We start from the raw sequence: 124,613 nt of genomic DNA on the forward strand, positions 1-124,613 counted from the left end.
GATAAACATCGGGTAACCAAGGTGGTTACCCGATATTTACCTTAGTTACCAGCCTCTGCAGCTCTCACGCTGCCTGTGCTGCCGGCTCCGGCTCTCTGCACATGTAGCTGCTGTACACATCGGGTTAATTAACCCGATGTGTACAGCAGCTAGGAGAGCAAGGAGCCAGCGCTAAGCAGTGTGCGCGGCTCCCTGCTCTCTGCACATGTAGCTGCATTACACATCGGGTTAATTAACCCGATGTGTACTGTATCTAGGAGAGCAAGGAGCCAGCGCTCAGTGTGCGCGGCTCCCTGCTCCCTGCACACACAGCTAAGCGGTGTGCGCTGGTAACTAATGTAAACATCGGGTAACCATACCCGATGTTTACCTTAGTTACCAGTCTCCGCAGCTTCCAGACGGCGGCTCCGTGCAAGCGCAGCGTCGCTTGCACGTCGCTGCTGGCTGGGGGCTGTTCACTGGTCGCTGGTGAGATCTGCCTGTTTGACAGCTCACCAGCGACCATGTAGCGATGCAGCAGCGATCCTGACCAGGTCAGATCGCTGGTCGGATCGCTGCTGCATCGCTAAGTGTGAAGGTACCCTTACATTTCCATACTTTTTTGTGCATTCACAGACTAAAAACATTAGGTGTTTTGCACCTTTGGGCATTGGCCCGATTTCTAGAGAAAGAAAGAAATCTTTTTGTTCAGTATTCTCATTGAGCGGTATGTGCACTCTCTCTTTGCTATATGCTTTCCCTATCTTATGAGGACAGTACTAGTATATGCAATCTATTTTCATGTATTTAGATCACACTAGCCACGAGTCCAGACTTCTGATATTTACAAAGGTATAAACACCTGTTAGACTGGCAGTCCTGTGTTCACTTCATACCCTTTGATTAGGTATGTATACATCTATAGTAGTCACATCTAGTATCTTATACCAGTATGATAGAAACCCAATATTGATTACAATTTACAAACCTTCTTTTCATAGTACCGCATAAGCTGACCCCCGGTATTACCTATATATTACCGGTGTGTAATCTACTGCATCTTTGATGTTTACAAAGGTATCTCCATTATTTGCTTTCATTTGTAGAATGCAGTGTTTGTCTTCTTTTTCTCTTTTTTTCCCCTTTTTTTTTCATTTTTGCTTTTTTTCATTACCTCCACTCATCCTTTGTCATGCTCTCTTTCCTCTGTGTCTGCCTCCCTCCCCTCGTTTCCATTGTTCTGTTCTGTTACATGCCTTCCCTCTTTTCTGTTCCCTCCTTACTTGTTTCTATACATTCCGCGTCTGACTTTTCCACAATCCCCTCTCTGACCTTTTCTTCTTCTGTTTCCTCTCCCTTTTGCTTTATATTTCCTACGTTTCTTATACCTTCTATTTTACTCAAACCCCTCATTCATGGCCGGCTCTAGTATATTTACATCTGTCTATTTTTAGGCATTCGTGCATATCATGAGGATTTCGTTTTGAGTAGTTACTCGAATACATATTTCTTCCATAATCATATAGGTATGTCCTATGTTTTCTGTATTGTTCAGGGTTAGGGTGGTCCTCGTTCCGAGTAGTGTGAACCTTCTCAAATATATATCATTTAACTAAATGGAACTTTTGTGATATAATGTTTTTTGCTTCTAACTTTCTTGATTTTGAACCTAATACCAGTGTTTATATGCTTGTTGATGCCAGTTTTATGATTTCATACCGTAATGCTCATATGACATGTGTATGTCTGTACATGTAATAATTTTGCTTTTTTCTTTCTGTGAATTTGTATCATAGACCATCTCTGAGGAAGGCCTATATGTGAAGGCCGATACGTCAGATTTGTTTGGTCCTTTGCATCAATAAAACAAGCTTACTGAAATTCAAATATCATTTGTTTCGGACTCTTACCTTTACTGTGTGCCCGAGTTACCTTTTGACTCTATTGATTTTTTTCTCGGAGGCACCAATTATAAATGAGTGAGCCAGACTTTATTTTGTATTGGCACACACAGCACACACGCCGTATACACAGCGCACACGCCGTATACACAGCACACACGCCGTATACACAGCGCACACGCTGTATACACAGCACACACGCCGTATACACAGCACATACACAGCACACACGCCGTATACACAGCACATGCACAAGCCGTATACACAGCACACGCACATGTATACACAACAGACGCTGGACACTGAAGTCACAAATACATTTGATATATGGTGGTATATATTAGATATAAACACACTTAGCGCAGATATAAGTACCTGTTGCTTAGGTGCCCTGTAAGATCAGGTGCAGCACAAGTGATGGATGCAGCAGCTCAGCTCAAGGGCTGGCTTCATTCTCGTCTTCTCTCCAAGAAAAGACCTGCTAGACCTGAGCAGCCGAGCACAGAACGGGAGGGTGAGAGGCAGCACGCACAGCACTATGCAGCCTTCTATGTCCCGTACAGGCCCCTCCCCCATCACTCTGATTCTAGCTGCAATCTCACAGGGAGCATGTAGGAGCCAGAGGGAGGAAGTCCCACCCCCAGTGCTGTCTGCCGGCAATAGACAAGATGAGCGGCTGCCCGAGCACCACAGCCACCGGGAATCTGCTCCAGTGCCCCAAGGGCCACAGAAAAGGTCATCGCGGGCCGCATACGGCCCGCGGGCCGGAGGTTCCCCACCCCTAATTTAGAGGATATTAGGATCTATACTCCTTAATCGGACATGCTGGATCCTTATTCCCCTGACAATCAGAATTGAGAGCCCCCATACACATTGGGCTGTCAGCAGAACCCGTCGATATTGGCGGGTGTAGACAACTTTAGGTTAATGTGTATGGAGGTCATAACAATATTTGAAGGCTCTGGGCTCTATCAGGGAATGTGCACACGTCTTGTAGTTGTCTGTGAACCCTTGAAATTAGTCAGACAGAATACGCTTCAGGACAGTCATCAATTTATCCGGAAGCAAATATATTTTTGCTGTTGCTTCTTGATTGTTTTTTTCCAACATCTTTTAGCTACTGGATTTTACTTATTGTTTTAAATGAAGTAGTAAGCGGCATCCAAGCAGCAGGCGCCATATAATGGACCGGTCACTGTCAGCCGCTTCATGTCTGAGGAAACCTGATGCGCTTAAAAAACTCCAAAGACTGAACATATGAACAGCAAGTCATTTACATTGCAGTGTATGAGTTAATTTCTTTAATATTTAGAGTTTGGGTTTTTTGGGCGGGTTACAGCGCGGATCTGTCTGAAAACAAAATGCTGTGTGCACATACCCGTAATCTGACTGATCAGAAGGGGGCGCCACCACTGACAGTGCCTAGGGCAGCAAAAACCCCAAATACGGCCCTGCTTCTTGGTATTAGCAATTTCGGTGGAGGCCCCGCCCCTTTCTGGTCCCATGGGCGAGACGTCAGCAGAGGTCCCTCTGGCCACAGGGATTTAGAGACTACCATACACTGAGGAGCTGACCATGTGACCCCTGACTCCTCCCCTCCATGTGACATCATCACAGGTCCTGGAAGCACAGAGCAGCCATATATCTAGTGTGCGGCTCTGCAGGTGGAGGTGTGTGGAGATTCCCCATTACTGGGCTCAGGCTCCATACACATTAGATGCTGGGGGAGAACAATCGCTCTATAGAAGAGAATCCTCCTGATTGCCCCGTGAAGGATGGATATGGACAGGGACAAGATGGCGGAGAGGATATTACACCTCACCCTAGAGATCCTCTTCCGGCTTACTGGAGAGGTGAGAGATTCTGATGACGTCACATTACACCATTCTTATCTATGGGAATAACAGATGCACAGAACTGGAGAGGTGAGGACTCTGGAAATGTCTGGAGTGAGATTTCTTACTGTGTCTCTCCATAACCAGGATTACACAGTAGTGAAGAAGACCTCTAGTGAGCGCTGTCAGGCCCCTGTGTCTGAGGGATGGGGAAGACCCCTGAGCCCAATCACGGGGCCTCCACCTCACCCCCCGATACATGAGGACATCACTGACCAGAAGATCCTAGAACTCACCTACAAGATGATTGAGCTGCTGACTGGAGAGGTGACACTGCTGGGAATGCTGGGACATTATACAGTAACGCTATGAAGGGATCGGGGGTGACGGTATCATTGTATGTGTCAGGTTCCTATAAGGTGTCAGGACGTCACCGTCTATTTCTCCATGGAGGAGTGGGAGTATTTAGAAGGACACAAAGATCTGTACAAGGACGTCATGATGGAGGTTCCCCGGCCCCTCACATCACCAGGTAATAGACAGGACTAAATACACACGGCCTATAATTATCTGTATGTAAGGAATGAATTCAGTCCCTGTATGTGTCTCCTCCAGGTCTATCCAGTAAGAGGACAACACCAGAGAGATGTCCACGTCCTCTTCTCTCACAGGACTGTAAACAAGAAGAGCCCGATGTTCCTCAGGATCATCAGGTAGATGGAGAGAAGGTGCCATGAAATCTCCCTATGATGTGTAGACGGCTGTGAAGGTCTTGTGCTCAGTCTTGTTTTATCCTCCAGTATTATATGTGTTATACTTGTGTAATGAGAGCGGTGGAGATGGCAGGATTAGAGCTGACCATAGATGGGACTTCTCCATCTGTCTGTGACTTTTACAATCTTTGTTTCAGGGGGAAGATCTGACCCATATTAATACTACAGAGACATATGTGAGGGGTGATGAGCGGAGTAAGGATAACCGCCCAGGTGAGTAGTGACCACTAAATGCAGAGAAGTCACAGATTTTTCTCATTCAGCAGCTGCTACAATGTGGGACTAAGAAGGAACAAAACTTATTATCCTAAAAATAAGGTGTAAGAAGATTCCCGTACATCCTAGACACGAAAAATGTGCAGTTTATTCTTTTTATTCTCTTTTATTAATGACCTTGTGGATGGGATTGATAGTAAAGTGTCAGTCTTTGCTGATGACACCAAACTATGTAGGATATTAAAAACTGACCTTGATATTACAAAATGATCTGGATAAGATGTGGGAATGGGCAGACACTTGGCAAATGAGATTTAATGTTTATAAATGTAGAGTAATGCACTTAGGACGTAGTAATCCTATAGCTGCATATACATTAAATGGAAGTAGACTCGGGAGTACAGAACAGGAGAAAGACTTGGGGATTCTGGTAACAAGTAAGCAGAGAAGCAGCACTCAATGTCAGGAAGCAGCTGCAAAAGCAAACAAGATTTTAGCATGTATAAAAAGAGAGATTAGATCCCGTGATCCCAACGTATTGTTAACCCCTCTATAAATTACCTGTAAGGCCACATCTGGAATATGAAGAAATTATTAATCTCCTGCACCGCCACAAAGTCCAAACAGTATAAGGTAGAATATGATTTATTGGTCAATGCATTTCAAAGTCATTAACGCTTGTTTTGTTGAAGTCTTGATGACTTTGAAATGCGTTGACGATTAAATCTTGTTCTACCTTATACCGTGTGGACTTTGATGGCGCAGGAGATTAACCCTTTCTTCATTTCCATTGTTTGATCTCCACGTGGAATTCTGCAGCGGCCTACAGGCATTTGTGGTGGTTGTGACCTATATGAGGTGAGCCCCTCTAAGTATTTCCTCATAATTTATATTGAATAAGACCCTATTTGCGTGATTTTCTTTCCAACTTCACTTTGCACATCTGGAATATGGGATCCAATTTTTGTCTCCACGTTATAAAAATGATATTCAGAACTTAGTCAGATGGTGAGAGGTTGAAAAAGTTGGGCTTGTTCAGCTTAGAAAAAAAGATGTCTCAGTGGAGATCTCATTTATTTGTATAAATACATGTGTGGTCAATACAAAGGACTGGCACATGACTTATTCCTACCAAAAACAATACTAAGGACCAGGGGGCACTCGCTGCAAGTGGAAGAAACGCGATACCGGCAGCTAAATAAGAAAGGGTTTTTTACAGTTAAAGCATTCTGACTGTAGAATGCCGACCACAAGAGGTAGTGATAGCTGACACTATAACAGCTATTAAAAAGGGGCTGCATGTGTTCCTCAGTACACACAACCTTGTCGGTTATAAATGATATAGTGACAAAAATGTATAATTGGAGGAGCAAGTTTGAACTAGATGCACTTAGGCTTTTTTTTCAACCTATGTAACTCTTCTGCATTGTAGCAGAGGCTTGTAGATATTTTTGTAAATCTAACTGATATTTGGAACTGTTTATAAATCATTTCACCTAGACTAAATCCACAGTTCCCAAACAAAAACCTGCCTCAATGCATAATTCTGCCTCCACCGTGTTTCACTGAGGGTAGGGTGTTCTTTTGGCGATGCGCAGTGTTGGCTTTGTACCTACTGTAACATAACTTTTGGGATTATAACCCAAAAGTTAAAATTTTGTCTCATCAGTCCTTAACACATTTTCCCACATGCTTCTCACAGACTTGTTGGAAGTTTTGGCAAAATATAGCCGAACCTGTCTGTTTTTCATAATAAGAAAACGCTTGTGTCTGCCACCCTACCAGAAACATATGAAGAATACCAGAGATTCTTATCACATGTGGTACACAACTAGTACTAGCCAGAAATTCCTGCAGGCCTGTTGGTTGTCAACTTTTTTCTTTTCTGCACATCATTTTTTTGAAGGGCGTCCAGTTCTAGGTAATGTCACTGTTGTAACGAATTTAAGACCCTATTTGATGACAGTATTCACAGTGATCCTGTCATGGTAAATAGGGAGAGCAGGGGACCAGGGCTCTTAGACTGGCTCTCAGACTAGGGGGTACTAGGTATCCCTAATCCCAGAGTAACCTCTGAAGGTGAAGCGGTCTGAGCCACCAACCTGACCCTGCTTCTGACCGGCCCTGATCTTATACCCCCTCCCTCTCTACTGCAGTGAATGGCCGGGACAGGAGTGTGATAAAACCAACAGAGATAGACAAACAGGTGAAACAAGAAATCTTACAGCACGCTCATACAAAGGTATAAGACAATAAGCGGTAAGGAGGAAAATAGGAGCAGAGAGGAAACAACAAGACAATGAGCACCACACAATATAATCACCAGCGGGAGTGGGACACAATAGCACACATGCCACCACAGCAAAGGCTATAGTCGGCGTGGAAACATAGATTCCACCATCTTAAAAAGGCAAGGAATAAATGTCATAGGTTTCCAACAGAACGTGCTCCCAGAGAGAACCAGCAGGCTAGTAGAGTTTAACTCTTGCTATCCTGACCATTAAGGAGCATACAGCTTGTCGAAGCCCCAGCTTGCCTGTGTAACTCAGAAACACCAGAGAAACCATAGTGTGGAGTGTCAGAATCTGTAGTGTGAATAATGTCTGATGCTGCTATGACTAGGGCTGTGGAGTCGGTAAGCCAAACCTTCGACTCCGACTCCTCAATTTCCCTTGCACCGACTCCTACTTCCACATATATTGCTTATAGTTAAGTGAAAAATGTATTGTAGTACAATGTGAACATCAGACATTTAATCATTTTTATGATACAATAATCAAGATATTTAGATATATTTTATCATAAAAATGATTAAATGTCTGATGTTCACATTGTACTACAATACATTTTTCACTTAAATATAAGCATTATACTAAATGTTATTTAGTATGTTTTTGTTGAAAACTGTTTTTTTGTCACTTACATAGTGTATTACATAGTGTTATATTACACTATGTAATACACTTGTGAGGTAGCGACCACCAATGTGGTAAATGGTCGCTATATGTCGCAGTGGAGAAGGTCGCTGCGATATTTAACTGAAGAGGTTGCTATGGGACTTGTAGTTCCACAAAGGCTTGTTTCTACATATAAGGGTCAGGTTCCCTTTAATAATGCCTGTGTGCTGTGCAGGTCTGGAGAATCCACATACCCTTGCCTATGGGTGTGTCTGACACAGGTCTTAATTAGCTTGTTTGGTACATGGAGTCTGTGAGTGTTTTGGAGCAGTGTATGAGAAGCACTGCATGAGGAGCAGCCTCAGGCAGGAAAAGAGGCTGCTATTCTCAGAGAGGTTGGAGCCTCTGGAAGCAACCTGCTTAAGGAAGCGTGAGTTGCCTTCAACCTTCTGGAACTGAGTGTGTGGAGGCTGAGGGAGCTCCACTCTGACACTCGTAGTGTCCAAACCTGAGCGGGCGGTCCGCTACAAAGACTGACCAGAAATCCGTGTCTCCTGGGGAGACAGCCATACCTTCACTATGGACATTTAAATGGACTTGAAGCCCGCGGTATGTGAAGGTGTTTAGTTTACCTTTTTCTTTAAGCCAGGAGAGGCTTCATTGTGTTTTGGAAGGGCAATTTATGTTGGTTACTAATAAACTGCTGCATTTTGAGAGAGACTGTGTTGCCTGTGTATGCCTAAGCTACCCTGCATTGCTGCAAGCGAGTAAACCCCCCCCCCCCCCCCAGGTTGCGAGGTACAACGTTACACACTATAAGTGGCAAAAAACAGTTTTCAACAAGAACATACTAAATAACATTTGTGCAGTCTATGAATTTGTTCTAAGAAATAGAATTGCTTCCATCAGATCCTCCTTCATAGATGACCTCAAATCTGACCTAATAATTTTAAGGCTAGAGAACAACCTCTCTACAGTAATTTGGGTTGGAGTCAAAGCCGTAACCACATGGGCAACATCTCTAACAATTTCCGAGCATAAAGGAATTGCCTCATGCACAGTCAGTTTTGATGAACGGTTGAATTTTTCTATTTCTTTGAGAGCAAGTGAAAAATGTTACTGAAATCTGGTCAATCTGCTGCTATAGGAGACGGAGTGAAATCTTTTTCCTTGCGGCAACGCTTTGTCTGCTCCGTGTCATTCAAATACTTGTCAAAGTTAAACTCCTGATCTGATGAGGATGAAGATATGGCAGCAGTAGCACTGAAAGGACCAAAGTCCTCTTGCGCCTGGCAGTCCTGACTCCTGTAGCTGCTCATCCTAACTGCTACCTCAGTCAAAGCTTCTTCTCCTTTAGTAAGTTGTTGATCATCAAGCAGTATACGATGACTTGGGGCCACATAAACAGCTGCCAGAAGAATTTTATTTTCCAATAGTTGTCTCTCCATTTCATTGAAGCAGAAATGCCATCTGCGATTAAACCTCCTCTTTGGGACAGGCAAAATAGCAAGTTCTTCCATTCCCTTATGAAAATGGCAGGAGTTAAATCCTCAGCTTGTAATTTTTTAGTCACGGTAAATGGGTGATTTAAGCAATTCCTTCAATTCAGCCACCTGTGTCCATTGACCTTCATTTAAGGTTACTTGAGGGTTCACTATATCTATAAGAAATGATTTTAGTTCAAGCAATCGCTCAGTCATTAAATAAGTGCTGCCTCACCGAGTGGCTTGATCAACAATTGCCCCTTTCCCAGGATGTCTCTTCAAGATGGAATCAATTTTAGGGGTTCTGGTGGCAATAACCAATTTCCTCACTTTTTCAATCAGATTTCCAGCATGTCCGCCCAGTTTCACACATCCTGCTTTTCGCCGGTGTGGCGGATCTGGCGCACGCCAGTACAGTACGATACAGTACAGTGGCAGCGCCGCAACTTCCGGGTCACATGACAGCATGTGACCAGCGTTTGTCGCGCTGCCACTGTACTGTATACACTGTACTGGAGTGCGCTGCATCCGCCAAACTGGCAAAAAAACGGATGTGTGAAATCGGGGTCCCTCTTGCAGACTCTCTTATTGCCAGCTGCAGCGTGTGCACAACACCGCGCATGTGATGAATATGAAAGTGTTTTGAAGCAGCTTCAACAAGATCATCTAATCCTAAAGTATCATTTTGCTGTTCTTCTGTTGTAATATCTGTTTGTTCCTCAGTTACATGAACAGCACTGTGGCCTTCCATCTCACACATACTAAATCCTAAATTTTCTTCTAGCTGTTGTTCATTACTCTCATTCATCAGTTTAATTGTACTTATGTTTGAAGCATTGTTCGTTACAATAGCAAGAACCTGTTCTTTTTTGCGTTCCTAATCTTGCAAAACGTTTTCCACTAAGGCCTGGAGAAACTGGCCGGTGTGATGAGCTATACTATCTTTTACTGCCAGTGTCTTACTAACAATTTCTTTCTTGTCACAAACATATCGATCATTGATGGCAGTATAATTCAGTGAAATGCAGTGACTCTGGGCATCCCAGCAAAGGCAATGGGTTTCAAGATAGGACATTCAGACACAGCGTTTTGTGAGGATCCTCACAGACAATGAGCAGTCAGTTTGTGTTGTTTTTCTAATCTGCTTTTGCTAATGAAAGCATTATCTATGAGCTCAGAAACCTTTCAGGTGATGCGGTTTTTTAAAAAGCTGATCTGCTTTTGCAGCTGAAAAACGTATTCTCAAAAAACGCAGCAAAAATGCTGTGTGTGAATGTAGCCTTAGATCAGGAATAGACCAGCCATTTATAGAACATTTCATAACTTTCCCAATTTCCTATGAAAAAAATATTCAGCACGGGGGGCGTGGCCAGCAGCACATGGAGAAGGAAGCACAGTAGTGAGTCTCCGGTGCATACTGACCCTATACAGCGGCACACAGCGTTATTTAGCAGCAGCTCCAGACTCGATTGTCAGTGGAAGAAGTCAGGAGTGAGAAGCCATGAAAGAGCAGCGGAGCGTCAGGGGCAAAGGAAGGAAAAGCCCCATCAAACTCACCCAGTTTTACCCTGCAGCAGAGGGCACTCAAAATGGTGCCGGAAAGCACAAGCACGGCATGGCAGCGCTGAAATCCACAACTCCATGCGGGCTGGGAGAGGTAGGAGACTTCATGCAGGGGACAGCAGAAGGGAAACACGGAGGGAGCAGCCCCTATAACCGCAGGGAAGAACAGGACTGGGATACACTCAGGGAGCACACGGGCCAAGAGGAGAGGGACCAGGGGGAGGACCCAGTAATCCAGCCCCAGGCTTCCTCTCCTGGAAGAGGCCTGAAAGATACCAGCAGCACTACCAGAGTACAGGCATCGCAATACAAATGTTACAGCTGCAGAGCCACTCAATGAGCATACTATGAGACAGCTTATGTCTGAAATAATGTCCACATTTAAAAAAGATATGCAAAATATGCTTAGATCTATTCAAAGGGACATTAATGCCATAGGAGAACGCACGTCTCACATAGAAGATAAGATGGCGGAGATAACAACGGCGCACAATGAGGTGGTGGATTCAGTTGTGTCTATAGATGAAGAGGTAGATGCACTAAAGCTCAAAATAGCGGATATGGAGGATAGATCACGCCGCAACAACGTCAGACTGAGAGGTATTTCAGAGACGGTTAAAATAGATACTCTCAAAGAATTTCTCACTGATTTATTTCTCATGCCTGATGCCGGACTCAACGCAGATGGTTCTGGTTCTGGACAGAGCCCACAGGCTTCCTAAGCCTAAGCATCTCCCAGCCCCAATACGCAGAGATGTAATAGTTAGAATACATTTCTTCCACATCAAAGAAAAAGTGATGGAGGCAGCTCGAAACCCGCCATCTCTGCCTGATCGTTTTAAAGATACAGTGCCTACAAGTAGTATTCAACCCCCTGCAGATTTAGCAGGTTTGATAAGATGCAAATAAGTTAGAGCCTGCAAACTTCAAACAAGAGCAGGATTTATTAACAGATGCATAAATCTTACAAACCAACAAGTTATGTTGCTCAGTTAAATTTTAATAAATTTTCAACATAAAAGTGTGGGTCAATTATTATTCAACCCCTAGGTTTAATATTTTGTGTAATAACCCTTGTTTGCAATTACAGCTAATAATCGTCTTTTATAAGACCTGATCAGGCCGGCACAGGTCTCTGGAGTTATCTTGGCCCACTCCTCCATGCAGATCTTCTCCAAGTTATCTAGGTTCTTTGGGTGTCTCATGTGGACTTTAATCTTGAGCTCCTTCCACAAGTTTTCAATTGGGTTAAGGTCAGGAGACGGACTAGGCCACTGCAACACCTTGATTTTTTCCCTCTTGAACCGGGCCTTGGTTTTCTTGGCTGTGTGCTTTGGGTCGTTGTCTTGTTGGAAGATGAAATGACGACCCATCTTAAGATCCTTGATGGAGGAGCGGAGGTTCTTGGCCAAAATCTCCAGGTAGGCCGTGCTATCCATCTTCCCATGGATGCGGACCAGATGGCCAGGCCCCTTGGCTGAGAAACAGCCCCACAGCATGATGCTGCCACCACCATGCTTGACTGTAGGGATGGTATTCTTGGGGTCGTATGCAGTGCCATCCAGTCTCCAAACGTCACGTGTGTGGTTGGCACCAAAGATCTCGATCTTGGTCTCATCAGACCAGAGAACCTTGAACCAGTCTGTCTCAGAGTCCTCCAAGTGATCATGAGCAAACTGTAGACGAGCCTTGACATGACGCTTTGAAAGTAAAGGTACCTTACGGGCTCGTCTGGAACGGAGACCATTGCGGTGGAGTACGTTACTTATGGTATTGACTGAAACCAATGTCCCCACTGCCATGAGATCTTCCCGGAGCTCCTTACTTGTTGTCCTTGGGTTAGCCTTGACTCTTCGGACAAGCCTGGCCTCGGCACGGGTGGAAACTTTGAAAGGCTGTCCAGGCTGTGGAAGGCTAACAGTAGTTCCATAAGCCTTCCACGTCCGGATGATGCTCCCAACAGTGGAGACAGGTAGGCCCAACTCCTTGGAAAGGGTTTTGTACCCCTTGCCAGCCTTGTGACCCTCCACGATCTTGTCTCTGATGGCCTTGGAATGCTCCTTTGTCTTTCCCATGTTGACCAAGTATGAGTGCTGTTCACAAGTTTGGGGAAGGTCTTAATTAGTCAGAAAAGGCTGGAAAAAGAGATAATTAATCCAAACATGTGAAGCTCATTGTTCTTTGTGCCTGAAATACTTCTTAATACTTTAGGGGAAGCAAACAGAATTCTGGTGGTTTGAGGGGTTGAATAATAAATGACCCTCTGAATAAACTTTTCACAATTTTTAAAAAAAAAAAAAAAAAAGAAATAACATTCTTTTTTGCTGCAGTGCATTTCACACTTCCAGGCTAATCTACAGTCCAAATGTCACAATGCCAAGTTAATTCCGAATGTGTAAACCTGCTAAATCTGCAGGGGGTTGAATACTACTTGTAGGCACTGTATATCCATATAGGCAGACTTATCGGCATTCACTTTAACACGCAGAAAGGCATTCTCATCATGCACAGGGATACTAAGGGAACACAACATCCCATACAAATGGGTTTTCCCAGTAAAGCTCATAATAACTAAAGATGGGCACAAGCATGTGGCAAGCAGCCCGGAACAAGCCTTACGACTCTGCAAGGAGTGGAATCTATCCTCTACAGCCAGGGAAGGCCTGGAAAGAAACCCACTATCACAACAAATCGCGGAGGATTGGTCCAAAGCATGAATTCTGCATGTAGAGAAAGTGTTTAAGCCGCCAGGAACAGAGATTGAAAAACCGGAATTGAACTCTGCTAATTGATCCTTTACAGAAGAGTTCTTTAGGATTCACCATCTGGATAAACAGACTAAGAGCAGTAAGGCCCCTCTTTGGGAAGAAAATTCGGGTCTGACGAAGCCGGGGGTCACTTATGGCATGGACTCCATACGATATCGGGACTTGGACATGGACCCTTTTCCTGGATTTCTTGGAGATCTTGGTTTTCTGTTTTTTTTTTTTTCTTTTTTCTACACTGATAATTTACCTGAATTTTTTCCTATATTTTTTCCTTTTTTATTCTCTTTGTTTTATTTTTCTGTTTCTCTTTTGAACAGGCATTTTTCTTTTTCCTGGTCTACTCCTGGGGACTATGTCAGAGCCCAGGCCAAATTTTGTTTGATAGGCCTAAGTTTGGCTCCTGATACCCGATATGGGAAGCCCATAAGGGCACCCTATGTTTTTGCTCTTGAGAGCAAGGTTACTTGTGCAACAGTTACTTGTGTTTTTTGTGGTTTTTTTTTTTTGTTTTTTTTTATTTACAGCTGAAGAAACTTCCAGTCGGAATTGCGGGAAAGAAAGAGGGGGGTATGAAGCGACGTGGTCATACGATGGACGTGGGCATCAGTAATGTAGATGAGTATGAAATTGAGAGTGTAACAGTGTGCCCCATCAGTTCACATAAGAGAAAAGGGACAAATTATACACAGCAAAGACATTTAGCAAACAAGACAAAACATTTAGATGGGGGTTAAATTCATATCTATTAACGCCAAAGATCTAAATTCCCCATACAAGAGGTCAACATTATGGAAAGAAGCACTGAAGAACAATGCAGACATATTGTGTGTACAGGAGACTCACTTAAACAGTGGAGATAAGAGTAGATTAAAACATAAAAGATTCCCGCATGTGCTACTGGCACCAGCTGATCGGAAGAAAGAGGTGGCAATTGCAATAAGGGATTCGGTTGTTTTTTCTCAAACAAACCAAATTATAGATCCTCATGGACGATATATTATATTACAATGTTTAATTAATAATATCCCATACACACTAGTAACTGTATATGCCCATAATAAAGGACAATATACACACATTTGGAAAACAATAGTAAAAGCCAACAAAGTTAAAAAGGGCCCTCTAATACTAGTAGGGGATTTCAATGTAGCACTGTGGCCAAACATGGATTCCACATCTAGATAAAAAAAAACTTAACCCTAGCCCACTTACAAAACCGTTTCACACACATGAATTATATGATGTTTGGAGATTAAAGAATCCATCGACAAGAGATTACACGTTTCTTTCACACCAGCACAATACCTACACAAGAATTGATTTCTTTCTAGTTGTAGCCGCAAAAATAGGAAATATCACTTGGAGTAACCATGCTCCCATCACACTGGAAATAGAGGAGAAGCATGAAATAGATAAATCTCCAATATGGAGGCTTAATACTTATATCTTGAACCACCCTACTTGCGCACCACAAATGCAGCAAACCATCCACGATTATTTTGCACAAAATGACAATAGAGAAGTATCAGACACAACCCTATGGTGTGCACACAAGGTGGTCATGAGAGGGCATTTTATAAAACAGGCCTCACATTACAAAAAAACTACGCAAATGGCAGTAACTGATATCCAAACTAAGCTGGGGAATTTACATAGATTGCATAAACAATCCTACTCACCCACTAGAGCGGCGGAGATCTCAGATCTACAAAAACAGCTACATGAGCTTAATCTACACACATACGAGCATGCCCTCAAAAAACTCAAAATGAAGTATTATTGGCAAGGAAATAAATCGGGGGAATTGTTGGCTAAACAGGTGAAAATACATGCAGCAAAATCCCGAATCCCATATTTAATCAGCCCCAACAAGGAAAAAATAATGAACCCTCAACAAATTGCAAACGAATTTGCTAAATATTACGAAACCCTATGCAACTTAAAAGGAGATAAACGGACCCACCAACCAAATGACGCAGAAATAATGACATTCTTAGAATCAGTAAATCTACCAAAACTATCAATTACACAGAAGGAATTGCTATCCCAGGCACTTACAACATTGGAAATTCATAGAGCTATAGATACCCTGAAATTACACAAGGCCCCGGGACCAGATGGCATTCCAAATGACTACTATAAAAAGTATAAAAACTCAGTCTCACCATACTTGGTAAGAGTGTTCAATGAGGCCACCAAGAACAGCTCCTTTCCTGTAGAAATGCTGAATGCTCATATTATTACCCTGCCCAAACCTGAAAAGGACCCAGACACTCCAGCAAATTTTTGGCCAATCTCGTTATTAAATACGGACGTTAAATTATATGCTAAAGCATAGTCTCTAAGGCTCCTGCACATCCTCCCTGAGCTAATTCACTGGGACCAAGTTGGATTTGTCAAAAATAGACAGACCAGTGACGGAACCCGACGCCTTATTGACCTGATCGCTGAGGTGGAGGTGAGTCGAACGCCTTCTCTGCTCCTATCTTTGGATGCGGAGAAGGCGTTTGACAGAATCCACTGGGGATTCATGGAAAGGACGCTTCGAGGCTTTGGTTTTGAGGGATCGATCCTATCATCCATCATGGCACTATACTCTAAGCCCTCGGCCCGGGTATATTCAAATGGGTATTTGTCCTCAGGATTTAATATAACAAATGGAACGAGGCAGGGGTGCCCTCTCTACCCCCTGATATTCGTTCTATTGATGGAACCATTTGCTCGGGCCATAAGAAAGGAGAGAAAGGAGAGAGAAATCTCCAGGATCAGTGTGGGAGCCTTGGAGAGCAAGATAGGCCTATTTGCAGATGACGTCATACTATGTGTCACGAACCCTGAGGTCTCCCTACCTCATATATTTAGAATAATTACCCAATTTTGGCAAGTTAGCTACTATAAAATTAATCTGAGAAAATGCTTAATCCTTGATATGGGTATCCCACAGGCCACAAAACAGAAACTAATGGAACAGTATCCACTGACTTGGAAAGAAGACAAAATCCCATACCTAGGGATTCAATTAACTTATCCGATCAAAAACCTGGGAAAAATAAACTATGCAAATCTATTGCAAAATATAAATAAGGAAATACAAGCATACCCCAAGGCAATGATATCCTGGTTAGGCCGTATATCAGAAGTAAAAATGATGTTTTTACCCCAAATCCTATATTACTTTCGCAACCTACCTATTCAAATACCATTGCACACCCTCAATAAGCTCCAGTCAGCTCTAATGAGTTTCATATGGAACCGACAAAAACCGAGAGTATCGGCAAAATTCCTGTTCATGCCAATAAGGTCAGGGGGGCATGGATGCTCGTGTGTACGTGCATACTACCGAGCTACTATGCTAAATCAACTGAGATACTGGTGGGATGGGAACTCCCCAAAAGCCTGGGTAAAATTGGAAGCACAACTGGTGGGACATTCCTCTATGGCCTTATATATGTGGTATCTCCGTTTAGCCAAAAAAGAGCAATCACCATGTTACCCCACAATACGAGCGGGAGCAAACATTTGGTTATCACAGAAGGTGGGGCAGAGACTACTCACCATAAGAACACATAAGCTCCCGATAACCATTATTGGTAAAATGATCCAAAATATGAATCTGGAGGAGTGGATTTCAAAAGGGATAACCAAGGTAGGAGACATCATGAGTAACTTGGAGCTTAGACCGTTTGGTGACCTTGTTAGCACATTTGGGGTAAATAAGAGGGACTCTACAAATACCTCCAAATTAGACACTTATTGTCAAATGTGAAAACAAGACAACAGGAGTTGGTATCATCATATGAAAATTTCTTTGAGGTTAACAAAGACACAAAGGGGAGGATATCAAGGGCGTATGAAGCCCTGAATGACACACAAAACCCGCACTCCTTACCATATGTGAAGAAATGGGAAAAAGATTTGAAAACTCGATTCCTGGAAGAACAATGGGAGTATTCGTTTCAAATACACAAAAAAATGTCCCATTGTATCAACTATTTAGAGATCTCAAGGAAACTCCTTTATAGGTGGTATTACACGCCAGTAAGGCTAAAGAAAATATATCCTCAGAACTCAGATAAATGTTGGAGGTGTAACAACCAGTCGGGTTCATTGCTTCACATCTGGTGGGAGTGTGGGATGATACAACCAGTTTGGACAGAAACACAAGAGTGCTAAAGTTCAATACTGGGATATAATATGGAGCTGGGCCCCGAAAAAGCTCTGTTGTCTATAGGTCTGGAAGACATGGATTACAATGATGTAATAATAACCGTACAATTTCTGACAGTGGTAAGAATGTGTATTGCGAGTAAATGGTAAACACTGCAGGTTCCGACTGCTCAAGAAATAAGGGCCAAGATGCAACACAATTGTAGCATGGAGCGGATGATTGCAATTAAAAATAATAGAGGGTTCAAGTTCGAAGTAACATGGGGGAAGTGGCTAGATTACTCCGATTCCAGGTGAGAATAGGAGAAGGGGAATGCTGGTGCTCACGTCCACCTGGTGCTGAAGTGGCGGTATAATCATTGGGGTTTGATATTATATGTTGACAGTTCAATTGCTAGCAACGAATGACTGGGAATGGACAATCTTTACTATTAAGGATAACCGACTGGACAAAATAACTCATTACATGTATATTCAATTTTTATTGTTAAAAATTAATAAAATGTATGGTTAAAAAAAAATAAATATTCAGCACATTCTGCATTGCACTACTGTCCCCAATTTATTATATATTTTAGGAGTCGCAGCATTTTATACCGACTCCACCAAAATGAGCTCCGACTCCACAGCCCTGGCTATGACACTTAGCGAGTTTTGAGCAAAACTCTGTGTAACAGATCCATGGATTATGCTCCATGGCTTATCTAATAGCTTGGAAATATTTTGTGCTCTTCTCCTGATAACTTTCAACAATGAGATTCCTTTGCTGTGTTGTCAGCTGTTTATGGACCGTGGCTTTTGCTGTAAAGTGCAACAAAGAAAATATCAGGAACATCCTCTTTTGATAGAAATTATATGGGGGTAATCATATTATTATTATTATTATTATTATTATTATTATTATTATTATTTTATTTTCACTAAAAATGATAGCGGGTGTGCACTGACTACTATTTATCATTATTTTAAATGTGATTGTGTTCAGAATTGGATAATCACATCAAAAATAGTGAGTGTTCACAATTTCGCAATCACATTATTTTAGTTTTAGTTCCCCCCGAAATGTTTTTTTTTTTATTGACTTAATCAACTATAAGCTTCATTTCACTCCTGAATTGTTAGATCTTTGCAGATAGCCTTAGTCGTGGCCTCCCCCAATGAACCTGGTGGAGCGTGTAGAGGCAGCGTACTCTTCAGAGTATCTGAAAAGCCTCTGTGCAATTGACACCTGAGGGTTGCATTATTCCAAGGACTTCAGAAGACCAAGTCCTAAAAAAGGTGTCCATAGAGTACTGTTAAGGAGCAAAAGGAAAATGAGAAAAGAGAAAATGCCCAAGTCAGAGGACACCCCCGTAACAGGGACATTATTATACTTATTCGCTGAGCCTTGTCCACTGAAGACCGGGGACGCAAGGCAAACAAGAGCTTACAGCTCTCCTCAAAGATTTGAAATTGGTCTTTGTCGCCTTAAAATTTATCAGGAAGTGCCACAACAGGTTCAGTTGAGCTCAATAATATGTCTGACGGTCCAGAAGTTATGACAACAGTTTGGGAAGGGGGAGTGTGGGAGGCACTCAAGGTACTAGAGTTGCCACTGTAACTGGGTCTATGAGGACTCTACCTTCTGGTGTTCCAAAGCAAGATCATGGACCAAGTCCATGAGACTCACCACCTGGTCACACAGAGTACGTTTAGGATCCATAGGTGGAGAAAAAACAGGTTCCGATCCAGGGATCAAAAAACCAGGGTAAAGATAACAGGTACAGGGAAAAGGCTAAAGGGTACTTTACACGCTGCGACATCGCTAATGATATATCGTCGGGGGTCACATCGTTAGTGACGTACATCCGGCTCCGTTAGCGACATCGCAGCGTGTGACACCAAGGAGCGGCGTGCAACGATCGCAAAAACATCTAAAATCGTTGATCGTTGACACATCGCTCCTTTACCAAATATTAAAAAACACAAAAACCTGAGCTGAAACAATGAACAGTAAACATGCAACATTAAGCATGTGAATTGCAGCCTTAAGACTAGAAAAAAACAAAGAAAAATTGTATGAAAAATACCCTGACTATAAATAAATAAATTGCAAGTGCTTAATAACAGGGTACTTAGTGTATACATTTTTGCAAAAAGGTAAAAAGCTGTCTCACCTCATCACGGTGTACCCATCTGAGACAGTCCCTAACCTACTGAAGTTAAAAACATTATCAATACCTGACTTGTGTCATGTCAAAACTCCAATATGGATGGTGGCAAGTGGTCAGCTGTGTCCCAGATAAAATACACAGCAAAGTGAGACGCAATCAGTTGTTCAGTCTCAGTATTAGGAGGGCTGCACCCCCAACTTGCAATGAAGCAAGATAACATACAAAAAACACAAAAACCTGAGCTGAAACAATGATCAGTAAACATGCAACATTAAGCATGTGAATTGCAGCCTTAAGACTAGAAGACTAGCTTTTTACCTTTTTGCAAAAATGTATACACTGTCTCACAAAATGTATACACTAAGTATCCTGTTATTAAGCACTTGCAATTTATTTATTTATAGTCAGGGTATTTTTCATACAATTTTTCTTTGTTTTTTTCTAGTCTTAAGGCTGCAATTCACATGCTTAATGTTGCATGTTTACTGATCATTGTTTCAGCTCAGGTTTTTGTGTTTCTTGTATGTTATCTTGCTTCATTGCAAGTTGGGGGTGCAGCCCTCCTAATACTGAGACTGAACAACTGATTGCGTCTCACTTTGCTGTGTATTTTATCTGGGACACAGCTGACCACTTGCCACCATCCATATTGGAGTTTTGACATGACACAAGTCAGGTATTGATAATGTTTTTAACTTCAGTAGGTTAGGGACTGTCTCAGATGGGTACACCATGACGAGGTGAGACAGTGTATACATTTTTGCAAAAAGGTAAAAAGCTAAGTACCCTGTTATTAAGCACTTGCAATTTATTTATTTATAGTCAGGGTATTTTTCATACAATTTTTCTTTGTTTTCTTCTTTACCAAATATTGGTGGTGGTGCATGCCGCTGGTTGTTCGTCGTTCCTGCGGCGTCACACATCGCTATTTGTGACGCTGCAGGAACGACGAACATCTTACCTGCATCCACCGGCAATGAGGAAGTAAGGAGGTGGGCGGCATGTTCCGGCTGCTCATCTCTGCCCCCCTCTGCTATTGGGCGGCAGCTTAGTGACGCCGCAGTGACGTCGCTTTGATGCCGAACGCACTTACCCCTTGAAGGAGGGATTGTTCGGCGGTCACAGCGACGTCGCTGAAAAGGTATGTGCGTGTGATGCTGCCGTAGCGATAATATTCGCTACGGCAGCGATCACCAAATGGCGCACAAACGAAGGGGGCGGGTGCTATCGCGCACGACATCGCTAGCTATCGCTAGCGATGTTGCAGCGTGTAAAGTGGGCTTTAGAGTGAACAAGGGCAGTCCAGGTCCATAACAGAGAGCAAGATAAGCACAGGAGTACAGGTTCAAACAAAGTGTACAACTGACAGCAACTTGAGGAAAACTGCCCAGTTAATAAGCAGAGTAGTTCCTGGAAGTCGAAACACCTCAGTGATCCAATCCTTCCCAGAACCAGCATGTAGAATAACTCTGACATAGCCAGACGGACAACATAGTCACACCCAGGTACCAGATACTAAAACGTACATGCACATACTAAAAAGTCCAAGATGTCTGCGTGGAAGATTGTGACCGTTTCCATGAACATTCAGTTAGCAGAACTTACCTACGAGCTAACGTAGTGGATTTACTTTTGACTTTTTTTTTTTTTAAATGGGCCTGTGGTCTTTTACAGAGGTCATTAATGTCTTCCTTTGTATTCAGCTTTGACTAAATGAGCCATTAGAATAGTTAGACTTTTTTATAGAAATTGGGGGCAGAATTTAGGTTTACTACTTCCCATGACTGGGGGATGTATGTGTTTTTAAGAGACAAAATAAATGAGAGAAGCATTACTCGCCAGTCACAGCCCCTGCAGCTTCGGTGCTTATCTCCACCCTTTCTGTACTTGACTGCAGCCATAATGTGCCATATACAACATGTGAGCGCTGCATACAACCACTGTCCTCATAACAACGTGATACAACGCATGTGTAATATCGGGCTCGTCATCACAACAGCCAAATAGACTAAGAAGGGAGAATTGCACTAAACTGGTAGCTATAAAATGACAATGATTCAACAGGCGAGTACTGCTTGTTATTTATCATATTCTCCCTTAACCCTTTTTGTTTTTTCATTTTTGACAATTCAAGAAAATCACATTAAAAAATAATTTGCAATTCAAGTTTTACACTTTCTACAAAGTCAGAACTTCTTATGTCATTGTACTTTTCCTCTATTTTACTCTAAAATGCATGTGGCTATCAGGGATTGTGCCGGACATACGCCCCTAATAGTACTGTCTAACAGGCTTATTTATAATTTTTCAATATTTCCAAGCTTATATTATTGAAAAAGTAATCAAAGTGTTATTCTCGGCAGGTGACTGTATTAGGAGATCAGAGGGACTTCTGGCATCTTCATGCTTTGATTCATATGAACTTGGTGTGCCACAAGAATTATATGAAGAACATTGTGTTATCCCAGCTGTATGCTCAGTGCTTCACAAAAAGGATCTATCATTTGATCCTATTAAACAGGTCCTATCTTCTGATTCATCACAGGCTATAGAGGAAAATAAATGTCCTCACACAGAGGAAAAGCCATATCCATTTTCTGAATGTGAGAAATGCTATGCAGATGAATCAGCTCCTATTACACATCAGACAACTCACACAGGCGAGAAGCCATTTTCATGTTCAGAATGTGGGAAATGTTACACAAATAAATCAAAACTTGTTACACATCAGAGAACTCACACAGGGGAGAAGCCATTTTCATGTTCAGAATGTGGGAAATGTTACACAAAGAAATCAAATCTTGTTGCACATCAGACAACTCACACAGGCGAGAAGCCATTTTCATGTTCAGAATGTGGGAAATGTTACACAAATAAATCAAAACTTGTTACACATCAGAGAACTCACACAGGGGAGAAGCCATTTTCATGTTCAGAATGTGGGAAATGTTACACAAAGAAATCAAATCTTGTTGCACATCAGATAACTCACACAGGCGAGAAGCCATTTTCATGTTCAGAATGTGGGAAATGTTACACAAATAAATCAAAACTTGTTACACATCAGAGAACTCATACAGGTGAGAAGCCATTTTCATGTTCAGAATGTGGGAAATGTTACTCAGACAAATCAAATCTTGTTACACATCAGAGAACTCACACAGGGGAGAAGCCATTTTCATGTTCAGACTGTGGTAAAGATTTTAGTCACAGATATAGTTTTCATTTACATCAGAAAATTCACACAGGAGATAAGCCATTTTCATGTTCAGAATGTGGGAAATGTTACATAAAGAAATCAAATCTTGTTGCACATCAGAGAACTCACACAGGGGAGAAGCCATTTTCATGTTCAGAATGTGGGAAATGTTACACAAAGAAATCAAATCTTGTTGCACATCAGAGAACTCACACAGGGGAGAAGCCATTTTCATGTTCAGAATGTGGGAAATGTTACACAAAGAAATCAAATCTTGTTGCACATCAGAAAACTCACACAGGTGAGAAGCCATTTTCATGTTCAGAATGTGGGAAATGTTACACAAATAAATCAACTTTTGTTACACATCAGAGAATTCACACAGGCGAGAAGCAATGTTCATGTTCAGAATGTGGGAAATGTTTTGCAGAAAAATCAAACCTTGTTAGACATCAAAGAATTCATGAAGGAGAAAAGCCGTTTGCATGTTTAGACTGTAGAAAGTGTTTTAGCCACAAACATTATCTTATTACACATCAGAGAATACACACAGGCGTGAAGCCATTTTCCTGTTCAGAATGCGGGAAATGTTGCAGAAAGAAATCAAATCTTGTTGTACATCAGAGAACTCACACAGGTGAGAAGCCATTTTCATGTTCAGAATGTGGGAAATGTTACACAGACAAATCAGCTCTTGTTAAACATCAGATAATTCATACAGGGGAGAAGCCATTTTCATGTTCAGACTGTGGGAAAGATTTTAGTCACAGATATAGTCTTCATTTACATCAGAAAATTCACACAGGGGAGAAGCCATTTTCATGTTCAGAGTGTGGCCAAGGTTTTAATTGGATATCAAGTCTTCATTTACATCAAAGAACTCACACAGGCGAGAAGCCATTTTCATGTTCAGAGTGTGGTAAATGTTTTGCCGATAAATCAACTCTTGTTAAACATCAGAGAACTCACACAGGGGAGAAGCCATATTCATGTTCAGACTGTGGGAAACGTTTTGTGTGTAAATCACATTTGGTTAAACATCAAAAACGTCACATAGGGAAGAAGCCATATCTATGTTGAGATTGTGAGAAATGCTTTGCTTTCAAAACAACTCTTGTTAAACATTAAAGAGCTTACATATGTGAGAATCCATTTCATATCCAGAATTTAGAAAATGTTTTATTTGAAAGTTAAATTCTTTTTATCAGAAATTAAGACTTGTTACTCATAAAGGGGTGAAACTATATTTATGTTCTGAATTTGAGTAACATTTTTCCCCCCATTAAAAAAAAAAGTAAGAGCCAAAAAACTTGTAAAATATCATTTTTTTTAATCTTTTCTTCCCTGCAAAGCCTTTTCACCTTCCTGGCCAGGCAAAATTTTATTAATTCTGACTAGTGTCACTTCATGTCGTAACTCTGGAATGCTTCAACCTATCCTAGTGATTCTGCAAATGTTTTTTTTGGGACACATTGTACTTCTGTACTGCTCATGAGGTGGGCACAGGATTAGGCACTGCTCACTTGCCTGAAGGAGTGAACTGGACCGGCCGCTGAGTCTTTACTACCACCAACCCGGGGGGTAGTAATGTCGTGGATTCGGCCGGTATGGATGGATGGATGGATGGATGCAGTAGCAGCAGCCGATGAGGATACTTGCAGCAGCGGGTACCGTGGTGGATGGCCAGTGTGGATACTGGCAGCAGTGGCTATCGTGGTAGCAGGCCAGCATGGATGGTTATAGTAGCAGCAGCAGATTAAAAGTGCACTCTATAGGTTTACAATTTCTTGCTCAAATATTGTAATGTATTTTCCTTATTCTTCCTATTACCCATTTGTAATTCCTCTTTTAAAATAAAACTTTTGGAAATGAAAAAGTGCACTGAAACACAAACAGGAATCAGCAGCAAAATATAGCTCAGTAACAGCAGCACTGAAGACCTGAGAATTAGCAATGTAACTGTCTTGTTGCCCAGACACCTCCCTTAAGGGGAAGGTACCTAAAATACCTGAAGCCTCTCAGCCAACCTAAGAGGCACTTCTGGGTTAGGGCGTACTGGCCCTTTAAGAAGAAGGATGTGGCAGTGTTCACACCCTATGGGCGTTCAGAGGAAGCCTGTGCGCTATGTGTGGGCCCTGAGAGAGAGCAACATGGAGTGGGGATGGAGCCTCTGGGCAGCAGGGAAGGTGAGAGGGACGGGGGTGCCCACCAGGGAAGGTGGGGGCAGAATAGGGATGCTGGCATGGGTGTTACAACTTAATCTTAGTTGTAAATGTAGGTTCTTTTGATTTGTGGTTTATTAATTGAAAATATCAAACACTTGAAAAAATTTGAAAATTTAGCAAATTTCAAGCTTTGAATATTTATGTCCTATTATCAGATAGTAATACCAGATAGTAATACCACACAAAATAAATAACATTTACGTCATGTCTACTTTAGCATCATTTTTTTAAACATTTTTTCTTTCTTAGGAAATTATAAGTGTTAAAAGTTTATCAGCATTTTCTCATTCTTCCAGCAAAATTTACAAAACCATTTTTTAGGGACCACATCACATTTGAAATGACTTTAAGGGACCGATGTGACAGAAATACCCAAAAGTGACAATTTTAAAATGTAAAAGTTCTCAAAACCACAGTCAAGAAGTTTATTAAACCTTTAGGTGCTTCACATGAACTAAGGCAATCTGGAAAGAAACATTTAAAATTTTCACACAAAAATATTCCTTTAGCACCAACTTTTTCATTTTCACAAGGGTAACAGGAGAAAATGGACCATACAATTTATTGTGCAATTTCTCCTGGGTACAAGAATATCTCATATATGGTGGAAAACTACAGTTTTTGACGCATAGTAGGGCTCTGAAGGGAAGGAGCGCCATTTGAATTTAGGGATGCAAAACTGGCTGGGATAGTGGAGGCCATGTTGCGTTTTCAGAGCCTCTGATGTGCCTAAACAGTGGAAACCCCCGTTAAGTTGCTCGATTTTGGAAATTACACCTATTGGGCTGAGGAAATGAAAAAAATGACAGTTTTTTTCCATTAAAATGTTGCTTCGACCCCAAGTTTTTAACTCAAAAGAGGTACTAGAAGAATATAAATGGCACAATTTGTTCTGCAAATTCTACTATGTATGGCAATACCCCATATGTGGTCAAAAACTACTTTTGAGGCACAGTTCTAAGCTCAGAAGGGAAAGAGCACCATATTATAGTGTAAATGTTGGTGTTATGGTTTGCAAATGCTAGAACAGCAGAACACGTCTATAAGGGACCCCATTTTACAAACCATACTTCAAGGATGCAGTGATCATACTGACACCACAAAATATGTCACACAACTTTATACCATTGAGAACTGAAGAAAAAATAATTATAATCTTATATATTGCAAAATTTAGTTTTTGCCCCAGATTTTACATTTTTTCATGCAGAAATGGGTAAAAATGTCACCAAAATTGATTACACTTTCTGCTGACAACACCCTATCCTATACTGTTTAGCTACATGGAGAGAGTCAGAAGGGAAGGAGTGCTGTTTTACTCTTGGAGCACAAATTTTCATAAAATAGTTTGTGGACTCCATATACAGAGCCCCTAAGGGCCAGAAGAGCAGAATCGCCCTTCAATTGACCCCAATTTGGAACTTACACCCTTGTGGGAGAATTTATCTGTAGAGCTGGGCGAACCCACAAATATTTGGGTTTGGCCGGTCTAGATGGATTTTTTTCAAAAAAATCCTGTTTGGGACTGGACTTGAACTTAAACATCTGCCTGTATGCCAAACCCTATATAAGTCCATGGGGACCCAAACATTGTGCTGTAAAATGGTGGTAGAAAGGGCTAGGGGGATTAAAGCAGGAGCATTATTCTTACAGAGTATCCTGCACAGCTGTAACACCACTTCTGGGTCCGGTCATTAACCCTCATACATATTCAATGCTTCCCCTGCCCTCAAACTGGGAGGCCTGGGGTTATTGTCCCCCAAGTCTGAAATTAGCAGCCCTCAGTCCACCAAAATTGTTGCATCCATAGGATGCGACAATCCCGGCACTTTACCCTGCTCATCTCGATTGCCCTGGTTTGGTAGCAATCAGGGTAATATAAAAGGTTAATGACAGCTCACAACTGCCACTAAGCTCTAGATTAGTAATGGAAGGCGTCTATAAGACCCCTTCATTACTAATACTGTAAGTGAAAAGAAATAAACACAAACACCGAAAAAAATCCTAGCAGTGGCGGGGCCTCAGACACTACACACCAAGGTAATTGCTTTACTGCATTCATCAGTTTATATTAATTACAATAGTGGGCACTTTGATCACAGTCTGTTGCTATGAAATGATATATTTCTTGAATTTACTGGGTATTTCTCTGTTTATATTGATTGTTGGTGCCATCTAGTGGCCATGTTTGAAACAACTTTTATTGTTACTATTTACTATTTTTTACAATTATTGACTCATGTTTGAATCTTTGTGTATACCAGCAATTATATTTGGCAAATGTATATGCAATGCACTTTATATATACAGTATATGCACCTATTGTGTCATTGAGATTGTGTAATACTCTAGTTCTTTATATGGTGTATTTACATATCTCAATACAATAATGACATACAGTATATGTGATTGTGCTTTGTGATTTAATAGTATTTTGTATACTTACCTTGGTGTACTATCTCAGTTACTTGTCAGGTTCTTCATGTTTTCTGTAGCATCCCCTAAGTCTAATAATTTTTGTTTTTAAAATATTACAAATAAAATAATTATTTTTATATCCTTGTGTATAGCTTTATGTTTTAAGGGTTCTATTAAGATTCCCATATTTGTACAGTGAGTACAGTGAGGGAAATGAGTATTTGATCCCTTGCTGATTTTGTAAGTTTATCCACTGACAAAGACATGAACAGTCTATAATTTTAAGGGCAGGTTAATTTTAACAGTGATGAATAGAATATCCCCAACAAGTCCAGGAATTCACATTGTATAATTTTATTTTATTTTCTTTATTTTATTTTCCGCATTTTGCAGAGAGAAATAAGTATTTGAACCCCTACAAACCATTAAGAGTTCTGGCTCTTACAGACCACTTAGACCCTACTAATCAACTCTTCACATGCATTAACGACAGCTGTCTTAAATTGTCACCTGTATAAAAGACTCCTGGCCACAAACTCAATTAATCAGTCAAACTCTAACCTCTACAACATGGGCAAGACCAAAGAGCTTTCACTCAAAGAACTAAACAGGGGGAAGTTGTTAATAATCTCAAGGCAGCTCGGACCACTGTCACCAAGAAAACCATTGGTAGCACATTACACCGTAATGGATTAAAATCCTGCAGTGCCTGCAAAGCTGCACTGCTCAAAAAGGCCCATGTGCAGGCCCATCTGAGTTTTCCAATGAACACCTGGATGATTCTGAGAGTGATTGGGAGAAGGTGCTGTGTTCAGATGAGTTCTTTGGCATTAACTCCACTCGCCATGTTTTGGGGGAAGAGAAATGCTTCCTATGATCCAAAGAACACTATCCCCACTGTCAAGCATGGAGGTGGAAACATTGTGTTTTGTGGATGTTTCTCTGCTAAGGGCACATGACTACTTCACTGCATCAATGGAACAATGGATGGAGCCATATACCGTAAAATCCTGAGTGACAACCTCCTTCCCTCCACCAGGACATTATAAATGGGTCATGGCTGGGTCTTTCTGCATGAAAATGACCCAAAACATACAGCCAAGGCAACAAAGGAGTGGCTCAAAAAGAAGCACATTAAGGTCATGGAGTAGCCTAGCCAGTCTCCAGACCTTAATCCCATAGAAAACATGGAAGGAGCTGAAGCAGAAGGAGTGGACAAAAATTCCTCCTGACGTGCGTAATCCTTATCATCAACTACAAAAAACCTCTGAAAAAAGTGTGTAGGATAGGCACCAGGATAAAAGAATAAAGTTTATTGCACAAAAATACCAAAATAGTTTAAAAAAGGATGCTGGTTCTCTTATGCGTTTCAAGCGCAAAGTGCTCTCTTAGTCATAGATCAAAAAAGCTCTGACTGCTTGGGTTGTGCCACCAAGTATTAAGTCTTGTTTCCCAGAGCGATCATATACTTATTTCTCTCTGCAAAATGCAAATAAATTTATTTAAATTATAAAATGTGGATTTTCTGGATTTTATTTTGGATATTCTCTCACTGTTAAAATTAACCTAACCTTAAAATTATCGCCTGTTCATGTCTTTGTCACTGGGCAAACTTACAAAATCAGCAAGGGATCAAATACTTATTTCCCTCATTGTATTTCTTCAGAGCTAGTAGGTTGGGGAACGATCCCGATATTATATGACTAAAAAATATTGTGCTTAATTGACTTCGGTATAATGATGAATATACCTTTCCTGTGTTTGCAAATGCCAAGAAAATAAATTGAAGTAGAAGGAAGAGTTGAAGTAAATTTTAAATTGAGATCGTTGTTATGTAAATAATTGATGAAGTCTGGTACAGCCGCCATGTGTCCAGATCAGACAAAAAAGAGGTCATCCACATAGAGTCCGTACCCGATCACGTTGTCAAGATATCGTTGTGAAGAGATAGATTTGTTTGATTATAAATATTAATTTCTTTCCACCAAGCCATGCACAATATTGATAATGATGGGGAAAATGTTGAGCCCATAGGGGCGCCCTGAATCTTTAACCCCTTCAGCTCCCGGGCACTTTCCGTTTTTGCATTTTTGTTTTTTGCTCCCCTTCTTCCGAGAGCCGTAACTTTTTATTTTTCTGTCAATCTTGCCATATGAGGGCTTGTTTTTTGCAGGACGAGTTGTACTTTTAAATGAAACCATAGGTTTTACCATATAGTGTACTGGAAAACAGCAAAAAAATTCCAAGTGTGGAAAAACTGCAAATAAAGTGTGATCGCACAATAGTTTTTGGCATGTTTTATTCACCGTGTTCACTATATGGTAAAACTGATGTATCTGTGTGATGCCTCAGGTCGGTGCGAGTTTGTAGACACCAAACATGTATAGGTTTACTTGTATCTAAGGGGTTAAAAAAAAAATCACAAGTTTGTCCAATAAAAGTGGCGCACGCTTTGCGCCATTTTGCGAAACACGTAGCGTTGTCATTTTTCTGGATCCATGGCTCAGTAAAGGCTTATTTTTTGCGTCTCAAGCTGACATTTTTATTGGTACCATTTTTGCACAGATGCTACGTTTTGATCGCCTGTTATTGCATTTTGCGTAAAACATGCGGCAACCAAAAAACGTAATTTTGGTGTTTGGAATTTCTTTGCCACTACGCCGTTTACCAATCAGATTAATTGATTTTACATTTTGATAGATCGGGCATTTCTGAACGCGGCGATACCAAATATGTGTATATTTATTTATTTTTTAACCCTTTAATTTTTAATGGGGTGAAAGAGGGGTGATTTGAACTTTTAGGGTTTTTGTTTTTATTTTTTAAAACTTTTTTTTTACTTTTTATTTTTATTTTACTAGTCCCCCTAGGGGGCTATAGCGATAAGCAATCCGATCGCTCTGATCTATCTGCTGATCACAGCTACACAGCTGTAAATAGCAGATACAGTCACTTCCTATTTCATTCGGCTCCGGGCTGGGTGAAAACGAAAGTGAAACGTCATATGACCCTGTACTACCATGGCAACCACCGAAAGTCACGTGATCATGCACGTGACTTCCGATGAGATGCGGCGGTAAGTAAAAATCATGGCCGCGCGCATATAGATCTCGCTGCCAGGCTTTGGCAGCGAGATTTAAGGGGTTAAATGTTGCGAGTGGAAGCGATTCCACTCGCAACATGCAGGCACACATGTCAGCTGTTGAAAACAGCTGATATGTGTGCCGATCGCCGCCTGCCCGTGGCAGGGGGCGGGGCTTAACGTGACACGCTCCATGACGGATAGATCCGTCAAAGGTCGTGAAGGGGTTAAATAAAAAGCAGAATTAAACATGGAGAAAATGATGATTTACAAAATATTCTTGAATGATCATAATACACTTTTAATTAATTGGAGTATGAACTGTACACATTTTAGTAGTACTGTATGTCATAATGTTAAGGGTGGCTCAGTGGTTAGCACTGCAGTCTTGCAGCACTGGGGTCCTGGGTTCAAATCCCACCAAGGACAACAAGGAGTTTGCATATTCTCTCTGTGTTTGCGTGGTTTCCCCCATATACTCCGGTTTACTCCCACACTCCAAAGGCTAGGTTCACACTTCCGTTAAATTGCATCAGTCCCAATCCGCTGCTCTGGTAAACATCGGAATCCGTTTAGCGGATTCCATTGTTCCCATAGACTTGTATGAGTGGCGGATTGTGACTGATGATGCTGCGTTGCACCCTCCGCCCGACTGATCAGTCGTGGAACAACTGACCGCCGGGCGGAAGGAACGCAGCCTGTAACGTTTTTTTGAGCAGCGCAATCCGTAGGATTTCGAGCGCATGCTCACTCTGGCTCCCTGCACACGTAACCAGCATACACATCGGGTTACTAAGCAATGCGCTTTGGTTAGTTACCCAATATTTACCCTAGTTACGTGTGCAGGGAGCCAGCGCTAAGCGGTGTAAGCTGGTAACCAAGGTAAATATTGGGTAACCAAGTAAAGTGCTTTGCTTACCCGATATTTAGCATGGCTACACGTGTGCAAGGAGGCCGACACTTCCACGCTCGGCTCCGCCCCTTCCTGCACTCCGCATGTGCACACACACACACACACACACAACACACACCTGTCCCCAGCCATGCAGACCGCGGCACTGACGTCCTCAGCTCCACGGCCCCGCTCAGCTCCGCCCCCTCATGCTCCGCCCCCCCGTACACAACGGAGTCCAACAATAAATTCTCTTCTTTGTCATCCGTTGTACAACGCATCAGTCACATGCGTCAAGCAACGCATGTGACTGATGCAAAACAACGGAAAAGTGAACCTAGCCAAAGACATACAGATAGGGAATTTAGATTGTGAGCCCCAATTGGGACAGTGTTGCTGATGTAAGTAAAGCGCTGTGGAATATGTTGGCGCTATATAAAAATAAAGATTATTACTTTACTGGTGAGGAATAATGCTAATCAGAATGGAATGATGTCTATGCTTGGAAATATGGCTTTTTAACTATGTTTAAATAAAGAATTGAATTTTGTGCCTTAACAAATATTTTTCTCCATTTACTATATGTAAGGGCTCATAATATATAGAGAGCTAGGTGAGGGCTCATACTGTATGTGAGGGTTCATGCGGTAAATAAGGGGTTATGTGGGGTCTCATTGCTTGCAGAGGAGCTATGTGGGGGCTCGTACTATATTTTAGGGGTCTGTGTGAGGTTAGATACGGTATATAGAGGGACTACATGGGGGCTCATACTGTACTTAGCTATGTGGGGGCTCATACAGTATATAGAGACAATGTGCGGGCTCATACAGTAAATAAGTGGTTATGTGAGAATCTCTTAATGTACGAGAGGGCTATGTGAGGGCTCAATATTAAATTGGTTGTCTGGGCTAACGTGATAAACCTTCAGTCACTCTATGTGACGGGGTGCAGAAAGGGACAGGATACTGGCCTACTGTTACACACGTGGTCAAAATTGTTGGTACCCCTCGTTTAATGAAAGAAAAACCCACAATGGTCACAGAAATAACTTGAATCTTACAAAAGTAATAATGAATTAAAAATCTATGAAAATGAACAAATGAAAGTCACACAATGCTTTTCAACCATGCTTCCACAGAATTAAAAAAAAAACAACTCATGAAATAGGCCTGTACAGAAAAGATGGTACCCCTGAAAATAATGTGACAAAAGGGACATGTTAAATCAAGGTATGTCCACTAATTAGCATCACAGGTGTCTACAATTTTGTGTTCAGTCAGTGGGCTTGTGTATAGGGCTACAGATACTCACTCTGCTGTTTGGTGACATGGTGTGCAGCACACTCAACATGGAGCAGAGAAAGCAAAGGAAAGAGTTGTCTCATGAGATTAGAAAGCAAATTATAGACAAGCATGTTAAAAGTAAAGGTTATAAGACCATCTCCAACCAGCGTGATGTTCCTGTGATGACAGTTGCACATATTATTCAGAAATGTAAGATCCATGGGACTATAGCCAACCTCCCTGGATGTGACTGCAGGAGGAAAATTGATGACAAATCAAAGAGACGGATAATATGAATAGTAACAGAAGAGCCCAAGAAAACTCCTAAAGAGATTAAAGGTGAACTTCAAGCTCAAGGAACAGCTGTGTCAGATTGCACCATCTGTTGTTGTTTGAGCCAAAGTGGACTTCTTGGGAGACGATAACAGAGGACACCATGTTGAAAAAATAACATAAAAAAGCCTGACTGGAATTTGCCAAACTACATGTTGACAAGCCACAAAGTTTCTGGGAAAATGTCCTATAGACAGATGAGACAAAATTGAACTTTTTTGTCAAGGCACATCAGCTCTGTGTTCACAGACAGAAAAATGATGCATATCAAGAAAATAATACTTTCCTTACTGTGAAACATGGAGGAGGCTCAGTAATGTTCTGGGGCTGATTTGCTGCATCTGGCACAGGGTGTCTTGAATCTGTGCAGGGTACAATGAAATCTCAAGACTATCAAGGGATTCTAGAGAGAAATGTGCTGCCCAATGTCAGAAATCTTGGACTCAGTCACAGGTCATAGGTCTTACAACAGGATAATAAACCAAAACGCACAGTTAAAAACACCCAAGAATGGCTAAGAGGAAAACAATGGACTATTCTGAAGTGGCTTTCTATGAGCCCTGACCTAAATCCTATTGAAAATATTTGGAAAAAGTTGAAACATGCTGTCTGGAAAAGGCAGCCTTCAAACACGAGACAACTGGAGAAGTTTGCTCTTGAGGAGTGGGCCATAATACCTGTCGAGAGGTGCCGAAGTCTCCTTGACAGTTACAGGAATCATTTGATTGCAGTGATTGCCTCAAAAGGTTGTACCACCAAATATTAAGTTAAGGAGGAGCCATCATTTCTGTCCAGGCATATTTCATGAGTTTTATTTTTTTTAAAATTCTGCGGAAGCACGGTTGAAAAGCTATGTCTGACTTTCATTTGTCCATTTTCATAGATTTTTAATTTATTATTACTTTTTTTTTTAATACATCTTTTTTTTTATTTTTTATTTAAATTTTTAAACATAACAGAAAGGGAAGCAATAACTTGTTCAAAGAATTAGACAGTGTACATGAGATTGATATGCTCAACATTCGAGCAGTGTACCTTGCAGATTACTATAGTGGTAGTTACAACCTTTTTAATTTAAGCCATAAGAAAAAAAGGAAAAGAAGACATGTACACAAAGAAACAATGAACAATGAGTGAGAATGTGAACCACTCCACAATTATGCCTCTGTGATGGTATCAGCCACCGATTCCATATAATGCACATTAAGTAATTGCTGATGTCCCTAAAGCCCCTAATGTCCCCCCCAGGTCTTCCAGACAGTACCATTCCGTATGGCGAAAAGCACTGACTATTTTCAGAATTTCCTGAGGACTATAGTGGAACCCTATAAACTGTTTCCACAGCGGAAAAACTTTCCCTGCTGATTTTTCTTTGCTCCTTTCAGCTTCTAGCAATTCCAGCCCTAATAATTGTTTCATTTGAGATATTATTGATCCCATTGATGGAATATTTGGTTTAAGCCACTCGCTAAAAAGATTTCGTAAAGCCACAATTAAAAATGTGTGAATATTTCTAGGGATCTTCACTTTGTCTATCCCAAGTTGAGATTCAAATTCAGGGGGACGAAGCTGATGGAAGAGCAAAGCCTGTGGTGATTGTGGAAGTTTTGTTCCCCAACATGCCTGGATCTGTGTGCATGAGTTTAAAATAAGTCTCCCTCCATCTCTCACACAAGATGGATTTTCTCACCAGTCCCCAGCCTTGCAGTATTGTCTCCGCTATCTCCTCGTCTCCAGTCCACCTCTCCCATGTCCTGAACAGTTTTCTCTGTCTTGCTTTCAAAAATTTGTGTCTTATGTTACCATACAGTGAGGAAATGCTCACCATCTGGGTGCATTGGCCAATAATTTCATCTAGGGCATGAGAGGTAGCTTTCTTTTCTAACTGTCTGAGTCTGGATTGACAGAAAGACCGGAGCTGCAGGACCTGCATGAAATGCTTACTATGTATCTGGAATTTGACCATGATTTCTTGTGGAGACATACATTTTTTATCCTCTAAACTCATAATACTCCCCGCCTTTACTAAATGGTCACTTGTCTGTCCAATTACCGTCCTGATCTCTGCTCCCTGGGGGAATTCGGGGTGGCCAAATATTGGCATATGTTTAGAGATCAAGAAGGGGAGTTGGAAAGCTTTCCTTACTATTTTCCAGCACATTATAGTGTCCCTTAGTAGAAAGGAGGATTTTACCGACTGTGGCAGTTTGGCTTGTTTAGTGTGGATAAGAGCGGTTAGGTCCCAAGGGGTGGCTAACTGTCGTTCTAGATGTGTGTTTGAGTAACAACTCGTGTCGTGCATCCAATCCACCACATGCCTGAACAAAGAGGCGATATTGTAAGCTTGTATGTTTGGGAAATTAACCCCTCCTTCATTTCTTAATAGCATCAATTTTTCTACAGCGATTCTGGGTCTTTTACCTGTCCAAATAAAGTGTGTAAAGGCCTTCTTCAATTTGTTTATGTCTGAGTGTTTTAAAATCAGGGGTAGGGTTTGCAAGGGGTATAGGAGTCTGGCAAAGCTAATAATTTTGATCAAATGACATCTACCCAGAAGGGATATTGGTAAGTGATGCCACCTTTGCAATTCCTCCAATATTTTACCTATCAGGGGAGTATAGTTTAGTGAGTATAATTGATCTGGTCGCCTCTCTATCTTTATACCCAAATACGATATATGTGACTTTGAGACACGGAGCTCCAAACCCTGCTTCCTCCAGTGCTCCAGGGGTGTTTTTTCTCCTAGTTCTAAAAGTTCGCTTTTGTTAATATTGATCTTGTAGCCCGAGTATTCCCCAAATTTATGAATAAAATCAAAAATATCTCTTAACTGTGCTAGTGGTTGTGACAGGAACAATATGACATCATCTGCAAAAAGAGCAATTTTGACTATATCCTTGCCTTCTTTAATTCCATCAAATAGATCAGTCTCCTCCACATATCTAGCAAAGGGTTCCATGGCCAGGTTATATAGCAATGGTGACATTGGACAGCCCTGTCTGGTCCCTTTGTGTAGGTGAAAAGGAGCAGAGAGGAATCCAGGAGTATGTATTCTGGCTGTAAGGGCTTTTGTATACCCCGTCCAAGTATGTTCTAAATTTGCCTTTTAAATTGAAAGTGTCCAGCGTCGCCCCCAACCATTCCCAACTGACATTATCAAATGCTTTCTCTGCATCTAGAGTTAGGACAGCTGGTCTGTCACCTGAGTGTTGCTGTCTTCCCACCACATCCAACACTGTCAAAACTTTCCTTATGTTCTTAACTGCAGCCCTCCCTTTAACAAACCCCACCTGAGCCGGTTTCACCAACTGAGGAAGCACCCCTGCCAAACACTCAGCCATTATTTTAGACATAATTTTTTGGTCTAGGTCAATTAGTGAAATAGATCTATAGGAGCCTGCCTCTAGGGGGTCCTTTCCTTGTTTCGGTATTACTTTGATGTACGTCTCTTTGGATCTGACTGGAATGTCCCCCGTTGTCAAAATGTTGTTGTAATAAGTAGTCAATGTCAGGGAAATCTGTTCTTTAAGTGCCTTATAAAACTCCCCACTATACCTATCAGGACCGGGTGCCTTCCCATTCTGAAGATGACTAATAGTTTGCTTTACATCCTCTTCCTTAATATCCGCATTAATTACATCCAACTGCTCCTGTGTAAGTTTTGGGAGAGATAAATGTTGGAGGAAGGATCTGCCCTCTGTTATGTTGGTGTGTGAGGATTTATATAGGTCTTTATAAAAGTCTTGTAGTATGGCATTTATGTTTTTGGGATCGGAAGTTACCTTTCCTTGTTTATCTTTTATTCTGACTATGGGAGATGCTTGAGAGTGCCCCTTCGCTAATCTCGCCAATAATTTACCCGCCTTGTTACCATATCTGAGTAATTCAACTTCTTGTCTAGTTCGATACATCTGCTCCCTTCTGTCTAACCCCATCTCAAACTCTTGTTTGACCAGTTTCCAATGTTCTCTATTTTGAGCTGAAGGTTTCTGCAAGAACTCCGTGTAAGCATGTGTGAGTTTTGCACTCGATTCGGAATACCCATCCTTTACCTTTTTCTTGAGGGAAGAGACATACATTAAAATTCTGCCTTTTAGCACAGTCTTTGCCATATTCCAAAATAGAGCAGTTTAATCTATGTGTTCTCTGTTGTCAAATATAAACTCCTCCCACCAGCAGCGCAATTTGTCATTAAATCCCTCATCCTTCGTAAGGAAGGCTGGAAACCTCCATATAAAGTCTGTCCCCCTGACCACCTTGTCAGTCAGTTCCATACCCACTGGGGCATGGTCTGATATGACCAAATCATATATTTCAACCGATTTCAGTCTATTCAATAAACTCTCAGAGGTAAAAAGAGAATCGATCCTTGACCAGGATTGGTGGACATGGGAAAAATGAGTACATTCTCTAGCGTCAGGATGTAGCCAGCACCAGACATCCCTCAACCCAGTCTGGTTAAGAAGAGAAGGGAGTGCATTTTCTTCTCTATGAGGGGCCCTGCTCTGGCTCCTTCTGTCCTCATCTATTTTATGTACTGTGTTAAAGTCACCACCGGTGATTATCAGAGGTGAATTGTCAAGAATAATCTTCCTTTCTATATCTTCAAAGAAGGATTTATTTGAACTATTAGGACTATAGATGTTTTGTATATAATAGGTTTCTCCCCCATGATCTATAGTGACCCGGACCCATCTCCCCTGGTGGTCACACTCCTGGGACAATAGCTGAAAAGCAAAATTCCGGTGGAATAAGATCACTACCCCTGCATGTCTCCCCTGTGCTGCCGAACCCACAACAGTCCCAACCCAGAATCTTTTAAGTCTGAAAAATCCTCTTCTCCCAAATGAGTTTCCTGAAGAAGGACAATATCTGGGGAGAATCGTTTGAGGTGTCTCAATACCTTAGATCTTTTATTCGGGGACCTCAGGCCTTTTACATTCCAGGAAATGATAATCATAAGGGTCCCTGTGGAATCTATTTACTGCCTTTTACTGGTCGCTTGTGGAGGTGTTGCACAGCACTCTGAGTCTCTCAGTGACTCTTAGGCTAGGTTCACACACTGCGTTTTTTTGACGCTGCGTTTTTGTGCGTTTTTTGCGACAAAAACCGCACAAAAATGCACCCGCGTCAAAAAAACGTGGCAAAAACGCGCGCGTTTTGCCGCGATTTGGTGCGTTTTTTGCTGCGTTTTGCTGCGTCTTTATGCATTTTTTATCAGTGAACAAGAAAAAAAAAGGTCTGATGTAATTTCCTTCTTCAATATGTTCTTCATTCTCCACTAATGTATGCAGGAGAGCAGACAGCTGCAGAACTACAAGGCTCAGCATACTCCATCCAATAGTGCATGCAGGAGAGCAGACAGCAGCTGCAGAACTACAAGGCTCAGCATGCTCCATCCAGGACTGTATGCTGGAGGGAGAGTCAGGGGGAGCAGACCTACAAGGCTTAGCATCCTCCATCCAATAGTGTATGCAGGAGAGCAGACAGCAGCTGTCGAACTACATGGCTCAGCATCCTCCTTCCAGGACTGTATGCAGGATTTCTTTGCCCCCCACAAAAAAAAAATGACGTGGGCTTCGCCATATTTTTGTATGCTAGCCGGGTACAGCAGGCAGGTACGGGCTGCCCCCAACCCCCAGCTGCCTATTTGTACCCGGCTGGGAACCAAAAATATAGAGAAGCCCTTTTTTTTTTAATTATTTCATGAATTTCATGAAATAATTTAAAAAAAAAATAACGTGAGCTTCGCCTAATTTTTGTGTCCAGCCGGGTACAACTAGGCAGCTGGGGATTGGAATCCACAGTGCAGGGTGCCCATGCTTTCTGTGCACCCCCGCTGTGAATTGCAGTCCCGCAGCCACCCCAGAAAATGGCGCTTTCATAGAAGCGCCATCTTCTGGCGCTGTATCCAACTCTTCCAGCTGCCCTGATGCCGGGTGGCTCGCTGGGTAATAATGGGGTTAGGGCTAGCTGTATAGCTGGCCCTAAGCCCGAAATTCATGGTGTCACGCCAATATTAGACATGGCCACCATGAGTTTCTAGTAAAGATAAAAAAAAAACACAACACACAGAAAAATATTTTTATTAGAAATAAAACACAACACAATTAGTGACTCCATCTTTATTGAAATAAAGAAGCCCCCTCCGCAGTAATCCTGGGTCAAGGGTCCCGCGCCGTCCAATCCGGATCAAATATCATCTGATCGGTTTGCTGGAAGGCAAAGCGATCAGATGATGTGTCAGGATCAAGTGCCTGAATCACATCACACATCAGCTGATTGTATAAAAGCCGTTTATACAATCAGATGATGCATCGGTGCAAAAAAAAAAATAAATACTCACTTATGTGCTGATTACCGGCAGCTCCTGCAGCGCAGCCTGATCCCGTCCGATCGCTGCAGCAGCTGCCGGTAATCAGGGATGAAGTCTCCTGACGCATCCGCTGATAGGTGAAGCCGGCCGGCCGCTGGCGTCAGCCCGAGACTTACGATCAGCTGATGTGTCAGGTGACTGCATCAGGTGATCCATCGCCAGGTCCTGCATCCTGCAGGCATACGTACCCGGGGAGACTGCACACTGCCGGAGCGGCGATACCGTGACAAAATCTGGGAGCGGGCATGGCACCGGGACCGGGCATGGCACCGGGACCCTGCAGACAGGTGAGTATAACTTTTTTTTTTCTACTGTTCACTTTTGATTGCCGCTTCCACCTCCCGCCCAGACATGGCGCCGCACAGCAGCATACATGCACAGGACGGGAGGTGGAAGCGGCGGTGACGGTACCGGGAGGATTCACGCTTCTGTGTTTACTGACAGAAGGAATCCTCTTCCTGTACACGTCACTTTACTACCCACCTCCTGCGTTTATAGCTGCGTTTTTGGTCTTAGAAACGCACCAAAACGCAGCTATATTTGCAATTTGCGTTTCTCATTGCGTCTTTCAACATCCCATTGCACTCAATGGATGAAAAGCGCAGTGAAAAATGCGGGAATAATTGACATGCTGCGTTTTTGTGGCACCACAAAAACGCAGCTGAAAAAAAACGCTGTGTGCAGACAGCAAAAATGAAAACTCATAGACTTTGCTGGGGAAGCAAAGTCATGCAGTTTTCTGAGCAAAAACGCACCCGAAAACTGCGCAAAAACGCCGCGAAAAACGCACTGTGTGAACTTACCCCAAAAAGAAAGAAGATGTTAGAAGAAGAAACACAAAAATAGAAAAACACAGCAAAGTAATCAACACTTAGTCAACAGTAACTTTAAATTCGTAGTGCACTGTAGTGTGTTCCCAACTCTACACACCACCAAAAGTGCTCTGGACTTCACTTTTTTCTGAAGATGAGTGTGCTTGGTTACACAATCATAATAAAGAAGTTCATCTTGCACCATAGGAAATAGATACAAAAGAATACCAGGGTGCCGTCCATATCTCTTACTTACACCCACCCAATTTGACCAAGTTGATTATTTCGTTACTTCCCTCGCCGAACCACAGGATACATCCCCAAGGAAGGAGGGTATAGATTGTGTGGACAAGCATCCCCCGGCTCGGCGAGTCCCAAGACCCATGTCCCAAGGCAGCCCATAATCCTCCCCCACTAGATCCCTGCCAACCTTTGCTCACAAAGATAGTTTGTTCAATAACTTGATATCCCCACCAAGACACTGCTGCATAACTCCAGTCTATTAAAAGGAAAAGTAGGTAAGAGGATGAATCAAGGCGTCAGACAGACTGTCACTGAGGTTTTTCTTCTTCTGTGGTCCGTAGATCTCTGAGATTTCGGTGACTGTTGCCGTTTGTCCCCCTTCCGATCTCTTCTTCTCTCTGCAATTTTTGCCGATTGTAATATTTTTTTCATGTCTCTTTCTGCATCTTTTGCCGAGTTGTAAACAATACTGTTGCCATCCTTTTGAAAAATCCTCAGCAGGGCCGGATACTGAAGCGTAAAAAGCAAGACACAAATCTTGCTAAAGGCTCTTCTTCGCTTGGCCACGTCTGCAGAGTAATCCTCGAATAAGAGGAGCCTCATACCTCTTATGATCAGTGGTTGAGTTTGCTGTCTATAAGCCCTTATGATGTCAAATTTATCGTTATAGTCTAGAAATTTCATAATCACTTGGCGTGGTCTTATTGCCTGATCTCCGGATTCTCGATTTTGGGAGCGCAGGTCTGGGCCCACCCTGTGAGCTCTTTCAACTCTACATCCTCTGTTGATTCCCAAGGCTGTCGGCAGATCCCTTTTACACAAGCGTTGGAGTTCGGCAGTCGGGACCGCTTCAGATAGCCCCACTAATCTTAGATTGCTGCGTCTGGATCTATTTTCGAGATCTTCAACTTTGTCTGTTAGTCGTTTTGTCTCTGCAACAGTTTCTTTCAGCTGTGAGGACATTTGTTTATTTTCCTCCTCTAGAGATGACACCCTCTGCTGCAGCTCCTCTATCTGTCCTTTATGTTTGTTTAGTTCTCCCTGGAAGTTATAGAGGGCATTCTGGATAGCTTGCTCCAAGGTTTTCTGAATCTCTGGCATGATGTTGGCTGTGACCTCCGTCGCCATATTTTTGTAGTCTATCGTTTGCGGTTGCTGGGCATCCTCCCTGCTGCTATCATTAGAATTGTTTGTTGAGTCATCACTGAAGGCACTGTGGAGCGATTGAGCTACATCTGCAAGGACTTGTTCCTCCAAAGGGTTTGATGCCATGTCTCCCTCCCTTTTGCTGCCTGCTCTGACCTCTGCTTGGCGATAATGGTCTGATTTTTGCGCGCTACGTAGAAGGTAGCGATCCATAGGTCGCTGGTCCGCTGGCTGGGAGAAAAGTTCCTCTTTATCAGGAGGGGAATACCCAGTTGAAAATTGAGGATCCTGTTTTAGGATTTATTTATTTACTTCCAGTCCTCTCAGAAGCCAGCAACCATTACATTGGGTGCAGTTCTTTATGTTCGCCACTGGGGGAGAGTGTTATTTGAGATTTTTTTTTCTTTCAAAGTGAGGTGCTATGACTGCCTCAGTCCACCAGATGTCGCTCTTTTCCCCAAACAGCAATTCACTGAGCAATGGCTGGCGTTTGAAAGCAGAGTTGTTTCCCGCCGCCCAAATATGGTCGTGGTGATCAAAGGAGCCTGGAGCAGTCTAGCAGCACCTTCTCCACTCCTCTGCTGCCACTTTGTCCTCTGAGAGTCCCTGTTCTCACTCCCTGCCTCAGATCTTCCTCCCTGCTACAGGTGGCAGGCTTTCCTCCTCAACCCAGGTGAGCACACTGTCTGGCTTGCCCCCAGGGAATGAGATCACCAGCAGGGGTCACTCCAGCGCCTCAGAATCACGGGCCTGTCCCAGAGGGGGGGCAGGGGTATATGCAGGGCTCAAGTCTCCAGCTTCCTCCACTGCACGATCTATAATGGCACACTGCTAAACTACTCTCCTACCTCCTCCACGTTGCTTCAGACAGAGAGGTGATTGCAGTGTCTGCTCCCTCGCTCTCTTCCACGGTCAGAAAGTTCTCCGGTCTCAGATCTAGCAGATGCTCGAGTGGTGGGGGTTATATGCAGGGATGGCTTATACCCGGTGGCAGGTCTGCCTTAGGACGCTGGATGGGGACGGATCTTGCCCTGGCTTTCAGTTTGATCTCTGGCTGATGCTGGAGCTCTTCACTGCACGTCTTACATCCTCAGCGCAGGAGCCGGAAGTCAATTTATTATTACTTTTGTCAGATTAAAGTTATTTCTGTGACCATTGTGGGTTTTTCTTTCATTAAATGAGAGGTACCAACAATTTTGACCACGTGTATGCTCACAGAGTGAGCAAGGGGTTAGTGCAGGGGTCTCAAACTCGGCTGGGTGTATGGGCCGCGCACAGAAAAAAAATAATTTGAGCGGCCGCATTCTTTTCAGAACAAAGTGACATTGGTAGTGGTACAATTTTTTCTTTTTATACACCATTGGATCACTGTTTTTGAACATTTTTCATTTGTCTATTATAACAATTGTGTACCTTTTTTGTATGTATGTATATATATATATATATATATATATATATATATATATATATATAAAAATAAAAGCAGCAGCGGCTATTCATTCTTCACTGTGATTTGGTTGAGACCTATATAATTGATACATGGCCAAAGAGACTCATCCTTTTTTTTTTTACAAATAATCTAGCTCTGGCCAGTGAGGAGGACTTTTTTAATGAATTCTCTTGCCAGATTATCCTTAATACTTTGCGCCAAAGATGGCGGCGCTTCAAATTTTTAGGCCGGACCACGAGGAATGGAAACAGGAAGGAGGTCAATAGGACAGTCATATGGCCTTATGGCCTATGTAGTATGTATGCGTAGGCGATGTAAGTGGATGGCAGCTCCTGAAGATTAGAAGGTCTCACAAGCAGCAATGCAGGTTGCACGGAAAGGAGACAACTTTCATGGCATGAGTGACCCCATCTGAGTACCTCTCCAGATCTCCAATTCAAAACCAGTTCATGCTTCCAAAGCCACGGTAGGTGACGAACCAGATAGCCTCGGACAGGGGCTTTCCATCCATGGACGATAAAGCAATGGGAGTTTGCAGCTGAAGGATGGGAATCTGATACCGATCCACAATGACCTGCTGAATGAAATTTCTGCTGGAACCAGATTCGAGTGTTTCCACTTGTCATGGACATGGGTATATGAAGGGGTGGAAAGGACTTGCTCTCAAGTAGGGTGTCCTTTCTTACTGACCCTAGGCTGGACAGTTTCCCAGCTTCTTCAGACAGAAGTGAATCAGGTGTGTTTGACTTCCACAGTAGAAGCTCCCCTCACTCATCTTACTGCAGTGACTCTCCGGATGCACTTTATCTACCTCCATGGGTTGGGAAGAAGCAGTGGAGGCTACAGGTAGCATGATGGGCCTCTGGAATGAAAGAGCCAAGCACAACGACCTCTTCTCCCAGTGTGTCTGAGTCGCCAACCACAGCGCTGCAGCGGACGCCTGCGGGACACTGCGGGGACTTCTCTGTAGGGACACTTCTGGCCACAGGTAGGTCAGGTTCACTTTCATAGGAGTTGTGACGCCACTCTCGGTTTTTCGGTCAGGGTGATGTGGGACCGCCACTGGAGTTTAACAGGCGTCTGGGGCTGATGGTATTTGCAGTTTGATGGTATGGCCTCCCGAGAGTGAGGCTGGTCCCAGGGGCTCGGGTGTAAGTGTGTGGAACCACAGGTCGCAGAATAACTCAGTCTAAGTCCAACCCGGGCGATGCTGGAATGAACCAGGGAGAACCAGGTATCCTTCAGGCTGATATAGGGGTGACTTCTGACTCTCCTTCCTAGCACTTTTGTTTTGGACAACCCCTGACTTAAAGTACCATGGGATTCATCCAGGGAAGTCGCAGCTGCCTTTTCATCCATTTCTGACCCATTTTCTGACAGCGTGGACCAAGGAATAGATAGCTCCAGGCTCAATCCTCCTTATGGGCCCCCTCGTTGCTGTTGATGCTCGGGCTCTGTTATGGTTGGTGTGGAACCTTGAGTCCCACCACCTGCAGGATTTAGCAGACCACTAAATGGATGTCTGGCTCTAGGGACCTGTACTCCATGCGTGCATCATTACCAGGAATCCTCGTATTCAACTCCTTACTGCTCTCTCTCTTTGGGCGTCTTTCAGATTGACTGGGTGGTAATGTACTCCCCCGCCAGCAGCCACTACACGTGCAGGGTCTGACCAGTGTTCCGCTCTTCTGCGTCCACACTTCAGACTCTGCTGCTCCACTCCTACTCCTCTGACTTCCACTGCACAACTCCTTCTTCCAGCTTCACTACAGCACCACTCTAGCTGAGATGTGGAGGCCACACCCCCTCCTGGGTCTGCCCAGGGGTCCCCTCTAATGTTTGTGTGAGACCTGGTTAAAGTGTGTCTGTGCGTACACACCCTACTCAGCCTTTGGGATTACCTGTTTGTACTCACCCAGCATGGGTGCAGTAATCAGTGGTGCCTGACCAGGTCAGGGGCGCCACATTCCCCTAAGTTATCAACCGCACGTCCTCAGGCTGCAAAGACAATGAAAAAATTTCTTTTTAATACAACAGTTCCCACACAAAGAAGGCATTCACATAAAAACATTTAAAACATTTTAAACATTATACCAGGTACCATTTATCAACACCCACAACCCACAAGTCTGTAACCCACACAAAACCTCTCAGAAGGCGGGTCACCGGTCCGTTTGGTGACCAGGTCTGGGCTAGCTCTATCCCAGCCTTGCCTCCAATCTTCCTCTCCTGAGGATGGTGGTTAAGGTAGGCCCCATAAACAGGCGTACCCGCTTCCGCATGGTGGAGAGCCAGGCCCCATGAACAGGCGTGCTCCCTTGTCATTGGTGAACCAGGCCCCATAAACAGCCGTGCTCTTGGCTTTTGGACAGCAGGCGTCATAAACAGGCGTGCTTCCTGGTGGTGCAGAGCCAGGCCCCATAAACAGGCATGCTCTGAGTTGGTACCTCTGGGGTAACTTTATACACTGCGAGAGTTTGTCGTTATAGCCAGTTCATAACCTTATGGTCCATTGTTAAAGTGCACAAAAACCTGGTGCAAAAAAGGAAAAACCTTCAAAAGTTCTCAAAAGACAAAAAAAAAAATAAAGACAAAAGTCTTTGTGGGCGCATTCTTCAACAGGTGAACGTTGCTTCAACTTCAAAACATTTTCTGGAAACTCTTTCTATTGCAGGACTTATATGGACTTCCTTCTCTCACTGGTGCTTGGCACTGCAGTGCTCTGCTCCTGGAAAGTGGTGTCTTGAGTGCTTTGTGCTGTATGTCGAGTGTCAGCTTGGGTTTCAGCTTGTGTGTCATCTTGGGTTTCTGTATCTAGTGCTGTAACTTGTGCTTCTATGTCTAGTACTTCTTCTGGTGGTGATAACTTTGGGGACCTGGTGGAAGCTGCAGGGCTGTAGCTTGAGCTCTTTGGGCGGGGCACCACATCTAGGGCAAACCAACCTCTTTCACCCTTGTGCCTGGTGTATTCGACCACATCCCCTATATGTAAGTCACGACCAGGGTGTCCTCTTGGCAGGTGCGACTGCACATATTCCCTGGAGACGAAGATACCTTTTTTAATACTGGCTTCCACAATAAAGCCGTAGCCTGTGCGCAGATTGAACTCTTCTACTACCCCACGGTGGAGAGGACCTCTGGCATGGAACACGGTCTGCCGTAGGGACTTCTTCTCTTGCAAATCCGTGGCCTCCACTCTTTCTTTTTCTGGGGTAGGCTGCACAAGGGGGTGTCTTGCCCTCACACGCTGCTGTCCTCTGCGAGCTGGCCTCATCACCATCACTTGGTCTTCAGCCGGCTCCCAGGTCACATACATACTAGGCATGTAGGCAGTTAACTCTTCCTCGGCAGGGGATGTTGTAACCTCCTCCCAGCGTTGGGGGGATGACAGCGCGACCTCAGGGCCTCCTTTACACGCAAAGGGTGCTGCATCCTCCTCCAGCTGCTCTGGCAGCGGCTAAGGGGATGAGCTTTCATCTGCTGGCCAGGGTGGTGGACCCCTCTCTAGCATAGAGGTTGCTGGGACTGCTCCGGGTCCGGACAGCAGCCTGGGGACCAGGTACATGTCCACCAGGTGCATCGGGAACTGAGTTTTTAAATCTCTTTTGAGTCGAGCCGATTCTTCGGCCACTTCTGGCAGGAATGTAGAGGTGGCATCCCCAGTCAGCGACTAGGGCGCTGTGACCGCTTCTGGTCGGGCAACCAGGGTAGACAACATTGCGGCCTGGTCTCATCTGGCCAAGGTAGAAGGCATTGCGGCCTGGTCTGGTCTGGCCATAGGCACCACTCTGGACATCGCAGCAGGGATCATAGCAGGGGTCAAAGCGGGCATCGCAGCAGGGATCACATCCCACATCACAATGGGCATCGCAGCGAGCGTCGCACGGGACATCGCACCGGGTGTCGTACTGGACGTCGCACCAGGTCGGGCAGGGGCTGCGTGGGACTCACCTACGGCTAGACCAGAGAACTCCTGCATCAGGGTCGCCATCGCTGAGGACGTCTCCAACTGGGCTTGGATGGCACCTCTGGGTGGGCCTCGCTGCACCAGCAACCACAGGCCTCGGATTGCCATTATCACTTCTTCCTTCCACGCGGCTATCTCTTGCCGGTTCTGTTCCTCCATTCTGCTGGCAACTCTCCATACTTCGGCCTCTAGCTCTGCTGCGGTCATGGGTCTGGTCCAACCCGGTTCCTCGCGGACGCTCTCCCAACGGTTCCATTCTGCCTTGCACGCTGCTCAACCAGGTTCTCGCTCCACGCTCTCTCAGTTTCGTTTCCTGCACCCGACTGCAACATTCCTGGCGTTCAAGGCCAGATCCGCCCCATCTCTCTTCCTCGCGGGGCCAGGGCGCTCCAGGGGTTCTGGATCAGCCACACCTCTTCGTGGGCGGTTACTTATTTTTGCGCGGGCTGCTATTGTTTCTTTGGCGCGCTTTCTACGGTGGCAATATGGCGGTGTTTCAAACTTTTCAACTGGACCTCTAAAGGCGCACGGTCACCTGTCTTAACAGGTCTAGTCCTTATCCTGTTTGTGACGCCAGATGAGTCGCCCACCACAGCGCTGCAGCAGTCGCCTGCGGGACACTGCGGGGACTTCTCTGTAGGGACCCTTCTGGCCACAGGTAGGTCAGGTTCACTTCCATAGGAGTCGTGATGCCACTCTCGGTTTTTCGGTCAGGGTGATGGGGGACCGCCACTGCAGTTTAACGAGCGTCTGGGGCTGATGGTATTTGCAGTTTGAAGGTATGGCTTCCCGAGAGTGAGGCTGGTCCCAGGGGCTCGAGTGTAAGTGTGTGGAATCACAGGTCGCAGAATAACTCAGTCTCAGTCCAGTAATGTCTTTCATCTGTTTACTCACTTTTTGCTGGTAGAGTGAGGCAACCCGGGCGATGGGTGCAGTACTCAGTGGTGCCTGACCAGGTCAGGGGCGTCACATGTCTCTCTAGATCGTTCTTGAAACAGAAGGTCGATGCAGTGTCATGAGTTTGTCATGGTTGATAGACAGTCCTGTGGTATCCGACTGTAGAAGGGCACAGCGTTTGGCTACACAAACTGCTCCCTGACATTCTATTCTTCCTGCTGTGGTGGAAATGGTATCCCATATATCTTCTCTGCTTGGGATTACTCCCTTTCCTTTTAGGACCCTGCAGATATCCTGACCGTTTAGCTGTCCTCTTTACTTCCCCTTGTGTCTTTAAATACCCACATTTCCCTATGGTGTTTTCTGGTGATAGAGTTAAATTCCTATACAGCTTAAGTGCAAGCAGTTAGCTTGTAATCATCTGGAGAAACCTTGTTGCGTGTTGAGTCTTCTTGGACATAAGTTGTTTGTTTACTTCCCCCTGTTTGTGCCTCCTGTGTATTCTTTAGAATGTAGTGGGGTTGAGTAATCTCTCATCCCAACTGTTCCTTACCTAGGGCCCAATTTAGAGTGATCCAGTGCCAGGTATTCTGCTCGGCGCATAGGTATGAACCTATCTAGGGTGGTCAGGGGAGCCAGTGAAGGTTGGATCAGGGGGTCACTATCTCCCCCTTCCCTAGGCACAGGGTTTCCCTTCCTTTTTGCTGTTCGCTTGGTAATACCTCATACCTAGCGTGACATGTGGATAGCCAGCGATACTAGGTCGTCCAGAGAAGATAGCACCTCCCGACTCCCCATCTTGTCTTTTATCCTTCCTTACACTACTTACCAGAATATAGCCACCTGTGCTTCATTATTCTAGCCCACTTCAGAGACAGGGTGCTGAACCAGATGGCATATTGGCCTATGGTGAGGCTCCTTTGGCGGAGTCTGAGCAGGGAGGATGCGGCCAGAGAAACTCGACCTGGCTCTTCAAACACCTTGCAGAATGTCTCCAAGAAGACTGGCAGGTTCTGGATGATTAGATCATTTCTCTCTTACTGTGGGTTGATCCAAGTCAGGACTTCACCACTCCAGTACGATATCATAAAGGCCACTTTGGTCCGTTTTGAGACTATATGCGGAAACAGATCGAAGTGCGGGAAACATTGGTTTACGAAGCATCTGCATTATTGGTGATCACCATCACGCCGTAGAGGGGACTACAGACTACAGCATGGGGTTAGTGAATCCACTGGACCAAAGGTACCATTGACTGGCCTGGAGGAGTGAACTAGAACGGCAACCGAGATTTCATTAAAGCCACAGGAGATGGTGATAAACACATACGCTGGTAGGTAAAAGACAGAGGGCAGCCCTAGGAGATCAACGGTACTTCAGCATCTGGTGCCACCGACACAAAATGTCTCTGGTTGTAGAAACAGCAGCAGCGGATTTTATAGGAACAGTCAGTGTGGATAGTTGCAGCAGTGGATTTCGTAGGAGCGGCCAGAGGGCATACTTGTAGCATCAGCAGATATCATAGGAGTGGTGGGTGAGGGTAGTTACAACAGACTTGATATGCGCTGAAACACAGACATAAATTAGCAACAGCAGAGAGCACAATAACAGCAGTAGCAGCACAAGGGATCTGATAACTAGCAATGTATAGAACTCGTTGCACAGGTATCTCCTTTAAGTGGAGAGTGTCTCAAATACTTGATGCCTCTCAGCAATAGGCTGAGACTTGCTTATGGTTCAGGGCTAACTGCCCCTTTAAGAAAATGGGCGTGTCCACCTGCACACTCTACGGGCACTCCCGGAAGGAATGTGCGACATGAGCAGACCCTAGAAGACAAGAGAAGGGACCATGGTCGAAGCAGTCACCGCTGGGTGGCCAGGAAGGTGAGAGTGCCGGTGTCTCTGGCCGTGGGAGGGGAGCAGGGACTCCAGCACCAGTGTTACATGTACAGTGATAATCCCTTGGTGGAGTCTTCAGAGCGAGGAAGGGACCGAGGAGACTCGACCCATCTTGTCAAACACTTTGCCTAACGCCTCCAGGAAGGTTATCAGGTTCAGGATGATTAGATTATTCCTCTCCCACAGCGGGTTGATCCAGGAAAGGTCAGTGAGGTGCGACATCATAATGACCACTTTAGCCCAGTTTAAGATGAACAGATGCGGCAAAAGTTTGAAGTTCAGGGAGCACTGATTTATAAAGCCCCTGCATAGTTGGGGATTGCCGTCAAACCGTGGAGGAGATGACAGACGAGTACTGAGGCTTGGAGCCGGGATTGCTACCGGAGTAGAAACTGCAGCCAGTACAGCAGCAGATGAAGATAAGGCTTGAAAACGTGTATCCAGTGACCCATAGATGAGACAGAATCCATTCATGTTGTTCTAGCTTCCAAACAACCTCTTCCTGTAGGCCAGTGTGCAGGACAGCACTGGAGACATCAAGATCCATGACCTAGGCAAACTGTAATGCTCGCAAGTGGGGAGTGGACCCACTGGGCCACAGCACACATAAAACTTAGAGGGGCTTGACTATGGCTTCTCACCAGGATTTCACCAGAGCCTCATAAAATTCAATGTTTTTGCCTTTCCCTTTAAAATGTTCTATTGAATATTACATTGGAACTTACCAAACTATGGTCGCTGCTGAACAAGTACTCCGGACCTGTAAATCTAAAATTGTATCTGACAGGACCGGATCCAGCAAATTATCTCCCCTAGCCAGTTCATCTATTAACTGAACGTGGACATTGTCATGAATTGTAGATAAGAATTTGCAGCTGTTAGCACAACCTGAAGAGTCTATGTCCTATTGAATGTCTGGATAGTTGAAGAGTCTGCTAAATCTTCCTGAAGTTCTTTTGCACTCAACCACTGGTTCTGATTTGCCTCTAGAAATCCTACGAGCAGCTCTCACAGAGATTTTGCTTGGTCCTCTCGACCTTATCTTGAATTCCACTGTTCCTGTTAACAGCCATTTCTTAATTACATTACAAAATGAGGAAAGGACAACTTGAAAACACTTTGCTGTCTTCTTATTACCTTCTCCTCTTGTGTGGGCCTCCACCATTTTCAGAGTGCAGCTGCTTTGAAGAACCCATGGCTGCTCTTTTTGGGCACAAGGTTAGGGAAGGCTGCCTGTTTTTCTGTCTGTTCAATATCCACTTTTTGGGTAGCCCAACCACAGCTTCACAAACATTGTTCAGAGAGGTCACTGTTTTCCTTCCTCGTAAATCTCCCTTTTTAGAAGTTTTCAATATGGTTTAGGTCCGGTGAGGAAGAGGCCATAACATTATTCTTCCATCTTTATGATCTTTACTGGCAGATGAGCAGTGGAGACTTCAATGTTGTGATGAAGCATTGTCCTGCATAAAACTCAAACTCAACTTTACTTGAAAAATGCAGATTGTGTCCTGTACCACTAATTGAAGAAAGTGTCTTTTACCCATTGGCAGTTGATTTGGGAGTTGATTTTCAGTTCATCTTCAACCTGAAAAGAACCAACTAGCTCAACTTTAATAATCCCAGCCAATAACAGTACCCCACCTTCATCTTGCTGATGTCTGAGTCGAAATGGACGTCTGTACCTGTTTCATACCATAGCAATTTCCTTTTCTGGTTCAACCACGGTTCCCAAACAACTCGCTCACTACCTTCAGGTCATATTTGACACAGAACTGTCCTTTATTTCCTGTATTCAATCAATCACACGCATTTGTCACCTACATCCTAAATACATCTCTAGAATCCAAACGTTTCTCACCTTTGAAACTGCTAAAACTTTTACTGTCGCTATTAAGCCATGTGCACATGTTAAATAGTGAGGTTTTTTACCTTAGGTTTTGTAAGCCAAAACCAAGAGTGGGAAAAAATGCAGAAATGGTGCACGTTTCTATTACAATTTTCCTCTAATAATAATCTTTATTTCTATAGCGCCAACATACAGTTAGGTCCAGAAATATTTGGACAGTGACACAATTTTCGCGAGTTGGGCTCTGCATGCCACCACATTGGATTTGAAATGAAACCTCTACAACAGAATTCAAGTGCAGATTGTAACGTTTAATTTGAAGGTTTGAACAAAAATATCTGATAGAAATTGTAGGAATTGTACACATTTCTTTACAAACACTCCACATTTTAGGAGGTCAAAGGTAATTGGACAAATAAACCAAACCCAAACAAAATATTTTTATTTTCAATATTTTGTTGCGAATCCTTTGGAGGCAATCACTGCCTTAAGTCTGGAACCCATGGACATCACCAAACGCTAGGTTTCCTCCTTCTTAATGCTTTGCCAGGCCTTTACAGACGCAGCCTTCAGGTCTTGCTTGTTTGTGGGTCTTTCCGTCTTAAGTCTGGATTTGAGCAAGTGAAATGCATGCTCAATTGGGTTAAGATCTGGTGATTGACTTGGCCATTGCAGAATGTTCCACTTTTTTGCACTCATGAACTCCTGGGTAGCTTTGGCTGTATGCTTGGGGTCATTGTCCATCTGTACTATGAAGCGCCGTCCGATCAACTTTGCGGCATTTGGCTGAATCTGGGCTGAAAGTATATCCCGGTACACTTCAGAATTCATCCGGCTACTCTTGTCTGCTGTTATGTCATCAATAAACACAAGTGACCCAGTGCCATTGAAAGCCATGCATGCCCATGCCATCACGTTGCCTCCACCATGTTTTACAGAGGATGTGGTGTGCCTTGGATCATGTGCCGTTCCCTTTCTTCTCCAAACTTTTTTCTTCCCATCATTCTGGTACAGGTTGATCTTTGTCTCATCTGTCCATAGAATACTTTTCCAGAACTGAGCTGGCTTCATGAGGTGTTTTTCAGCAAATTTAACTCTGGCCTGTCTATTTTTGGAATTGATGAATGGTTTGCATCTAGATGTGAACCCTTTGTATTTACTTTCATGGAGTCTTCTCTTTACTGTTGACTTAGAGACAGATACACCTACTTCACTGAGAGTGTTCTGGACTTCAGTTGATGTTGTGAACGGGTTCTTCTTCACCAAAGAAAGTATGCGGTGATCATCCACCACTGTTGTCATCCGTGGACGCCCAGGCCTTTTTGAGTTCCCAAGCTCACCAGTCAATTCCTTTTCTCTCAGAATGTACCCGACTGTTGATTTTGCTACTCCAAGCATGTCTGCTATCTCTCTGATGGTTTTTTTCTTTTTTTTCAGCCTCAGGATGTTCTGCTTCACCTCAATTGAGAGTTCCTTAGACCGCATGTTGTCTGGTCACAGCAACAGCTTCCAAATGCAAAACCACACACCTGTAATCAACCCCAGACCTTTTAACTACTTCATTGATTACAGGTTAACGAGGGAGACGCCTTCAGAGTTAATTGCAGCCCTTAGAGTCCCTTGTCCAATTACTTTTGGTCCCTTGAAAAAGAGGAGGCTATGCATTACAGAGCTATGATTCCTAAACCCTTTCTCCGATTTGGATGTGAAAACTCTCATATTGCAGCTGGGAGTGTGCACTTTCAGCCCATATTATATATATAATTGTATTTCTGAACATGTTTTTGTAAAACTCTAAAATAACAAAACTTGTGTCACTGTCCAAATATTTCTGGACCTAACTGTATTTCGCAACACTTTACAATTCAGAGGTTCATAAACACGCAAGTATCAGTTAAATAAGTTACAATCTACAATGAGGTGGGATGGAGGGGACAAGGTACAGGTGCTTGTTTATGATGGCAATCCAGCCATCTCAAAGAAATGGGGGACAGATAAAGGCTGCATGAACCAATCATCATCCGCTGATTGCTTCCACTCCTGATTTTGTCCTACAAATACTCAGGTAAAAAAAATAAATCACCAAATACTCAACATGTGCACGTGGCCTTATTCGTTCTCCTCCAGACTATTGCAACTATCTACTGATAGATCTCGCTTTTTCCAAATGTTCTCCTCTGTAATCCATCCTGAATGCGGCAGCCAAGGTCATATTTCTGTCCAGCTGTTACACCGATGCTCTCACCCTGTCCCAGTCATTGCACTTTTCACCCATCCATTACAGAATACAATATAAACTTTTCTCTCTCACTCACAAAGCTCTCCATAGTTCTGCACCACCATACATCTCCTCCGTCATCTCTATCACCTCACCCATGCACTCCCTTCTTCTACTGATATAAGACTAGCATCCTCCATAATCCGAATCTCTCACTTCTGTCTCCAAGACTTCTCTCATACTTCACTTGTTTTCGGGAATGCTCTACCCAAGAGAATCTAGATAATTACCCTAAAAATTGCCCTAAAAACAGTACCCCAGACAACCTGATTAATATTGCCAATGCACCAGAGCAAGCATGAAGAGACGGGGCAACACACCAGATCTGGAGCAACTAATGAATGCGCCAACTCTGGGGCTGCTGCGGGCTGCTATTTTTAGGCTTGAGTAAAATAAACATGGTCCTTCCAAGTTTGATATTACTGCTGCAGCTTTCTGCTTTACCTTGTCTGGTTATCAAAATTACAGGGGGCCCCACTCCATTTTTTAAAATGATTTATTTATTAAACCAGCCTAAAAAACATCCTCTAGTGCCACATGACATTCAATAACGGGTGCAAGTGTATGCCTGCTCAAATCTAAGCTGTCCCTCCTACGTCAACTCTCCCTGAATTGCAGTGTGCCGTGCATCGTGGCCCCGGGTCTCATATAAGACCTGATGATGTAGTGAGGCAGCCAATCACAGTAATGTATGTAGCCAATATGGCAGTACTGTGATTTCTAGGCAAACCCCCACATACACACGTCATACACACACGGCTCTGCTCCACACACATCATACATGCACAGCTCCACTCCATACATATTGTACACGCACGGCTCTGCTGAATACACAGTGTACACAAGGCTCCGCTCCGTATACACGTCATACACACGAAGCTGTGCTCTGCACACACACGGCTCTGCTCAGTACACATTGAATACACACGGCTCCAATGCATATACATTGTAAACATACGGCTCTGCTCCGTACACCTCATACACACACGGCTCTGCTCCGTACACCTCGTACACACACAGCTCTGCTCCATACACCTCGTACACATGGCTCTGCTACATCCACACTGTAAACCCCTCCTGACCCCACACATAAACTTCCCCTCATCCAGCACCATGACACCCAGCACAGCAGAGTCCTGCATACACTGAGGAGCTGATCATGTGACCCCTGACTCCTCCCCTCCATGTGACATCATCACAGGTCCTGGAAGCACAGAGCAGCCATATATCTAGTGTGCGGCTCTGCAGGAGGAGGTGTGTGGAGATTCCCCATTACTGGGCTCAGGCTCCATACACATTAGATGCTGGGGGAGAACAATCGCTCTATAGAAGAGAATTCTCCTGATTGCCCCGTGAAGGATGGATATGGACAGGGACAAGATGGCGGAGAGGATATTACACCTCACCCTAGAGATCCTCTTCCGGCTTACTGGAGAGGTGAGAGATTCTGATGACGTCACATTACATCATTCTTATCTATGGGAATAACAGATGGACAGAACTGGAGAGGTGAGGACTCTGGAAATGTCTGGAGTGAGATTTCTTACTGTGTCTCTCCATAACCAGGATTACACAGTAGTGAAGAAGACCTCTAGTGAGCGCTGTCAGGCCCCTGTGTCTGAGGGATGGGGAAGACCCCTGAGCCCAATCACGGGGCCTCCACCTCACCCCCCGATACATGAGGACATCAATGACCAGAAGATCCTAGAACTCACCTACAAGATGATGGAGCTGCTGACTGGAGAGGTGACACTGCTGGGAATGCTGGGACATTATACAGTAACGCTATGGAGGGATCGGGGGTGACGGTATCATTGTATGTGTCAGGTTCCTATAAGGTGTCAGGACGTCACCGTCTATTTCTCCATGGAGGAGTGGGAGTATTTAGAAGGACACAAAGATCTGTACAAGGACGTCATGATGGAGGATCCCCAGCCCCTCACATCACCAGGTAATAGACAGGACTAAATACACACGGCCTATAATTATCTGTATGTAAGGAATGAATTCAGTCCCTGTATGTGTCTCCTCCAGGTGTATCCAGTAAGAGGACAACACCAGAGAGATGTCCCCGTCCTCTTCTCCCACAGGACTGTAAACAAGAAGATCCCGATGTTCCTCAGGATCATCAGGTAGATGGAGAGAAGGGGCCATGAAATCTCCCTATGATGTGTAGACGGCTGTGAAGGTCTTGTGCTCAGTCTTGTTTTATCCCCCAGTATTATATGTGTTATACTTGTGTAATGAGAGCGGTGGAGATGGCAGGATTAGATGCGATGTTCAGCTTTGCATTCGCTGGGGTCATGTTGGCGTCGGACTCTGTTCACACCACAGAATCTGACACGCAGGCTGTCTCTTAGCTGCTTAGCCTGACTCGAGCGTCAGCTGTTTTTGCGTCACTGCTCTGCAGTCCGGTAGGAGTTATTTCCTGCTGGCTTGTGAACTGCTGCTATCATCTCAGGCCGCTAATGACCTCTCACAGCCGCCTTCACTCTTTATAAGGTACTGGATCTGGTTGCTTGTCGCTGAATATAGCGCAGCGTTCCTTTGAGGATATTGGTCCTTACTGTAGTGATCCACAGCCTGGTGATGTGTCGTGTGCTTTCCTGTGTGGTGTGGAAATATCCCTGTTAGTTTATTTCCTCTGTTAGTTTATTTCCCTGTTAGTATATTGTTAGATCTAGCTACCATTAAGCCTACCTCTGGGATAAGGGACAGCGCAGGGTCTATAGTTTGAGGGTCAGCTTAGAGGTCCCTGCTTCAGTTACCCCGACCATCCCATGTCAGCTGATCATAGATGTGACTTCTCCATCTGTCTGTGACTTTTATATTTGTTTCAGGGTGAAGATCTGCCCCATATTAATACTACAGAGACATATGTGAGGGGGGATGAGCGGAGTAAAGAGGAAATTCCTACAGATGACTACCCAGGTGAGTAGTGACCACTAAATGCAGAGAAGTCACAGATTCTTCTCATTCAGCAGCTGCTACAATGTGGGACTAAAAGAATGAACAAAACGTATCCTAAAAATAAGGTGTAAGAAGATTCCCGTACATCCTAGACACAAATAATGTGCAGTTTATTCTTTTTATTGTCTTCTATTAATGACCTTGTGGATGGGATTGCTAGTAAAGTGTCAGTCTTTGCTGATGAGACCAAACTATGTAGGATATTAAAAACTGACCTTGATATTACAATATTAGAAAATTATCTGGATAAGATGTGGGAATGGGCAGACACTTGGCAAATGAGATTTATTGTTTATAAATGTAGAGTGATACACCTAGTACGGAGTAATCCTATAGCTGCATATATATTAAAGGGGTTGTCCGACATAACAAAAATTTTTGAGTTTAAGCTAATCTGTGCTGTATTGTCATATTAAACACCCCTACATTGTTATTTTTTGTTTTCTAACTTTTGTTCCTCTTGAATTCACCCTTTATTCTCTGCAGCTTCTTGTTTACATTCAGCTCCAGCAAACTGACCACTTCCTGTGCTGAACCTCCCAGTCACAGCTGGCACCGCCCGGCCTCAGTGTCCAGCCCCACCCTCTGCCCGCCCTTTGCACACACATACCCTGTCAGTATATTCTGCCCCAGCACCTGACCTGTTAACACTACAGCATTGCAAATAACAGCCCCACATTGGGCTCTGCACCCCACACCACATCGGGCTCTGCACCCCACACCACATCGGGCACTGCACCCCACACCACATTAGGCTCTGCACCCCACACCACATTAGGCTCTGCACCCCACACCACATTAGGCTCTGCACCCCACACCACATCGGGCTCTGCACCCCACACCACATCGGGCTCTGCACCCCACACCACATCGGGCTCTGCACCGCATACACACACACACACACACACACACACACACACACACACACACACTTGGGCTGTGCACCGCATGCACACACACACACACATCAGGCTGTATACCGCATACACACACATACATACATACACACACACACACATCGGGCTGTGCACCGACTCCCACCCCCCCCTCCCATAGGGAGTACATACTCACCCTTCCTCGGTCCCCGCCGCTCCTACACGTTCGCGCGCTGTCTGTGCTCTGGACATATCAGCACAGTAGTGACATCACCGCTGTGCTGAAGAGAGCTCAGACAGCGTGCAGTGATGAGAAGCAGCGCTCCCTCTCATCAGCGCTTTCAAATATACCGGCATCGGTGATCTGTGATGCTGGTATATTTGAATGTGTGATCCTGAGCAGGGGGCCCGGTGCTGGCGCTGACACCACGGCAGCTGCCGCCAGGCCCCTCCCCCAGGTCACGGGTCCCACAGCAGTGCAGGGGGAGGTTGTGGGCAGAGTACAGGGTGCGGGGGAATGTGTGGGAGGGTGCAGGGAAGGGGGCGGTGACTCCTCGCACTGTAGCCGCCCAGCAGGGAGGCGACTTGCTGTTTCCAGATTTGCATGTCAACATGGTCCTGCCCATGTTGACATGAAATGACCGGAAGCAGCAAAATCGCGGCAGGAGCGGTCACATGACCGCTCTGAGCCGGGGGAGAGGGGCTGACAGCAGGGCAGGTAAGTGGTCTCTATCTACTTACCTGCCCTAATGTAGCCCAATAGGGAAATAATAAAAAAAAGCAAATTAAGCCGGATAACCCCTTTAAATGAAAGTAAACTCGGACTACAGAACAGGAGAAGGACTTGGGGATTCTGGTAACAAGTAAGCAGAGAAGCAGCACCCAATGTCAGGCAGCAGCTGCAAAAACAAACAAACAAGATTTTAGCATGTATAAAACGTTAGATTAGATCCCGTGACCCCCAACGTATTGTTAACCCCTCTATAAATCACTTTTAAGGTCACATCTGGAATTTGAAGAAAGGGTTAATCTCCTGCACAAAGTCCAAACCGTATAAGGTAGAATATGATTTATTGGTCAACGCATTTAGACTTGTCCTGTTGAAGTCTTGATGACTTTGAAATGCGTTGACGATTAAATCTTATTCTACCTTATACCGTGTGACTTTGACTGCGCAGGAGATTAACCCTTTCTTCATTTCCATTGTTTTATCTCCACGTGGATTTCTGCAGCGGCCTACAGGCATTTGTGGTGGCTGTGATCTATCTGAGGTGAGCCCCTCTAAGTATTTCCTCATAATTTACATTGAAGAAAACGCTAGCTGCATGATTTTTTTTTTTTCCAACTTCACTTTGCATATCTGGAATATAAGATCCAATTTTTGTCTCTACGTTATAAAAATGATTTTCAGAACTTAGGGGTACTTTGCACACTACGACATCGCAAGCCGATGCTTGCGATGCCGAGCGCGGTAGTCCCCGCTACCATCGCAGCTGCGATCTCTTGTGATAGCTGCCGTAGTGAACATTATCGCTATGGCAGCTTCACATGGACTTACTTGCCATGCGACGTCGCTCTGGCTGGCAACCCGCCTCCTTCCTAAGGGGGCGGGTTGTGCGGCGTCACAGCGACGTCACACGGCAGGCGGCCAATAGAAGCGGAGGGGCGGAGATAAGCGGGACGTATACATCCTGCCCACCTCCTTCCTTCCGCATAGCCGGCGTGAGCCGCAGGTAGGAGATGTTCCTCGCTCCTGCGGCTTCACACACAGCGATGTGTGCTGCCGCAGGAACGATGAACAACAACGTAACTTTGGTCCTTCCGAAATTATGGAAATGACCGACGCTACACCGATGATACAATTTCAACGCTTTTGCGCTCATTAATCGTATCAAAAACGATTTACACACTCCGATATCGACAGCGACGCCGGATGTGTGTCACTTCGATTTGACCCCACCGACATCGCACCTGCGATGTCGTAGTGTGCAAAGTACCCCTTAGAGTCAGAGGGTGAGAGGTTGAAAAAGTTGGTCTTGTTCAGCTTAGAAGAAAAGATCTCTCAGTGGAGATCTCATTTATATGTATAAATACCGTATTTTTCAGACTATAAGATGCACTTTTTTTCCCCCCAAATGTTGGGGGAAAGTCGGGGGTGCGTCTTATGGTCTGAATGTGGCTGCGGGGAATGAGGGTTCTGCGGTGGAGCGGGTCATCGGGGGCACGAGCAGGCTGTAGCAGCCTGCCGTGACCACGTGGGCCCGCTCATTTCATATGCACGCCCATCCTCCCACCCATCATCTCTCAGCGCTAAAGCCAGCGCTGACATGTGGGCGGGATGATGAGCTGGGGGGTGAGCGGAGGGTGCGCGCATAATTAACAGCTGGCCGTGATCACCCCTGGCAACTACAGCCTGGAGTGATCATGTGCGGCTGTATTCACTGCCCGCCGTGCATCATTATCAGCGCGGGGTGCAGTGAATCAGTGTACTCACCCGTCACCTTGTGTGGAGCCGTCCCCCTGCAGCATCGCGATGTCTTCCTGTCTGTGCCGGTCAGCTGATCTGTGTAGAGAGCAGTGAGCACAGTGATGACGTCATCGCTGTGCGCGCCGCTAGTGTCCACACAGATCAGCTGACTGGACAGGAAGAAATCGCGATACTGCAGACAACGGTGACGGCTCCACACAGCGGCATTGCAGCTGAGACAGAGAGGAAGCTGATCGGTGCTGCAGGGAGTGAGGAAAGGTGAGTATAAACGTTTATTTTTTTTTTTCTGTGCCACAGGATACAGACCATATACCAGGATGGGGGTATATTATGAGCAGGATGGATGGGGTTATATTATGAGCAGGATGGGGGTATATTATGAGCAGTATGGTGGTATATGAGCAGGGTGCATGGGGGTATATGAGCAGGATGTATGGGGGTATACTGTATGAGCAGGATGGGGTGTAAGAGCAGGATGGGGGGGTATATAGCAGGATGGATGGGGGTATATGAGCAGGATGGGGATATATGAGCAGGATCATATACAAGGCAGGAGGATCGTTACCAGAATGGGGTACGTTAGTTGAGAAGTTGGGGACATTACCCCCATAACAGTGTCAGCAGCAGATCCTCGCCCCATAACAGAGTGTCATGACCACATTTTTTGGTTAAAATTGTATTTTCCTATTTTCCTCCTCTAAAACCAGGGTGCGCCTTATGGTCAGGTGCGTCTTAAGGGTGCTTTACACGAGACGAAGGATCGTGCGATGCATCGTCGGGGTCACGGTTTTCGTGACGCACATCCGGCATCATAAACGACGTCGTCTCTTGTGAAACCTCTGAGCGACGCAGTATCGCTCACAAATAGTGAGTCGTGTACTCGTCACTCAGTTTCATAATATCGTTTATTTTTACTTGTGCCGGTTGTTCATCGGTCCCGTGGCAGCACACGTCACTCCGTGTGACACCACGGGAGTGATGAACTCTGCTTACCTGCGTCCCACGGCTCCCGCCGGCTATACGGAAGGAAGAGGGTGGGTTGTTTACATCCCGCTCATCTCCGCTTCTATTGGCCGGCGGCTGTGTGACGTCTCTGTGACGCTGAACGTCCCTCTCCATTAAGGAAGTGGACGTTCGCTGCCCACAGAGAGGTCGCTCACCAGGTAAGTACATGTGACGGGGGTTTCATGACTTTGTGCGACACGGGCAGCAATTTGCCCGTGACGCACAAATGACGGGGGCGGGTAGGATCAATTGTGAAATCGCACGATCGGTCGTCCCGTGTAAAGCAGGCTTTATAGTCCGAAAAATACGGTACATGTGTGGTCAATACAAAGGACTGGCACATGACTTATTCCTTCCGAAAACAATACTAAGGACCAGGGGGCACTCGCTGCAAGTGGAAGAAAGGTGATACCGGCAGCTAAATAACAAAGGGTTTTTTACAGTTAAAGCAGTCAGACTGTAGAATGCCGACCTACAAGAGGTAGTAATGGCTGACACTATAATAGCTATTAAAAAGGGGCTGGATGTGTTCCTCAGTACACACAACCTTCTCGGTTATAAATTATACAGTCATATGATAAAGTTTGGGCACCCCTATTAATGTTAACCTTTTTTCTTTATAACAATTTGGGTTTTTGCAACAGCTATTTCAGTTTCATATATCTAATAACTGATGGACTCAGTAATATTTCTGGATGGAAAAGAGGTTTATAGTACTAACAGAAAATGTGCAATCCGCATTTAAACAAAATTTGACCAATGCAAAAGTATGGGCACCCTTATGAATTTCTTGATTTGAACACTCCTAACTACTTTTTACTGACTTACTAAAGCACTAAATTGGTTTTGTAACCTCATTGAGCTTTGAACTTCATAGGCAGGTGTATCCAATCATGAGAAAAGGTATTTAAGGTGGCCACTTGCAAGTTGTTCTCCTATTTGAATCTCCTATGAAGAGTGGCATCATGGACTCCTCAAAAAAACTCTCAAATGATCTGAAAACAAAGATTATTCAACATAGTTGTTCAGGGGAAGGATACAAAAAGTTGTCCCAGAGATTTAAACTGTCAGTTTCCACTGTGAGAAACATAGTAAGGAAATGGAAGAACACGGGTACAGTTCTTGTTAAGCCCAGAAGTGGCAGGCCAAGAAAAATATCAGAAAGGCAGAGAAGAGGAATGGTGAGAACAGTCAAGGACAATCCACAGACCACCTCCAAAGACCTGCAGCATCATCTTGCTGCAGATGGTGTCAATGTGCATCGGTCAACAATACAGCGCACGTTGCACAAGGAGAAGCTGTATGGGGGCGTGATTTGAAAGAAGCCGTTTCTGCAAGCACGCCACAAACAGAGTCGCCTGAGGTATGCAAAAGCACATTTGGACAAGCCAGTTACATTTTGGAAGAAGGTCCTGTGGACTGATGAAACAAAGATTGAGTTGTTTGGCCATACAAAAAGCCGTTATGCATGGAGGCAAAAAAACACGGCATTCCAAGAAAAGCACTTGCTATCCACAGTAAAATTTGGTGGAGGTTCCATCATGTGTGGCCAATGCCAGCACCAGGAATCTTGTTAAAGTTGAGGGTCGCATGGATTCAACTCAGTATCAGCAGATTCTTGACAATAATGTGCAAGAATCAGTGACGAAGTTGAAGTTACGGAGGGGATGGATATTTCAGAAAGACAATGATCCAAAACACCGCTCTAAATCTACTCAGGCATTCATGCAGAGGAACAATTACAATGTTCTGGAATGGCCATCCCAGTCCCCAGACTTGAATATCATTGAACATCTGTGGGATGATTTGAAGCGTGCTGTCCATGCTCAGCGACCATCAAACTTAACTGAACTGGAATTGTTTTGTAAACAGGAACTCATTAACAGCTACAGGAAGCGACTAGAGGCTGTTATTTTTGCAAAAGGAGGATCTACAAAATATTAATGTCACTTTTAAGTTGAGGTGCCCATACTTTTGCACAGGTCAAATTTAGTTTAAATGCGGATTGCACATTTTCTGTTAGTACAATAAACCTCATATCAATCCAGAAATATTACTCAGTCCATCAGTTATTAGATATATGAAACTGCAATAGCTGTTGCAAAAACCCAAATTGTTTTAAAGAAAAAAGGTTAACATTAATAGGGGTGCCCAAACTTTTTCATATGACTGTATAGTGACAAAAATGTATAATTGGTGGAGCTAGGTTGAACTAGATGGAGTAGAAGATATTTTTGCAAATCTAACTGATATTTGGAACGGTTAATAAATCATTCCACCTAGACAAAATCCCCAGTTTCCAAACAAAAATTTGCCTCAATGCATAATTCTGCCTCCATCGTGCTTCACTGAGGGTAGGGTGTTCTTTTGGCGATGCGCAGTGTTGGCTTTGTACCTACTGTAACATAACTTTTGGGATTATAACCCAAAAGTTAAAATTTTGTTTCATCAGTCCTTAACACATTTTCCCACATGCTTATCACAGACTTGATGGAAGTTTTGGTAAAACATAGCCGGACTTGGATGTTTTTCTTTGTAAGAAAAAGCTTCTGTCTTCCACCCTGCCACAAACATATGAAGAATATCAGAGATTGTAATCACATTTGGTACACAACTAGTACTGGCCAGAAATTCCAGCAGGCCTGTTGGTTGTCAACTTTTTTCTTTTCTGCACATCATTTTTTGAAGGGCGTCCAGTTCTAGGTAATGTCACTGTTGTAATGAATTTAAGACACTTTTTGATGACAGTCTTCACAGTGATCCTGTCACAGTAAATAGGGAGAGCAGGGGACCAGGGCTCTTAGACTGGCTCCCAGACTAGGGGGTACTAGGTATCCCTAATCCCAGAGTAACCTCTGAAGGTGAAGCTGTCTGATCCACCAACCTGACCCTGCCTCTGACTGGCCCTCATCTAATACACCTTCCCTCTCTACCCCAGTGGATGGCCGGGACAGGAGTGTGATAAAACCAGCAGAGATGGACAAACAGGGGAAACAAAAAATCTCACAGCACGCTCATACAAAGGTATAAGACAGTAAGCGGTAAGAAGAAAAATAGGAGCAGAGAGGAAACAACAAGACGATGAGCACCACACAATATAATCACCAGCAGGGTTGGGACACAATAGCACACAGACCACCACAACAAAGGCTATAGTCGGCGTGGAAACATAGATTCCACCGTCTTAAAAAGGCAAGGAATAAATGTCATAGGTTTCCAACAGCATGTGATCCCAGAGAGAACAAGCAGGCTAGTAGAGTTTAACTCTTGCTATCCTGACCATTAAGGCGCATACAGCTGGTCGACGCCCCAGCCTGCCTGTGTAACTCAGAAACACCAGAGAAACTATAGTGTGGGGTGTCAGAATCTGTAGTGTGAAAAACGTCTGATGCTGCTATGACACTTAGCGAGTTTTGCCCAAAACTCTGTGTAACAGATCCATGGATTATGCTCCATGGTTTATCTAATAGCTTGGAAATATTTTGTGCTCTTCTCCTGATAACTTTCCACAATGAGATTCCTTTGCTGTGTTGTCAGCTGTTTATGGACCGTGGCTTTTGCTGTAAAGTGCAACAAAGAGGGGGGTGGAGCCTGGACCGGGATGTGAGCACACACAGGGGGACATTCTCCTGCTGACTCACCGTGATACTGCTGGAGCCGCCGCACGGCTGACGATTATAGTGACACCAGTGGGCAGGGGAAGGTACCGGCATCCAGCAGGTGAAGTCTCCGCTCCTGAACCGGCAGCATGTCCAGGCGGCGACAGAGGGAACTTGGAGCAGGCAGAGGGCCTGGATCACAAAATGGCACCGAGGTCAGAGAGGAGGCGGAGAAAGCAAACACTGCCTGCCAGCATCGCATGGCAGCAGCTGCAAAGCTGGCACAGTTTGCAAGACAATCAGAGGAATCTCTGGAGGGGCCCGGTAAGATGGTAGAGGAGAAAGGGGAGGAGGAGGAGTCAGATCTGAAGGAGGCTAAAGGAATGTAGGGAAAACCAGGAGAAGATAAACAGGAGGATGATTCAGGAGAGCAGCAGGCAGCAGAGGAAATACAGGAGAACCCCACTATTAAGGATGTGTTTCAGGTGGTCTTCTTTTGCAAACAGGCCCTCACAACATTAACCCAGCAGGTGCTGGGAATACAGGGAGATATAGCTACTCTCAAAAAAGATCAGAAGAAAACTGATATGAGAACCAGTTCTGTGGAGAAAAGAGTGGGGGCAGCTGAGGATCATATAGTTACATTGCAAAAAGCAGAGAAAAAGTTCCAGCAGCAAATATTTGCGTTGTCCGCAAAAACGGATGACTTTGAGAACCGTTCCAGGAGGAACAATATAAGACTGGTGGGCATCCCGGAAAAAGTAAAGGTAAGAAATCTTACTGAATTCATAGAAACGTGGCTTAAAGAAAAGATTGGCGCTGATAATTTGACCAAGTTATATGCAATTGAGAGGGCACACAGAGTCCCAATGCAACCGCAACCACCTGGTAAGGGACCCCGTATGATGCTGGCAAAACTGCTTAACTACAGGGACCGGGATATTATTCTACGCAAGGCGCGGGATCTGGAGAACCTGATAATTGATGGACACCCAGTGGCTATATACCCTGACTACTCTGAAGCAATGCATGCAATTTACAGGGGTAAAGGGATGACTCCGTGAGCTGGGGGTTAAATATTCCATGATGTTCCCAGCAAAACGTTGAGTAGCAGCACTGGAGAAGGTGCACTTTTTTTCTTGATCCAGAGGAGGCCATGAAATGGATAGACACCAATGCAAGAAAGCTGCAAACAGGAGAAGGATAGAAGCTGGCTATGAGTGACACTGCAATTTCGTGATTTTCCTGGACTACAGGACTGGCTACTCCATAAGCATTTGCATATGTTAGAGGAGAAGGAGACTTCTTAAGCCCATTTTTATGGCAGTGACTGTACACTTTTTTTTTTTATTTTTTATTTCTTGTTCCCTTTCTCTTCCAGGTTATTATTGTTGATCTTTTTCTCCTGTCCCTGAGTGATAGATGGGGCAGGGAGAAGTTTCCTAACACTAAGCTGGACAATGACAGGAGGATGATAATAATCCCCCCCCCCTTTTTTTTTTTTTTTTTTCTCTAGCCGTGCGGCGGCGATTGATATTAAGGTTTTCAAAAATTCATATGTTAGTAGTTTACACTGTATGATATATGCAAATGAAAACGAATATGGTGAAGGCGGGAGGTGAGTTAAGGGGTTCTGCTCACTGGGATCAGACAGGTTTGGTATGAGAGGAAAGGAGGAAGGAGGTTGACCGGTCTGGGGGAGACAGACCTCATTCCCCATAAGGGAGTTAAAGATGTAAATCGGAGGTGGAGGAGTTTTGTTGGGGTAGTTCTAAGGGGCGGGTTAGGGACGGGAAAGACTCGGCGTACAGAGGGACAGGATGTTTGTTTAAAGATAACCAGTAATTTTCAACATGGGAGAGGAGATTAAAATATTATGTTGGTATGTAAGGGGACTGTCAGAGGTAGAAGAGACGCAATGATAAAATATATGCTAGACCAGAGACCATCAATAATGTGTTTATTGGAGACGCATTTGACGAGCGAAACGACAAATGTACTGAACAAGAGATGGGTGCAAAAGGCGTATCACTCTACTTTTTCTAGTTATGCTAGAGGGATCTCGGTGTTGGTCCATAGATCCGCCCTATATGATGAAGTGGTGACATGGATAGATACAGAGAGACAATATGTAATGGTGATCTGTAAGTTGTATGGACAATTATTATGCATTACTGCTATATATGTTCCACCGCCTTACACTAGTGTCAAAATTAGAGAGGTGAGAGAGCGTTCGACTAAATGGGGGAATTTGACATTCTTGTTGGTCGCTGACTTTAATAATGTCAAATTCATATTGGGACAGGAGCAGAAACTCACGGGAGGCGAGGAGGGATGGAGTGACAGCATTTGGTATCTTTATTCAAGAATTTGGGTTGGTAGACGTTTGGAGGATAAGGAATTTAGGGGTGACCTGTTTTTCCTGTCACTCAGCAACCCATGGTACGCTTTCCCGTATAGACCTGGCATTGGGAAATGAAATCATGGATTCTGGAATTTCAAATGTTGAATATTTGGCTAGAGTAATATCGGATCATAGTCCAATACTAGTATCTATTAAAAAACGGGGAGTAGGGGAAAGGCTAACAAGAGAATGGAAGCTACATCCGGTTTGGGTAAAAAGTATTGACATGGACGGTATAGCCAGTGAGATTCTGGAATATTTTGCCCTTAATAGAGGTAGTGCGGATCCATTGGTAGTTTGGGACGCCATGAAGGCATACCTGAGAGGCCTTTTATTTAGAGACGTTTGCCGATATAAGTCTCGTAGTAGACAGGGGGAAATTGATTGCTTAGAGGTCTTGAAGGGAGCAGAAGCAGAGATGGTAACACAGCCCACACCAGAGAATAGGCAGAAGCTAAAAGCAGCTCAGGAAGAAGTTAATAAGGTGCTATTGGAGAAAGTTGCTAGAAAGCAGGCTTTTCAAAAAGAGAACTTTTATGCGGAGGGAGAAAAGGTGGGACATCTGTTGTCGGTGGTGACGGCAGCCCAGAGACAATCATCCTTTGTGCATTGCATTCACACCACAACGGGAGATTTGGTTACGGAGGGGGTAGATATTCTGGACACGTTCGCAGCCTTTTATGAGGAATTATATTCCACTAGAGGGGAGACGAGACAGAGCGACCTAGAGGCTTTCTTAGGTACAATGACATTACCCAAAATTACAGAGACAGAGAAACGCAGTCTAGAGGGCCCTATCACACTTGTGGAGATAGAGAGAGCTTTGTATGGCATGGCAAATGAAAAAGCCCCGGGGGTAAATGGTCTACCGGTGGAGGTATACAAATCTTTGGAATAAATACTCTTATCAAAAAATAGCAAGGTACCCAGAGGATCCACAGTATCAACCGTAGCAAATAGCTGAATCCAGGCAAAAAAGGTGCAAAAATAGAAGACCTAAAATATAACTTTTATTTGACGTGCTAGTAAAAAGTGAGCCTAGGCTCACTAAGGGTGAGTGACATCAAAACCACGATAGTGATTAAAATCCTGCTGAACGCAGGGACACAGAGAAAAGCAAACCAAGTCGTCTTGGCCCTGGTGATAGTGCGGCAAACCTAGCCTCAAACCTCATTCGAGGATGCCACCAATACCTAGCTACCAAGGTATAGACTGACTATGGACTGACACATAAACTTATTCATTCATAAAACTGGATACGTTACCAGCATAAGGAAATGTGTCTATAGTGTATAAAGTGGACAACGGGTGTCAAGTTTAAATCCCACAAGGGAACGATCTTACCCGGTCCAGCAGAGATGAAGGAAGGGCGACATAAAGAAGGACCACCAAAAACACGGCTTTATCAGGGGGAACTGTCCACCAGCTCTTCAAATCCCACAGTAGTAATGCCGAGGGGTCAATTCCATGTAATAGGGCAGACACTCACTCCCAACGCGTTTCATGGAAAGCAATCATCAGGGGAGTCTGGTGAGGAATATAGAGTATGGCCCATACCCATCTTATGTGGCCATACTTCTGTGCCGGCACCTTTGAAAGGATATATGTCTGACGCACGCACATGTGCGAGTATCTTTGGGCACAGAAGTATGGCCACATAAGATGGGTATGGGCCATACTCGATATTCCTCACCAGACTCCCTTTATGTCGCCCTTTCTTCATCTCTGCTGGACCGGGTAAGATCGTTCCCTTGTGGGATTTAAACTTGACACCCGTTGTCCACTTTATACACTATAGACACATTTCCTTATGCTAGTAACATATCCAGTTTTATAAATGAATAAATTTATGTGTCAGTCCATAGTCAGTCTATACCTTGGTAGCTAGGTATTGGTGGCATCCTTGAATGAGGTTTGAGGCTAGGTTTGCCGCACTCTATCACCAGGGCCAAGACGACTTGGTTTGCTTTTCTCTGTGTCCCTGCGTTCAGCAGGATTTTAATCACTATCGTGGTTTTGATTTCACTCACCCTTAGTGAGCCTAGGCTCACTTTTTACTAGCACGTCAAATAAAAGTTATATTTTAGGTCTTCTATTTTTGTACCTTTTTTGCCTGGATTTAGCTATTTGCTAAGAAATACTCTTACCCAATTTGTTGAGTGTCTTGGAGGAGGCAAGGGAGAGGGGGATACTGCCAGAGTCTATGAGGGAGGCAATAATAAAAGTAATACCTAAAGAGGATAAGGATCCAAAACTCCTCGAATCATACAGGCCCACCTCACTGTTAACGACGGTTGTAAAAATTTTGGCCAAAGTACTCTCTAATCGATTAACAGAAGTGATATCTACCGTAATCCACCAGGATCAGTCGGGTTTTATGCAAAAATATACGACGATTATACCTTAACATGCAACTGCCGGTGGACAATCCGGGACAGAGACTAATAGCTTCATTAGATGCTCCTAAAGCATTTGACAGTGTGGAATGGGGATACCTGTGGGGAGTGCTAAGACATATGGGATTTGGCCCTAATTTTATATCCTGGATACAGCTGTTATATACTAGACCAGTAGCTAAAGTGAGGATTAATGGAATGTTGTCACACACGGTGAATCTACAAAGGGGTACTCGCCAAGGATGTCCGCTCTCGCCTCTCCTTTTTGCTCTGGCAGTGGGACCACTGGCGGCTGCTATACGGCAGAACAGAGACATAAAGGGATTTGTATATGGCCATCTAGAAGAGAAGATAGCCCTCTATGCAGACGATATTCTATTGTTTCTGGGAGACCCAAGGGCATCGTTGAGCTGTGCCATGGAGGTATTCGAGCGGTACGGGGGGGATCTCTGTACTGACTATCAATTGGACCAAATCGAATCTGTTTCAGGTGGACGCGGGAGTGTATAGGTCGATTCTGGGTGATGAGGTCAACAGACTGCGGGTTGTGGACCAGTTTAGATATCTGGGCATTGAGGTATCCATGCCAATTGGGAATTACATTACTATTAATCTAGTCCCTTTGCTGAAGCAACTGCGAAGTAAGATAACTGCTTGGAATAAGCTTTATTTATCAGTAATAGGGGGGATTAATCTTATTAAAATGGTGCTTATGCCCAAGATACTCTGTGTTGCACAATTCTCCTGTTTGGATCCCTTGGAGTCACTTTAAGGAGATTGATTCCATGTTCCGTGCTCTAATATAGAAGAACAAACAAGCCAGACTTAAACTCGAGATGCTACAGAGACTGAAGGATGAGGGGAGCTAGCACTACCAAATCCGGGAATATATCTGGCAGCTCAGAGTCAACATTTCAGGGGATGGGCAGATTTAGGGGTGGTAGACCCAGCATCCAGACTGTTAGGGCATGTTCTGCATCGGAAGCCATTAGTGTTCGGACTGGAGGACGGATCATTTGGGAGAATAGGAAAAACGATAGAAATAAAGAAGTTTTGTCAGCTAACCCCTCTTCATTCCTGGACTCCACACCGATGCAAGGAACGCCCTGGCCCGGGCGGAGATGAATGTAGCAAGAATCAAGTATCCAGCATCATGGAGAGTTGAAAAAATAAAACTGACATTTATTTGTATAAATATAAAAACATACAGACTGTGCAGTGGGCACAGAGGCACAAGTGCAAAAGGGTGGATTTATCCGACGCGTTTCGACCAGAGAGTCTTATTCATGGCATGTGTTTTATCCAGACTGATTCAGTATTTAAAAGGTACACATAACACGTTGAGGGGTGGGATTAGTGATCAATTAAAGCTGAAAAACGTGGAGGTGTGAAATTCTTAGACAACACTACCATCAGTCACGTAACAAGAATAAAAACATACATAAAACATAGTAATCCCACCTGTTATGATCCGGAACCATGGAAGACCACCACAAATCATTGGCAAAAAGGTGACGAGAGCATTGGCAACTAATCTGGCCGCCATCCCCTTACTAACCATCACAACTAGAAGTAGCCAAGGGGTGAACTAACATCCTGTGCACCGCGAACCCAGCCAGAGAACTAACTATCCTAAAGGTAGGAAAGATGAATAACTCTCTGCCTCAGAAAATAGACAAGAATAGCAAGCCCCCCACATTCAAAGACTGCGGTGATATAGGAAAAACACAATACACATGTAGATGACAGGATTAGCAAAAGGTGAGGCCCCCGCTGACTAAAATAGGAAAGGACAGGAAAGGGACTGATGGTGGCCAGAGAAAAACCCTGCAAAATACCAACTTCCTGATAGTACAAAAAGGCCCTCAGATCGCTCGATCTGAACTCCGTCCTATACCAGGTGCCCTTGTCATACCAATGAACAGAAAACAAGAATTATAACAAATTCAACAAGCCACAAACACATGGACCCAAAGGAGCTATACTCCACACAGAACTGCAGGGAGTTCCTCAACAATCCACTGAGGGGAAAAATCCCTGGAAGGAAAAAAACTGAAACCAACCACAACAAATGACAAACCCATATAATCAAAACAACCAGACAATAAATAAAGAGCAAGCACTTATCTGGAGTAGATGTGGTGTAGAGCAGGATTAAGCAGGCTGGAGATACAAAGAACAACTGACATCCGGCAACAGCCTGCAATCAGACCAGGACTTAAATAAGCAGAGAGTAAGCAAAGGAAACACCCACTGCACAACACACCTGGTCTCTGTCCAAACCATTCCTGGCCACCAGAGGGAGCCTCCCAGCAGCCAAAACATAACTAACATTCACAACAGTACCCCCTCCCCTTGAGGAGGGGCCACCGGGTCGCTCGGCATGAGCATGATGGAAGGCGTGAACCAACCTGTCCGCATGAATGTCAGAAGCCACAACCCAAGAGTTATCCTCCTGCCCATAACCCTTCCATTTCACAAGGTACTGAAGCTGATGCCTACTACGACGGGAATCCAGAATTTTTTCAACCTCATACTCCAGATCCCCTTATACCAAAACAGGGTCAGGAGGCGCTGCTGCAGGAACTGCCGGCTCCACATGTTTCTTCAACAAGGACTTATGGAAGACATTGTGAATCTTAAATGACGCAGGCAGAGTCAAACGGAAAGATACAGGGTTTATAATCTCCGAAATCTTATAAGGTCCAATAAATCTGGGCTTAAATTTAGGAGACGGAACTCTCATAGGAATATTTTTAGAGGACAACCACACCATGTCCCCTACTTTAAACCGGGGACCAACAGTCCGACGCCGGTTGGCAAACTTTTGGGCAGTTTCTTGGGACTGAAACAATTTATCCACTACCTGCCCCCAAATCTGCTGCATTCTGTTGACCACCGAATCCACCCCCGGACAGTCAGACGCCTCAAGCTGCCCTGAGAAGAACCTAGGGTGATACCCAAAATTGCAGAAAAAGGGAGACACCAACGTGGTAGAGCTAGCTCTATTGTTAAGGGCAAATTCAGCCAAAGGCAAAAACGAAACCCAGTCATCCTGATCCGCAGAAACAAAACACCGTAAATAGGTCTCCAGGGTCTGGTTAGCCCTTTCAGTCTGACCGTTGGTCTGAGGATGAAACGCCGAGGAGAAAGACAGCTGAACACCCAATTTGGAGCAAAAACTCCTCCACACAGAACTGCAGGGAGTTCCTCAACAATCCACTGAGGGGGAAAATCCCTGGAAGGAAATAAACTGAAACCAACCACAACAAATGACAAACCCAGATAAGCAAAAGAACCAGACAATAAATAAAGAGCAAGCACTTATCTGGAGTAGATGTGGTGTAGAGCAGGATTAAGCAGGCTGGAGATACAAAGAACAACTGACATCCGGCAACAGCCTGCAATCAGACCAGGACTTAAATAAGCAGAGAGTTAGCAAAGGAAACACCCACTGCACAACACACCTGGTCTCTGTCCAAACCATTCCTGGCCACCAGAGGGAGCCTCCCAGCAGCCAAAACATAACTAACATTCACAACACCCACCCCTCAACGTGTTATGTGTACCTTTTTAAATACTGAATCAGACTGGATAAAACACATGCCATGAATAAGACTCTCTGGTCGAAACGCGTCGGATAAATCCACCCTTTTGCACTTGTGCCTCTGTGCCCACTGCACAGTCTGTATGTTTTATATTTATACAAATAAATGTCAGTTTTATTTTTTCAACTCTCCATGATGCTGGATACTTGATTCTTGCTACATTCATCTACGCTCGGGCCAGGGCGTTCCTTGCATCGGTGTGGAGTCCAGGAGTGAAGAGGGGTAAGCTGACAAAACTTCTTTATTTCTATTGTACATATGGCTTTGCTCTTGCCGTGCTCCCCCTAACTAAAGGACATTGATAAAATGTATTCACAATTGTTTTTGTGACTTTATACCACTCCATATGGATCTCTCCACTAACAGGAGAACTCGATTAAATGCCATTTTCAATGCACAGACTGCCGCTGATTCTGCAGTGGGTGATTCACATGCAAAAGTGAATGAAGATTTTTCACTATTATTTAGAACACTGGAGAAATTCAAAATAAAGGAGACAAATCTATGGTGGGATTCCACCTCATTACATTCCTATACAGAGAAGAACATGATACCTCGTGGTCTCAGATTACTCAAGAATCCTACTTTTTCCACTCACACAGAGGAATTTTTAAATAACTGGAATTCCATTTTATCCAATTGTTCAATCAAACTCATGGAGCTTATTATTAAACATGAGGAAACTGAATTGGAAAATGTTAAAAAAAACAAATATTCGAAACAGAAAAAAATTTAGAACCTTTTAAAAATCATAACGACTTTTCCAACATGCAAGAACATCTTAATAAGCGCCTCAATTCCTTAGAAGACACCATTGCGGAGAGGAAAAAGAAAAAATTCGAAAGGGACACTTTAGATTATAAGCATAACAAGGTTTACACATGGCGTCTCCCTTCTCACTCCGTTTTAAAAAATCCGAGATATAAAAATAAAACTCCATATTACAACTGTAATAGAAGAGTCAGCTTTGGTGAAAACAGTACCACCTCAGCTTCCACTAACTATACTGTGGATGACTCCTCAGATTCCTCGGATGAAATTGAAACAAATCGTAGGACAAATAACACTAACAAAAAGATGCCAAAGAACGCATACGAAGAGGTGGTAGAAAACACAGGAGGAGGCAGGTATCCAGATCGTCGCAAGAAAAAGAAAAGACATTAAGATGATCGGTCTGGAACTTATCTGCACAAATCATTTCTCAAGACCAAATGGCTGTTCTGTCTAAAGGACTCAAATTTTGTCCAACCAAAAAATTTGATATTTTTTCCACTTTCCTCGATATTAATAAACTAGCTAGAAATTTAACTTTGAAGTGCCATTTTGATTTGGAAGCCAACCAGGATACAAATATGGCCCAAGAAACTAATATCGTGGAGAATGATCAGATTCCTGATTTCAAAGAGTTAATTCGTCTCACTGATCTAAGAAAACTTGAATCAGAATCCAGAACTGAGGAGCATTTACCGAAACAGTCTTTCAGAACACTGAATCCTTATTTTTACCCCCTTCAATCACGCCCATCAATATTGGACATTTTTCAAGAAAGAATAGAATCAGATCTCGTCCAATTGGATCAAGTTCATGAAAGAACATTTTGTAACTTATCACCAACTGAAAAAAATTACTCTTCAGACTCTAAAAGACAATGACACTCTTGTCTTTAGAGAGGCTGATAAGGGGGGTGGGATCATGATCCTTGATCTCCCACTGTATATTAAAATAAACTGAGATATTTGAGGATCAACAAACATATATCCATCTTAAAGGCGATCACACTACCTTGTTTAAGAGAAAAATGGACAAATTATTAGAAGATGGCCTTACAGTAGGTATATTAACACAAAATATGTTTGATTTTCTAAAAGTGGACTTCCCATTGATTCCTATTTACCATGCTCTCCCCAAAATTCACAAGGGGATTTCACCCCCCCATTCAGACCCATTAATTCGGGGATAGGGTCACTGGGAGAAAAATTGGGGTCCTGGGTCGACCACTTTCTACAGCCTTTGGTTAAAGAACTCCCTGGATTCCTCAGAGATACCAAAGCTCTTTTGTCTAATTTTGATTCTTTTGCTTGGCAATCTGTTTATGTTTGGATCACTTGTGATATAGTAAGTCTGTACCCTTCTATTCTCCATCATGTTGCACTGGAGTGTTTGGAGTCATTCCTTCTTAAATATTGTCCTTATCCATCTGATATCTGGGCCTATATCTTGACAGCAGTCAATTTTCTCCTGACCCATAATTATTTTTCATTTAATAAAGAATTTTATTTACAAAAATGCGGAGTCAGCATGGGAGGGAAATTCTCCCCATCTTTAGCAAACATTGTAGTTGCGGTTTTTGTAGAAATGTATATTTTTGATTCTCTTAATAATATCTTTTCAGATTATATTATTTTTTACACCAGATATATCGATGATTTATTATTAATATGGAGGGGTGACTCCCAAATTTTCCAGGAATTCATAAACTATATTAATTGTAATCCTTTCAATCTCAAATACACTTATTTGACTAATTCACACAAAATCAACTATCTTGATGTAACGTTGATGGGGAATTTGAATCGTATAGACATCATACCATACAATAAAGAAACAGATTGCAATTCAATCTTACTGGCCAGTTCATGTCACCCGACACATACTATCAAAAACATTCCTGTGGGGGAACTGATCAGGACCAAAAGAAATTGCTCCAGATCAGATCTCTTCCCACAGGAATCCAATAAAATCATTGACAAACTAAAAAACCGGGGTAATCCCACTTGGAGCCTGGATAGAGCCCAAAAAATTGTACATGACATGGACAGAGCAGAACTATTAAAAAATAAAAACAAGCAAAGGAATCAAAATTCAAAGAAAATCACATTCAGTACAGCATTTTCACCACAATATGGCCACATTATTAAAATCATTAAAAAACACATCCCATTATTGTATCAGGACAAAAACCTCTCCAGAGTTCTTAATCAATATCAAATTAATTTTGCAGCTAAACGTGCGTTAAATCTTGCTAATATTCTTGCCCCAAGTGCGATTTCTGCTCCAACAACAAATAAAAATTGGCTTTCCTGTTCAGGTTTTTACTGCTGTGGTCACAATCAATGTACAGCATGAAATTTTACTAAAATTAATAAGCAATTTGTTTCTACTCATACAGGTCTTTCATATGATGTCAAAAATTATATCAATTGCAATACATCATATGTCATATACTTGATTGAGTGCACAGCATGTAACATTCAATATGTAGGATGTCCTGGGAATCCTTTAAAGAAAAGAATTAGGCGACGCCTATCAGATACCCTGAATGTGAATGCGCTTAACATCTCTGCGGTTTCACGGCACTTTGCCAGTATACACAATAGATGTACCGACTACTTCACATTCATGGGTATCGAGAGGGTTAACAGGCCTTATAGGGGTGGAGACCACAGAAGAAAACTTTTGAACAGAGAATCCTTCTGGATATTCAGGCTCGGCACGAGGGTGCCGCACGGTCTGAATACCCGACAGGATCTAATCTTTCAATATACATAAATACACCATCCGTGGTTCTCCTCCCCCTGGCTTCTTTCATCTCCCCTTTTTGCCACGTACAGTTACAAACTTTGTTTATATAAAATCCCCAATTTATCTCATATATAGAATACTAAAATGTATTCAAAACTTGAAGATATATTTTTATATCCAATATTCCGTATGAAAAAATAAATATGGGAAAGTAAGACCCAGAGCTTCTTACCTGTCCAGGACTGCATATCCAACTAAAGACTTTTCATCCATCTGTTACTGGGGAGCGATTCCTTCTTTAATGTGTCCAACTCCTCCTGCTGCTAAGTCTGAACAATAGTCCAAATCTTTTTTTATTTTTTCTTCTCTTTCAATAATAATACGTGCCTCATGTGTTTTTATTCTCCAATTTTTGGTGCTTGTTATATGTAATCATTAAATTTGCTATAGCATTTTTTCAGGCTTATTCAATTTCTATGTTCAGCCGGAGAAAAAAAACACATGGGGCACCTATTAAGCTCTCCTACATTTACGTTTAGCTTAATCAACTAAGCATGTATATTTTGAGAGAGAACTCCAGTTTCATACAACATTTTCTGATGTGATATTTATTTATCAATTTTTTCATTGTGGATTCCTACATGTATGTTTTTATTCTTGTTACGTGACTGATGGTAGTGTTGTCTAAGAATTTCACACCTGCACGTTTTTCAGTTTTAATTGATCACTAATCCCACCCCTCAACGTGTTATGTGTACCTTTTTAAATACTGAATCAGTCTGGATAAAATACATGCCATGAATAAGACTCTCTGGTCGAAACGCGTCGGATAAATCCACACTTTTGCACTTGTGCCTCTGTGCCCACTGCACAGTCTGTATGTTTTTATATCTATACAAATAAATGTGAGTTTTTTATTTTTTCAACTCTCCATGATGCTGGATACTTGATTCTTGCTACAATAGGAAAAATGAGCCCCACACTTAGCCTGATGAATAGAATCTGGAGTAAGATCAAGCAAATAAGAGGGATTACAGCAATAACTGAATTCTCTCCGTTGTGGGACAATGAAAACTGCTCTGACATATACAAGATAGGCAAAATTAAGGAATGGGCACGTAAAGGTATATGGGGCAAAGTCGTTTACACAATTACAGGATGAGTTTGTACTGGTACCACCCAAGTGGGGATATACCAAACGGTTGGCGCATGCAGTGGTGGCTCATGGGGTTAAGCAATCATTGCTGGTACAGGCAGACCTAGTACTGAAATGTGTGTAGTAGTGGACCCACAAAAGGAATCATATCTACTACCGTGTTTCCCCGAAAGTAGGACCCCCCCGAAAGTAAGGCAGGGTGGGGGTTTCGGGGGGGTCCGCCAATGTAGGGCACCCCCCGATTGTAAGGCAGGGTAGCGGGGGGGGCCGGGGAATGTAAGGCCGCCTATGGGTGGTGGTCGCGGCGTAATGTAAGGCCGCATATGGGTGGGGGTCCCTGGGGAAAGTACAGGAACTTACCGCTGCCGCTGTTCCCTCGCTCCATCCAGGCCTTCTCCAGTCTCGTGCCACCCGTGGTCCGCCTCCGGTGAATGGCCCCCGCAAGGCTCCCTGCTGGCCATCAGCTCGAGCTGTGATTGGCCAGTCAGCCGGCTCGCAGCTGATTGGCCCTCAGCTCGAGCTGCGATTGGCCAGTCAGCCGGCTCGCAGCTGATTGGCCCTCAGCTCGAGCTGCGATTGGCCAGTCAGCCGGCTCGCAGCTGATTGGCCCTCAGCTCGAGCTGCGATTGGCCAGTCAGCCGGCTCGCAGCTGATTGGCCGAAATCAGTCGCGACGTCACCGCCTGCAGGCTCGCTCCGATTTCGGTAAGTTCCGAAACTCTGTGTGTGTGTGTGTGTACGGTATGTGTATGGGTGCCGTATGGGGCTGTATGTGTCAGTGTGTGTACGGTACCGGTACGATATGTGTGTGGGGCTGTACCGGTACCGTATGTGTCAGTGTGTGTGGTGGCAGAGTGGGGGGCAGAACCACTGTATGGGGAGGCTGCAGGGGGGAGGATGGGGTGGATGCTGGATCTCAAACAATGGGGAGGCTGCAGGGGGGAGGATTGTCATTTTTTTTCCAATGTAAGGCCTCCCCCGAAAGTAAGGCAGGGTGGGACTTTTGGGGGTAAAATTAATGTAAGACAGGGCCTTACTTTCGGGGAAACACGGTATATATAGGGACCTACTGCATACATATTTGCTTGATCACCCTGTAAACACTAGGACTAAATGGGAGGCAGAGATAGACGGGATCACTGATGAGGTATGGGATAGTGTTTTGGAATACATACCGAAATTATCAATGAGTGAACCAGCAAGATTATCCCACCTCTACGTGGTGCATAGTGCATATAGATCCCCGCTAATTATGTGTAAAATGGGATTGAGGAGTAACTCCGACTGTCCTAGATGTAATGGAGAAGGTGCCGGCATTTTCCACATGATGTGGATGTGCCCCAGGTTGGCACCCTTTTGGATAACTGTTCTTAATAGAATAGAAGGAGCTTATAGATGTAAACTTCCCAGACAACCCCTGGTATGTCTTTTAGGTTACGTGGAAGAAATTAGAGTAGACAACAATTTTAAAATGGTGATAGCCAGACTGCTGTATGCGGCAAGGAAAGTAATTGCCAAACACTGGATGCAGGGGGACCCACTGACTAGAGGGGAATTTGTCGCATATGTTAATCATATTGTTCGAATGGAGAGAAGCATATATGGGAAAAGGAAACAACTTGCACTTTTTGATAGATTGTGGAATCCGTGGTTGCAATATGGATAAATATTAGAGTTGGAAGATGTTGGACTAGGAGCAGAGATAGTTAGTTCTATACATTCCAATATATGCTATTGAAGGGTTAAAATGTAGGATCTTTGATATTGATATGGGTAATATGTATGCTGAGGGGGGAGGGGGAGGGGATGTTGGGGAGGGAAAGTTTATAGTTCTGCTCGTTATTGCTGAAAATATAAACACATGTTTTGTATACTTGGTGAAAAATAAAAATGTATCTGATTTAAAAAAAAAAAAAAAAAGTGCAACAAAGAAAATATCAGGAAAATCCTCTTTGGATAGCAAAACATTATATGGGGGTAATTATATTATTATTATATTCACTATAAATGATGGCGGCCGTGTACTGACTACTATTTATCATGATTTTAATTGTGATTGCCCAATTCTGACCACAATCACATAAAAAATAATGAGTGTTTACAATTTTGCAATCACATTTTTAGTTTTAGTTCCCCCCCCAAATGTTTTTATTTTTTTATTGAATTGAACAAATATAAGCATCATTTCGCTTCTGAATTGTTCGATCCTTGCGGATAGCCTGAGTCATGGCCTGCCCCAATGAACCAGGTGGACCATGTAGAGGCAGCGTGGTCTTCAGAAATCTGAAAAGCCTCTGAGGGCTGCATTGTTCCAAGGACTTCAGAAGACCAATGACGAAATTCAGTACTATATTCTTTGGCAGTGCAGCCCCCCCTGTGTCAGGTTCATGATCCTTCTCTCTGCCACCTGGACCATGTCAGGTTCATCATAGATAAGTCCTAAAAAAGGTGTCCACAGAGTACTGTTCAGGAGCAAAAGGTGAAAGAGAAAATGCCCAAGTCAGAGGACACCCCCGAAACAGGGACATTATACTTATACACTGAGCCTTGTCCCCTGAAGACCGGGGACGCAAGGCAAAGAGGAGCTTACAGCTCTCATGAAAAATTTGAAATTGGTCCCCTAAAAACTTATCAGGAAGTGCCACAACAGGTTCAGTTGAGCTCAATAATACGTCTGACGGTCCAGAAGTCATGACACCAGTTTGGGAAGGTGGAGTGTGGGAGACACTCAAGATACGAGAGTTGCCACTGTAACTGGGTCTGTGAAGACTCTAACTTCTGGTGTTCCAAAGCAAGATCATGGACCAAATATATCAGACTCGCCACCTAGTCACACAGAGTACGTTTAGGATCCATAGGTGTGAAGAACAACCAGGATACAATCCAGGGATCAAAAAAAACAAGGTAAAGATAACAGGTACAGGGAAAAGGCTAAGAGTAAACAAGGGCAGTCCAGGTCAATAAAAGAGAGCAAAATAAGCACAGGAGTACAGGTTCAAAGAGTACAACTGACAGCAACTTGAGGAAAGCTGCCCAGTTAATAAGCAGAGTAGTTCCTGGAAGACGAAACACCTCAGTGATCCAATCCTTCCCACAACCAGCATGTAGAATAACTCTGACATAGCCAGATGGACAACATAGCCACACCCAGGTACCAGATACTAAAAAGTACATACACACAGTACATGCACATACTAAAAAGTCCAAGATGTCTGCGTGGAAGATTGTGACAGTTTCCATGAACATTCAGTTAGCAGAACTTACCTACGGACTAACATAGTGGATTTACTTCTGACTTTTTTTTTTTTAGAAATGGGCCTGTGGTTTTTTACAGGGGTCATTAATGTATTCCTGTGTATTCAGCTTTGACTTAATGAGCCATTAGAATAGTTAGACTTTTTATAGAAATTGGGGGCAGAATTTAGGTTCACTACTTCCCAGGGGATGTATGTTTAAGAGAAAAAATAAATGAGAGAAGCATTACTCGCCAGTCAGAGCCCCTGCTGCTTCAGTGCTTATTTCCACCCTTTCTGTACTTGACTGCAGCCATAATGTGCCATATACAACATGTGAGCGCAGCATACAACCACTGTCGTCACGATAACGTGATACAACGCATGTGTAATATCGGGCTCATCTTCACAACAGCCAAATAGACTAAAGCCTGCTTTACACGTTGCAATTTCGCATACAATATCGTATGCGATTTGCAACGCCTCCATCGTAGGTGTGGCACGTTCAATTTGTTGAATGTGCCGTACTAACGATTAACCCCCATCACACGTACTTACCTTGCATACGACCTTGATGTGGGTGGCGAACGTCCACTTCCTGGAGTGGGAGAGACGTTCGGCGTCACATCGATGTCACGCGGGTGCCGGCCAATAGAAGCGGAGGGGCGGAGCTGAGTGGGACGTAAATATCCCGCCCACCTCCTTCCTTCCGCATTGCTGGCCGGGAGCCGCAGGAAGTAGGTAAGATCTGTTCATCGTTCCCGGGGTGTAACACACTGCGATGTGTGCTACCCCGGGTACGATGAACAACCTGACGTGCAATTCTAGAGAAAGGTACAATGTGTATGCGATGAACGTTTTAACGTTCAATCGCACGTACCTGTCCACACTGCAATGTAACTTACGATGCCGGATGTTCGTCACTTACGTGACCACGCCGACACATCGTAAGATACATTGTAAAGCAGGCTTAAAAACAGAGAATTGCACAAACTGGTAGCCCTAAAATGACAATGATTTAACAGGTGAGTACTGCTTATGTTATTTATCACATTCTCCCTTAACCCTTTTTGTTTTTTTGTTTTTGACAATTCAAGAAAACCGCATTAAAAATAATTTGCAATTCGAGTTTTACACTTTCTACAAACTCAGAACTTCTTAATACGTCTTTGTACTTTTCCTCTGTTCTACTCTAAAATGCATGTGGCTATCGGGGATTGTGCCGGACAGACGCCCCTAATAGTACTGTGTGACAGGCGTTTTTATGATTTTCCAATATTTCCAAACTTATATTATTGAAAAAGTAATCAAAGTGTTATTCTCGGCAGGTGACTGTATTAGGAGATCAGAGGGACTTCTGGCATCTTCATACTTTGATTCATATGAACTTGGTGTGTCAGAAGACTTATATGAAGAACATTTTGTTATCCCAGCTGTATCCTCAGTGCTTCACAAAAAGGATCTATCATTTGATCCTATTAAACAGGTCCAATCTTCTGATTCATCACAGGCTATAGAGGAAAATAAATGTCCTCACACAGAGGAAAAGCCATATCCATGTCCTGAATGTGGGAAATGCTATGCAGATGAATCAGCTCTTATTACACATCAGAGAACTCACACAGAGGAGAAGCCATTTTCATGTTCAGAATGTGGGAAATGTTTTGCAAAAAAATCAAAACTTGTTAGACATCAGAGAACTCATACAGGTGAGAAGCCATTTCGATGTTTAGACTGTGGAAAGTGTTTTAACCAGAAATCTGTTCTTATTACACATCAGAGAACTCACACAGGCAAGAAGCCATTTTCATGTTCAGAGTGTGGGAAATGTTACACAAACAAATCAAATCTTGTTGCACATCAGAGAACTCACACAGGCGAGAAGCCATTTTCATGTTCAGAATGTGGGAAATGTTACACAAACAAATCTACTCTTGTTACACATCAGAGAATTCACACAGGCGAGAAGCCATTTTCATGTTCAGACTGTGGGAAATGTTTTGCAGATAAATCAGCTCTTGTTACACATCAGAGAATTCACACAGGGGAGAAGCCATTTTCATGTTTAGACTGTGGGAAATGTTTTGCAAATAAATCAACTCTTGTTAAACATCAGAGAATTCACACAGGGGAAAAGCCATTTTCATGTTCAGATTGTGGGAAAGATTTTAGTCACAGATATAGTCTTCATTTACATCAGAAAATTCACACAAGCGAGAAGCTATTTTCATGTTCAGAATGTGGGAAATGTTTTGCAGAAAAATCAAAACTTGTTAGACATCAGAGAATTCATGAAGGAGAAAAGCCGTTTGCATGTTTAGACTGTGGAAAGTGTTTTAGCCACAAATGTAATCTTATTACACATCAGAGAATTCACACCGGCGAGAATTCATTTTCATGTTCAGAATGTGGGAAATGTTGCACAAAGAAATCAACTCTTGTTGCACATCAGAGAACTCACACAGGGGAGAAGCCCTTTTTTTGTTCTGAATGTGGGAAATGTTTTTCAGATAAATCAACTCTTGTTACACATCAGAGAACTCACACAGGCGAGAAGCCATTTTCATGTTCAGAATGTGGGAAATGTTACACAAACAAATCAACTCTTGTTGCACATCAGAGAACTCACACAGGGGAGAAGCCCTTTTCTTGTTCAGAATGTGGGAAATGTTTTTCAGGTAAATTAACTCTTGTTACACATCAGAGAACTCACACAGGTGAGAAGCCATTTTCATGTTCAAACTGTGGGAAATGTTTTGCAGATAAATCAAGTCTTGTTAAACATCAGAGAATTCACACAGGGGAGAAGCCATTTTCATGTTCAGACTGTGGGAAAGATTTTAGTCACAGATATAGTCTTCATTTACATCAGAAAATTCACACAGGGGAGAAGCCATTTTCATGTTCAGAGTGTGGCCAAGGTTTTAATCGGATATCAAGTCTTCATTTACATCAAAGAACTCACACAGGCGAGAAGCCATTTTCATGTTCAGAGTGTGGTAAATGTTTTGCCGATAAATCAGCTCTTGTTAAACATCAGAGAACTCACACAGGGGAGAAGCCATATTCATGTTCAGACTGTGGGAAACGTTTTGTGTGTAAATCACATTTGGTTAAACATCAAAAACGTCATATAGGGCAGAAGCCATATCTATGTTGAGATTGTGAGAAATGCTTTGCTTTCAAAACAACTCTTGTTAAACATTAAAGAGCTTACATAGGTGTGAAGCTATTTCATATCCAGAATTTAGAAAATGTTTTATTTGAAAGTTAAATTCTTTTTTATCGGAAATTAAGACTTGTTGGACATAAAGGGGTGAAACTATATTTATGTTCTGAATTTGAGTAAAGATTTTCCCCCATTAAAAAAAAATGTAAGAGCCAAAAAAAACTTACAAAATAGAATTTTTTAATCTTTTCTTCTCCTCAAAGCCTGTTTTCACCTTCCTGGCCAGACAAAACATTTTAATTTTGACTATTGTCACTGCATGTCGTAACTCTGGAATGCTTCAACCTATCCTAGTGATTCTGCAAGTGTTTTTTTTGGGACACATTGTACTTCTGTAATGCTCATGAGGTGGGCACAGGATTGACCACCGCTCACTTGCCTGGAGGAGTAAACTGGACCGGCTGCTGAGTCTTTACTACCACCAACCTGGGGGGGTAGCAATGTCGTGGATTCGGCCGGTATGGATGCATGGATTAAGTAGCAGCAGCTGATGAGGATACTTGCGGCAGCGGGTACCATGGTGGATGGCCAGTGTGGATACTGGCAGCAGTGGATATCGCGGTAGCCAGCCGGCATGGATGGTTATAGTAGCAGCAGCAGATTAAAAGTGCACTATATAGGTTTACAATATATTGCTCAAATATTGTAATGCATTTTCCTTATTTTTCCCATTATCCAGCTGTAATTCCTCTTTTAAAATAAAACTTTTGGAAATGAAAAAGTGCACTGAAACACAAACAGGAATCAGCAACAAAATATAGCTCAGTAACAGCAGCACTGAAGACCTGAGAAAGAGCAGCATAATTGTATTGTTGCCCAGGCACCTCCCTTAAGGGGAAGGTACCTTAAATACCTGAAGCCTCTCAGCGAACCTAAGAGGCACTTCTGGGTTAGGGCATACTGTCCCTTTAAGAAAAGGGGTGTGGCTGTGTGCGCACCCTATGGGCATTGAAAGGAGGCCTGTGTGCTATGTGCGGGACCTGAGCGAGAGCAGCGAAAGCAGCATGGAGTGGGGATGGAGCCTCTGGGCAGCAGGGAAGGTGAGAGGGACGGCGGTCCCCACCAGGGAAGGGGAGCAGGATAGCGCAAGGATGCTGGCATAGGTGTTACAACTTTATCTTACTTGTAAATGTAGGTTCTTGCGTTTTTTTAATTGAATATATCAAACACTTGAAAAAATGTGAAAATTTAGCAAATTTCAAACTTTGAATTTTTATGCCCTATTACCAGATAGTAATACTAGATAGTAATACCACACAAAATAGATAATAAATAACATTTACGTCATGTCTACTTTAGCATCATTTTTTTTTTTAAATATTTTTTTTTTCTTAGGAAATTATAAGTGTTAAAAGTTTATCAGCATTTTCTCATTTTTCCAGCAAAATTTACAAAACCATTTTTTAGGGACCACATCACATTTGAAATGACTTTAACCCCTTCAGCCCCGGGCCACTTTCCATTTTTGCGTTTTTGTTTTTTGCTCCCCTTCTTCCGAGAGCCGTAACTTTTTTATTTTTCCATCAATCTTGCCATATGAGGGCTTGTTTTTTGCGGGACAAGTTGTACTTTTAAATTAAACCATACGTTTTACCATATGATGTACTGGAAAACAGCAAAAAAATTCCAAGTGTGGAAAAACTGCAAAAAAAGTGTGAGGGCACAATAGTTTTTGGGATGTTTTATTCACTGTGGCGTACGTTTTGCTCCATTTTCCGAAACCCGTAGAGTTCTCATATTTTTTGATCTATGGCTCAATGACGGCTTATCTTTTTGTGTCTCGAGCTGACGTTTCTAATGGTACCATTTTTGCGCAGATGCTCCGTTTTGATCGCCTGTTTTGCATTTTGTGTAAAACATGCGGTGACCAAAAAATGTAATTTTGGCGTTTGGAATTTTTTTGCCACTACACCGTTTACCAATCAGATTAAATGATTTTATATTTTGATAGATTAGGCATTTCTGAATGCGGCGATACCAAATATGTGTATATTTATTTATTTTTTAACCCTTTAATTTTCAATGGGGGGAAAGGTGGGTGTTTGGACATTTTAGGTTTTTTTGTGTTTTTTATTTTTTAAAACTTTTTTTCACTTTTTTTTATTTTATTTTACTAGTCCCCCTAGGGGGCTATAGCGATCAGCAATCCGATCGCTCTGATCTCTCTGCTGATCACAGCTATACAGCTGTAAACAGCAGATGCAGTCACTTCCAGCTTCCCTGGCCTCCAGTCCGGGTGAAAACGAAAGTGAAACCTCATAGCTGCAGGCGTCATTACATGACCCTGTGCTACCATGGCAACCACTGAAAGTCACGTAATCACTCACGTGACTTCCGGTGGGGGTGGCGGTGGCGGTAAGTGAAAATCTTCACCGCGCGTATATACAACTCACTGCCAGACTTTGGCAGCGAGATGTAAGGGGTTAATGTTATGGGTGGAATGTGATTCCACTCGTAACATGCAGGCACACATGTCAGCTGTTGAAAACAGCTGATATGTGTGCCGATCGATGCCGCCTATCCGCGGCAGGGGGCGGGGCTTAACGGGACATGCTCCATGACGGATATATGCGTCCATGGTCGTGAAGGGGTTAAGGGACCGATGTGACAAATACCCAAAAGTGACAATTTTAAAATCTAATCCATCAAAGTTCTCAAAACCACAGTCAAGAAGTTTATTAAACTTTTAGGTGCTTCACAGGAACTAAGGCAATCTGGAAAGAAAAATTTAAAATTTTCACACAAAAATATTCCTTTAGCACCAACATTTTCATTTTAACAAGGGTAACAGGAGAAAATAGACCATACAATTTATTGTGCAATTTCTCCTGGGTACAAGAATATTTCATATATGGTGGAAAACTACAGATTGTGATGCTTAGCAGGGCTCTGAAGGGAAGGAGCGCCATTTGAATTTAGGAATACAAAACTGGCTGGGATAGTGGAGGCCATATTGCATTTTTAGAGCCTCTGATGTGCCTAAATAGTGGAAACGCCCGATAAATGGCTTGATTTTGGAAACTACACCTATTGGGCTGAGGAAATGAAAAAAGAAGGATTTTTGTGTACTCACCGTAAAATCTTTCTCTGAGTTTTCATTGGGGGACACAGGACCATAGGGTGTATGCTGCTGTGACTAGGAGGCTGACACTAAGTAGACATAAAAAAAGTTAGCTCCTCCCTAGCAGTGTACACCCTGAGCCGGAGGCGGATCTATGCCAGTTTAGTGTACAAGCAGTAGTAGGAGAAACCTGAACAACCATAACTAATCAAGGTAATAACAAGAAACACACAGTATCTTATCTAAACCTATACTGTATATAAATATATGTGTATGTATATATATATATATATATATATATATATATATATATATATATATATATATATATATATATATATATATATATATATATGTATATAAAAAAAAAAAAAACATAAAAAAGCCGGGTACAGAAGAACGTGTTTCCATAAAGAACCGGTAACATCCGGCAACTAAGAGCAACCCAAAATCCAAACAGGGTGGGTGCTGTGTCCCCCAATGAAGACTCAGAGAAAGAGATTTTACGGTGAGTACACAAAAATCCTTCTTTCTCTATCGCTTTCATTGGGGGACACAGGACCATGGGACGTCCAAAAGCAGTCCCTGGGTGGGTACAGGAGCAATCATACAGATTCAAAACCTATCCAAAACTCTGTAAGAATGCTCGGTGCAAAAGTATACCGGCTTATCATAGGTGTGCGACAGTCGCTTGCTGTATCCTGTAAACCCTGAAAAAGGTATAAAAAGCTTGACCACGCGGCGGCTCTGTAGACTTGCTTGGCTGACGCCTGGCGTCTCATTGTCCTAGACGCCCCAATTGCACAGGTGGAAAGGCTTTTACACCCCTTCGGAGAAAACCTGACTCTAATCCTGTAGGCCTCTGATATGGTCGGCCTGATCCAACTTGCAGTGGTAGCCTTGGACGCCGGCATGCCCCTCCTGGGCCCAGTAGACAAGACGAATAGGCCGTCTAAGATGCAGAATGGCGCGGATCTCGAAACGTAACTCCTCCGAGCTTGCACTAGATCCGGTGTAAGCCGTGACCTCTCCAAGGATCGAATGGAGGCTGGACCGAAGGATGGAGCCACCATCACCTCATTCAGATACTACTTCCGGTAGGAAAAAAAACTGAGACTGGTGCCGAACAATCTCGTCTTGGTGAAAAACAAGAAAAAGTGACCCGCATGAGAGGGCTGACAGTTCAGACCTTCCTCTGATTGAAGTGACTGCCATCAACAAATCCACCTTCCCGGATAGGCGTGAGATTGAGGATCGAACGGGGCTAATTGAAGAGATCCTAGAGCCAGCTGGAGGTCCCATGGTTCTAGCGGGGAACGATCTAGCGGTGCCAGATGGACGACTCCTTGGATGAACGTCCTGACTTGCGGCCGAGATGCAAGGAAAAGACAGAGCCGACACCTGCCCTTTGAAGGTTGCTAGCGAGAGACCCGCCTGTAAGCCTGACTGTAGGAAGGCCAGTAACACTGGGAGAGACAGATCCAGTGGAGATGAGTTGACGTTGACCTCACACTCTTGAAAGAAGGCCTTTCCGGTGCGGTAGTAGATGCTTGAAGATGGAGGCTTCTGAGATCTAACCATAGTCTGTATCACCTGTGGGATAAAGCCTGCCTGGGCTAGTAGCCATGGTTCCACAGCCATGCGGTCAAATCGAGAACCCCTGAATATTAATGGAAAAAAAGGACTTTGCGACAGGAAGTTCAGACGATCTGGAAGCTACCATGGGGTGTCTGATGAGCTGCGTGAGCTCTGCGAACAAACGCTTGCCTGGGTCAATCCATGGCAATGAGAGTCACTGGGATGCCCCTCTGAGTTTCTTGAGGACTCTTGGGACCAGTGAGAGCGGAAGAAAGATGAAAACTGATTCCCCGGAGGTATGCAAGCGTCGACTCCTGGCGCTTGCCAGTCGTGGTAAAGGGAGATGAACTGTGTGACTTGATTGATGAATCGAGAAGCCATCCGGTCCACATTCGGAATACCTCATCTGAGGCAGATCCATTCGAAAGCCTCTCTCTGTTGAGGGATCATTCGCCTGCTGCCAGACCTTGCTGATATAGTCTGCTGCCCAATTCTTCACAGCGGGAAAAATGATTGCGGACAAAAACTGGAGTGGTGAGGCTATGCCCACTGTAAGATCTCATTCACCTATGTCATCGCCATGACGCTCCTTGTTCTGCCCAGGTGATGTCCGACTGGATCCTGGATGGCGATTCTTGTATGATTCTTGGTATCGGTGGTGACTGCCTGCCAGTGTACTGGTATGAAAAACATTCCTCTGGACCGATGAGGGCCGCTGGTCTGCCATAGAAGCGAGCGGCGGGTTCCCGGAGTCAATTGGATCCTGCGATTCAAGGTGAATAGAGAATTGTCCCATCTGTTCGGCCAAGTCAGCTGAAGGGGACGAAGGTGGAAGCAGCAAACGGAACCGCCTCTATTGCCGCCACCATCCGACTGAGGAATCTTCGGCTTGGAGTGACGGAGGATCTGGAGGTCTCTTTGGAGGGACACGCGTCCTTGGATGGTAGCGAACTCCATGCCTAGACAGGTAATCCTGCTGGACGGGGTCAGAGAGGGCTTCTTCCGATTGATGAGCTAGCCGAGTCGGGACCGGATATCGATGGTGACCTGAACACTTAGGAGACAGTCGTCAAAAAGAAGAACCCCTGATCAGCAAGGCGTCCAGGTACTGAATCACCAAAAATGATCGTCTGCTATTGTGAAACGCAGGAAACATCTGTGCTGTTGGCAAATTATTTGTGACCTGTATGTCCAACGATAGACTTGCTGAAAACTCTATTATTTTCCCTGAGTCCAGCATCTTTCCGACCTGGGCGTCCGTGATCCAAGTCCACCAGACGTGATTGAGATGAGACAGGCGCCCCCCCCCCCTCCATCTGGTCTGCGCCCGCGCGCGACGACCAAGAGTCATCTAGCGGGGTAGCGCTGTGATCCGAACGTCGTCTTTGATGGCTGGTGTGGCTGAGAAAAACGCCAGAAAGGGCATGTATTGAGGGACAGAATCTTCCTGTTCCTCTGCGGGGACCTGGTTTTCTTGTGTGTGTGGAGTCGAAGCCCTGTGATCTCGTCGAAAAACTGATCCAGCCAGTCCCCAAACAGACGACCTCCTGTAAGGGGGAGGGCTATAAGTGATATCCCTGAAGCCGCGTCCGCCTACCAGGCTCTGAGCCAGATCGCCCGACAGACGGCCCCCGTGCTGCTAGCCGCTTGCACTGCGCAGTAGGCTGCGGACAGAGATGTGATGAGTATGTACTCACCCGCTAGAGCAATCTGTGTAGCCATGTTGTGAACTCCGGATTGCTCGATCCCGCGCGAAGACCGTTGTGAAGGATATCGGCCCCGGATATCATGGATGCTGCCAGCCACATGGCGGCGAAGGCAGTAGGAGTACCGTGTCTGCCGTCTGAAGGAAAAAACTGAACGGGCAACTCTCTCGGTGTTTTGATCCGTGGCGTCTCGGAGCGATGCCCCGTGCGGGAGAGATAGTACTGGAAGATGACAGACGGAAAAAAACAGAAGGGCGACCATAGGCGAGCCTGCCCATTCCTTCCTAAATGCCTCAGGGGAGGGGAAAAGTAAATCAAACGACTTACCATTGTTGAATATCTTGCGTGCTTGTATAGAATTTCAGCAAAGTCTGGATGGTCACCGAATTGCCTGTGTGCCCGCTTAACCTGTTTGAAGGAGACATGGAAGCACTGGGTAGCCAGAGTCCGTCTGGAGCTTTAGCGTATGACTTAGGGTATGTGCGCACGTTGCTTTTTACCTGCTTTTTACCTGCTTTTTTGCTGCTTTTTCTTCTGCGCTGTTTAATGCCAAAATGGATGTGTTCTTCTATTCAAGCAAAGTCTATGGGAATTTGGGTTTCTTGTTCACACTATGTTGTTCAAAATGCTGCCTTTTTGCGGCAGAACTTTGGTCAAAAACTCAGCTTTTCAAAGAAGCAACATGTCAATTGTTTTTGCCATTTGGGTTTTGCACTGCAAAGCTGAGTTTTTGACCAAAGTTCTGCCACAAAAAGGCAGCATTTTGAACAACATAGTGTGAACAAGAAACCCAAATTCCCATAGACTTTGCTTGAATAGAAGAACACATCCATTTTGGCATTAAACAGCGCAGAAGAAAAAGCAGCAAAAAAGCAGGTAAAAAGCAGGTAAAAAGCAACGTGCGCACATACCCTTACCGCTTTGACCGGACTATCCACCCTACCTCTGACATCAGCCCCCTGATCTGGAATCAGCATTGAGGCTGCATCCGACTCTTCTCCTGAAAAAAGGGTCGGCTGGTCTCGGAGACGAGGAGCACTCGGGGCCTGGAGGTGATAGAGATCTCCGGGAGGGCTTGAGAGGAGGCACAGCAGGTCCTCTTCTGCGCTCCAGTAGTAGGGTCTGGATCAGACTGACAGTTGTCCAGAGCCAGCTGGACCGGGGGAGCATGGCCGGGTGTAGGGAGCGACTGCAACGCCTGCGCGATGGTCATAGACGCCCTTGAGAGAGAGTCCACAGACTGGGATAGGGGGTCTACCACTCTGGGTAAGGAAGCGCAGCGGAGCTCGGGTGCTGGCGGTGACAGGATGGTTTGGGGCGCAAGCCGAGCGGGGGGCGTAGCCTGGCTTGGGGAAATTTTACCTAGCAGGCTGTGCATGCATAAAAAAGGGGCCCTGGTTGGATGGGGAAACTAGGGTTAGCCATGGTGCTTAGGAAAAAACCTTTAGTGACGCTAGGGGGGAGACAGGAGAAAAAAGGGAAAAAATTAAGAAAAATAATAAAAAAGGGGAAGAAGATATAGTCTGTTCCTAAGCAGGAGCAGCACTCTCCTAGGTCCTGTGTCCCACCCAGGTCAGCAGAGGTCTCAGAAACTGCGGGGACAGCATTGCTGAAGGAAAAAAAAAACAAAAAAAACAAACGCAGCCCTTCATTTTTTTTTTTTTTTGCAGTAGGGGGCTGCCCGGCTTGGGACCGGGCAGTAACTGCAGGGGTCATGTTGGGGAAAAAAGCACGCGCGCGCAAACGGGGAGGCGGAGGACGGAGGCCTGAGGTATTCAGGGGACTAGAGTAGTGGGCGGCCCGCCGGGAGCGCAGCGCTGAGCACAGAGAAGTCTTACCTGCGTTCTGCCAGCGTCGCTATGATCCTCGGCCCCATCCTGCCTGCCGGAGAGTTGCCTGGGTAGAACTGCCGAGCGCTCCTGCGCTGTGGTGACCACGATCCCCTGCCTGGGCCCAGGGAAGAAGTGAACGCTGGGGAGGCCTGGTGATGCAGAGCGCTCCTGCTCTGCAGCTGTGATCCTCTCCCTGGGTCCTGTCTTGTAGGGGACGCTGGGAGGAATGGGGGCGTGCTGCAGGACTGAGCTGGCTGTCTCCGGGCAGAAGAAGAGGGGGGCGTGGCCGGAAAAGCACGCGCGCGTGCAAACAGGGGGGTGGAGCGCTCCGGCCCGAGGTAGGCCCCAAGCCGGGGACTAAATTAGTGAGCGGCGGCCGCCGGGAGCGCAGCGCGCGTAGCAGATCTTACCTGCGTCCCTGCGCGTCGCTCAGATCCACGGGTCCCATCCTCGACTGCTGCAGCCCCCGGTGAGTGAAGTCTGCTCCTGGAAGTCATCAGGAGGGGAAGCTGGGGAGCTGTGAGGAAGACTGCAGAGCGCTCCTGCGCTACAGTGAACAGATCCTCTGCCTGGGCCCAGGGTAGAAGGACAGAACGCTGGGGGAGGCCTTGTGCTGTGAGCACTCCTGCGCTGCAGAGCCTGCAATCCTGACACCGGGTCCTGGGTTGCAGAGATTCCTCGCCGCCTCCACCAGAAGCACCCCTTGGGACGGTACCATAGGGGTCGACGGGGAGCGTGCCCTTAAAAAATAAAAAATGTTCGACCCCAAGCAGCCCCTTGGGTGGTACCATGGGGCAGGAGGGGGATGGGGTTCTCTCTGATGCGAGGACTTTAACCCTGCAGAAGAGACAAAAGCCTAGAAGAGATGAGAAGGCTAAGCGGCGCCGTATAGCACGAAAAAAAAACCGGAAAAAAGGGATAGCCTAGGCTGAGGTTGGCCCACAGAGATATGGGCCCACTTCAGCCTCCTACGACACTAAGCAAAAAAACTGGCATAGATCCGCCTCCGGCTCAGGGTGTACACTGCTAGGGAGGAGCTAACTTTTTTTTATGTTTACTTAGTGTCAGCCTCCTAGTCACAGCAGCATACACCCTATGGTCCTGTGTCCCCCAATGAAAGCGATAGAGAAATGACAATTTTTTTTCCATTAAAATGTTGCTTTGGCCCCAAGTTTTTAACTTTCAAAAGAGGTAGTAGAAGAAAATGAATGGCACAATTTTTTCCGTAAATTCTACTGTGTGCGGCATTACCCCATATGTGGTCAAAAACTACTTTTGAGGCACAGTTATAAGCTCATAAGGGAAAGAGCGCTTTATTATAGTGTAAATTTTGGTGTTATGGTTTGCAAGTAGCAGAACACGTTTATAAGTGACCCCATTTTACAAACCATACTTCAAGGGTACAGTGATCATACTTGTTAGAGTCGTGGACTCTATTCCTCTCAGGTAGCAGTGAAGGATTGGATCGGCAGCCGTATCATGCGTGGAGACGCTGGACAAACCAAGACAGACAAGTCTAATTTGCAGAGTCACATGGGTTTATTGCAAACAGGAGGTTTATATACCCCTCCAGATATATGAAAAAAAATAATAGGTTATACGATATGGAATATAAGATTACACAATCATGAAATTTAGGTGGTTACTATATGTTAAGGTTATCTTTGACTCATTTCTGAGAAATAGACAAAGAACACCCAAAATTATGTTCCTAGAAATAATATGCCAGGAGATATGTAAGTGAGTAGGAGACAAGAGAGTCAAAGGATGTGATGGGGAGTGTTATGCCAAATCTCATTTAACAATAAGACATACTTTAGTTAAAGAACATATTATTTGTAACAGGTGTTGTTTTGCAACTGAGTTTCTGACAAAATGACTGAACAAGACAAAATGGCTTCTCTAACAACTCCCCTCTTTTGATTCATTATGTTCTATTCTGTAGCTATCTGTCCCTTTCTGTAGGGTAGACCGCAGAGCTGTCCTACTTCACAACACATAAGGCTTTCCCTACGCGTATTATGGGGGTCTGCCATTCAAACATACCCTGTGGGATCGGTCTACGTTTTTCCCTATACCTTTCCTATTAACAGATCCTATACGTAGAAAAGAACAGAGGGGAATTTAGATCTTTATAACTATGTATATAATATAGTGTTATAGATATATGATATATAGATATATATTGTTATAGTTTATTAGATCTATGTGGTGTGTTTAATGTATATATCACACGCTCTTATTGGTGTTTTACAAAGTATTAAAGTTCTCGTTTTGTTGACTTTCTTGTGGCTTGGTCAACTCTGGTTTCATCTGGTAAATCAAGTCCTTAGGACTTCCACAGTAGGTGCAGTCCGCCAAGTCCATTAGAGTCTCCTTATTGCATATTATGCATCTGCATCTCTTTGTGGTTGTTATCGTCATCATCACTTGAGTTTGAAGGGATTCAGTATCAGTAGTTTTCTCCTTTTTAAGATTATTTTTTCCTGAAAAACATTTACAATTCGCTCCTAGAATTTTCTTCACAAGCATCACAAACAATTTTAGCAGCCTGTCAGAAGTTTATTTTGCTTTTCGCTTCATTCTAAAGACTACTTCCTTCAGCATTTCGGACCCATTAATTCACTTTCTGGAATGGGGGCAACAAAATAAAACATAGTTCTTGCTTTTAATAGACACATATGAACATATCCACCAATTTCCCATTTGCTTGGATATCCCACCCACTGCTAATCACTCTGTTTAACTACCTTCTGTTATATTACTGCTTTCTTCTATGGTTTAAGTACATTTTCACCTTTTGTTACTGCAGGGAAAGTATAATATAGAAATAGAGTCAATGCACAATACTTCCCTAATATCATTCTCTCAGTCTTTGTAGAACTTCTTGCAGTGGGATGCATACACTTTTACTGAGGTTGGTGTGCTAAGTTAGACTTGGTGTGATCCAAGCTTTTCCTCACATGTTTCCGGATTGTCACCCAGTCCCCCAGACCTTAGAGAGTGTAAAGAAGGAAGGATCTGGAATGGAACTGAAAACACTTGTTTAGTATATTATTTAGTCAGTCATAAAAACATGTATATGCCTGATTACTGCTGAATCTAAAGTATCTGTTTATTAGAAAAAAAACAAAAAAAAACAAAATATGCACTTGAGTCTACAACTTACTAATTTCCAACTTTATCTTTTATAAATATTTTCTACATACCATCTCCATCCTTTTTCTGCACTGGATTGCCTCTGACCATATCTGGAAAGGAATTTACAGAACATGCACAAACTTGCATAAAACCTGCTCATTGTATATCGCTATAATCTATCTACAGTCTCTGAAATGGGAAGAGCCAATGCAGGGTATGTTTCTATGAGACACTACAGTTTTGGGGGGGAGGGGGGGTCTTACATTATTTTGGGCATGTGTACAAGTCTGGGTGAATTTGAACTAAACGCTGGTGTCACCCGTATCTTGTCTATTAAGACACACACTGTTGTCTGTTTTTCACAGAGAATTCCTTATTAATCTGTGGGTTACCTGGACCATCAATGAGAAGAGAGCTTATTGTGACGGGGTATGCAACAGAGCAGTGAGGGACGCCAGGCCAAGGAACAATCCAAAGGGCTTTATTGGAACCACAAAGATAAAGCAACAAACATAAATATAAATCCTTCAAATCTGCAAGGAGTCCACAACAGAAAACAAAAGATCCAGGGGCACCGCCTGGTATTCCGATGCCAGGGGAATTAGGGCAATGGTCCTTATATGAGTTCCTTGAGTCCAACAGGGGAACAACAAAACACAATCCCACGTGGCCGCGGATCTCCAGTCTGTAACAGTCCACACACACAGACCCCAGGATCCAGCCTCATCTATAGGTCCTCATCCTTCTCCAGCCGATATCCAACTAACTGAACTAACATGTTCTTCTCTCCTGGGATCAGCCCCTTAGGTGGGCACACCTCCCCCTGGCCATTTGATGCATGAATGGACTTTAGACTGCTGGCTCTGTTCTGTTTACCAAGTTGTAGATTGGAGAAGTCCCATGCTGAGAAGAACAATATATATATGCAACCCCCACCAAATCAATGACAATAGCTACTGCTGAAGCCTGATTGCAATATGATACAGGCTGGGGGAAAGTATGGTCACTTACATCACAAGACATAGTACTACAGCAAATACAGAGAGAAGGTAAAATACATCACATGGCATCTTATACAAAAATATGGGATGGAGAAAACTACATACATCATGACACTTATGGCAGAGAAAGCTTACCACCCTGTATCCACAGACCTTCCTCAGTCAGCTGGGCTTCCTGCGTCTCACACTCCACTCTTTGTTGAATTTCTTGTACCTGTAGGGATTTAAGAACACAAGGAGGGGCAGGCGTCACGGATGTGACAGGTGCCACCAAGGTGGTCCGTACTGGGAAAAGTGGAAAATTCTCAACTCTAGGCCCATTTGCTGTTTCTTTGTTGACTGCACCTGTGCCAGCATCTCCTTTGGCTCCATCACTGTTAGCTCATGTCTAGACTTTATCTTTATTGCACCTGGCTTATTTAACAACAGGAGAGCCTTCAATTGGGCTCGTACGTATTCTACAGTTTTTCATTTCAGTAGCTGGATTCAATACTGTAAGTGGAATTACCTCACATCTTGCTAGTCTGTTCATTGATACATGTTTTGTCGGTGCTTGGAGTAATAATTACTACACTGAGTGTGGTGCCTGTATTTCTAAGGTGAAATACCAAATTACCATTAACAACCCTTCTTTTTAACATTGCACAGGCAACCACCACTCGAATACATGACCCACTAGATGGTGTTTTTCCCTAATTTATGAGAGATGTCATTCCTCAGCATCTCAAACCCCTCTTTTGCTTCTGTAGGTATTTGATTTAGCAAAGTATGTGGATTAGGCACTATAGGTGTATCAACAATCATTAGTTTGTTAATTTCTCGTAAATTATGAACCATTCTGTACACAACAGGCTGACCTGGTAACTGTTTTTCTTTACCGGAAAAAAGAGGTGTATTATAAGGGGATAACATTTTTTTATAACTCCCACCTTCAGATAATCCTCTACCTGTTTTGTGATGGCTTCATTCTGCGCTCTGCTCAGGGGATATTGTCTAAAACGGGTGGGGAACCTCCGGCCCATGGGCCGCATGCGGCCCGCCATGACCTTTTATGTGGCACCGGGCAGATTCCCAGGGGAGGCAGTGCTCGTGCAGTCACCGCAGTTTTGCAGGCCGCCGACCCTTTAAATCCACACATTGCTGCTTCTGCGCACCAATGTGTTCTCCCGTCGGCCAGTGCCAACGTGATCAAGACTTACTTTGTGGGCAGGTCCCACAGCTACCTCACAGCTTCCAGCGTTGTGTGCCCGCCCCCTGCCCTCCGGAACTCTGTGCCCGCCTTCTCCTTCTGATGCTGTGTGCCCGCCCCCTGCCCTCCGGAGCTGAGTGCCCGCCTTCTCCTTCTGATGCTGTGTGCCCGCCCCCTGCCCTCCGGAGCTCTGTGCCCGCCTTCTCCTTCTGATGCTGAGTGCCCGCCCCCTGCCCTCCAGAGCTGAGTGCTCACCTTCTTCTGATGCTGAGTGCCCACCCCCTGCCCTCCGGAGCTCTGTGCCCGCCTTCTCCTGATGCTGTGTGTCCGGCACCTGCACTCCGGTGATGTGAGTGCGATGCTGCTGTGAGTCCAGCGCCGGCCCTCTGCTGCTATGTGCCCTGCCCAATGCTTTGTGCCTCCCCACCCCAGTTCTGTGAACCCTCTCCCCCAGAGTTGCATGAAACTCTCAGCGCAATGTGCCCCCCCAATGTCCTGTGTGCACCCCTCCCTCAGTCCTGTGTGCAGCCCCCCAGTCCTGTGTGCAGCCCCTCAATGTCCTGTGTGCACCCCCATACAATCCTGTGTGCAGCTCCCCCAGTCCTATGTGCAGCCCATCACCCAGTCCTGTGTGCAGCCCATCCCCCAATCCTGTGTGCAGTCCATCCCCCCAATCCTGTGTGCAGCCCCCCCAAGTCCTGTGTGCAGCCCATCCCCCAACCCTGTGTGCAGCTCATCCCCCAATCCTGTCTGCAGCCCATCCCCCAATCCTGTGTGCAGCCCATCCCCCAGTCCTGTGTGCAGCCCATCCCCCATTCCTGTGTGCAGCCACCCCCAGTCCTGTGAGGAGCCGCCCCGTAATGTCTGTGCCTCCCCCTAGTGATGTCTGTGCTCCCTCCAGTGATGTCTGTGCCCCAGCCCCTCTTGTGGTGTCTGTGCCCCCAGCCCCTCTTGTGGTGTCTGTGCCCCCAGCCCCTCTTGTGGTGTGCATGCCCCCAGCCCCACTTGTGATGTGCATGCCCCCAGCCCCTCTTGTGATGTGCATGCCCCCAGCCCCTCATGTGATGTGCATGCCCCCAGTTAATTAATTGTTTCACCAAATATAGCAAGGTCATTTAAACATTGATAATTTTGTGCGGCCCCCAAAGGTTGGTAGAAATTTCCAAATGGCTCCCGGCAGAAAAAAGGTTCCCCACCCCTGGTCTAAAACATACAGGTACCTTTTGCAGCCTCTCTTCTGCTTGCTCATCAAGGTCAGTTTCTCATCATCTAACTGAATTAAAGACATCATTACAGCAAGCATCAGATTCAACATTTTTAATGACTGCATGCATAAAATTATCATTGCCACATGTGTCTGTCCTCTTTTTTTTCCTTCCGAGGAAGGAATGGATATGTGCCCTATCTGTCCACATTCAAAACACAATCCTTTTCCCTACAGTCTTCTGAACTTGGTACTCTATTCTTTTCTTGATTTCTCTGGAACCCCTCTATTGAGGTCTGTATTACATTATCAAAGGCTCCAGGGTGTATGTTAACCATAACAGGGGTTGATCTTTTTTCTTCTTGTTTTCATTTTATCAACTGATCTTCTATAGCTCTTATTATGTGCAGTGATTGTTCAAGAGGTGCATATGAATATTCTACACGTTATTACTATTTCTGCTCTAGGATCCCCCTTAACCACTCCTTAAACATACCCTTAAAGAGCATTATTTCTTTAGGGTTCTTTAAATCATAGTCATGATCTGTAAAAATGGAAACACATCGAGCATGATATTTGTCTACACTTTCATCTTGCCCTTGAAACATTTCTGAACACAGTTCACCAATAAATTTCTTGTCTACTACCTTAAGTCTATACTCATCGTCATTGTCATTTATAAGGGGATGATGGCGTTCAGAAGTCCAGATTCACGCTGTTACTTGAGCATGATATCCGTGCTTCTCAATCCATTGGTCATTCTCACGGCTGAATTGCCGCCACCTCTGGAGATCCAAGCAACCTGTTCTAGGAATAATAGCTTTCTTTAGTATTTTCTCACTGTTTTTAATTTCCTTTTCCCCATTTTTCATTCTTACTAAATCAATAATTTTAGTTTCAACAGTTTTATTTGAGTATTAGCATGGTACAAAAATAACAGACAAGTTAAACATCCGAAATTTTCGAAACTTACATTCTTGTGTTTCAATATAATAATCTTCACATGCAATACATTACACAATGTCAGTTCTTGTCTGTACCAGATAGCATGTTCTATCTTAGAGTAACTCAATTTTTATCACTGAATAACTGGGGTATGGGGTAAAATACAGGATAAACGTTAACATGTAAACAAGGTGACTACTGTAGTGGTGTATGCCTAGTTACATTACCAATTCAATTACAAGGAAACATTTTTCAGATAAGTGTGTCTCAGAACGTGGTGTACATGTGAAGGTAGGGCAGTTGCACTTTACATAGTGAGTGAGATAATCTCTCGGTTTGTACCAGAGAGATGACATTTAATCCAGGGGTCCCAGATCGCGTAGAAGTGGTCTGAGGTATCGTTTTTTACCGCCTCTATCTTTTCATATAGCATAATAGTATTAATTCTCTGCATGGCCATCTGTTTTGACAGGGTTGAGGATTTCCACTGGCTTGCTATATAAATTTTGACTGCTAGGGTGGTATATGATATCAGTCTGAAGCACTTATTAGTTATGCCAGTAGGTTTATCACCCAGTAAAAGGACCTCAGGTGAATTAATTCTAGGGTTGTCAGTGAAGCTATTTATAATAGAGGAGATTTCTTTCCAAAAGCCAGCCACCACTGGACAGGTCCACCAAATGTGGGCTATGTCCCCTTTTTGACACTATACACCAAGGTAATTGCTTGACCGCATTCATCAGTTTATACTGATTACAATAATGGGCACTTTGATCACAGTTTGTTGCTATGAAATTATATATTTCTTGTATTTACTGGATATTTTTCCGTTTATATTGATTGTTGGTGCCATCTAGTGGCCATGTTTGAAACAACTTTTATTGTTACTATTTACTATTTTTTACTATTATTGACTCATGTTTGAATTTTTGTGTTTACTAGCAATTATATTGGGCAAATGTATATGCAGTGCACTTTATATATACAGTATATGCACCTAGTGTGTCATTGAGATTTACTTTGTGTAATACGCTAGTTCTTTATATGGTGTATTTACAGTGCCTACAAGTAGTATTCAACCCCCTGCAGATTTAGCAGGTTTGATAAGATGCAAATAAGTTAGAGCCTGCAAACTTCAAACAAGAGCAGGATTTATTAACAGATGCATAAATCTTACAAACCAACAAGTTATGTTGCTCAGTTAAATTTTAATAAATTTTCAACATAAAAGTGTGGGTCAATTATTATTCAACCCCTAGGTTTAATATTTTGTGGAATAACCCTTGTTTGCAATTACAGCTAATAATCGTCTTTTATAAGACCTGATCAGGCCGGCACAGGTCTCTGGAGTTATCTTGGCCCACTCCTCCATGCAGATCTTCTCCAAGTTATCTAGGTTCTTTGGGTGTTTCATGTGGACTTTAATCTTGAGCTCCTTCCACAAGTTTTCAATTGGGTTAAGGTCAGGAGACTGACTAGGCCACTGCAACACCTTGATTTTTCCCTCTTGAACCAGGCCTTGGTTTTCTTGGCTGTGTGCTTTGGGTCGTTGTCTTGTTGGAAGATGAAATGACGACCCATCTTAAGATCCTTGATGGAGGAGCGGAGGTTCTTGGCCAAAATCTCCAGGTAGGCCGTGCTATCCATCTTCCCATGGATGCGGACCAGATGGCCAGGCCCCTTGGCTGAGAAACAGCCCCACAGCATGATGCTGCCACCACCATGCTTGACTGTAGGGATGGTATTCTTGGGGTCGTATGCAGTGCCATCCAGTCTCCAAACGTCACGTGTGTGGTTGGCACCAAAGATCTCGATCTTGGTCTCATCAGACCAGAGAACCTTGAACCAGTCTGTCTCAGAGTACTCCAAGTGATCATGAGCAAACTGTAGACGAGCCTTGACATGACGCTTTGAAAGTAAAGGTACCTTACGGGCTCATCTGGAACGGAGACCATTGTGGAGGAGTACGTTACTTATGGTATTGACTGAAACCAATGTCCCCACTGCCATGAGATCTTCCCGGAGCTCCTTCCTTGTTGTCCTTGGGTTAGCCTTGACTCTTCAGACAAGCCTGGCCTCGGCACGGGTGGAAACTTTCAAAAGCTGTCCAGGCCGTAGAAGGCTAACAGTAGTTCCATAAGCCTTCCACTTCCGGATGATGCTCCCAACAGTTTTGTACCCCTTGCCAGCCTTGTGACCCTCCACGATCTTGTCTCTGATGGCCTTGGAATGCTCCTTTGTCTTTCCCATGTTGACCAAGTATGAGTGCTGTTCACAAGTTTGGGGAGGGTCTTAATTAGTCAGAAAAGGCTGGAAAAAGAGATAATTAATCCAAACATGTGAAGCTCATTGTTCTTTGTGCCTGAAATACTTCTTAATACTTTAGGGGAACCAAACAGAATTCTGGTGGTTTGAGGGGTTGAATAATAAATGACCCTCTGAATAAACTTTTCACAATTTAAAAAAGAAATAACATTCTTTTTTGCTGCAGTGCATTTCACACTTCCAGGCTGATCTACAGTCCAAATGTCACAATGCCAAGTTAATTCCGAATGTGTAAACCTGCTAAATCTGCAGGGGGTTGAATACTACTTGTAGGCACTGTCCATATCTCAATACAATAATGACATACAGTATATGTGATTGTGCTTTGTGATTTAATAGTATTTTGTATACTTACCTTGGTGTACTATCTCAGTTACTTGTCAGGTGCGTCATGATTTCTGTTGCATCCTCTCTTAATTCTAATAATTTTTGTTTTTAATATATTACAAACAAAATAATTATTTTTATATTCTCGCGATTAGCTCTATGTTTTGAGGGTTCTATTATGATTCCCTTGTTTGAGTATGTATGTACAGTGAGGGAAATAAGTATTTGATCCTTTGCTGATTTTGTAAGTTTGCCCACTGACAAAGACATGAACAGTCTATAATTTTAAGGGCAGGTTAATTTTAACAGTGATAAATAGAATATCCCCAAAAAATCCAGGAATTCACATTGTATAAAATAAGTATTTGATCCCCTACCAACCATTAAGAGTTCTGGCTCCTACAGACCACTTAAACCAGAGGTCTCAAACACGCGGGCCGCATGCGGCCCCTCGGGCTCCTTCGTGCGGCCCCCAGGCCCGTGCCCCCGTCGACTATCGCGGCCAAGAAGCAGAGATGAGGCAGCCGAGGGAACGCGGGACAGGTGAGAAGAATGGTGGTTTTTTTTGTGTGTGTGTATGTGAAGGACGGCACATTAACCCCTTAGCGACCTATGACGTACTGGGTACGTCATGGCTCCCTGGTACTTAAGGACCCATGACGTACTCAGGACGTCATGGCGAAATCGCGGCCCCGGAACCCCGGTGGCTGCGATCGCTTTGCAAATACTGTACCTAAGATTTGGGAAGGAGGCAACCTCTGTCTGACCTCAGGAGGTGTGGTGTCTCCTCCCCGGACCTACGGAGGCTGTGATTGGCTGACGAATGCCGCTCAGCCAATCACAGACACTGTAATGTTTAGCCATTGAAAATGGCTAAAACATTGAAATCCAGCCATGATTAGTGCAGCTATAGCCCTGCTCATTGGCTGGAGCTGGGTGACCTCTGTTTCACCTGCCCCCAGCTCTGATTGGAGAGACCGGCCTTGTGACCAATCTCTCCAATCCCTTTGGATCTGGGGCCGGAGACCTCTCCCCTCAGCTTCACTCCGGCGTCTGTGGAAGCTGAGGAGAGCGATTGATAAGTTATAGCGCCAATCCCCCTTCCAGCAGCCGCCACATTACTATAGGATGGGGACATTACTATAGGATGGGGACAAGATGGGTACATTACTATGGGATGGGGATAATGCTGGGGACATTAAAGGATGGGCACAATAGTATTGGATGGGGACATTACTAAAGGATGGGGACAAGGTGGGCACACTACTATAGGATAGGGACAAAGTTGGCACACTACTATAGCATGGGGACAAGGTGATCACATTACTATAGGATGGGGACAAGGCTGGAGACATTACTAAAAGATGGGGACAAGGCTGGGGACATTACTAAAGGATGGGGACAAGGCTGGAGACATTACAGTAGGTTGGGGACAAGGCTGAGGACATTACTATAGGATGGGGACAAGGTGGGCACATTACTATAGGATAGGGACATGGTGGGCACATTACTATAGGATGGGTACTAGTGGGCACGGTACTACAGGATAGGGACATTACTACAAGGGGACAAGGATGGGAAACATTACTATAGGATAGGGATAAGGCTGGGGACATTACTACAGGATGGCCACATTACTATAGGATGGGGACAATGATTGGCACATTACTATAGGATGGGGATAAGGATGAGCAAATTACTGTAGGATGGGGACAAGAATGAGCACATTACTGTAGGATGGGGACTGGGATGGGGCACAATACTACAAGGGGATACGGATGGGCACATTACAACAAGATGGTGAACATTACTAAAAGATGTTGGTCAAAATTTCTATATAGTGCTAATTGTAAGACTATTTGTTACAAGAAAGGAATAAAGTGTAAAAAACTCAAAATAAGGCATGACGTTTTTTTACCATCCAATTATTATATATATATAGATATATATATATCTATATATGTGTAAAAAAAACGACAGCTGTCTTAAATTGTCACCTGTATAAAGGTATCTTGTCCACTAACTCAATTAATCAGTCAGACTCTAACCTCTACAACATGGGCAAGACCAAAGAGCTTTCTAAGGATGGGCTACAAAACCATAAGTAAGACATTGGGTGAGAAGGAGACAACTTTTGGTGTAATAGTAAGAAAATGGAAGAAATAAAAAATGACTGCCAATCGACATCGATCAGGGGTACCGTGCAAAATCTCACCTTGTGGGGTATCCAAGATCATGAGGAAAGTGAGAGATCAGCCTAAAACCACACAGGAGGAATTTATTAATAATCTCAAGGCAGCTCGGACCACTGTCACCAAGAAAAACGTTGGTAGCACATTACACCATAATGGATTAAAATCCTGCAGTGTCTGCAAAGTCGCACTGCTCAAGAAGGCCCATGTGCAGGCCCATCTGAAGTTTTCCAATGAACACCTGGATGATTCTGAGAGTGATTGGGAGAAGGTGCTGTGTTCAGATGAGTTATTTGGCATTAACTCAACTCGCAATGTTTTTGGGGAAGAGAAATGCTTCCTATGACCCAAAGAACACTATCCCCACTGTCAAGCATGGAGGTGGAAACATTGTGTTTTCTGGGTGTTTCTCTGCTAAGTGCACAGGACTACTTCACTGCATCAATGGAACAATGGATGGAGCCATATACCATAAAATCCTGAGTGACAACCTCTTTCCCTCCACCAGGACATTATAAATGGGTCATGGCTGGGTCTTTCAGCATGAAAACCCAAAACATACAGCCAAGGCAACAAAAGAGTGGCTCAAAAAGAAGCACATTAAGGTCATGGAGTAGCCTAGCCAGTCTCCAGACCTTAATCCCATAGAAAACTTATGGAAGGAGCTGAAGCAGGAGAAGAAGTGGACAAAAATTTCTCCTGACGTGCGTAATCCTCATCATCAACTACAAAAAACCTCTGAAGAAAAGTGTGTAGGATAGGAACCAGGATAAAAGAATAAAGCTTATTGCACAAAAATATCAAAATATTTTAAATAAGGATACTGGTTCTCTTACGCGTTTCAAGCGTAAAGTGCACTCTTAGTCATAGATCAAAAAAGCTCTGACTGCTCTGACTGCTTGGGTTGTGCCACCAAGTATTAAGTCTTGTTTGCCAGAGGGATCATATACTTATTTCTCTCTGCAAAATGGAAATAAATTTATTTAATTCATACAATGTGATTTTCTGGATTTTATTTTGGATATTCTATCTCTCACTGTTAAAATTAACCTAATCTTAAAATTATCGACTGTTCATGTTTTTGTCACTGGGCAAACTTACAAAATCAGCAAGGGATCAAATACTTATTTCCCTCACTGTATTCCTTCAGAGCTAGTAGGTTGGGGAACGATCCCGATATTATATGACCAAAAAATATTGTGCTTAATTGACTTCTGTATAATGATGAATATACCTTTCCTGTGTTTGCAAATGCCAAGAAAATAAATTGAAGTAGAAGGAAGAGTAGAAGTAAATTTTAAATTGAGATCGTTGTTATGTAAATAATTGATGAAGTTTGGTACAGCTGCCATGTGTCCAGATCAGACAAAAAGGAGGTCATCCACATAGCGGCCGGTCACAATCACGTTGTGAAGAGAGAGTTTTTTTATTTAAAAATATAAATTTCTTCCCACCAAGCCATGCACAATATTGATAATGATGGGGAAAATGTTTAGCCCATAGGGTCACCCTGAATCTTTAAATAAAAAGCAGAATTAAACCTGAAAAAATAATGATTTAGCAAATATTCTAGAATGATCATAATACACTTTTAATTAATTGGAGTATGAACTGTACAAATGTTAGTAGTATGTCATAATGTTAAGGGTGGCTCAGTGGTTTGCACTGAAGTTTTGCAGAACTGAAGTCCTGGGTTCAAATCCTACCAAGGACAACAAGAAGTTTGCATATTCTCTGTGTTTTCATGGGTTTCCTCCATGTACTCCAGTTTACTCCCACACTCCAAAGACATACAGATAGGGAATTTAGATTGTGAGCTCCAATTGGAACAGTGTTGCTGATGTAAGTAAAGCGCTGCGGAATATGTTGGCGCTATATAAAAATAAAGAGTATTATTTTGATTAGATTTTTGATAACAATGAAAGATAATTACCTTTCACAAATGGTACAGGACCCCACAAGAGGGGGAGCACTACTAGACCTTGTACTAACCAATAGGCCAGACCGCATATCAAATATACAAGTTAGGGGTTACTTGGGGAATAGTGATCACAAAATAATAAGTTTTCATGTATTCTTTAGTAAGATGTCTAGTAGAGGGGCTACAAGGACACTAAACTTCAGGAAAGCAAATTTTAAACGGTTGAGAGATGATCTTAGTGCAATAAACTGAGATGATGTACTAAGTAATAAAAGTACACAAAGCAAATGGGAGACTTTTATGAGCATCCTGAATAGGGCTTGTGCAGAAAATATACCCTATGGGAACAAACATGCTAGAAATAGGAGGAAACCCCTATGGCTAAATAGAGCTGTAAGGGAAGCAATAAAAGAAAAACAGATAGCCTTAAAAGATTTAAAGAGGGTAGGTAGTGATGAGGCATTATATAATTATAGAAAATTAAATAAAATATGTAAAAAGCAAATTAAGTTAGCTAAGTTTGAGACAGAGAGACTCATTGCGAGAGAAAGTAAAAATAATCCTAAAATATTCTTTAACTACATAAACAGTAAAAAACTGAAAAGCGATAGTGTTGGCCCCCTTAAAAATAGTCTTGGTGAAATGGTGGAAGGAGATGAGGGTAAAGCCAACCTGCTGAATGACTTTTTTTCTACGGTTTTTATACAAGAAAATGCCATGGCAGATGACATGACCAGTGATACCATAAATTCACCCTTGAATATTACCTGCTTAACCCAGCAGGAAGTACGCCGCCGCCTCGAAATCACTAAGGTTGACAAATCTCCGGGCCCGGATGGCATACACCCCAGAGTACTACAGGAATTGAGTTCTGTGATAGATAGACCATTATTTTTAATCTTCTCAGATTCTTTAATAACAGGTCGGTACCGCAGGACTGGCACATAGCAAATGTGGTGCCAATATTCAAAAAGGGGACAAAAACTGAGCCGGGAAATTATAGGCCGGTAAGTTTAACCTCTACGGTTGGTAAAATCCTTGAGGGTTTCTTGAGAGATGCTATACTGGAGTATCTCAAGAAAAATAACCTTATGACAGACTATCAACATGGGTTTATGAGGGATCGATACTGTCAAACTAATTTGATCAGCTTCTATGAAGAGGTAAGTTCAAGCCTGGACCAGGAAAATGCAGTGGATGTTGTATATATGGACATTTCAAAAGCTTTTGATACGGTGCCACACAAAAGGTTGGTACATAAAATGAGAATAATGGGGATAGGGGAAAATATGTGTAACTGGGTTAAAAACTGGCTCAGTGATAGGAAACAAAGGGTGGTTATTAATGGTACGTACTCGGACTGGGTCTCAGTTCATAGTGGGGTACCACAGGGGTCAGTATTGGGCCCGCTTCTTTTCAACATATTTATAAATGACCTTGTTGGGGGCATGCGGAGTAGAATTTCAATATTTGCAGATGATACTAAACTCTGCAGGGTAATCAATACAGAGGAGGATAATTTTATATTACAGGGAGATTTATGTAAATTGGAGGATTGGGCTGAGAAGTGGCAATTGAAGTTTAATGTAGATAAATGTAAGGTCATGCACTTGGGTAGAGGAAATAACATTTATGATTATGTACTTAATTGTAGAACACTGGGTAAAACAGACACAGAAAAAGACTTGGGTGTATGGGTGGATGGTAAACTTCACTTTAGTGGACAGTGTCAGGCAGCTGCTGCCAGGGCTAATAAAATAATGGGATGTATTAAAAGAGGCATAAGTGTTCATGAAAAAAATATAGTTCTACCTCTGTACAAGTCACTAGTGCGACCGCACTTAGAATACTGTGTACAATTCTGGTCACCGATATATAAGAAGGACATAGCTGAACTGGAGAGGGTGCAGAGAAGAGCGACCAAGATTATTAGAGGAATGGGTGGGCTGCAATACCAAGACAGGTTATTAAACTTGGGGTTATTTAGTTTGGAAAAACGAAGGCTTAGGGGGGATCTAATCACAATGTATAAATATATGAGGGGACAGTACAGAGACCTTTCCAAAGATCTTTTTACACCTAGGCCTGTGACTGGAACACGGGGGCATCCGCTACGTCTTGAGGAAAGAAGGTTTAATCATAATCACAAACGAGGATTCTTTACTGTACGAGCAGTGAGACTATGGAACTCTCTGCCGCATGATGTTGTAATGAGTGATTCACTACTAACATTTAAGCAGAGCCTGGATGCCTTTCTTGAAAAATTTAATATTACCAGTTATGTATATTAGATTTTATGACAGGGTATTGATCCAGGGAACTAGTCTGATTGCCGGATGTGGAGTCAGGAAGGAAATTTTTTCCCCATTGGAACTTGTTTGCCACATTGGGGTTTTTTTTGCCTTCCTCTGGATCAACATGTTAGGCTACGGGTTGAACTAGATGGACTTAGAGTCTCCCTTCAACCTTAAAAACTATGATACTATGATTTTACTGGTGAGGAATAATGCTAATCGAAATGGAATAATAGGTGCAAATCTCACGAGAAAGCTTTGTTTCTATTGTGCTGTGAGCATGGCGGTTTCCCCTGTGCTGGCATTCCTGCAGGAAAAGGGATTTTTATCCCTGTCTGATTTGATTATTTGCTTTTCTGTATTTTGTGTTCTTTTGGTATTTTGTTCTCCCATTATTTACAGGAGTACCTGATTTAGTGGCGGTGAGGTCGTGTGATCTCAAGGGCCTTTTTACTTTCAGGAGTTTGATATTTTTCTATAGGGATTTTTCACTGACCACAATCAGTTCCTTTTCTGTGCTTTGTATCAAGTTAGTTGGGCCTCGCCTTTGCTAATTTTATTTTTCCTATCTGAGAATTGTGTTTTTCTATATCACCATAATCTTTATATGTGAGGGGCTACCTACTCCTTTTGGGGACTGCTCTGAGGCAAGGTAGATTTCCTCATTTCATTATGTGAGGCGTAGCTAGTTTCTCAGGCTGTGACATGGTGTCTAAGATCTTAGGAACGCTCCACTGCTACTTCTAGTGTGGTCTGATAGAGGATTGCAGTCAGCTCCTGTTTCTTGGTGTTTTTTCGCCTATGGGAGATTTTTGTAATCTTCCGCGATTAGATCATAACAGTATAACCGGCTTACAAAAGAAAAAAGGTACTCAAAAGAAGGGAAAATATTTTTTATCTTTATTTATTTTTCCTCTTTTTCTTTGGGTACCATGGAAGATTTTTTGCTGATATGGATGCAAAGCAGTTGGTTGAGCGTGTTGAGTATCTCTCCTCTGAGATCCAGGCAATTTCAGCTTACATTAGACAGAATCCTGTTTAAGAACCTAAAATTCCCATTGAATTTTTCTTGGGGAATACATCTAAATTTTTTAACTTTAAAAATAATTGTAAATAGATTTTTTCCTTAAAACCTAAGTCCTCAGGGAGCCCCGTGCAGCAGGTTAGGATTGTCATCTCTTTGTTGCGCCGTGAACCTCAGGACTGGGCTTTTTCATTGGCCCCTGATGGTCCGATTCTTGCTAATGTGGATTCCTTTTTCCAGGCCCTGGGATTGTTGTAGGATGAACCCATTTTGTTGATCAAGCAGAGAAAGCCTTGCTGACTTTGATCCAGGGTCAGGATCCCGCTGAAGTGTTTATCAATAATTCAGAAAGTGGGCGGTCCTTACCAAGAGGAATGATGATGCTGTTGCTGCACTTTTTCGTAAGGGTCTCGCGGATGCAGTGAAGAATGTTATGGTGGGATTTCCTACTCCTTCTGGTCTTGATGCCTCTATGACTTTAGCTATTCAGATTGATTGGCGTTTACATGAGCGCAAAGTGTTGCATGCTGATGTATTGCTTGCGGAACAGTCTTCGGAGTCTATGCAGTGTGATAGGGTGTTTTCCAATGCTGAGCAACAGGGGTTTAGAGGGAAAAATGAGTTGTGTTTCTATTGTGGTGACACGTCTCACACGATTTCTGTCTGCCCTAAACGGGAAAAGAGATTTGCTCATTCATTTACTAAAATATATAGCACAGACAAACAGGGGAAGATACCATATTGTAGTTTCATCCTAGTGGATTATATCACAAATCCCAATAAACGGATGTCATGGAATATACTCCAAAATTCAACTACGAAACTCATGTAAAACACGTATAGGAGATTCATTCAAGTTGTAAAACATTAAATTTTATTAAATAAATAATCTCAAGAGGATATATAAACAGCCAGTGCAAATACAATGAAGGAACACCATGTGATCAAATAGTCACATAAAAAAACAACCGTTTTTAGACTTACCCATGGTGTAAGAACAGAGAGCCTGACAGTGGCGGTTCAGAGGTGGGTAGGTGAGTATCCTTCAACCCGGACGCGTGTGTCACCAAAGCTTCATCAGCGGGGTGCAGGCGAATAGATAATCTCACACCACGCTCCTCATTTATAGCCGTGAGTAACCTGATTGCCAGTGCCATATTCCATGTGTGTGTAGCGCCGACGTAGCGGCGCATGCGCGCAGGACGGGGCACCCGGAAGTGGCATCACCGCACAGCGGCTCTCATCCCCAAAGCGCACGTCAGAGGGAATGAGGAGCATGGTGTGAGATTATCCATTCGCCTGCACCCCGCTGATGAAGCTTTTGCGACACGCGCGTCCGGGTTGAAGGATACTCACCTACCCACCTCTGAACCACCACTGTCAGGCTCTCTGTTCTTACACCATGGGTAAGCCTAAAAACGGTTGTTTTTTGATGTGACTATTTAATCACATGGTGTTCCTTCATTGTATTTGCACTGGCTGTTTATATATCCTCTTGAGATTATGATGGGCTGACCTGGGTGGTTTATTGATGGGTGGGTGAGTATAGAATCCACCTACCTCATATTCACATTTATGGAAAATTAATTTTACCCCTTTTGGCTAATATTTAATAAAATTTAATGTTTTACAACTTGAATGAGTCTCCTATACGTGTTTTACACGAGTTTCGTAGCTCATTCATTTACTGTGGGTAATTTGCAACCTAAATTTGTTTTGGCTGTCTCTCTGATATTTTCTTTATCCTCATTTTCGGCTATGGCCTTTCTTGATTCAGGAGCCACCCTGAACTTGATGGATTTTGGTTTTGCTAAGACTTGTGGTTTTTCTATGGTACCTTTACAAACTCCTATTCTTTTAAGGGGCATTGATGCTACTCCCTTAGCTGAAAATAAACCCCAGTTTTGGACCCAGGTTACTATGAAGGTTGTGCCAGCTCATCAGAAGGATTGTAAATTCTTACTATGACAAAACTTGCACGATATTTTGGTACTGGGATTCCCTTGGCTGCAAACCCATAGTCCAGTTCTTGATTGGAGATCCTTGTCTGTGGTTAGTTGGGGTTGTCAGTGTGTGCATAATGATTAGAGTTGAGCGCGGTTCTAGGTTCGAGGTTCTCCAGTTCTAGGCTCGAGTGATTTCGGGGTCTGTTCGAGATCGAACTAGAACTCGAGCTTTTTGCTAAAATTCGATAGTTCTAGATACGTTCGAGAACGGTTCTAGCAGCAAAAAGCAGGGCTTTTTACAGCTACAGTGTGCAGGAGCCATCGCTGGCAGCCTGCCAGAAGCTGGTAACCAAGATAAACATCGGGTATCCAACCAAAGCGCTTTGGTTAGTAACCCGATGTTTATCCTAGTTACGTGCAGGAAGCCCACACTTCCCCGCTCAGCTCGCTCCGCCCCCTTCTGCCCGCGGCATGTATTGTACACACGTACACACACACACACACACACAGTCCCGCTCGGCTTACCTGCGGTGATGAAGTCCCCCATCCCGACCTCAGCGCTGTCACTGTCCTCCATGGCCGCCGCTTGTCACATCACCTTCTCTCGCTTCCGACCCGAGACTGACTAGCGGTGACGTCACGGGCCTCTCGCGATACTTGGTGTGAAGGCGGCGGTCATTGAACTCAGTGACAGGTGCTGTCAGTGTGCTGGAGATCAGCGCAGGTAATGTACCTCGCTGACAGCAGCACTTGTCATGCCCTGCAGTGACCTGGGCTGACCCATTGATGTTAGCTCAGGTCACTGCACTGCTCTCCCAGCCAATGGGGAACATCCTGCTCTTCATTGACTGGGACAGTGTGGATCGTCATGGCAACCCCTTGGATTACACCAGACCTGGATTTGTTTTTCATTCTAATAAATTGGTTAAAGAGGGAATGTTTTGGGGAGTGTTTTTTCAAATAAAAATGTGTTTGTCGTCTATTTTTTTTTATGGGAGACAGAAGGCGCAATAGGGTCTTTCCCTGAAGAAGGAGACAGTTTGGATCTCCGAAACGCGTAGGAATGAAACAATAAAAGAATCATCTGTTCCGACATCAATGTCTGTGGTCTTCAAGCGCGGCAAAAAACCTGTTTTTTCTCCAGTTTTTTCTGATGTCTATTTTTTTTTATTACTGACTGGGTTGGTGATGTCGGGTATCTGATAGACGCCTGACCTCACCAACCCCAGGGCTTGATGCCAGGTGACATTACACATCTGGTATTAACCCCATATATTACCCCGTTTGCCACCACACCAGGGCGCGGGATGAGCTGGGGCGAAGCACCAGGATTGGTGCATCTAATGGATGCGCCACTTCTGGGGCGGCTGCGGCCTGCTATTTTTAGGCTGGGGAGAGTCCAATAACCATGGACCTCCCTAGTCTGAGAATATCAGGCCCCAGCTGTCTGCTTTACCTTGGCTGGTGATCCAATTTTGGGGGACCCCTATGTGTTTTTTTTTTAATTATTTATTTAATTTAAAATAACAGCGATGGGTGCCCTCAGTTTTGGATTACCAGCCAAGGTGAGGTTGCCAGCTGTGGTCTGCAGGCTGCAGCCGTCTGCTTTACACTAGCTGGCTACAAAACTAGGGGGAACCCTACGTCATTTTTTTTTTTCATTTTTTTGGCTAAATACAAAGCTAAGCACCCCTTAGTGCCACATGAAAGGCACCAAAGGGTGCTCCACTTTTTCTCCACTTTTTCTCCATTTTTTCTCCACTTTTTCTACATTTTTTCTCCACTTTTTCTACATTTTTTTCTCCACTTTTTCTCCACTTTTTCTCCACTTTTTCTCCACTTATTCTCCACTTTTTCTCCACTTTTTCTCCACTTTATCTCCATTTTTTTCTCCACTTTTTCTCCATTTTTTTCTCCATTTTTTCTCCACTTTTTCTCCACTTTTTCTACATTTTTTCTCCACTTTTTCTACATTTTTTTCTCCATTTTTTCTCCACTTTTTCTCCACTTTTTCTCCACTTTTCCTTCACTTTTTTCTCTACTTTTTCTCCACTTTTTCTCCACTTTTTCTCCACTTTTTCTCCATTTTTTTCTCCACTTTTTCTCCACTTTTTCTCCACTTTTTCTCCATTTGTTTCTCCACTTTTTCTCCACTTTTTCCTCCACTTTTCCTCCACTTTTTCTCCACTTTTTCTCCACTTTTTCTCCATTTTTTCTCCACTTTTTCTCCATTTTTTTCTCCATTTTTTCTCCACTTTTTTCTCCACTTTTTCTCTACCTTTTCTCCATTTTTTTCTCCATTTTTTCTCCATTTTTCTCCACTTTTTCTCCATTTTTTTCTCCACTTTTTCTCCACTTTTTCTCCATTTTTTTCTCCACTTTTTCTCCACTTTTTCTCCACTTTTTCTCCATTTGTTTCTCCACTTTTTCTCCACTTTTTCCTCCACTTTTCCTCCACTTTTTCTCCACTTTTTCTCCACTTTTTCTCCATTTTTTCTCCACTTTTTCTCCATTTTTTTCTCCATTTTTTCTCCACTTTTTTCTCCACTTTTTCTCTACCTTTTCTCCATTTTTTCTCCATTTTTTCTCCATTTTTCTCCACTTTTTCTCCACTTTTTCTCCATTTTTTTCTCCACTTTTTCTCCACTTTTTCTCCACTTTTTCTCCATTTTTTTCTCCACTTTTTCTCCACTTTTTCTCCACTTTTTCTCCACTTCTTCTCTATTTTTTCTCCACTTTTTCTCCACTTTTTCTCCATTTTTTTCTCCACTTTTTCTCCACTTTTTCTCCATTTGTTTCTCCACTTTTTCTCCACTTTTTCCTCCACTTTTCCTCCACTTTTTCTCCACTTTTTCTCCACTTTTTCTCCATTTTTTCTCCACTTTTTCTCCATTTTTTTCTCCATTTTTTCTCCACTTTTTTCTCCACTTTTTCTCTACCTTTTCTCCATTTTTTCTCCATTTTTTCTCCATTTTTCTCCACTTTTTCTCCATTTTTTTCTCCACTTTTTCTCCACTTTTTCTCCATTTTTTTCTCCACTTTTTCTCCACTTTTTCTCCACTTTTTCTCCATTTGTTTCTCCACTTTTTCTCCACTTTTTCCTCCACTTTTCCTCCACTTTTTCTCCACTTTTTCTCCACTTTTTCTCCATTTTTTCTCCACTTTTTCTCCATTTTTTTCTCCATTTTTTCTCCACTTTTTTCTCCACTTTTTCTCTACCTTTTCTCCATTTTTTCTCCATTTTTTCTCCATTTTTCTCCACTTTTTCTCCACTTTTTCTCCATTTTTTTCTCCACTTTTTCTCCACTTTTTCTCCACTTTTTCTCCATTTTTTTCTCCACTTTTTCTCCACTTTTTCTCCACTTTTTCTCCACTTCTTCTCTATTTTTTCTCCACTTTTTCTCCACTTTTTCTCCATTTTTTTCTCCACTTTTTCTCCACTTTTTCTCCACTTTTTTCTCCACTTTTTTCTCCACTTTTTCTCTACCTTTTCTCCATTTTTTCTCCATTTTTTCTCCATTTTACTCCACTTTTTCTCCATTTTTTTCTCCACTTTTTCTCCACTTTTTCTCCATTTTTTTCTCCACTTTTTCTCCACTTTTTCTCCACTTTTTCTCCATTTGTTTCTCCACTTTTTCTCCACTTTTTCCTCCACTTTTCCTCCACTTTTTCTCCACTTTTTCTCCACTTTTTCTCCATTTTTTCTCCACTTTTTCTCCATTTTTTTCTCCATTTTTTCTCCACTTTTTTCTCCACTTTTTCTCTACCTTTTCTCCATTTTTTCTCCATTTTTTCTCCATTTTTCTCCACTTTTTCTCCACTTTTTCTCCATTTTTTTCTCCACTTTTTCTCCACTTTTTCTCCACTTTTTCTCCATTTTTTTCTCCACTTTTTCTCCACTTTTTCTCCACTTTTTCTCCACTTCTTCTCTATTTTTTCTCCACTTTTTCTCCACTTTTTCTCCATTTTTTTCTCCATTTTTTCTCCACTTTTTTCTCCACGTTTTCTCCACCTTTTCTCCACTTTTTCTCCACTTATTCTCCACTTATTCTCCACTTTTTCTCCACTTTTTCTCCACTTTTTCTCCATTTTTTCTCCACTTTTTCTCCACTTTTTCTCCATTTGTTTCTCCACTTTTTCTCCACTTTTTCCTCCACTTTTTCTCCACTTTTTCTCCACTTTTTCTCCACTTTTTCTCCACTTTTTCTCCATTTTTTTTCTCCATTTTTTCTCCACTTTTTTCTCCACTTTTTCTCCACCTTTTCTCCATTTTTTCTCCACTTTTTCTCCATTTTCTCTCCACTTTTTCTCCATTTTTTTCTCCACTTTTTCTCCACTTTTTCTCGACTTTTTGTCCACTTTTTCTCCATTTTTTTCTCCACTTTTTCTCCACTTTCTCCACTTTTTCTCCATTTTTTTCTCCACTTTTTCTCCACTTTTTCTCCACTTTTTCTCCACTTATTCTCCACTTTTTCTCCATTTTTTTCTCCATTTTTTTCTCCTTTTTTTCTCCACTTTTTCTCCACTTTTTCTCCATTTGTTTTCTCCATTTTTTCTCCACTTATTCTCCATTTTTTCTCCACTTTTTCTCCACTTTTTCTCCATTTTTTTCTCCACTTTTTCTCCACTTTTTCCTCCACTTTTTCTCCATTTTTTCTCCACTTTTTCTCCATTTTTTTCTCCATTTTTTCTCCACCTTTTCTCCATTTTTTCTCCACTTTTTCTCCACTTTTTCTCCATTTTGTTCTCCACTTTTTCTCCACTTTTTCTCCACTTTTTCTCCATTTGTTTCTCCACTTTTTCTCCATTTTTTTCTCCACTTTTTCTCCACTTTTTCTCCACTTTTTCTCCATTTTTTTCTCCACTTTTTCTCCACTTTTTCTCCACTTTTTCTCCACTTTTTCTCCATTTTTTCTCCACTTTTTCTCCACTTTTTCTCCATTTTTTTCTCCATTTTTTCTCCATTTTTTCTCCACTTTTTTCTCCACTTTTTCTCCACCTTTTCTCCACTTTTGCTCCACTTATTCTCCACTTATTCTCCACTTTTTCTCCACTTTTTCTCCACTTTTTCTCCATTTTTTCTCCACTTTTTCTCCACCTTTTCTCCATTTGTTTCTCCACTTTTTCTCCACTTTTTCCTCCACTTTTTCTCCACTTTTTCTCCACTTTTTCTCCATTTTTTTCTCCACTTTTTCTCCACTTTTTCTCCACTTTTTCTCCATTTTTTTCTCCATTTTTTCTCCACTTTTTTCTCCACTTTTTCTCCACCTTTTCTCCATTTTTTCTCCACTTTTTCTCCATTTTTTCTCCACTTTTTCTCCATTTTCTCTCCACTTTTTCTCCATTTTTTTCTCCACTTTTTCTCCACTTTTTCTCGACTTTTTGTCCACTTTTTCTCCATTTTTTTCTCCACTTTTTCTCCACTTTCTCCACTTTTTCTCTATTTTTTTCTCCACTTTTTCTCCACTTTTTCTCCACTTTTTCTCCATTTTTTTCTCCTTTTTTTCTCCACTTTTTCTCCACTTTTTCTCCATTTGTTTTCTCCATTTTTTCTCCACTTATTCTCCATTTTTTCTCCACTTTTTCTCCACTTTTTCTCCATTTTTTTCTCCACTTTTTCTCCACTTTTTCTCCACTTTTTCTCCATTTTTTCTCCACTTTTTCTCCATTTTTTTCTCCATTTTTTCTCCACCTTTTCTCCATTTTTTCTCCACTTTTTCTCCACTTTTTCTCCACTTTTTCTCCATTTTTTTCTCCACTTTTTCTCCACTTTTTCTCCACTTTTTCTCCACTTTTTCTCCATTTGTTTCTCCACTTTTTCTCCACTTTTTCTCCACTTTTTCCTCCACTTTTTCTCCACTTTTTCTCCACTTTTTCTCCATTTTTTCTCCACTTTTTCTCCACTTTTTCTCCATTTTTTTCTCCATTTTTTCTCCACTTTTTTCTCCACTTTTTCTCCACCTTTTCTCCATTTTTTCTCCATTTTTTCTCCATTTTTTTCTCCACTTTTTCTCCACTTTTTCTCCATTTTTTTCTCCACTTTTTCTCCACTTTTTCTCCACTTTTTCTCCATTTTTTTCTCCACTTTTTCTCCACTTTTTCTCCACTTTTTCTCCATTTTTTCTCCACTTTTTCTCCACTTTTTCTCCATTTTTTTCTCCATTTTTTCTCCACTTTTTTCTCCACTTTTTCTCCACCTTTTCTCCACTTTTTCTCCACTTATTCTCCACTTATTCTCCACTTTTTCTCCACTTTTTCTCCACTTTTTCTCCATTTTTTCTCCACTTTTTCTCCACCTTTTCTCCATTTGTTTCTCCACTTTTTCTCCACTTTTTCTCCACTTTTTCCTCCACTTTTTCTCCACTTTTTCTCCACTTTTTCTCCATTTTTTCTCCACTTTTTCTCCACTTTTTCTCCACTTTTTCTCCATTTTTTTCTCCATTTTTTCTCCACTTTTTTCTCCACTTTTTCTCCACCTTTTCTCCATTTTTTCTCCACTTTTTCTCCATTTTTTCTCCACTTTTTCTCCATTTTCTCTCCACTTTTTCTCCATTTTTTTCTCCACTTTTTCTCCACTTTTTCTCGACTTTTTCTCCACTTTTTCTCCATTTTTTTCTCCACTTTTTCTCCACTTTCTCTCCATTTTTTTCTCCACTTTTTCTCCACTTATTCTCCACTTTTTCTCCACTTTTTCTCCATTTTTTTCTCCATTTTTTTCTCCTTTTTTTCTCCACTTTTTCTCCACTTTTTCTCCATTTGTTTTCTCCATTTTTTCTCCACTTATTCTCCATTTTTTCTCCACTTTTTCTCCACTTTTTCTCCATTTTTTTCTCCACTTTTTCTCCACTTTTTCTCCACTTTTTCTCCATTTTTTCTCCACTTTTTCTCCATTTTTTTCTCCATTTTTTCTCCACCTTTTCTCCATTTTTTCTCCACTTTTTCTCCACTTTTTCTCCATTTTTTTCTCCACTTTTTCTCCACTTTTTCTCCATTTTTTTCTCCACTTTTTCTCCACTTTTTCTCCACTTTTTCTCCATTTTTTCTCCACTTTTTCTCCATTTTTTCTCCATTTTTTTCTCCACTTTTTCTCCACTTTTTCTCCACTTTTTCTCCATTTTTTTCTCCACTTTTTCTCCACTTTTTCTCCACTTTTTCTCCACTTTTTCTCCATTTTTTTCTCCTTTTTTTCTCCACTTTTTCTCCACTTTTTCTCCATTTGTTTTCTCCATTTTTTCTCCACTTATTCTCCATTTTTTCTCCACTTTTTCTCCACTTTTTCTCCATTTTTTTCTCCACTTTTTCTCCACTTTTTCTCCACTTTTTCTCCATTTTTTCTCCACTTTTTCTCCATTTTTTTCTCCATTTTTTCTCCACCTTTTCTCCATTTTTTCTCCACTTTTTCTCCATTTTTTTCTCCACTTTTTCTCCACTTTTTCTCCATTTTTTTCTCCACTTTTTCTCCACTTTTTCTCCACTTTTTCTCCATTTTTTCTCCACTTTTTCTCCATTTTTTCTCCATTTTTTTCTCCACTTTTTCTCCACTTTTTCTCCACTTTTTCTCCATTTTTTTCTCCACTTTTTCTCCACTTTTTCTCCACTTTTTCTCCACTTTTTCTCCACTTTTTCTCCATTTTTTTCTCCACTTTTTCTCCACTTTTTCTCCACTTTTTCTCCACTTTTTCTCCACTTATTCTTCACTTATTCTCCACTTTTTCTCCACTTTTTCTCCACTTTTTCTCCATTTTTTTCCGTTCTTTTCTATGGTCGGTCTACCCATTAGCTCTGCCATGCATACTGTAGCTCTACACCTACTGCACATGTTACTTTATGATTGACATCTCTTTCGTACCAGAGCTGTCTAAGCCTACTCTGACCACATATTTGTCATTACTATATTGTCCTTGTACTGTATTATGACATTTGTATCATGTGTTTCATTTCTTGCTGTGTTGCAATTTTTTTGCTACATCCCAATTGTACCTCTACATTGTTCGAGTTTATGTTATTGTTCTCTCACTCTTATGTGATACTGATTATTGTCATTTTTCATGATTACATGCAGATAAGTCCAATCTGACGAAGGCTCAGGCCGAAACGTCATTTGTAACTTGTTTTGGACAAAAACATATATGCTTATGAAAAATTTTTTTTTCTTAATACGGACCAATAAAGAGTGATTTTGCTTTACTATCCGTTGTGACTTACTGACTTAGTCTGGGAGATTTAGAGTGCCGAGGTTACTCACTAATTTTATCTATTATTACCTCTGAGCACCTATATACCAGTGAGCAGAGCTTCCTCTACAGTAGTTCTCCTGATTAGGCATGCCTTTACCTCATGAGCAGGGCATTGCAGCTTTGGTAGCAACCATTACGACATGGACTCTGCTGCTGTGGACCCGAGAAGAGTGAGTGCAGATTCATTGCACCCACACTCCTCACATGAAGGGTCCGCACTCCTAGAAAATGGGGGATACGTTCCCTGAGTGTCTCCCCCCCATATTCTAGACGGTCCAGAGTCGTCGTGGGACCCCTTTATTTTTTTTCTTACAATAAATTGGTGAAAGAGGAAATGTTTTGGGGACTGTTTTTTCAAATAAATTTCTTTTGTCGATTTTTTTTTTTTTTTTTTGTTAGTACTGACAGTTTATGATGTTGGGTATCTAATAGACGCCATGACATCACAAACTGCTGGGCTTGATCTCAGGTTACTTTACAGCTAGTATCAACCCGATTTATTACCCCGTTTGCCACTGCACCAGGGCACGGGATGAACTGGGGTGAAGCGCCAGGATTGGCGCATCTAGTGGATGCGCCACGTCTGGGGTGCCTGCGGCCTGCTATTTTTAGGCTGTGAAGGCCCAATAACTATGGACCTTCCCACCCTGAGAATACCAGACCACAGCTGTCCGCTTTACCTTGGCTGGTGATCCAATTTGGGGGGACCCTACTTTTATTGTGTAATTATTAATATTTATAAAATAATTATAAAAAAGAGCCTGAGGGGACCTCCACATTGGATCCCCAAGCACGGTAAAGCTGCCAGCTGTGGTTTTCAGGCTACAGCCGTCTGCTTTACCCTAGCTGGCTATCAAAAATGGGGGGACCCAACGTCATTTTTTTTTTTAACTATTTTTTAAATAGAAAAAATTAATGGGCTTCCCTGTATTTTGATTGCCAACCAAGGTAACGGCAGGCAGATGGGGGTGGCAACCCATAGCTGTCTGCTTTATCTGCGCTGAGAATCAAAAATACCGCGGAGCGCTACGTCATTTTTTTAAAGATTTATTTTTACAGCACTGTGATGTCCAGCAATCAAAATACAGGGAAGCCCATTTTATTTTTAGTTATTTAAATAAATAATTAAAAAAATATATATGGGCTCCCGCTGCATTTTTTGTATTGCTAGCTAAGGGTAATCCAAGCAGCTACTGGCTGCTAACCCCCACTGCTTGGTGTTACCTTCACTGGCAATGGAAAATCCAGGGAAGCATTTTTTTTTTTTTTTGCCAAAAAACTACAAAAAAAGGACGTGAGCTTCGCCATATTTTTGTATGCTAGCCAGGTATAGCAGGCAGGTGCTGGAAGAGTTGGATACAGCGCCAGAAGATGGCGCTTCTATGAAAATGCCATTTTCTGAGGCGGCTGCAGACTGCAATTCGCAGCAGTGGGGCCCAGAAAGCTCAGGCCAACCTGTGCTGCGGATTCCAATCTCCAGCTGCCTAGTTGTACCTGGCTGGACACAAAAATGGGGCGAAGCCTACGTCATTTGTTTTCTAATTATTTCATGAAATTCATGAAATAATAAAAAAAGGGCTTCCCTTTATTTTTGGTTCCAAGCCGGGTACAAATAGGCAACTGGGGGTTGGGGGCAGCCGTACCTGCCTGCTGTACCTGGCTAGCATACAAAAATATGGCGAAGCCCACATAATTTTATCAGGGGGCAAAAAACTTCTGCATACAGTCCTGGATGGAGTATGCTGAGCCTTGTAGTTCTGCAGCTGCTGTCTGTCTGTATGGAGAAGAGCAGACAGCAGCTGCAGAACTACAAGGCTCAGCATACTCCATCCAGGACTGTATGCAGAATTTTTTTGCCCACCAAAAAAATGACGTGGGCTTCGCCATATTTTTGTATGCTAGCCAGGTACAGCAGGCAGCCACGGGCTGCCTCCAACCCCCAGTTGCCTATTTGTACCCGGCTGGGAACCAAAAATATAGGGAAGCCCGTTTTTTTTTAATTATTTCACTTATTTCATGAAATAATTAAAAAACAAATGACGTGGGCTTCGCCCCATTTTTGTGTCCAGCCGGGTACAACTAGGCAGCTGGGGATTGGAATCCGCAGCACAGGTTAGCCCGAGGTTTCTGGGCGCCTCTGCTGCGGATTTCAGTCCGCAGCCGTCCCAGAAAATGGCGCTCTCATAGAAGCGCCATCATCTGGCACTGTATCCAACTCTTCCAACAGCCCTGGAGCCGGGTGGCTTGTTGGGTAATCATGAGTTAATACTGGCTTTGTTTTACTAGCCAGTATTAAGCCAGAGATTCTTAATGTCAGGCACGTTTGACCCGGCCATTAAGAATCTCCAATAAAGGGTTAAAAAAAAACACCACACAGAGAAAAAATACTTTAATAGAAATAAATACACAGACACATTAGAGACTCCATCTTTATTACCCCCTGTCAGCCCTCCACGATCCTGCTCTTCTGTCTTCTTTCTTTCTAGTGTAGTAGTAGTGACGATTGTAGTGAGGATGAGGTGCACCAGCCCATCACTTGGGGCTGGGGAACCTCATCCTCACTACAATCCTCACTAGTGTAGTAGTAGTAGTGACGATTGTAGTGAGGATGAGGTGCACCAGCCCATCACTTGGGGCTGGGGAACCTCATCCTCACTACAATCCTCACTACAATCGGGAAGCAGCGTGCAGCCTTCACTCCGTGAGTGATCAGTGCTGGCTGTCAGCGGTAACAGCGGTAACGCTGACAGACGCGTTACCATAGCAACGGTGCTCTCGGAGCCGCGGTTAGCGGTGACGTCACCGCTAACTGCGTTGCTATGGCAACGGTGATCTCCGTTAATGACCGGCTGTGTCAGCCGGTCCCTAACGGAACGGGGAGTCGACCGTGTGCTAGAGCATGTCGCCGGTACACGGCGATACACATATGTGCACCGTGTACCGGAGAGATGCACTCGCAGGTCCTACATGACGTGTCATAGTCATGTGACCAGTCTGTAGCCAATGAGATAATAGCCACGTGACTGGTCACATGGCTATTTTGACGTCACGATAGGTCCTGCATCTCTGCTGGCAGTGCCGTCACCGGGAGGATTCAGCGATCATCGGATGGAATAGCGGCAGGAGACAGAGTGCAGAAGGGATCGCGAGGACCGGTAAGTGTTATGGCAATGTTTATTAACTGTTTGTGTACATTTATAATGCATTTTTATGTGTTTGTGATTGCCTCCCATTATAGCCTATAGGTTCGAGTTTGGTTCGTCGAACGTTCGACGAACCGACCTCGAACGGGAACCCCGTTCGGCGAACCGACCTCGAGCCGAACCGCGACCGGTTCGCTCATCTCTAATAATGATCTCTCTGTGCTGTCTATTTCCCCTCCACCACATGATGTACCTGAATATTTTTCTGATTTTCCTGACGTGCTTAATGAGACTGGTTCTGATTCTTTGCCCCCCCCCACCCCCAGGGAGTGTGATTGTGCCATTGATTTGATGCCAGGTTGAAAGTTTCCTAAGGGACGGATCTTCAATCTATCTGTTCCTGATCATGATGCTATGAGAACCTATATTAACCCCAGAACGCATACCTGGGGCCTTGCAGGCCTGCTAGGTTACTTGTCTTCTGATGTAGATTTCTATGGTTGCGCGTTCTAGTGTTAAAGAGTCATTGTAGAAAGGACATATTAGACCAGGAGTCTCAAACACGCGGCCCGCGGGCTGCATGCGGCCCCCCAGGCTGCTTCATGTGGCCCCCAGGCCCGTGCCCCTGTTCCCTATCGCAGCAGGTGCAGGAGCCGCAGCCACTGTCTGCACTTTATGTCAGATGATTGTATTGCAGGCGCTGCGCTCTCGCGCCGGCAATACAATCATCTCACATAAATCACTGACAGTGACACTGCACCTGCCGCGATAGTGAACAGGGGCACAGGCCTGGGGGTCGCACGAAGCAGAGATGAGGCAGCGGAGGGAGCGCGGGACAGGTGAGAATAATGGTGTGTGTGTGTTTGTGTGTGTGTGTGTGTGTGTGTGTGTGATGGACATTAACCCCTTAACGACCTATGACGTACTGGGTATGTTATGGCTCCCTGGTACTTAAGGACCCATGACATACCCAGTACGTCA

General features: G+C 43.4%; 1 protein-coding gene across 1 annotated transcript; it reads left to right on the plus strand.

The window, feature by feature from the left end:
- Positions 1 to 3,907: 3,907 nt before the first annotated feature.
- LOC142313004 (uncharacterized) lies at positions 3,908 to 84,687 on the plus strand. Its single transcript, XM_075351990.1, is given in 9 exon segments — positions 3,908 to 4,247; positions 4,331 to 4,428; positions 4,626 to 4,701; positions 22,100 to 24,010; positions 46,041 to 46,183; positions 55,916 to 56,033; positions 56,117 to 56,214; positions 56,923 to 57,013; positions 82,666 to 84,687. Coding segments are annotated over 9 exon segments (4,548 nt in total). The 5' UTR covers positions 3,908 to 4,114; the 3' UTR covers positions 84,546 to 84,687.
- The last annotated feature ends 39,926 nt before the right edge of the window (positions 84,688 to 124,613 follow it).

This window comes from Anomaloglossus baeobatrachus, chromosome 5 (assembly GCF_048569485.1).
Source record: "Anomaloglossus baeobatrachus isolate aAnoBae1 chromosome 5, aAnoBae1.hap1, whole genome shotgun sequence".
Taxonomy (NCBI): domain Eukaryota; kingdom Metazoa; phylum Chordata; class Amphibia; order Anura; family Aromobatidae; genus Anomaloglossus; species Anomaloglossus baeobatrachus.